Below are 121896 nucleotides of genomic sequence, written 5' to 3'. Positions count from 1 at the left end.
GTTAGTAGTTTTAACTATGTTCAAAAATATACCAAGCTAAATCCAATCCATGAAATGCGGTGCCCATCCAGGTCAAATTATTTTACAAAGCTAGGTTTGCCTTATCTGAGGTACAATAAAACTGAGATACACCTATTAGTTATTAGGTATATAGTGTATATTATACTATACAAGATTTTTCACAAAAAAAACTGGATTCGGGCGATGCCGGAATATTCAGCTAATATATTATAATTGTAATATTTATAATGACAAAACATTCTATAATAAATACAATCACGCTATTGTTGTAAACAACATACATGTTGTAAAGAACCTTAAATGGACTCATAATTCATATAGTCCTATCGCTTTTGATCATAATATTGCTATCATAAAGAAAAAGGAAAAAATGATTACTCAACATCTAAAATTAAGTAAGTACATTATTTTAAATACGTTATAGAATACAATGATTTCAAACGTTTTTTTTTAACTATTAATATTTATTATTTATATATACACATAAACAGCAAGTTTACTAGTGATATTAATAATTACCAACTTATTATTTAATTATACAACATAAATAAGATGCAAAATAAAGAAAATAATGAAATTCGTACAGGTAAGATATTGTTACTTAGTTAAAATATAATAATATAATTTCTATAAATGGCAGACTTTAACAAGTTATGTAGTGGTTTTATCACCAGGTGTTTACATGTATAAGTATTTATCTACTACTTTCTACTTATATATTTTATTAAAATACGTCTTAAAATATTGTTGATAACAGTTGATTAATGAATAACAACTATTGTGTTTTTAATGAGATGTAACATTTTTTGAATAGTTGCTAGCATACACATTTTCCTAAAAATAAATTTTTATATTATCTATTAAATATAATGTATTATACAATTTGTATTTAAATAGTAAACATAATAAATAACACATATATGTGTGTTTTTTAAAAAATTTTTATTTTTGTGTCTCATCACCTTTTGGAGTAATATAACTGCTTCAATTTTCTTTAACAGTATCTTGTTTGATGGAAAAGTGAATCTAGTTGGTACATTCAGGAGGTTAAAATTTAAAAGTTAAATTCAAAAAATTTAAGGAAAAATGGGAATTTTTACTCAAAATCGGTTTTGGACAAGGGTTTTAGATTTTGGTGTAACTCTAAAACAAATTATAACACATGAAATGTTCACTGAATGTTTATATTAACATTTATTATACACCATAACATTTTTTAAATATTTCGACTTGTTTTGAACTATTTACGAACATTTTCAGTTTCTAATTTTTTTTCCAATAAATATCAATAAAATTGTATTCGTTGGGTCAAAAAGTTTGAAAATTAGTAGAAGGCTCCTAATATACTGTTACAATGACAGTTCAAAAATATTAAAAATACGGTCACAATTTTTTTTTTAGATTCTGAGCGAAGCGATGAATGTATTGATTTTACAATGGTGTGTTTTTTTTTTTTAATTTTTTAATTATTTTTAAAATTTTTTTTTTTGTGTCTCATCACCTTTTAGGACAGTAAAAGTGCTTAGATTTTCTTCAACAGTAACTTTTCTGATAGGAAAGTGAATCTAGTTGGTACTTTGGGGGAGTCAAAAGTAAAAATTTCCCAGTAGTTTTCAAAAGCGACGTGAAAAACAAAAGAAAAATTAAGGAAAAACGGGAATTTTTACGCAAAAGTTGTTTTCGAGAAAATCGATTTTGATTTTTGGTGTAACTCTAAAACAAATGACCGTAAGGACATGAAATTTTGACTGAATGTTTATATTAGCATTTCCTATACACCATAAAATTATTTGAAAATATTTTGAGCTGCTTACGGACATTGTGAGTTTTCAATTTTTTTGGTTTTTTTTTTCTATAAATATCAATAAATATTTATTTGTTGAGTAAAAAAGCTTGAAAATTTAATACAAGGCTCCTACTATATTGTTACAATGACATTTGAAAAATATTAAAAATCCTTATTCACAGTTTTTATTTCTAAACTTTTAAAGTTCAAATATTGACAAAATACGAAATAATCACGAAAATTAGCAAATTATTTTGAGCTAAGAATTCATAAAAATTTTTCTTTTTCAATCAAAGATTTGAAAATGTAATACAAGATTATCTATAAGTTTATTTACCTTTATCAAAAAAAAATGTCTACAAGAAAGTCAAATTAAATTTTTATGAGCGTTTGAAATTCATATTTTTACAACATTTGATATTCACTCGATTTCTCGTGTAACGATTTTCTTATTTTGTTGTAATTAAAAAACATATGACTGTAGATACTTGAAAATTTCACTGAATGTTTGTATTAACATTTTCTATACAAGATCAATTTTTGAAAATAATTTGACTCATTTTCAGCTGTTAACGGACATTGTCAGTTCTCAATTTTTTTAGTGTAAATAATAGTGTAATAAATAATAATGTATTATTTTGTAGTTGAAAATTTATAAAATGTTCAACTTTTGTAGCTAAGGATTGAAAATTTAAAACAAGGTTCCCCGTAAATAATTAAATATATAAATTACTTTATTCACAATAATATCATCTGCAAATATACTTGGTAATATCATAGGCTGACTGACCGTTTTCGCTCAGAATCGTTTTTCTTATACAATGATATTATACCATTGAATTCAAATTTAACACCATCCATTACAGTGACCCACTTGTAACCTACTGTACAGCAGAGCGACATCCACTTACCCACCTTTTTTAATAGTCATTTTTAAATATGTTCAAATTTGGATAAAATACATAATATTAATAGTATAACCAATAATAACGATTTTACTTAATTTGTTGTAATTTAAAAATATTACTCACGGATACTTGAAATTTCTCAAGTATATTATTATACTATGCAAATATTGAAATATGATAATATGCAAATAATATTAATTCAACTTACCGGCACCGTATAAATAATAACAATATAAATATTATATAAAATTGTCTAGGCTGCTGGCTGACAAACCGTCTCCGCTCAGAATCGTTTTTCGTATAAAGCGACAACCACTTATCGGTTTGTTATATTTAAACTTTACTATTCCATATAAAATTCACTTAATTTATCTTAAACAAAGTACTTATGGACAATAAAATATATTTCAAAGGGAATTAGTGGAAAATTAATTTAGCTGATATTTAGATAGGTGCCTACAGGGTCTAGTAGGGAGAGAGTTTACTCAATTTGACTAAATAACTAGGTTTCCAAATCTAATTGAATAATGTTTATTCTTGTAGTGTAACACTATACAATAAGTGTATATATGTTACGGGCAATGTGAACCACAATTTTTTTTTTAACCAACTAATATTATTTTTTATTTTTATTATAAATTATAATTTTACTATTACATATTGGCTAGTTATAATAATATTTATAGTATTGTTTTTTTTTTACCTATTAAACGATTCTGAGCGAAAACGGTCAGTCAGCCTATGATTTTTCCAAGTATATTTGATGATATTATTGTGAATAAAGTAATTTATATATAACCTATTTACGTGGAGCCTTGTTTTAAATTTTCAATCCTTAGCCATATAAGTTAAAAATTTATAAATTTTTAACCACAAAATAATTAATAAATTATAATTTTGATAAATGTTGTCAAAATTTGAACTTTAAATGCTTATAAAAAAAATTGTGCCTATGTATTTTTAATATTTTTCAACTACTATTAGAACGATATATCAGGAGCCTTATATTAAATTTTCAAGCTTTTTTACCCAACAAATAAAAATTTATTGATATTTATAGAAAAAAAACTAAAAAAATTGAAAACTGACAATGTCCGTAAACAGCTCAAAAAGAGTCAAAATATTTTCAACATTTTATGGTGTATAGAAAATGCTAATATAAACATTCAGTGAAATTTTCAAGTATCTACAGTCATTCGTTTTTTAATTACAATAAAATAAGAAAATTGTTACATGAGAAATCGAGTAAATATCAAATGTTGTAAAAATATAAATTTCAGACGCTCATAAAAATTTAATTTAAGTTTCTTCTAGACATTTTTTTATTGATAAAGGTAGACAAACTTATGAGTAATCTTATATTACATTTTCAAATCTTAGATTTAAAAAGAAAAATTTTTATGAATTCTCATCAAAATAATTTGCTATTTTTCGTGATTTTTCCGTATTTTGTCAAAATTTGAACTTTAAATGCTTATAATTAAAAACTGTGACTAAGGATTTTTAATTTTTTTCATCTGCCTTTGAAACAATAACCTAGGAGCCTACTATTAAATTTTCAAGCTTTTTTACTCAACAGATAAAATTTTATTGATATTTATAGAAAAAAAAACTAAAAAAATGTAAAACTGACAATGGCCGTAAACAGCTCAAAAAGAGTCAAAATATTTTGTAAATTTTATGGTGTATAGAAAATGCTAATATAAACATTCAGTCAACATTTCATGTCCCTACGGTCATTTGTTTTAGAGTTACACCAAAAACCAAAATCGATTTTCTCGAAAACAGATTTTACGTAAAAATTCCCGTTTTTCCTTAATTTTTCTTTTGTTTTTCACGTCACTTGTGAAAACTACTGGGAAATTTTTACTTTTGACCCCCCAAAGTACCAACTAGATTCACTTTCCTATCAGAAAAGTTACTATTGAAGAAAATCCAAGCACTTTTACTGTCCTAAAAGGTGATGACAGACACAAAAATAAAAAAAAAAATAAAAAAAAAATAAAAAAAATAAAAAAAAAAACACACATCATTGTAGAATCAATACATTCATCGCTTCGCTCAGAATCTAAAATATTAGTTGTTTAATAAAAAAAATCGTGGTTCACGTTGCCCGGGAAATGTACACATTGTCTGGTATTCCACATTGCCCTTAATACATACCTATATACATTGTAATAATTATTTATAATTTTTATCGGCCACTTGAAAAAATTAATAAATGGATAAGCTAGCTCAGTGGCACTGAGGTCTAAGTTTGAGTGTAAATATAAATTATTAAAAATAAAATAAAATTTATAAAAATTATTTAAGAAATTATATTATATTATTAAATAAAATCCATCATCTAAAACGTACCTGGTGTCGCGACTTACTAATTTAAAATTGTTCATACCTCTACCTCCCCTAATCTTATAATCCTGCCCTCTCTTACTAGCAAATTAAAATCCTAGCCTAAAATCCTAACCTTAAGTGCCTCCAATGGGCGGCTTCTTATCTCCAGCCACTCAAGCCATTTCACCTCCATCACATGCACTTATTGTAAAACAACATTTATAGATTGTGTATATTTAAATAAACGATATAAAAAAAAAAAAAAAATCCATCAATTCTTAAATTAAGTTTGTGTACATGAAATATTGTTAGGGGTTATACACGATTTCTTACCCAATTGCTGTGATATATGTGTGTATTATTGACCAACGCTAAAATAATGGGGTGATCTTTCATCTGTACAAGGGTGGAAAATCCAGTCATGAGTAGCATGGCAATCTATGTAAAAATAAATAAATATAGGTACAATTTAATTATTTAAATTACTGAAAAATAAATGTATGACCACTATTCCTATTATGCATATATGACGTAAGACACACAAATAAGTATGTAGGTATTATTTTAGAAAAATACTTACTGACACAACTAAATTCAAATTTATATTGAAAAACCCAAAAGCACTAATTTCATCTGATTCCAACATTGATATTTGATACAGAAACATTTTGATCTATTCATAAATTAACCATAGTTAATAATATAGGTAATCATAAATAGGTAATTCGTAAATCATAAAAAAACCAATATAATAATCCATTCATAATAAACCACCACGATAAGAGTACCTAAATATTATCGAAAATTATGTAATGATAAAATAACCATAGCGTTTTTTACACTATTTTAGATTTTACGGTGGCCATAAAACAAAAATATTTATGCAGGTGATAATGTTTTAGTGTTACAGTATAAAATTAAATTTTTAAATATAATATGCACCTTAGTATACCAACGACATAGTAGTATAAAATATATCTTACTTGTAGTTTTACTTCTACAGGTACTTTTGAAATCGGAGTCAATCGTAAATATGATACCATTTTCATTTTCTAAAATCATTATTGAACAATTACTATTGATCTACCGACATCGTAAATTGTTTCAATGAACTTTGTGTTGGACAGATGTTAAGTTAATAATAATTAGATTAAGAACAGGCATTGCAAATCGCTGGTTAGTTATATTGAAATCGACGTAGGTATACAATATATATAATTATTAATTGGTACCTTTTCATTTATCCACGAGGCAGCGAGGATGACAGACATCAAAAAAACAACGATTTGAATATTTAGCATGTGCAATGGTACATGTCTTATAACATTTTCGAGCTTGATCATCAAATAAATTAAATATATAATATCGATAATGCAGCAAACAAAAAATACTAATAGCAGTGTACCGTAACTACAACTGAATATTTTGAACAACTGAGATAGTTCGGCATGTAACAACCTAATGCTCTCCATTAACATAACTAATTCAGAGTCCGTCCATTCGCCCGGGACGGATACCGATCCATGAGGAAGGCACGTCCAGAAATCGTTTAATGTTTGAAATCTACACCCGATATTAATGAGATAAAAACATACGGTTATAATAACCACATAGTCCAAAACATATGGCATTCCAAAAAAAAATAAGAGGAAAGTATTAATATCAAATGTGTTCGGTGGCCACAAGTACATGTCATATACTTCAAAGAAAACGAAATATAAAAATAATGATGTCAATATGATATTCCACTTCTTTTTACTTATTGAATGTTGGTGAACCGGAAATGCCGGTGATAGTAATGCCAGTTTTCGATCGAATTGTATAATGCCATTAATTAATCTACAAAAAGTATTATACAAACATTAATAAACATTTCTTTTAAATGTACAACAAATAATATCTATATCTATTTCATCTAATATAATAAATATTTACGCAATTTAACGGTTAATTTTTTTTATTTCAAAACGACAACAATGATAATAATATTCATTATAAGACATTATAATAATTGTAATAAGATTATAATTTTAAAATACTTTACTGTTATCTCGTTTGTTCATGTCTCGAATATAATTCATCTCTTTGGTCACCACATTCAACTATATTACCAGATTTAGAATCTATTAAAAAACGATTTCTACGTTTTGTTTCCTTTAATTGCAATATTTATAGAACTCCACATTCATTGTATACAATTATTTTATTCAATATGTGTAAATTTAGACACGTTAAAAATAGTATGTATAAAATCGGATCTAATCTTTTTGTATAAAGCAATAAATTATTACATAGCGATTGTTCTGAATTATGAGCAATGATATATCTTAAAATAAACGAACGTGAATTGCGTTTTTTAATTTATTCTGCATTAACTCTGCTACCACATTTTTAAATTCAAATTCACTGATTAATCGGATGTTAAAATTAGCAAATAAATATAAAATAGACCCTATTGTAAAAAAATAGTCTATGTATAAAAAGTCTTTAACTAAATGTTTAGTGTTCAATTATAAAAAGTGTAATACCTATTTATCTGTTTTGATTGTACCTTAATTGTGTAAAATATAATAACAACTGTTGACTATTCAACAATAATTCTTACTTTGTAATGTTTACTTATGTACATAGGAATTATAATACTGTGTATGGGTACCTACATTAGTATTGTAGCATATTAGCCATTAGGTATAATATGTTTATTGTCTAAAAGTCTAAGTGCTGATCTTGGACATTTTATCCTCGGCGATGTTTAAAAGTTTTTAAATAATTTAGGTATAATTATTTATCATTCTTACTTAACTGTCCATATTTCTGATAATCTTGCTGCAATAATAGCTATCCAAAATTTAACTAAACGGTAATGTACGATATAATATAACTCTTCGATAAAAACCATATATGTGAATATTAACAACACAATCATCCGTGTAAATTCTAGGAATGAATAATAATATGTTGAGTGTAAATTTAAAGTTAATAATCCATCTGGATCAAGTATATAAGATATGTTGATCAAACCAAAAATCTTGCCTAAAGCTAAGACAGGTACAAGGGTTGATTTAAAAACAGTCGTCATTTCAATAAAATTATGTTTTCCATCACTGAAGTAAATCGAGTTCATTATTTCGATATTCCTCTAACATAAATATTCAGAGTTCAAATATTAAAATGTTCACGCCTGTGCGTAATTTAATAGATATTATTATTTTAGATTTATTATTTATTCAAACAATTGTGCATGCTTAATAACAATTATGTGTCACCTTTTTACACTACGAATTGTTATTGCTATTATTATAGTAATGGTTTACATTATTGAAACAGGTAGTTCGGGTTAATTTATTGTGAAAAATATAAATTCTATTTACCAAGAAAATCGTTTACTTAATATTTATAGTGGTCAAAATGGCTCAAAATAATAAACAAAACATTTTTTTTATGTTAATTTGAAAAAATTTGATAAATAGGTGTAATATATTATAGTGTATTATTAATAATGTTTAATAATGATGGTATATCTATTTAATTTAAAACTATAGAAATGCACAATGAGGCAATAAGTACGAAAGTACCTATAACATTTACAAAAGTAAAAAATCTACCTACGGACTCAATTTATTATTGATATACCTATTATACATTCCCCAAGTGCGGGCTCAATTGGTATATTTTTCTGTTATACCGGAACCACAAATCAAGATTTTAGTTCGAAATCGGGACTTAATAGGTAAATTATTTTAGTTCCTCGTTCGTTCAGGTATCAATTAGAATGCATCGAAAATAAATGAAGTATTGAAACTAATCCAGCTAATTCCCACATTTTTCGTTTTCATATTCATTAGTGAAGCAGTTATCGGTAATACCATTTATGTGCTGATATCTATCTCAGTTATTATAGTAATTAGAGAATAGTGATCAACTCACTCATTATATTACTATCGGAGATGTGAAATTATATCTTTAGTGACTAAATGACATACTAGTTTACTAACTTTCATTGTCAAATTTTAACATTTTAGAGAACAAAATATATTTTTTTTAAGATTAATTAAACCTATACACTTATTTATAAAAACAAATAGTCAACATATTGTTTATAAGATGCACAAATTATAAATACAATTCATTTTTCAAAGGATAAGATAAACGGATAATTTTAAACAATATAAATAGAGGATGGAAAATCATAACTAAATGTAGAAGAAGAATAAAATTGCATTTCACAAAACCCCACCCCACCCAACCCACAACCACAACGATCATTGCTTATATAGAAATACTACAGTATTAGCATCTATTTATTATTCTAACCTAACCTGTAAGTACCTGCCCCATTTCCTTCATTTAACAATCGAAGAAGTTTTGTCATGTTATATAATTTAATTATGGCCCAAGCTCAACTGTGAATAGAATACGTCAGAAATGTTGATCACATAGGTAGGCAGTTAAATTTTAGAATAATGTCTCTCGATAAGGAACACACAATGAGACAAAAAAAAAGTTAATTTGCATTCAGAATTCAGAAATATGTGTAAAATATAATAACATATCATACATTATTTTATACCTATCCATGTAGTGTTGTTTCATCTATACTAAAGTATAAAGAGAAAAGATTTGCATATTTGTAACGAATAACCCAAAAACTACTGGACCGATTTCAAAAATTCTTTCACCATTAGAATGCAACATTATCCCTGAATAACATGGGCTATATTTATTACGAGAAATTATCTCGAAAAGTACTCAACGGATTTTAATACGGTTTTAACTAATAGATCGGTTGAGTCACGGGGAAAGAATTTATGTATAATTTGTTTTGGAAAAATTAATTGGATGGTTGAAAATAATAACAATAATATCTAATATCTATATATAATATATATATGAATGTTTGTCTGTATGTCCTTTATGCATTCCTCAACGGCTGGACCGATTTTGATGAAGTTTTTTGTGTGTGTTTGAGTAGTTCCCTGGATTATTTAGATTCACAATTGGACCCGGTAGGTCCAATCCGAGGAGGTATCAACATTGGTGGAATACATTTAAAGACAGCCCAGAAGTTACCAGAAGTATGTACTTAATGAAATTAAAATATGTAGACCAATAAACGTGTTGAAGTGTATATTATGAAAGAAAAAAAAATTGTCCCATTCTCAATATTTGAATACAGATTGTTATAATCTATAAATTCAGATAAAAATGTCTTCGATACCGGAAGAAATAAAAAAAGCGTTATTGGAAGTTCTCGCACAAATTCCTCAAAGAGTGTTATGGAAATATGAAAACGAACTGGAAGACATTCCGAAAAATGTGATGGTTAGAAAGTGGTTACCACAACGTGATATACTTTGTAATATATACTGTCTATTAAATGTGCTAATTTATCAAATTAAGTTACCCCTGAGGGTTTTTTTAAGTGCACCCAAATGTGAAACTATTCATCAGTCAGATGTGGAGGTGTATCTGGGGTATACGAAACCTTAGACGCTGAAGTCCCGGTTCTTGGATTACCCGTGTCTGGTGATCAACCTAGAAATTTAGAAAATTTAGTAAATGCGGGAATGGCTATTTCTATGGACCTCTTGTCTATAACAAATTATAGTTTCTTAAGAAATGTTTTAGAACTTCTCAACGATAAAAAGTAAATAACTTTTAAATTATAAATATTTAAAATTAGGTACTTACTGATTTAATTTCTAATAGGTACAAGGAAAATATTGAAACCACTTCAAAAATATTCAAAGATCGACCAATATTGCTTGAAGAATCTGTTGTTTACTGGACTGAGTATGTTCTTCGGCACAAAGGTGCACCACATTTGAAATCTCATGCACTGAATCTAAGATGGTATGAATACTTCTCATTAGGTGTATTATAGCTTTAGCAATAGTTTTTATTTCTGTTGTAATTTTTATCACCAACATTTTTTTTTAATCAATTTATAATATGTTTTATTTGAGTTTTTCTAAAAACTATAAATCAAAGCCTGAATAATGATCTAAAACAAAAATTATAATAATAAGTTTTTTTTTTATTTTTGTTAGTTACTATGAATTATTTATTTCTGTTTTATAATATGTACATTGTTCATAGTTCATATATTATGTACACGAGGTTGAATGTTGATGTATATAATACATGTTTAGGAACATATTATAATATATATCACGTTAACAGTTGATATACAAATGTTTTCAAACGATAAAAAAATAATATATTGAATTGCATATTATAATAAGTTATTATTAAAACCCTTTGAGGAGCAGCCTTGGTATACGTAAATGGAATTCAGGGAGCCGCTTAGAAATAAAAAATTGGAAAAAAAAGCTTGAGCGAAGACGCTCTTATAGCGTACTGAGTGGAAATCAAAAATATCCAAACAGGTACCTACCTACATAGGTATAAGATTATGATGCAATGATGGATATTATAATATTTACGATTGTGATACGGTCTTCTATTTCGCAAGATTCCGAATGCCTTATTAGCATTAGAACTTAAAGCAGAGCAGCATAAAGGCGCAACATTATCTAATGAGACATTGAAAAGCTTCTACATAATGACAAGAAAATAAGTTAATCCAAACGTTAAGATGTTTCAAAATTACCAGTCTTATTGGGTGTTCTAATAAAAAAGCTGGGATGACAGCATAGGCGCAACTTTGGTTAAAATTCTGGGGGGGGGAGCTAACAAAACTATTTATTTAAAATAACGAGTTTAGGGGTATGGAAGGAGAAACAACTCAAGACCTCGGGACAGACAAATTTTCCTGTAAAGAGCTTATACAAAAAATATAGTGTATATTATATCGAAAAAAATGACTTCACGGGAATAATTCTCAGGTCTTGTAAAATTATAGGATTTTGATAAATATAAAATATTTTTTTATCTAAAAGAATAAGACTTCCTACCGGCCGCATCGAACACCGATTTTTATTATATTTCAAATAATAGTTCAATATAATTTATAAAAAAAAAACGCTTAAAATTGTATTATTTTTGAAGACATATTATTAAGTTTGAGATTAAAATATTGAAAAACAGAGTTCGATGAGGTCTGTAAAATATTACCCTCTATTAGTTAAAAAAAAATTATCAAATTTGGTTGATTTTACAGAACATGATCATTATTCCCATAGAGCGTATTTTTGTGTACAAAATTACATTAGCACCGGGCGCCTAAACTAAAAACACCTAAACTTACACATTTATATACGGTACAAATGCACTTGATATAAATCAAATATGTCATTCTTAATTTATTATAGAACTCAATACGCATATTATATAGCTTAAACTGTCAAGTGTTTGTATGAACAATGACTATACCGGGTGATTTTTTTATGAAACAACACTCAATATTTCAAGTGTACATTTTTTTGAAAATATTTTTTTACATAGTTTCAAGACGCCTATATAAAACAACGTTTTTATTAAAAAATTATATTTTTAAATATTTTTAAGTTTTTACTTTTTTGAATGACAACATAGGATTTTAATTTTATATTCCAAAGCAGAATATTTTTCTTAGTATTTTGATACATGAAAATTGAATTTGGGTGAGTCGTTTATGAGTTATAAGTATTTAAAGTTTGGATGAGCGGAGTGGAGTAGTACGGGCCGGTTACCCCGCGAAATGTTTGTCCACTTCTCTGCTCAACAAAACTTTGAATATTTATAACTCATAAACTACTCGCCCCAAATTCGATCTTCATGTATCGAAATACTAAGAAAAATATTCTGCTCTGGGATATAAAATTAAAAGCCTGTTGTCATTCAAAAAAGTAAAAAACTTAAAAAATTATAAGGATAAAAAATATAATTTTTTAATAAAAACGTTGTTTATAAGCGACTTGAAACTATGTAAAAAACCACTTGAAATAATGAGTGTTGTTTGATAAAAGAAACACCCGGTATATTTACCTAACCTATACTTTAAAAAATGTACTCATGTGATCATTATCTTAATATTAGTATATTACCAATTTAAAAACTGAGTCTTGGCATAGTCGTAAATAAAAAAAAAAACAGTATCAAAATATCTTAATCGTCAAATATTACACTACACACGCTAATGACTAATTGTATACAAAGGTAACGTCGTGTCGTCTCGATATCGTTTACGCTATGGATTTAAAACTACAACATAATATAATGCGCAAATCTATCATGCCAATTTTGGTTTGGGCTCTTGTCGGTTCGTCCATACAACCTGCGTTGAATGCCAGAATTTTAGCCGTGGAGACAGTCGGAGGTAAAAGCCACTGGAACTTTATGAGTGGTATACTGAGGGCGTTGGTGAACAGCGGACACCACAACGTCACTGTGTTCACACCGTTTACCGACGGTAACCGCGAAAACTATACCGAAGTGGATACAACTTTAGAGGGGGCTATACAATTTATGGACATGGATCTAAAACAGATGATGAGTAGAAGACTTACAATAATAGGTGATTTTGTAATGCTGAGTAGAATTCAGTGTGATCAAGTGTATGAGAATAGCAAAATGAAAGAAGTGTTGGGGAGGGCGCGCACAGAATTCGACATTGTCATTATTGAATACTTTGCGTCAGATTGTGTGTCGTACATTGCAACTAAGCTCAACTTGTCTTTGATTTATGTCACACCATTGCCAGCCAATGCCTTTATGGATCGCACAATCACCGGTCACGTCTCAAATCCGTCAACGGTCACGGAACTGTTTTCTATGCATGCGGTTTCTAAAACTTTCATTCAGAGATTAACCAATATATCTTTACTAGTTTACTTAAAAATTGTAAAACAATACACAGAACTGATTCTGAAATACACTGATCCGAAACAATATGATTTGATCGAATCCATCACACCGTCTTTGATATTCGCAAATAGGCATTTCATTACCGATGTGGCAAGTCCTATACCGACACACGTTGTAGACATCGGTGGAATTCATTTGAAGGCAGCTCAGAAGTTACCAGAAGTATGTTATTTAATTTAATTTAAATATATAGACCAATAATCGGGTTAGAATTTAAGTGTACAAGATTGTTAAATGTGTACCAGTCCCACTATTTGAATACAGATTGCCACGATTTATAATTATAGGATATTTTAGAATTCATTGAACAGTCACCACATGGAGTTATTTATTTCACTTTTGGTTCGACCATAAAAATGTCTTCGATGCCAGAACAAATAAAAAAAGCGTTACTGGGAACATTCGCACAAATTCCTCAAAGAGTGTTATGGAAATATGAAAACGAACTGGAAGACATTCCGAAAAATATGATGATTAGAAAGTGGTTACCACAGCGTGATATACTTTGTAATATATTGTGGAATAAAAGTGCTAATTTATCAATTGAAGTTACACTTAAGTGTTTTTTTTTTAAGTGCACCCAAATGTGAAACTATTCATCAGTCACGGAGGTGTATCTGGGATATACGAAACCGTGGACGCTGGAGTCCCAGTTCTTGGATTTCCCTTGTTTGGTGATCAGCAGAGAAATATAGACAATTTAGTCAACGCAGGAATGGCTATTTCAATAGACCTCTTGTCTATAACAAAGGATAGTTTCTTAAGAAATGTTTTAGAACTTCTCAACAATAAAAAGTAAATACCTTTTAAATTATAAATATTTAAAATTAGGTACTTACTGATTTGATTTGTAATAGGTACAAGGAAAACGCTGAAATCATTTCAAAAATATTCAAAGATCGACCAATGTCGCAAGCTGAATCCGTTGTTTACTGGACAGAGTATGTTCTTCGGCACAAAGGGGCACCACATTTGAAATCTCAAGCATTTAAGCTAAGTTGGTATCAATACTACTTATTAGATGTCTTAGTTGTAGTATTAGTTTTTATTTCTGTTGTAATTTTTATCACTAGCAAAATTGTCACATCAATATTTATAGGTATAGTTTAATTTTTTGTAAATATTATAAATCAAAGCCAAAATAATTGATCTAAATAAAAAATATGTATTAATAGGGAATTAGTTATTATATTTTCTTACTCATGAGTTATTTGAGAACATGTAATACAAACAACTCCTCATAATAAGTTATATTATGAATATTGTTTGTGGGATACTAGAAACTTTTATTATCATGTTTTATTTGCACAATGCCATTTTCAAAACATTTACATTTACATTTTAATAAAAATATAATAAAGTATATGGATTATGGACTGTATGAGTCTCGCCTTATCCCCCTTGCAGCTATAATAGGCAAGCACATCATTTAACATTTTTATAAGCAAAAATTCCATAGAACCTTGTATTACATATTTTTCAAACCTTAGGTATAAAATATACTTAACATTTTATGAATTTTTAAATGTTCATTGTTTTGATGAATTTCTTCAAAAATCTACATTAATGCTCAAAAAAAATGTTGTGAATTTACGCTCACCTTATTTTTACTTCAATAATAACTTATGAGGAACCTTGTATTACATATTTTAAGCTTTTTTACAAAGCAAAATTTTAGAAAATTTAAATGTGTATAAATAGCACAGAGGAGATAAAATATTAGTTCAAAAATTATACGATGGTTAAATAAACAGTAGGTAAAAATGTAGAGTATCTACAGTTATCTGTACTGGGATTACCACAAAATAACAAAATTGATTTTCTCGAAAACTATTTTGAAAAGTACTCTGAATATTTAACCAGAAAATACATCGAAGTTGAAAATTGAAAAGCTATTTTACCGCTCCAAAAGGACATAAAAAAAAACACATTAATGTAAAATTTATGCATTCATCAGAATCTACAATTTAATAAAAAATTATTGTAATTTTAGGGTATGCAATATCCACACAACATTTTCTGTATATTCCATGTATTTAGTAAATTGCATTTGGTGACAAATAAAATAAATAGTTATATGTTTTGAAGATAAAAATAATTATTCTAAAATATAAGCTAAGCTATTCAACAATAAACGTGGAATATACCACACCTAACATGCATATAAATATTATAAATAACAATCTTAACTATTTTACACAATATTATGCTCAGAAAAATAGATGAATACAACTTAAAACATTTTTTTAAATTTAGAAAATAATAGGTAATTATTAGGAAATATGCTATATATTATGTGTGTATAATCAACAGTAGAAATAAACAAATATTCATTTTTGCAATAATTTATTCTGATGGCACTTAACCAATCATAAAAGTTTTCAGTTTTTTTTTTTTGGTACAAAATAATTATAATAATGTTAAATCTATGATTCTTATTTACACATATTACAAAATATGTTTAACACTAATAACGTATAGTATAATATGAGAAATATATACAAATCCAAGAGAATTTTTTTTTATTGGATGAGACTTCTAACATAGCAACATTAATAAAAATAGCTTGAAATGAAAATGAAAATAACATTTGAAGTCAAGCATAATAATATGTCTATTTAACAAAATAAGTACAATAAAAAAATAGTTTTACAAGGCTAATATCTATAAGCACCACATCACGAATGTGAGTTTTTGATCGAGACTATCTTAAAAACAAATGGAATGTCAATAAGCGATATCTGATTGACAATAAATTATCTTAGTTGTATAAAAATAAGTAGCAACATGTAGGATATTGCTTTTAATATGTCTCGTTGGTTTATGGTTTTTTCACCAGAATCTTTTTTTTCTTTACTAAGCTCGTTATTTAACAGGTAAGAATATTAAAAAATTTGTATTGTTAACATGTATAAAGATAAAAATTGTATGCCAATAATTAATAAGATATTTTATTTATAAAATCAAGTTTACAATATAAACTATATTTTACTAAATATATTTGAACATATATGTCAAAATTGAATGTTTGTTAATCATCATATACAATATTAAATTACTTCTGGAAAATATGACTTACTGACTTTGTTAGAAAATTTTGATTTAGATAATAAATCCAGAGAATAAAAACAAGATACAAAATCTGAAAATTATATTTAAAGCATATGAGAATTTTCAAATAGTTTAGTAAAATATAGAAATAATGTATATATATTTTATAAAAAAAAATATTCTAAAGTTCTGTTACTAGTAACTTACAATTTTGTAATGGTCCTTTCTTTTTATTGTAAGATATTATAAGTTAGCAGTTACAGAAAAAGAAGATTCTATTGTTATAAAACACTAATTTTAATGGTAAAAAATACAAATAAAATTAAATATTAGCGACAATAATTTATATATAAATATACATAGTGGGCCACTGAGTTTTCCGTTTTTCTTTAGTTAATACACTTAACCTCAGTGACTCACTCGGTATATATGACAAAGTTAATTAACATTCTATATAATATTCTAGTCTTAAAAACATAATATTATCATTCTTATAAAAAGAAAATATAATATAGTTCCAATGAATAAACATGTAAAATAACAAACAAACAAAATAATAATATTTAACGTATAGTCATGAGTATTTGGATATGTGGAATGTAGATGATACAAATGCATTAATCTAGAAAATAAATGGCATTTATTAAATTGTGTTATTTTATGTTATCTTTAGTATTAACTATAATGAATAATTTGATTATCATTACTTATTCATTAACAACTATAATCAAAAATATTAAATATGTTTCTTTACTGAAATATTAATCAATTTAGTTAAATGAAATGAAACTATATAGATTAAAATATGCATATACATATAAATCCGATCTCTGATTATAAAAATAATATATAAAAATTAGTTATTTAGAGCACTGTAATACAATACATTAAACGGGAGAAAAAACATATCTTTTCACTCAAATAAAATTAATTAAAACAAATTATTATAACTAAATCTTATTTTACATTACCATATTAAAAGGAATTTCAAAATTCAAGTTCTTCCAATGTCCTGGACAATCGATTGCTGTCTATGCGACGTCTTTGGCTCCTTCGAACAGCATCTGCTCTCCTATACGGTTCATTTTTCAAACCCAAGAGAATATCTTCCAATGCACCATTGTATACTTCATCTTGGTGTAACAATTTCTTTTCTTTTACCATCTTTGTCTTATTCTTCAGTTCATTAATAACAGCTTCCTAAAAATAATATATAGTATGACTTATGAGTTATGATGATCATCAATTAAATTCAAAAAAGTTTTAGAACCAAACACACAGAAAAATAATATTTATAAAATGTTAATGAAGCGAAAAATGAAATGTCAATTAAAATAGTTAACTTTTATATTTTAACACTGATAAATTAAATTTCAAATATTTTAAATTATTAGATTTGTTAGCACTAGTTTATAATATCAAAAAATAGTAAATTATTACAATTAGCAAAATTAAAAAAAAACCATACTAAAAATATTTTGGTTTAAGACACTAATAATATTATCTACTAATTAAATTACACAAATAATTAAAAATTCTACTCATACAGATAAATACATAAATATGTATTTAAAAAGTTTAACAGTTATATTGTAAGGTATCAACAAATCTATTATTTTTGCAATTAAAATGATTGATTGTAGTGAATCTACAACTGTAAAATTGATTTCAGAACAATATAATATTTTGATGAATCATGAATTGATGATACATTTGAAATAGAAATTAAATTCCCAAGGCATATTTACCAATCCAATTTCAGGTAAGACGATTCTGTCATTCAATCATTAATATTAGAGCACTTCATTTTTCCTTCCACATACAAATTTTTAAATATAATTGGATTGGTACCTAAATGAATATGGTTCTGATCCAACACCAGTAGTCATGTTATGCAGTGCAGGTCCAAGCAAATTATTGAGCTTATACTAATGATTTAAGCCTTCTAAATTAATAATTAGTATGTTGTCATTCGATGTAAAAGAAAACAAAATACAAACACCATACTATACATTAATTCTAAATTTAAACAAACATTATATCTAAATTATAAATAATGAAACATAAAACATGAAATACTTTTTTTAATGCATTACAACTATTGTAATACCAGTATACCACAACCATACATCAAACATAAACCTTTAGAGATAAAAAGCAAACAAAAGAAAAATATTAAAATAATATTTATTTCTTAATAAAAAAAAATATAAAAACATTGCAATAAAACATGCAAGATTAATGTTATGTTACACAAACTTAAATTATTTAATCAACAAATTCTGTAACCGTTCTAAATTGTATATTTACAATAAATTGGACATACTTGTTGCAATTTTTGATTTGTTTTGTTTTTGGCAGCTAGGTTCTCAGTACTACCTTTGAATTTAATTTGGCATGCAGCTTCTTCTAATCTTTTTTTTTGTTCATTTTCAATATCAGCCGTCTACAGATAAACATTGTAGATAACTTTAATATACTTTACTCATAATAATTTTTTAACTAAAGCTAATTTTTAGTTAAATTAATATTACAATGAATAAGAATATTAAATACACCACTACTATATGTTGAATATAGCAATGAAAAATACTAAACATGAATGATAGTTAACATAAAATATGTTTATTGTGGTTCATATATATTTATTAGCACTTTAAAATATATATATACTTTGTTTACCTTGAATGCTTTAACAAATCTAACTAGCATGGAAAAGAAAGTATTGGCATCTGTACCTCGACGAGATTCACCAAAATATTCTACACAATCCCTAAATGATTCTTGAGCAGTTTTAGTCTCATTTTTCAACCTTTTAAGTTTGTCTTCAGAATTATTAAGGAAATCTCGAAGAACCATTACATGTTGAGCATTTCCGTAACCTCTGGTTTCACATTCTTTCTTTACGATTTCCATATTTTTTTCTAACTCATTAACATCAGTTATGACATTTTCCAGTGATACTAAACATAATATAAATGTATGTTTAGTAGTAATAATTATATTTTATAATATAAAATTAACCGTACCAGCTGCTGCTTTATCAATGTACATGAATTCTGAATCAAAATTCATGATTTCTGGCATTTTGGACCTGATGGTATCAACAATAAAATGTAGAAGGCAAATACGCCTGTCACTTGACTTGGTATCAACTAAAGTATCTAATGATTGTAGTTTGAATCCATATGCAGGTCCACGTTTCGCACTATTCATATAATTACCAAATGCTAATATTATCTCAAGCAACTGACGTAGTTTCTTGGAATTCTTTACGGAACTCGAAGCTGATATAATGGCGTGCACTTGCTAGAATTGAAACAATATAAATAAGTTTCGACACGTCAGAAGTCATAGGTAAACTCACTGGTGATATTAAATGTAAGTTGTCCATAAAGTTACCCATATAGCTCATTATAGATAATTTGGTGGCAAGTCTTTCGACTTTAGTTAACTGCATTAAAAATTTATCTTCTTCAGTTAACATGTTTATGTCTTTTTTCTCCAACTGATATTCCTTATAAGATTTTACCTATAATAAAAATATTAATAAAGTTGTGTAATAATAATTTTTTATACACAAATAAATTTTAAAAATATACATAAATATTTTTAACTTGAATTTGAAATTTATTACAAATTAAAAAGATTACAATACAAGGACTAGTTTAGTCCTTATATTAAATATGATGGCATTCATTTTAAGAAAATACAATAAATTACAATATTTATAAATAGTGGTTTCAACTAATAAATAATATCTGTTATTTTTAGTTGTTAATATGAACAAAACAAACATTTCTTAATCACAAAACAATTGAATTTCAACCACAAATTTAAATCATGGTTTTTGTTGAATACATAACTCGTAATGAAAAGAACATAGATAATACATTACAATTGAAACAAAAAAATGGGACTCGATTTATTGAGGGAAATAAGACTGCTGCAATAACGATTCAACGACATTACAGAGGTTATTATACAAGACTATATTTTTCAAAATTAAATGTTGCAGCTAAAATTATTCAAAAATATTGGAAGGGATACATTACTCGAAGGTATACTAATTTCATACAAGTATGTGTTTCCTAAATTAGTAATATGTTATTATATTTTAGGTATTTCAATGATATAGCAATAAAAACGTTTGTATTTATGTCCATTGATTATTATAATAAAGCAGCTACGATTATTCAAAAATATTTTAAGGGCTATTATATCAGAAAACATTATTTGGATGTAAAGAAAAATACTAAGTGGATCAAGGAGATTCAAAAACAGAATGATGATTGGTCTAAAGTCATGAATGATTATAATCAAAATATTTGCTCCAAGTTTGAAATAATACACAAAGAAAGGGTAAAATGTTTGATAATTGATATGGTGTATAAACATCATCCAATGTTACGGACCACATTAAGAAAAGGAGTGTTCAGTGGAAATGGAAACAGTGATTCAGAATTTGAAAAACTTGTTCGATATATATATGCACAAATAAATAAGAAGAAACTTGAAATATAAATATATAATAGCAAAATTTACCTCTTGATCAGAAGGAATCATTCGTTGAAGAATTTCAACATTTTCTAAAGGTACTTGTTTTAAGTCTAATGAATTAACAGCCATTATGACACGTTCAACTGGCATATCAAGTTTTCTTCTTGAAATAGCTATTTTTAAATTTAAATTAGAAGATGTTTTTATATCTAATAGCTTTCTATACTTACCAATATTTCTTAAGCGAGTATGTTCCAAAAGAGAAATATTATCTTGTTTCTTCATTCTTTTACTCGGATATGTCATTAACCCGTCATGTTGGTCAGAATTGCCATTAATCAATGCTCGACCAGCAGCCGTCAATTTAAATTTCTCTTCAAACTGACCAAAGTCTATCACAGAGTGTAACTTATCATCATCTAGTTCATTAAAAATAGTACCACGAACCTACATTTTATAAAATAAATAAGTTTAATAAGTAAAAATGTAAATGGTAAAAATGATAAAAAATAATACTTGATTTGGTTTCATTGCAACCCAATTCAAAGTTGGTAACTTGTATTTGGTCAGAACTTTACGCTTAATTGTCATAGCACCATCTGGTGCTTGCATTGTACCCGCTAATGGTGGGGCAGGTGGTGGTGGAATAGGTATACCAATTGGTTTTGGAGATATTGGTGGTGGTGGCGGAGGTGGCATAGCTATTGAAGAAGCAGTAGTTGATGGTGGTGGTGGAGGTGGTGGAGGTGGTGGAGGTGGTGGTGGGGGTGATGCAGAAATACTATTGCTTCCAGTCGAGGAACAACTTGAAATGCCACTGCTAGAGCCTGAAAACAAAATTATTAGAAATTTAAACAAAAATTAATATTAAGCCTAAATTATTACTTAAATCTGGTTGAGCTCCTCGTGAAATCAATTCTTGAATTTTTTCTTCAAGCATGAACTGCCTAGATTGAGATTCACGTTTTTGATCGTTTACAACCCTTCGAAGTGTTGCTACTTCTTCTTCAACTGTACGTTTGCTCTCTGCTGCTGCATCTCTTTCAGCTCGAGCCATTCCAAGCGAGCTCTCTAATGCAGCCAATTGGGCTAATGATTCACGTTCTAATTCAGCTAACCTATCATGTGCCTGAAAAAATTTAAATTTACTTGTTAGTTATGAAGTTTATTAGTAAAAACTACTTTTGATTTTTTTTTTTACATACATGTGCAAGTTCATCTTCTAAAGATTCTACTTTTTCTAAAGCCGCCGTTTTAGTTTCACTATCTTCCATTAATGCTGCTACATCAAATACATTATCAAGATACGCAGAAATTTGAACCTGAAGTTCTTCACTTTCTGTATGCTTGATTTTGACTAAATATTCATCGAGCCCGAGAGTACTAAATTCATATTGCAGATGAACCCGAAAATTCATATCTTCCACAGAATGCACAATTATGTTTATAAATTGCATGCAAGCAACCTAACATTTGATTTATAAAATTAAAACATTGTTAATATAAAAAGTTTCAATAACTCTTAGTTGAACACACCATAAATTCTATGTGAAAAACTTCGTAATTAATAAAATAATCCATTAGGGTTTGGAAACGTTTCTTCTCCTGGCAGACTTCTTTGAAATTGTCAAATGCTGATAAAATGATCTCGTGACCACCTTTCACTAGACATATTGCAGCCAGAAGCTCAAGTACTAAAGCTTTTGTCCTAAAACGTATACATGGGTATAAAAGCATATTAATTTTAAAAAAGGTTAATAAAATACCTTAAACTTTTGTGCATTAAACTCAATGCTATACTATTGATTGCATCGGTATGTTGGATCACCATATTTAATCCATACTGAAACAGTAAATTAAACCATGATAATTTAAATTCATTCAAGAGCATTCAGAACACTGATTACACATTAGAGTTTTAGAATCTGAATGGAGTGTTCAGATGAATGAATTAATTTTACAATGAAGCATGTTTTTTATTTTTTTTTTTTGTCTGTGTACACGTTTTACAATGAAAAAAAGCTTCGATCTTCAACATTGATGGTGGAATCTGGTAGCGAAATATATCAAGTTGGTGCTTTCAAGGAGAAAAAAATTAAAAATACTAGAAAAAGTACTTTTCAAAATAATCGAAAAAAAAAAAATTAAAGAAAAACGAATTTTTACGCAAAACCGACAAAATCGATTTTTTTGTGTAACTCAAAATCAAATTAACTTAGATATTTGAAATTTTAACTAAAATATGTTTATATTAGAATTTTCTTTACGTAGTAAAAATTAAATACGAGGTTCCTCATAAACAGTTTATACTGAAACCAAAAAAATTACGAAATATAATATGCAGTTTTTTTTATAGACATCTGAAGTTGATATACATTTAAACAAATAAACAATAATGATTTAGTAATTTTATTGCAATTCAAAAATATTATTCGTGGGGATGGGAAACTTTTATGAATATTATTATATTTTATACACACAACAACGACAACCTTTTCAAATGCCACATTTTCGGCAAAAAATAATTCAATATACCGTATTAATAATAATAGTAAATAAATTACTATAATAGCAATATTGTCTTCGCTCGAAAACGTTTTTCGTATTCAATGATTTAACACATATTTGAGTGGCGTATTCAATGAGGTACACTCGAGCCTATTCTTCAGCAGAGCTAAAGAAGCATAATATGAATGTCCACAACCATACAAATAGTTTAAATATACATTATACAATATTCACTTTTATTGTAAATTACAAACGTAATTTTTCTTTTGTTTTTTACGGCGCTTTTGAAAATTACTGGGAAATTTTTATTTTTGACCCCCCCCCCCCCCCCCCCCCCCAAAGTACCAACTATATTCACGTTCCTATCAGAAAAGATACTGTTGAAGAAAATCTAAGCATTTTTACTGTCCTAAAAGGTGATGACAGACACAAAAAAAAAAAAAATAAAAAAAAACACATCATTGTAAAACCAAAACATTCATCGCTCCGTTCGGAATCTAAAATTGTAAAAAATAAACTACCAATTCAATTCTTAAATAAACGTTTTTACCATACAATTTATACTCACGATTTGTCTATTTTTTATTTTTTATTTTAGTAATAAATAATAAAAATAAACAATTTTATATTATACTTGTAACACAAGCGGCTATATAATATGATAAATAAGGTATATAAAAAAAATTGTTTAATAATGATTAGAACAAAAGTTATTTTCATTTGCTAGGCCAGTCTCTTACGCCTTATATATCTATTACTATTATTAGTTATTACAAATTATATATTAATTATTCTTCAGATAGAATATTCAATATACTCATGTAAACATGAAACTAATAATTTGATTTGAAGCTCATGCCAAGTCCTGATATTCCAAATGTTATTACAAGTTGAATTCCAAATTCTCTTGTTTTTATATTTCCGACAACAATTTTAAATGTTCTATAAAACAACTAAATTATTCTAAGTTATATGTTATAAGTTATAATTAATGTGTAAAGTGAAAAATACAACTTATAAATTATAATTTTTAAACCAGTTTTATTTATTAATTGTGTTTCATATAAGTTACATAAACAAAGTTACAAACAGAATATTGTTTTTTTTAATTTTCTGCTTGCTATAAATATTATAAAACAGACCGTTAAAATTTAAAAAATAAGATAATTTATGTAACGTCAGCGTCAAAATATCGTGATTTGCACGGTCATATCTTGATCAAATTGACTTAGTCTTTCGCCAGTAATACATAATAAATTTACATTTTATACAGTGGCACAATTTACTATATTTATTAATTTTATTAATTTTATGTCCTTTCCCTTCCACCATTATTTGATCAAAAGACATGGCAACGGTACAATGCGTTTTTCGGTTTGTTTTTTTTGTTCCCCGGAGCTTTAATTTATCGATATTCTATATTGCATATTATTTTAAATAAGTATTACATAATTTATATGACACGAAAACTAAACATATGTTGAAAGTGCATATTAACCTTTAAAGGTCACATTGTACAAATATTGTACATGTACAAACTATACAAGACCTTAATGAAAATACCATAAAGCTGGCAAAAAAATGCGCTAGGTTTGATTAAAGTTCAAATGTATAATCAATATAGAAAAATATGAAGCAAACATTTAGGTCAAACGCCATTTTTAATTTAACAAATAGCTGCTTATCATTTTTAATATTTACACAAGCCAAACTTCAAACCATATTCTAATTAATATTGAATTCGCTAAAACGTTTTACTGTTAAATTTTTTTTTTTTAAATTAGACTTTTAAGTTCTCACCTTATTGTTCATGATAGCCCGTAAACACATTATACAAACGTGTATATCATCTTTGGTATCGCCCATATTTAACTTTGCAGCGTGTCGCGATCTCCGTTTGATCCCAGGACTATCTAGTACGTCTAAAGTAGGTCTCGCGTGATTCGTTACATTGCCGTTACTAATGCCATTTGTGTGAATATGATTACCTATAAATAAACGTAAATAAAACCAACTCCAAAATAAAATGATTTCCAAAATATTGGATTAAAAATATAAACTAAAACATTCAGATACCTTGATTGATTTTTTCAGTCGAGACATTAGTCACATCAGCACAAGACCTATATTCATGGCGCATCATCACTAATCTAAAGCTAAGATAGTCAATCAATGAATCCAGACCATGATTTTGATCATCAAGAAATTCACGAACCCACCTATTTGATCGAATTAATTATGTTTGTCATTAGGTATAAATTAAATTTAACATATCCAATATAAATGTTTATATTACTCTATATGATTGGTCCTAAGAGATATTTCTAGATCCCGCAAAACCTGTGTAGAAGTGGCATCTCCGACCATTTTTCGCTTCTATAAAACATAAATTGATGTTTAATAATAAAATTAATAATTATATAATAAATATATGCATAGCTTTTTTTTAATAAAAAACTCACTTACTCTTGAACTTCGGGAAGCTTTTGGATCTAAATATGTACGGAGTCTAGATAAATAGTGAGCTGGTGGGTCTTTAGCTTGAACCATTTCCTAAACAAAAATAAATAATTGTTATTCCAATAATCTTGAAAATTACTTTAAATTATGAACTGTACAAAGTTATAACTTATATCTATTTTCATGGGTGCCTACAGGTCATAATAAAACCAAACATCAAAACGTATAAATAAATAAGTAATTAAATAATAACTAGTCTTTGCAGTTCTAATATGCAAGCCCTGATAAATTGTTTGTGTTAAGTTCTGGGGGGAGGGAGAGGGGGTTGACATGTACCACGTCGTGCCCCGTTTGCAGGTGCGCATGGCTATTTCCTGATCAAAGAGTTCTTTAGTAACCAGTTGTACATACCCGCACTAAAAAGTACATACCTAAGTTTAATTCAGTTAAAAAAATTTTAAAAAAACATTGACGAAACTTGTTCTAATCGTAATACCTAATATAATAGTAGATGTGTACAACTTCATTTTCATACATCTAATAATAATTTATATCTTTAATGCATAGGTATACGGATAATGGCTATATGTTTATAAATAGTACATTTGTTTTCAGTTGCGTAAGGATTTGAATAATAATTATGTATTATTTTTGTACAATACCTATTTTACAAAATTATGAATTTTAAAAAATAAACATTAATCTCAAACAAAGAAAAATCAACTACTTGTAAATAATTACAAATATTTTGTAAAGTAAAAACTATCACTTATTATAATACTACTAACATCTAAGCTGATAATATTTTAAAGAATGTAACAATATGTGATCATTGTATGAATGCCTAATACCAAGTAGGTACCTAATAAAAAATCTGGACACGAAAACTAAAAGTAAATAGTAGTATATTAAAGGAACTATGTAAACACGTAGGTAGAAATTGCATTAAAATTTACTTAAACATCATAAATATTTTTAAAAAGTATAATTAATATGTTAAAAGAAATTATTATTTAAAGAATGCAGTCTGTACTCAGTAGCTACATTAATATGAAAACAATGATCAATAAAGAGAACGCATATATTGTAAAATGTATAATACAAAATATTACCACAAAAAAACCGTTAAAACCCGCAAGTAGCACCTGACGAACACAAACAAGTATAGAAATATTTTGATGTGTTCAAACGTATGCGCGATAAATGGCACTGCATTTTTTGTTATGCTGTTGTATTTTTTTTCTACACAATGCATACAACACAACAGCACGAGCAAATAACGAAATTAAATAGGTACCTAAGTAATAAGTATATATATTACATTATTATAATTTATAATATTACCAGTAATTTACAAGCGGTCCATTATTATAGTCTGACATCATATCATGTTTTCAACAGACGAGTAGGTACAAAAAATATAAATATAAACATTTAATTTTATATATGTGTGTATGTTTGTGTAAGTAAATATATACAATATACGAGAGAAGTGTTGGTGTAGGTATGTTTATGTTTTAATGGTTTCCTTCGGCAAAGATGCAGATTCAATATGGACGGTTGACCTCGACTGGGCTAACTGAGGTTAACGGGGAATTATGACTCATATCACTGCCCACATAAAAGCTACGATGAATACGTTAGGTTATAATAATATATTGGTTATTTGATTTTACACTTTCCTGTGACAAACGATCAAGCTATGTAACTCCCAAGGAAGACTTTGATGCGAATGAAGATAAATTAGATAACCAATACAATACACTATACCAACCGCTTTAGTAAATCTAGTAAATAAGAGAAAACTAACTACTATAATATTATTACAATAACGTTGACACGTGCATTTTATAATCTTTTGTTCTGTTGTACAAATTGAAATTACAAATGTGTATTTAGAACAAATTTATAATTAAATGTATAAACGTATTGGTATAGTAATAGTACTATATTACTATATACCAACTATTATCATATGATAACATACAACAATTTTAATTAAAGAAGTATAATTATTATACGTTCATACTGACACAATTGAACTATTGAAGGATATTACATACCTATTCTTCGTCTCTCAGGGTATGTAATAATATGTATATTGGGTATGTTTCACAATATATTTATTAGTCTTATTTATTAGATGAATTTGCCAAGGTTTTATTTTTGTATGCATGATAATATTCTGTCATTTCTTAACCTATTTTAATAAATTTAGTTTAATTTTAAAGAGTACCTATTTATTTTAACAAATATTTTTACCAAAACTGATAAAAAAAATATTATACAATAAGAAATCTTTTAAATTATTTCTATGTGAATTAATAAGGATAGACTAATAGGCAATAATAAACATCGCATATAAAATGTTTCCATACATTGTATAAAATATGTAATTTATTATTGTATTGAATTTTATCATTTTAATCAAAACAATTAAATTCCACCAATAAAAAAACAAAATAAAATTAGTTATATTTTACCGCAATCAATTCTAAATAATATTGTAAAATTATATCAATTGGATGGATAATCACGACAAACAACATATATCTGAATATTTAATCAGTTGACAGTCGGCTGTCATTACAATTTAACTTTTTGCACATTAAACAATATAAACGTTTTAAAATATTATAACTTTATATAAATTAATCTATTAGTATAAAAGAGGATAAGTACTTAAATTTACATAATATATTTATCCGGACATAGTACATACGGTATGTTATAATATATATTATTTGTGTATGGTACAATGATACATATTATATGAACAAAATAGATTAGCAGACATTACTCATTAATAAACAATTAAATCATTGTTTTTTAATAATGTGAATTAGAAAAGAAAAATATAATGAACTCTGTGTACCTACATAATTGGATACTACAATAAACACAGCATTTAAATGTACAAAGCAATAACTAATAACTATAATATTATTGTACGTGACTTTCACAATTTATTAAGGAACAAAATCGTATTTTTAACTATTTAACAATAACATTTACCGTGAACAACGAAACGGTGAACAACGAATTATTTTACAATTCAAAAGTTTAAAAACCGTCATCATATGGTACTCAAACCACGTCTATTTTGTTTTTAAATCGACCCCGATTGAGAAGAACGGCGTAATATATTGCACGTAAAGACGTAAAGAAAAACATTCAACAAAATTTGAATTGAACGTGCCTAAATCAAAATAAAACTATAATACCATGTATATACATTATACATACCACGCATATGGTCAATGCGTGCATGCAGCATGGAAATTATGAAGACATTCTAAGAACATAATAATGAAAGTGAATCAGTTAACCTACACAATAATGTAATACGACACCTAAAATTACTATAGCCTCTTTAGCTCAATTGGAACTCCACAATTCATAACAATAAAAAGATAGAACTGAAATCAACTGCACTGCAGGTCCACATTACGATGTTTAAAATTGTAATTTATAAAAAGCGGAAAATAATCCTTTATTCCTTTGAAGAGAATATAATATATAATTAACAAGATTATTATAGGTATAGGTACTACTATAGGTATATTTTACAATTCAACTCTGAAGTAAACCGCTGGTGACCAAAACAGATACGGGTATTAATAATAGTTCAGCACGAGGTTCAGCATAATATCACAAAATGGTTTTGGGGGAAAAAATGATAAATAGATATGTTACGGGAAAATAAACTGGTTTCACACGCTGGAAGAGTATTATAAAAGTGCATGGATACAAGTTTCAAACGACTAACACCAAGTCTTGGTCAGAGCAAAATACCATGGCGTATTCATTATTCATTTTCATTCTCATAAATATAATGAACACCCACAATGTCCTATGGGTATTATAACATGGCAGTCCATGGTCCATAAAAACACAAAATCAAATGGGGAGGGTCACAGCCGGTCGCTTTCATGTGTAACGTCGCCACTAAAAAAGGATTTTAAACGATGTAAGCACAAACGTAGATGAATAATGCGCTAATTAATTTGTATTTAATGGCAAACACCAAACCAATATAAATTAGGTTCTATTGGTTGGTTATCTGTACCGTGACGTAAATTAAAAAAAAAAATTACTTGACAAGACTATAGGTATACTGTCTGCGTTTGTGCACCTACTACAAACAACTAATTATAAAAAAATTATACGCCCGCATAAAATTAAAAATGTGTACAGCAAATGTATATAAAATATATAAAATTGTAATTAGTTTGTTTAAATAAATGTATAACAATAAATTATTCAGCTTCATCTACACAATAACTTTCTTATTAATTTTCCATAATATACTTAATTTTTATCTTTAATACGTATTAATTTATTCCTCTGTTTATTTTATGCCCAAGCTAAACTATTGTAATTAATATAAATACTTTAAAACACAAAGAATATGAATAAATAATACAACAATTATCAAATAACGAATAAAAATTTCATACGAAAAATTAAATACACGTTTTCGCATATTGCTCAACTATTTACAAAACATAGTTATTATTTCATTTATTTGTATTATTAGTCATTACAATCATTATTATCATTCAATAAATTATAATAAGACAGGTAAATTACAAATAAAAAATCTTAACGTATAGTTAAATGTCCACTTATATCATATTATATCTCAATACAATATGACTCTCTGAAATATTTTTAAGTATTTTTTATCTCATCATAATATATTGTTAAGTTATAACTAATTATAGTAATTATAAATTACCTAACACCTATACAAATATAATATTATATAATGTAGATTTCATATTTTTATAAAAAAACAAAAACAATATTTCAGATTGAGTACTTGACAATGACATAAAAAGTAAATAATAAACCAAATACATTCTTGTGTTATACAAATATCATATTATATTAGATATTTATTATTGATACATAATATAATAATATAATATACATATTATACATACATTCATATACTATCGCGATTACGGATTATTATTTATTAATTCTATACAGTACCATTAGAGGGTTATAACTAGTTAATATAATAATAATTATTAAATACAAAGAAATAAAATTAAAATTTGGCATTTGGCAACTAAACTAAAATAAATAATATAGTTAAGTACCTCCAACAAAAAGCGTAAAAAAAAACAACGGGTATATCGTATATTAATCTATATTCTGGGTCGCCAGTTCCTATTTTCTTTAAATATATCAAAATCATCAATTCGTTTCAGTAGATTCTAATAAAAATATTTAATTATTTTTTAAGAATAGTTTCTCTTTTCCAAACCCTGATTAACAACACAGGGATACTATAAGAACACGAGGACCTATCTTCTATCTAATCTAGACATTTTTTTTAACATTAAAAATAATATTAAAGATTGATTAAATGTTGACTACAATTACAAGATATTTATACTAACAAGGTAATAACATATCTCAAGTACAATTTGTAGGACAATAATAGATAATATAATTTTTTTTTAAATAACGTCAGTCGCAATATAACATTACAAGTGACAAGTGTACAAGCGAACAATTAACAAACCATTTAGTAGGTGTTACTTATTTTATTGTAGGTACTTAGGTACTATTAAAACAACAAATCTAGGAATATATAATAAATATTCAGGTACTATAATGAAGGGTAGGACCTTGTTGGTCATGCGGCATAGCCACACTTTAATCAGGACTTACATTTATTTAATTGAAAGTTGCGGCCTTATTGGTAACTTTAATTTCACAAACAAAAACTTAGTAGTCTTATTTTTAACATTTTCTAACAAAACAACTTAAAATGTCAAAAATTTATAAAAAGAGAATCAAAAATAATTTACATATGGTATACATCAACACGTAATAATTACCAATGTACACACATTTAGTTAACCACTTAAATATCATTGTATTATTAAAACACTGTATTGTTAATTATTAAGATGGGTAATATTGTCATCTAAAATAAAATATACTTAGTACAACTAATATGTAAAGCCATTTAAAACATAATATTCTTACATAAACTATAAAAATAATATTATGTGTAATTAGTTTAGTTGATATAATATTAATATTTTGGGCAATAGTTAACCTTTTCATCCTATATTCCTATAACTCGTAGTAATAAAATAACTGAATATAATAGTCTAATCACGTCTTGATTCGTAGGGTACTAACTATACAGGAAGTGTTTATTATCATTAAAATAAACACATTTCCTCTAAAATAACTTTGTATGTTAAATTTGTATTTTAAAAAATGAATATCCGAGGTATGTATCTCAATATATTAGTAAGAGTACAACATTTATTTTACAAGACTATAAATTAGCATAATAATATATAAGCTGATAAAAAAAATCAAGAACTATAGATCCAATTTCAATACTTTTTAAAGAAATATGCAAAAAAATTATAAAACTACATTTACATATAATTTAGAATAGTTAAATAAATAGAAAGAATCAGCGTAGATTCTATTGAAAAAACTTCAGTGAAAATATTTCAAAACTTTTAAATTATTAAAAATTAAAAGTAATGGTATTATAAACTAAATATAAACTGACCCAATATAATGTATATAATAAAAATGAGGAAAGGTCGAAAGGAGGTAACCGCTGTACAGTAAATGTCTAGTGTACCTCGTAATTGAATACCTATATATAAGTCACTGTATTACTTTAATGTATGTGTTTAATTTGAATTCAATGATAAATCATTGCATATGAAAAACGATATATTATTTAGATGTTTGGTTTCAGAATGATGTTGCAAAAAAGTTATGAGAAAACGTATATTAAATTGTCAAGGTTTTTGCCAGAGTGAAAATTTTTTATCTACATTTATAAAAAAAAAAAAAAAATATTAATTAATTTTTATAAATAACTTTAAGAGAGTCAAAATTATACTATAATATGATATGTATAAATAAACTGTATAAAATGTCAGTATAAATATTTGGTGAAAATTATAAAGATATACAATAATTTGTATTTGAAGAAAACTGGTTTTGCGTAAAAATTCCAGTTTTCCCCTATTTTTTTCCATGTGTTTCCCAATTATTAAGAAAAGTACTGGACATTTTAAGTTTTGAACACCCAAGATTTTGATCAACTAAATTCACTTTCAAACAGAAAATATATTGAAGTTTAAAATTGAAGTATTTTTTCTGCAGACAACAAAAAACAAAACCACACATTATTGTAAAATCAATACATAAAATATTACATAATATGATTCTATTGATATAATTACAAATTTGATTTTATTGAATATTGATGGTTTACAAATTATCAATAGGTAATAAATAAAAATCTTACGAATTGCCATACCTACATTAATTATTTATTACGTGTTGTCTTAAAAGTTTAAAATTCGTCATCACGAATAAATTTAATAAAATAATTATTGTAATTGAATTGGCATTCAAATGTATAAGTGAAAATAATGTTCTCAATAATCATTCATTATCATATAATTATTTTTTTCAATTAAATAAACTAAAAAAAAAAAAAACGACCTTTATTTATAGATCCATCAGATCTTAAATTGTAAATAAATTAAAAAAAGACGGGAAATCATGTTATAATTAAACAAACATCATCGTCTATATAAAAAGCTGCTTAATGACGTAATCCCATAATGAAACACGGCGACATGTGTCTGTACCCGTGAATGCACAATATCCGGTCTACCGGTACACACACGGTGGGAACGATGCCGAATAAATGTTTAAACGATGTAACGATGCACTTGCGTCTTGCAGTGTCACTCGATTAAATGTTTAAATTGATACAAGACTAAGTGAAACTTATTCGAAATTTACGAAAATGTACAACACAATTTATGAGAATTATTTTATTTCACAAGCGTCTATCTATAATATATAGATTCTATATTATACTACATACTATACTATACTATATACTACGCATATACGCGTACACTACAAATTTAAACGAAATGAGTATATTAAAACTTAAAAGTAATGGTTTAATTAAAATAATGATGTTTTCGATATCTTATACAATAGTATAAAACTATAATAATATAAAAAAATTATGGTAATAGAGATAGATAAAAAAATGCAAAAATTTCTTAGCAGAGCGTGGTTTCGATCCACGGACCTCTGGGTTATGGGCCCAGCACGCTTCCACTGCGCCACTCTGCTGGTTGCACATAACCATCAAAATAGAGCTATCTAAAGGCATTGAACAATGCTTAAACAATATAACAAAATATAATTGATGGATATTACTACGTATAAATATAATATTACCCAAGTATCTCAGTTCTACAATATGATAAAATAGTATTTATATAGTTATATTTTTCATCATTATCATTTATTAATAATTCCTTTTTATCGCACAAAAATAAAATATAGACACCAACAATGTCCAGTATGTCTTAGACTTCTTACAGTCATAGACAAATAGACATATTAGACTAAATTGGTAGGTATAGACCGAGACACCTACATATAAATTTATAGTTGGGACACTATTTTCTATTTTTTTTAAATGATGCACTATTGCACTTTTACTTCAAAAATAAGCTTAGCCTTACTACAAATTCTAAAATATTTTACATATTTATTTGTGCTAGGTAATAGCTTTCATGGTCATGGGTATTTAAATTAATAAACTGGGGATACTAAAGCTCTATTTATATTTTCAGTTAGTGTTATGATCATGATTCATAGTCTATTACATAATGAGCAACTTTGCCCCCCCCCCCCCCCATTGGGCATTTAACAATCAAATCTTCATCTTTCTTTATTTATATATAGTGTTGTATATATACTGTTACAGTGTTGCCATTGGTTACAGTAATACAATGAGACTTTTATAATATAATATACTAGCTGTCCCGCCCGACGATGTCCAGGCCAAAGATTTGTATTTTTAATAAATATATTTGTATAAACTGTATACATCATATTTCTTCTAATTATAATATTAATATAATATATAACAAATAGCAACCATTTAGATTGACAAAAAAAATTTATTTTTTATTATGCTAAAAAAATCATGTGTGAGCTCTTTACCTATCTACAGCCTATATGAGTTGAAAAATCAAGCTGTATGCACCCTCAAATTTCCAAGTAAACCGTTACGTAAATCCATTGAAATAGATCAAGTCATTTTTTGAGGCTATTAACTTCGGATAAACCTACATCATTTTAATTTTTAATTGTACCTATAACTTGATTACGCCCGCCAAATAATTAAAAATAAAATTTAGATTATATAAGTGTATCTTGGTTTTGGTGTACCTACCTAGGTACCTCAGTTCACAGATAAATTTGGGTAGCTTTGCGAACGAAATCGACCAAGGTGAACAATTTATTTGTGGTGGATTAGGTATGGCACTTGGTATAAATCGAACGTGGTTCAAACTCTTTAAACATTCCTCCAAGAATAATTCGAAATTTTCACAAAGTCGGTCAAGTAGTTTTTGAGAACCTATATAATAACCACAAATATACATTCAACTCTCATATTTGTTTTAAGATATAATTTCTTTATTCGAAACCATAAGCGTGCGACGATTTGATGGATACTTTTACCTCATCTGCAGAGTAACTAATGGAAAACATTTAAAATACTAATTTTTACTAATTATTTCTTCTATAACCAATAGCAACCATTTATAAACAAAAATGTCTATCGTAAATCTCAAAATACCTGTTTGAGCACCTCTCAGGGTTGAACCAACTGGGTCTAATTGTGAATCTAAACCATTCAGGGACTCAATCAAAAACACACAATTAATGTCCAGTGATTTAGGAGGAGTTTAATGACAGATAAACATTTATTTTTATATATATAGACATAGATTGTTATTATTTTCAGCCACCCAATTAATTTCACCAAGGAAAATTATTCTACATTAAAACCTTCCCCGTGACTGAACCGAATATTAGTGAAAATCGTATTCAAATAAGTAGAGTTCTTTTCGATATATGCTCGTACATACAAAAAAGGGGCAGTGTTTCTCTACTATATTATGCATGTTATATACATATAAACCATAAAAAAACCGCTTCAAAATCTGTTGCGTGGTTTTAAAGATCTAAGTATACAGAGAGAAAAAGTGACTTTGTTTTATAATATGTTAAGATTTACCTAACATAAATATATACAAATTTATTTATTTATAAATTAAGGTATGTTTCTAGCTTATTTATTTAAAAACTACTCGACCGATTTCGACAAAAATGTCAGAGACTGTTCTCAGAGATATCAGGAGAGCTACACTTCCCACTCAGTATCCAGAGTTGTTTCAACCAAGTTCGAAAATATACCACAAGTCACAGACGGATTGTCTATCTAGGTCGAATTAGTTAAAAAAGCGAGGAAAACGATGCCGATTGGCGTTGGCATAAACTGATGTCCACTAAAACCGAGATACAAGTCAAGTTATACAACTAATATAAAATATGTATAATGGCAAATGGCTTTGTACTGTACATTTAAATTTATAAATACAATATAAGTACTAAAATATACCATAAATAGCATAAATTATGAGGGTGATAGCACACCCCCATCCATCAATGATCAATTACGACTTTATAGATATTATGGTACGAAATAAATGTATATATAATGTATATAGTGTAATGTAAGAATATGTATTTAATATTTATATGACATGTGTGACTATGCTATATTGTAAGATAGGTACAATACGTAATACGTGTGTGCACGTGTTCATGAAAAATATTATTATTTAATTAATAAAAATAAACAAATAAAATATATTATTATAATATTATTATTACAATATTAAAAACTAAAATAAAAGCAAAATTTAATTTTAAAATCATTAATTGTTATTATTATTCCAAATGATTATGATGATCAGTTATAAAATATATAATATTATGTATAAAATGTATGTATACTCTATACAATATAATACTATAGAATTAAAAATTACATAATTGTGTAGCGTAACTCAAAATATTATCTAACAATTATTTCTTTACTATCTCAATAATACAACTGTACAAAACGTAAAAACATTATTCTGAGTTGAAATATTAAATTTACATTCGTTCTTATTATAATATAAAAGTTCAGGTGTCAATGATAAATATTATAATAATATTCTATAGATATTATCTTACATAGCTACACACGTACATTTCACGGAAAAAAGTCAACTATAAAAATAGAAAATTGCATGGCTATGCAAATTTAAAGAGATATTAAATAATAAATTGTATGATAATTTTCAATAAGTTTTATAATATTATACCATAAAAAATTATTAAAATAAAAAATATATTTATTTGTTATACCTGATCACAAATTAAGTCCCATTTTTTTTCGTCATCATACTGCTTTAGGAGTTTTGCTTTGTCCGCAGGCAAATTCATGGATGCCTGTAACAGGTGATCAAAAAAAAATCTTGATTAATAATTGGTTTATTTCATTCAAAGTTTCTATATAATTGCTATTGTTGAAACAAATAAATAAATCAATGCAGGTGAACCTATGTCTTATGTCTAATCTTTATGCAATACTAATAATACTATACTTTCGTATAATCCGAAGTATTCGTAACGACTTCCAAATACAAATACTGACTAATATAGGATAACTTAAATCTTAATCCGTAACACAAACATATTATTATGTATTATTATAATGGGTAATGCATTAATGGCTTACTTATAAAATTATATTTTTACAGAGTTAATATAATAATATAATATAGTGATGATTATATTATATACAATTAATAACAGTCAGTTAAAAAATTGAACAGTGATTATTAATTATTTACTGAGTTCGAGTTAATAATGTACTATTATTGCCATTTACTATAATAATATTATAGTATTATGTTAATTTGAATATAAAATTAATTAACTACATTTGTATAATATAATAGGTAATTTATAATCATCGATAATCATATATTAATATATGATAAAATAATGGTGAAATACATAATTCACATTTCACGAGATTAGTCAGTTTCTAAAAGAATGATATCAATAAAAATCAAAATAAATTTGAAATTATTATTTTGTACTACATCTATAATAGTTATTTTATATTTATACTTTTAAACTCTTGGGGTCTGCTCTCTGGATTAATTTAGGTATTAATGTATGAATTATATAACATACACGGTTACATGTATTACAAAATATTAAAATTTAAATACATTTTTTAATTTTAATTGAATAAAATGTTTTAATTTATAATACATTTCCATTTTATTAAAACCACGTTGTTCTTGTAATTATATTATTTTAAAGTTTATTATCATTTAAAAGTAATTACAATTTACTTTAAATATGGAAATAAATGTATTTAGTTTTTAAATATTGTTATTTTTGTATTAAAATATCAAATCATATTTTATAGTTCAAACTGTACACTTAATAATACTTGATAATACTGATTACCTAGATAGTAAACTTCATACTTATTATTAAAAATGAGTAATGAATTATGAAATAAATACAAAATAATCATAGCGTATTTTGAAACGAATACCATTTTCTATTGTATATTTATTTAATATTCTGTAGATATTTTGATTAATTTAAAATCCTACGGGGGACGACATCGAGCTGTTATATTAAAAATAAACATAGGTAATACATTTAATTTAAAACACAATAGATAACACAATAGATATAAATGTAATATAATAATTAATAACTGACATAAATATAATACCAAATATTTCGAGTTTAGCGTCCACACTTCAAATACTATATGATGACACTGTATACAACTAGTTTAAATATTAAAATAGTGATTAATAGTTTAAAATACTTAAGTAATTATAAAGGTAAATGATTAAATTTTAAAAAAAAAACTGAATTACTTAATAAAAACATATTATTTATAATATAAATGAAGCAATTCATAAATTAATTTCAAAACAAGTTTTTAAGAAATGTTCTTTAAATATTATATTATTACATAAAAAACACAAATGAAGCGTACTAGCATATTTATTTTTTGGAATTGTACTATTATTCTATTAAACGAAACATTTCCAAACACATGTAAATCGTAATTAAATTAAGATTAACATCATGGAATACGCTTCACTATGAACTATTTATTTATACCTAATAATACAATTTTTTTGTTTTAATAGAGACCAGAAAAAATGTCACAATTTTTATTACATAACCTCTACTGTTATTGTTTGAAGAAAGCATTGTTATTTAACTATGTTTTTCCTTTCTCCAAAACCTTATTATATCGTTATTGCCATCGTTAAAATATTTTTGATTACCCGCGTGGAACCAAAATTAAAATCTAAAACTAAGTTAATCTTACATCACATTACTCACTCAGAAAGACCTGTTAGATGGATAAAATAATTTTAATGAATTTTTGTCCTTATTTTAAGACAACATTATATCCACTTTATGATCACTCGGGGGTTCATTAACAATAGTACAATACAATAGTTATTTTATTATTCTGAGGATATTTAAGCCTAAAGGTAACAACTGCCCTCGGGAAGCTTAGTGAGTGAATCATGACATGGCACCTCAAATTTTCTATTATGAAACAATAAATTATCGAATACTGGGTATAATAAAAGCGAGAATATAGCCACACCCATTTAATATGATAGCTGCAGGGGTTGAGGGTCTATTGTGATTTTTAAAATCGAAGGGTGTGGTGTCGAAGACGTTTTGAGGGTTCCGGTATAGACACTTGTATTTTATTTTGTGGGTAACGATTAGTTTTAAAATATATATAATATGTAGTAATAAAAATATTTCCTTTAACAGTTATACAAAAAAATTTTACATCAATAGTTTCTAAAGAAATACGATTTAATATAATATTATGTTATTAATGCTGTTTTTAAGTTTTTCATACGGTTTACGTGTATAACATTATGACTTAATAGATAGTGGTGTAGTGGGGCATATATTTATATAGAGTAACACATGATACGCGGGGCGCGGGTATACGCGTATGGGAATTCGTTCTATAAGCCAATTTAATAAATAAATTTAAATTAATAAATAAATAAAAATGTTGAAGAATTTTTATCGATTTGACGGTAATGGCTATAATCAAAACAGTTTGTTATATTATAATAAGCATTCATAGTATTTTAGTATATTATTTATACTATTTACTATTTACTTTATATTATTTATATTATTATTATACGACAGTATAACACGTTTACCTATCAAGAACATTTAAGCATATATATTCACTAAAAAAATTATGACTACATTACTGCGATAACAATATAACTTTTTAACTCTTTTTAACTCATAAAACAACGCGTAATATTAGAATCGTCTATAAGTAGAATAATACACTACAAGTCCAACATTTTTTTTTTTAGTTGTGATGATGTCTAAGGATTTACCACATGTATTTATTTTAAAATTAATATATTATAATACCAAAGACCGATGTGGTATAAATAGTATCTAATTTCATATGTAAGCGCCTTGATAAATTCCATTTTGTTATTCAACTAGAATAAAAAAAAACAAAAACAATCCTCATTGTAGTTGTCTCAACACCTTTATGGGCTGTATCTAAACTAAATTTACATATATATAGCAAATATACGCCTTGGTTCATCTCTAAAATTGAACATTAGGTACTAACAAAATTATTACGTATTATTTTTAACCGAGAAAAATACTCAATATAACAAAACATGTTAGATACATGAGAATTATAGACATACTTATCATAACGCTTGCCTTGTACCTACTATTTTAAATCAAAAATATCCATTGACTTGACTAGTTATGGAAATACACGCATATTATAATATATATCGACTAATAGCATTATAGCCAAATAAAAAAGCTACTTTGAGTAAAATATAAAATAAATGCTATTATATAATAACATCGGGAGAAAACTTTAAAAAAATACATCGAGGATAAAATGTCCTAATATTTTACACGAAAGTATACATTTTAATCATATAACTATCTACCGATGTATATAGGTACCTATTATATAATACTAGCTAATCCCGTGCACTTTATTTCCCGTAAAAAATGCCAACTTTTAAAAAAATGTATGATTGTTCAACTTCTTTTGGGTGTAACTCGCTGCAGTAAGTGCAAGTGCAACTCAGCCACCCTGATACGTCGAGGACAAAGGCAACTCTTCCGCCTTGGTAGTCAATGTTAGAAAATTCGATTTGAGGCAAGCTTGTACCAGATCTGCCCGAATAATCAATGGCAACCAATAATAAATAAATACTAATTTCTACTATAATTATTTTTCCTATAACTAATAGCAACCATTACGTATATAGGTATACAATTTACACGTAGAATTTTGTTTTTAGCAGATTTTAACCCCCCAACATTTTGCAAAATCTTTTCTTACTGCACGGTGAAATTATAATACCAATCTACCCTCTGACCCTCAACATCGATCGCTCTAATAGTATTCAGCTTTGCGTTGATTATGAATCAATCAGTCACTCAGGACAGTCTCGTATACGAATATACATATCGTATATATATAAATACAGATATAGATTATAAATACAATATATCTATACATTATTTATATATTTCAAACAAGATAAATGTAATACAATTTCTAAAGAACACAAAACTAAATAATATTAAAATCCTACTATTTTATTAAGAATTTTTTTCGAAAATTATCTGATGAGGTGAAACATAAAATGTTTTAATATTAAGTAAATTTAGATACGTTAATAATTATTAAATTATTTTGACTGATTTGGAAAACATTAATTAGTCAATTTTTACATTATAATTTCTATAAATTCAACTCATCCAGCTTAAAATTTGTGTTTTAACATAACATAATTGAATTTGTTTATAAATAATTATCTTTTTTGGTTTAATTAATATTGAAATGTATTTATAACTTATATTATTTGACAAATAAATATTGTTATATTTTTTTAACAGCTTTATACACATTTATAAATTAAAACAAAGCTTTTAAAAACAACAGGACAGTTCAACATAATGAAATTAATATATAATATGCAGGTATATTAAAAATTGGGTCACTATAAGCACGCAATACGAATGAACCTCATAAAATAACGATAAAACGTTTTCAATTTATATCTATTAAGGGATTGTTAGTTTTATAGAGGCTTTTTAGACTTTAAGTTCATCTTATGTATTTTAACGTAGTTGTAAAATGATTTTTAATTGTTTATAGTGTAAAATCCTTTATTATTTGAATAATATTTTTCTTGAAAATCAACAAGAAATAATAGGTAAATAATAATATCTCATATCATATATTATAGTACTTTAATTTACACAAAATAAAAGCGTAACTTTATTTAGTTACCTATAGTAAATTCAAATACTTATTTTCTTAATTTAAATTTAAATTTAATCAAGAAACGAAAAAAATGTTATAGGTAGAATAGGTAGATATATGAAATGTGCAATGAAAGCAAGAAATAAATTTACAATTTTGTTTAGGATTTATATACTTACATTTTCAATAATTAAATAAAAATAGCACAGATAGAGGAATTTTTTTGTAAATTTAATACATTTTTTTGTTTTAAAAGTGTTATTTAATGATAAATTCTTTAATCATAAATTGCGATTTATTTTTAATAAAATATATCCATCATCTTTTTACCTATATGTAATATTACATTTTTTAAATGTGCTATTCCATTCAAGTTTAAAAAGAAAAAACGATAAATTATGTTCACTCAGACAGATTCCATCAAATATAAACCATAAAATATGCCTAAAATAGTAACATGCAATTACTGATTAGGATTAGTAAAAGAAAAAATTAGTCATAGTAAAATTCAATCACAACACATTTCATATATTCATCACAACGAAGTACTTAAATATTTGTTTTATTGCTATGTAAAATGATAAAGAAACTAGTTCAGCACCACGTATAGTTTTATTGCAAATTGTTACAAACACTCAACATAATATTATGTTTGAATATTTTTGGCAGTAATTATAGAAATTTTAAATAAAAAACAATCAATTTTTAAATAAAATGTAAAATTTTTCATTGAATTTATAGTGGTATAAAATTCCAAATACAGACAGTATTTATACTATAGGTACTAGGTACGTTTACAACAATAATAAAACGCACATGGCTTAAAATAAGACATATTTATGCGAACGCATGTTTCATATTTGCGACCCTATTAACCCTACTTTATTGTCTGCCTGAAGCGGGTATAAGCCATAAGGTATGATAGAAAAATATGACAACTTGTATTTTGTTGGGTTTTAGGCACATTTCAACTATTATTGTATAAAGATAAATCCGATGACGTTAATCCAAAATGTGTATGAAAAATCAGGCATTACAAAATCTGGCATTTATCAACGACAGAACATACAACGGATAACGTAAATCCGAGGTAAATCAAATTAAACAAACACAGAAATGTAAAATAATATTATTACAAGTTTTACTTATTATCATTTATATCTCAAATAGTTACTAAAATTAAAATATTCAATTAAAGAAATAATTGATCGAACTATCAAAAATTAAAAATTAAATCCTATTAATATGTCCATTTATACATAATATATTAACAAAAATCGTAATATTCTTTATTTAAATATAAATTGATGCTATGGACCGTTTACCTTTTAGATTCTGAGTGAAACGATGAATGTATTGATTTTACAATGATGTGTGTTTTTTTTTTTATTTTTTTTTTTTTTTATTTTTTTTTTTATTTTTTTTTTTATTTTTTTATTTTTGTGTCTGTGTACACGATAAGTAGTCGAAATAATGCTTCGATTTTCGACTTCAGTATCTTGTTCGATGGGAAAGTGAATATCGTTGGTGCATTGGGGAGGTCAAAATTTTAATTTCCCAGTAGTTTTCAAAAGCGATGTGAAAAACAAAAGAAAAATTAAGGAAAAACGGGAATTTTTACGCAAAATCGATTTTTAACAAAATCGATTTTGGTTATTGGTGTAACTCTAAAACAAATGACCGTAGATGCATGAAATTTTCACTGGTTGTTTATATTTGCATTTTCTATACACAATACAATTTTGAAAATAATTTGACTTTTTTTGAACTGTTTACGGACATTGTCAGTTTTCAGTTTTTTTAAATTTTTTTTCTATAAATATCAATAAAATTTTATTTGTTGGGTAAAAAAGCTTGAAAATTTAATAGAAGGCTCCTAGGTTATTGTTTCAAAGGCAGATGAAAAAAATTAAAAATCCTTAGTCACAGTTTTTTTTTATACACGTTTAAAGTTCAAATCTTGAAAAAATACGGAAAAATCACGAAAATTTGCAAATTATTTTGAGTTAGAAATTCATAAAAAATTTTCTTTTTAAATCTAAGATTTTAAAATCTAATACAAGATTCCTCATAAGTTTGTCTAACTTTATCAAAAAAAAAATTTCTACAAGAAAGTCAAATTAAATTTTTATGAGCGTTTTAAATTCATATTTTTACAACATTAGATATTCACTCGATTTCTCATGTACCGATTTCCTTATTTTCTTGTAATTCAAAAACGAATAACTGTAGATACATGAAAATTTCACTGAATGTTTATATTAGCATTTCCTATACACCATACAATTTTGAAAATATTTTGACACTTTTTGAGCTGTTTACGGGCATTTTCAGTTTTCAATTTTTTTAGTTTTTTTTTCTATAAATATCAATAAAGTTTTATCTGTTGGGCCAAAAAGTGTAAAAATTTAATACAAGACTCCTGATATATTTTTACAATAGCAGTTGAAAAATATTGAAAATACATAGGCACAATTTTTTTTTATAAGCATTTAAAGATCAAATTTGGACAGAATTTATCAAAATCTCGAAAATTATCAACCATTGTAATTAATAAATTATAAAATGTTCAGTTTTTATAGCTAAGGATTGAAAATTTAAAACAAGATTCCATGTAAATAGATAATTCGGTTACCAAAAAATCTAAAAAATACACAAGCACAGTTTATTTGTATAGTCATTTTAAGTTCAAATTTGGACGAAATTACATAAAAACCTAGAATAACTATTTTAGTTATTTTGTTGTGATTGTATAATATTATTCGTGGGCACTTGAAACTTCTAATTTGTAATATTTTCATCGATATATTATGATGATAGTATCACGGTTTGTTGTTGATGTATAACGCGTTATATGTACCTAATGGATATTGTGATATGATTAATTTGGAATTTATTATAGGTCAATTTTTTTTTTAATACCATAGATAAGTGTATAATATGTCTTATACCTAGACTGACATATCGTCTCCACTCAGAATCGTTTTTCTTATACAATGATATATCATTGAATTCAAATTTAATACCATCCATTATACAGTGACCCACTTGTAACCTACAGTACAGCAGAGCGACATCCACTTGCCCACCTTTTTTTATCTGACCTGTGCTTTATATTTTTCAACACTTAAATAGCTTAGCTAAATTTACAACTTCGATATAAAAAAAACAAATTCTAAAATTATTGAGCTTTTAGATAGATTCAGAAAAAAATTATAAAAAATTTATAATTTAGATTCAGTGCGGAGCGATGAATGTATTGATTTTACAATTATGTAAATAATTAGTTTCTGTATACACAATAAGTAGTCAAAATAATGCTTCGATTTTCCACTTCAGTACCTTTTGCAGTGTGAAAGTGAATCTAGTTGGTGCATTCGGGAGGTCTAAATTTAAATAAAATATTAATTATAAAATTAATTTTAGATTCAAATATCAATAAAATTAGATTTGTTGGTTAAAAAAACTTGAAAATTTAATAGAAGGCTCCTAGGTTATGGTTATAAAGGCAGATAAAAAAATTAAAAATTCATAGTCACAAATTTTTTTTATAAGCATTTAAAGTTCAAATATTGACAAAATACGTAAAAATGACGAAAATTTGCAAATTATTTTAAGTTAGAAATTCATAAAAAATTTTCTTTTTAAATCTAAGATTTGAAAATATAGTACAAGATTTTTGAAAAACAATTAATACATTTCCTGTTTGTTAAGTTATAAAAATAGAATTAGATGTTGAGTTCTTTTTTGAACATTGCACTTGGACAAATTAATTGTAGAATTCGAATTCCTCAAATAAATTTGTTTAATTATCCTATGGCTGATGTAATTAAAAAGCAAGATGCTTCACTTCAATTAAAAATATGTGAGTTGTAAACAGAGCCATATTTATCTACAACAGATTGATGCGTGATTTTCGAAAACACCACTTATTAAAAAATATTCACTTTTACGAGATTTTGCATTGAAAATATTTAACTTACAAAAACTATTGACTGTGATTATTATTTCTACAAAGCATTGTTTTACTATACATCGAGTGTCGAATATAGCGAAACAAACATTTTTTGATAAATACAGAGTATATACTTTATGACTACGATGATATGCGATAAATTTTAATTAATCCATTAAAATATTAAGTCATTAATTGATTGTATCCATCCGATTATTTTATTATGTTATCCATTGCTACAATGAATTTACCTAGTGTTTTAGTTAAAGTCGCTATTTAACCACATACCATTCAATATTTGCCTAACATTATTTAACTAATTATTTAATTTGTCCAAATATATTAGATATAAATTAAATATAATAATTATAAAATAATATATCAATATAGAATAAATAAAATAATTATTATTGAAAAATATATGAATATGCCGTATGCCGACGTAAAATTGCCGACGTATGCCGTATAAATCAGAGAATAAACTAAATACTGTAATATATATAGTATAAAATGTTTAAGTTTTACAATGATGTTTTTTGGATTTGATTGTTTCATCTATACCAGCGATACTTAACCTGTGGTCCGCGGCCCCTTGGGGTCCGCGATACTCATGTCGGGGGTCCGCGGCAGCCTTAACACATAACATACGTCAATAAATGACATGAATGCATTATTACAATATTGTTGGATTATTATTATATTTTTTTTCATATATAATAATATGTAGATTATACCCCAAATAATTGTATTATTAATATTTATTAAGTATAATCAGTTTTTCTTGTTCATACGAAATTTACATGCATACAGCACTGTAGTCCCGGCAGTCTTATATTTACTTGCCACTAAGTGCAGTTGATCGATGGTACTCAATTATGGTTTTATATTACCCATTTTTATAAAAAAATTAATCGTAATAAGATAATTATAAATGTGTATGTTTTGTTATGTCTACTTATGTAATTTGTTATATAAAATAATTATTATAATTTTGGTTATGATAACATGAGATATTTTGTAAAAAAAAAGGTATTCGAAAAAAAATTGTTAAGGAGGTCCGTGATCTACAAAAGGTTAAGAACCGCTGATCTACACCAAAGCGCCACCGGCTGCAGTGCGAAACAGGCGACCAGGTTATTATTGCAGTAGGCATGCAGTGCGCCGCAACTCGCATGTGGGCCGTGGTGGTCTTTTTTCACTACATTAGTGCATTGGTGTGCGCCCAGCCTAATTCTAAATTTTAATTATGATAAAATAACTGAAATTATTGATTAAAAATCTTGAAAGCTTTGAAGCCTTGAAAACTTTTAGGATTTTACTAATTGTACGTACATGAAATATTTATAAATAAATATCGAACAATCTTTGGCTGCTATCTTTAAAAATTGTATAGTATGATTCGCGTGGTAAGTATGCAGTAATCACAAAATACAACTCGATACGTACCCTTATTATCTTAATAGCCCAATAATATTATAGGTATTGATATACATCAGACCTCTGGATAAACCTTTTAGATTAAAACGGACAATAAATGGGTTTTGTCAGCAAATAAGAGTCATTTTTGGAAGCTTTTAGTAGTTTTCTAGAAAATAGCGAGAAATTACCAACAACTTCATGGGATAGAATCTGATGAGTGTAGACTGTGGACATCTTAGGAATGGCTAGAGCCTAGTAGAGAAAGTAAGGAGCACTCAATTAGGTTTTGGAGTGAAGTAGTAGATTGTGAGATTGAGGGAGTATGTTACAGAGTCCGAGTCAAATGAAATGGTTAAATGTTGAACTTTATAGTTAAGATGATGTAATTTCCCTATTCGTTTTCTCTCTTTGGCCCACGCGCAACATGGTAAATTTGTGTTAGCAGAATCAATCTAGTGTGGTTAGCTTTAGTATTAGAATGAATTGACCTATTATCAAATTTAAAGTTAACACCATAATATATGAGTTTGTGTGTCAGATTTTTACAATATTTTTAATTTAAAGCAATATTTGAGCATTTTTTAATTCTAATATTTTACACACTCATAACTTGTATGCTAACTGAAGTATTTATCGTAAAAAAGCCAATAAACAAAGTACAAACACAAATAATATTCTTAATTTTAAGTCTTATAATAGGCAAATTCACTCTAATACTAAATCTAACACTGGGTAGGGTCTACTGAGCAGAAATATGCTATGATGCGCATGGCTGCATGGATGAGAGAGAAAACAAATAGTGCGCTAACGGTGATAATCTTAATGGTAAAGTAAAAGGTGAAACACAAGAAATTTAAAAGCCTGAACAATTTTTTGTACTTTTTAGTAATTCTAAACTTCATATTATTTTCATAATTTATTTATTTGAATATTTAATAGGTTTAGTGTTTGATTTTTAATATTGTTAACGCTTGACAGTGATCATTTTTTAACTCAATATAAATTAGATGATTTTAATTTCAAAGAATACATAGGCACATGAAAATAATTAAATATGTAATAAATCTTACAAGGTCAATCAAAGTTAATCATATGCAGAACTCAAAAGCAGAACCATATTATGTTTTCTAAATATATTTAAAATAATCTTGAACATCATTACCTACTCAATTTATGCTGCTTGCAAGTGTTTAAATAGTTGTTTCCACGGAAAAATATTTTTCCCAAATAATGTACTATGCTGTGATATTAATAGCTAATGATATATTTTCCAAATGTTTTTGGTTATTACTTGAACAAAAATTATATTTTATTTATTTATTTATTCTAAAATTTCAAAAACAACTATCCACAAATTGGACGCATAGCTTATCAGACATTTAAAAATTTAAATTTAAAATACATCCTATAAGATAATACCAGCATATATTATACTAAAATATTTATATTATATATATATGCTTTGTCTCTTCAATTAATTTTTAGGATGCATAAATTTATCATTGTTTAAAAAAAAAAAAAAAATAATAATAATAATACAATAATAACGTGCACAGAGACAATTAATACTCAAACTGCATCATGTCCTTGCCTGTTTTTCAAATTCAAGAATACTTTGTCCTAATAGTTAAATTCAAAAGTTTTGATAGGTACCTACTTAATAAAATAATAATAATGTCACTTTAAAATATAATATTACACAAATTATTTAATACATACAGATTGTATGGCTAACTTAAAAAAATAGTTTAATGAGCAACAAATAATTTTTAATGTGTTAATAAACATTATTTTGTATGTATATTTAGTGGCTACAATTCAAGTTTAATTTTTTTTAGAATTGATTTGTGGTAGGTTACCACCTAAATTATAATAATGAAATCACCAAATGCCTATCTAACACTATTATACATAAATTAAATGCTAATAAGAGAACAAGTTAATGAGATACTTTAATCTTCATCTAATGCTAAGCAGTTTGTTAATTTTAACAGCTACACAATTATGAATAGGTAGACCTCGTTAATAGGTCTATGAGGTAGACACAAGTCAACATATTTCGACAAATTGCTAAGTATACTTTCATTCCGAGTTCTTAATAGTCGTAATAGACAAATAACAATACTTTAATTTAAAATAACGTATGATAAATATATAAAGTTAGATTTTATATTTTTATTTATTTAACAAGTAGTACCTACATATACTGAGTAATATCAACTCTCAACTGATATTCATTCATAATATCTTTTACTTATATTAAACTCTTACACCGCCAACAATATTATTTACATATGACATACCTTATAATTATTATTATTTTTAAATTTTAAATAACTATCAGCATTTACTTAGATCTCAGATGTACCTAATATCCTCGCTAATATCTAAGTTTATTCCAATTTACATATTTAGGTAGGTGCCATAAATAATCTTAAAATAATGGCTATATATTATTATGGAACAAAATTTTAAGAATACCTAACTGAATACACTTATAAGTTATAATTAATGTACATACCTATTAGAATAACCTACAATAATAACTATTAGGTACCATAATGTTTTAAATTTATTCTTATGTTTTTTTCAAACTAAAAATTAATAAGCAAGTGCCTCGGTAAGAACTTAGTAAATAATATCTATAATTTTATAGATATACACAGAGATCTACATATTATTAAATAGGCAGTATATTTTAGGAACATGGAAGGAAATATATTATCTCAATAATTTAAATTCTTATAAATCCAAACAAACCTACCCAATATAGCAATCTTTATAATACTCAAACTACCTAATAAACAAAAAATTATAGGTAATTATATTTATAAAAATTTGTTTTTTTTATAGGTAATACAATATAGGGACTTTAGATGAAAAATAATATTTATGTGTAGTAGTGTAGACTGGTAGATAGTAGGTACTCAGCTTACAAATGTATGATGTTATAAATATTTTATAATTACTTATGTATTTTGTTTTTACTCTAGTATCTAGTTAGGTATGTTTATGTTTACCAGAATATTAATCAAGAATTAATCAATCAACTTTTATGAAACTGAGTAAACATCATCAATCTAATCATAGTATTAAAAACACATTAATAAATAATAAATATACTTTTATGTTTTCTATTTGAAAAAAATATAACATACCAAGACTTTTGTGAACCGCCTTTCCAACTCACTCTTGTCTGGCATCGGTATTTTAGTCCGAATACTCGCTCGCAAATTATGAGTCCTGGGCAATTCTACAGGCAAATGAAGCTGATGCTGCGGAGTGGAAACCGGCGAACTGTATTCGGGCTTACGGGTTTGTATGTTGCCCATTTTCACGTCATCCAATTTTGGTTGCGGCACAAAAAACTTTAAACAACATAAAACTCGCGCCTCGTCACCATTCCGCATTTAAAATCGATGTGATGATTTTCACTGAATAATTAAAACGAAAAACATCAACTTAAATGCAACAGGTGCAAGTTTGAACATATGGACCGCCACGTACATGAGAAAATCGAAGATCACATAATTATATTTCCACAGAACGTAGCATTATTGACACAATATTAATGAGCTTGTTGCAATTTTACTTGAAAAACAAAAACTAAACATAAAAACAACAACAAAAAAACATAAATTCGAATTTTCTATCACACGGACGAAAAACAACAGCGACAACATCACCCATCCACTCGCGAGTACTGACTACTGAGTGACAGAAAACAGTGAAAACCATAGGGTAGAGACAACAATAATATTGTGTAGCGTAGCGGCTAGCGGCGGTAAACGCAGTTGTACTCGGCAGTCGGCAGTTGTAGTAAATCATAAGGACGAAACGAGATGGCAGTTTCTGTCTTTCTGATCAATGCAGTGTTGCCCGATCTTCGTACCACGAAACACTCCGAAACGACGTCGGTGTATAAAAATATTGAAATGGACGATTTTTACAGTGAAAGGAAGGTATATAATAATAAAATAGGTATATAAAATTTAAATATGTAAGCGTACGTCTATATTGTATATATTATTTATAATATAATATTATCGATATTATAAATTATAATGCATATTGTATTGTAAACGTAATAAGAATACAAGTGCAACTTTGAGCTTGCAACTTTGCAAGTATTGGTATTTGCAGCGAATGTGAACTAAGTATAGTGTTGTTCGAGGATAATCGTATATTTGCGAAGAAACATACATAATTCATATTATATAGGTACTTATTTTACAATCGATGTAGGTAGGTAACTAGTAAGGAGACAAAAGTAAACTTAAGAAAAACATAATACTATTGTCTATTATGCAACACCTTGAATCTATATATATATCATATATATACATAGGTAAGTATTATTAAGTAATATAATATTGTGAGGTGTATAATACAATAATTATCATACATTACATTTATAAATGTATAATATATAGGTATACTATTTGTTATGCCTATGGGGGTGTATTATACTTTCCTGTAGTAGCTGGTACCTATATATATTATAACATTATGCAACATATACTAACTAATAAGTAACTTAATTAAGACCTGCGCAGATGAATAATATTGGTAAATACCTAGCATAATATTATAATATAAGTGCATTATATAATATTTTGTTGGTACATCCCTACAAATTGAAAATTATTGAACACGGTTACTTCAAGAATACCTACCTACAATAATTATATTGTTACCTATAGGCTATAATATGTATAGTCGTATACTCGTATAAAACTTGTATTGGTAGTACTTGTACAGTTGTACTTATATACTAGCTTATGATGAGTTTTGATACTCACTATAGTACTACACACTATAATAGGTAGTCAGGTAGGTATACCCGCAATTTAGTAGATATTCACTGTTCAGTGTAATGTTTATAATGAGTAAATCATTGGTAAATACTAAATATGCTAGTCGTCCTTTTTGTGGTTCAGGGTTCTCGGTAATGTATGTAGACGCCACATTTTTACTGAAAGTTTAAAATAAAAACTAGTTTAGTTTGAAATCAAACTCAATGTCATTTTATTTGATTATTTAAATTTGTTTGTTATAAACTTGTAACATTTATAGGTATGTTGTATGTATAGTATAGGTAGGTATAATACCTGTATAAGGTATACATTTGATTAACCAAGCACGAAGCACCTAAATTAAAGAAAATATTTAAAATATATTATTTGAAATTTTTTTATGGTTAAAATATTTTATAAGAATTAATAAATGTTTGAATGGAGAAATGTAAGCTTGGCCAGACAATATACCTATATATAGAAGGCAAGAGATAGGTATCAGAATGTACATTAACTTTGTGTACTTAAAATATAAAATATTATACTATTAACAATAATAGCAAACAGTAAGTAATAAAAAGGTTTTATAAATTCGGCCATGGTAAATTTATCCATGACCTGATTCAACCTGCAGGCAACAATAAAATTAATCTTAGATATTGTGTATTTGTGTGTAGAGTCGAAAGTTACTGCTATAAATGTTTATAAACATATTTATACAGTATAAACCAGCTACCTAACTTGAAAAAAATAATACAAAATCACTCATAAGTTAAGGTAAAATTGTTTTTCGTTTACATAAAAAAATTGGTAGTTTATACAATGGTAAAAACTGTAGATGCAATTTTCTTCTATTTAGAAACTTCTTTCAATATTAAAGAAATTTATTAGAATTAAGAGCCTAGTGAATTTTTTCTTCTACAAAAAAATCTCATTCTAAAACCAATACATTTATAATTTTTATACATTTCATTCTTCGGTGTGCATATGAAAATTTTAATTCTTGAAAATGGGCAATCGTATATGCAAGGAGATTGTTTTGAAGACTAACATACATTTTCACGAAAAGAACAACGTTTTTGGAAATTTATTGCTTACATAAACTGATAACATATTGACATCTTACAAAACAACTTTTTTAAAATAAATTTATTTTTACTTTTTTTTAATGAGTATTATAGGTACCTTTTTTAATTTCAACACACATTTTTAATTTTATATTCCGAAGCAGAATATTCTTCTTAGAATACATTTATACATAAAAATCTAATTTCGAACAAATAGGTAGCGACTAGCGGATAGCCGGTATGTACAATGATAATTAATATTTAGATTTTAGACATTAGTTATATATACACTGTTCCAAAAGAAAACTGTCACTTTTCGCGCATAAAACTGACGGCTGCGGCAGTGCAAAGGCCAAACTTCCCCCACCTTGCTAGCCGACGATCGTCAACGTCTCCGAGAAACATCAGCTAGCGAGGTGGGGGAAGTTTGGCCTTTGAACTGCCGCAGCCGTCAGTTTTGTGCGCGAAAAGTGACCGTTCTCATTTGGAACAGGGTATAGTTAAAAATGTAAGATCGGAGAGAGTATACGTATACCTAGGTGTGGGTAACCCCGAAAAATGTTGGTTGGTACACTGCAACTCCGCTCATCTGAACTTTAAATACCTAATATAACAGTTATAACCACAACTATATAGGTCCCTGGCTTGTACCTACTACAAAATATAGGACGTACTTACTACTTATATTACGAAATAAGATTTTTATATTATATCATTGTCCATTTTTAAACCATTTTCGAATCATTATAATTTTGAAAGCCATAATATATAACATTACACTACACTACACTTAGGTGTACTAATATAGGGTGCTACCAATGGGTATCCTCCCTAATCCTAAGATCCATGTCAACCTTTTACTGTCAATTATCAAACCTACTTATTGTACATAAAAAATTGAATAGACTGTAGATATATTTCAATATAATAAAAAAATAATAAAATAAAAGTATACTAAAACAAAATATCAAATATTACTAATATTATTTTATTTTTATTATTATTATTCTGATACCCGTATCTTTTACCGTAGTTTTTTATTACTTTGTCTCTTTTATCCTTTCCGTTTTTTCGTATTGGGTTTTTTCTTCGACTTTAATTCCGATTGCAAAATAAATTATATAAATACAATTTATTTTATGTTATTTCTGATTTTATCTTATAGAAATTTTCATTTTCATTTAAATTTCGAAGACCTGACACCTGAGTATTTAATACAAAACCCTTTGTTTTAGCTTTTGTACTTCTGTTATTCTAATTTATAGTTATACTTAAAAAATTGCATTGAGCATTATTCGATAGTCAACCAATGTTTATTTTTCATAAGTGATGGAAATACGACATTATAATGATGCACTTTTGGTTTTTAAGCTATAGGTATTTAAATAGCTAGGTTTGCAAATTTAAAATTCTATTGGTTGAGCCGTTAACACGAAATTGACATTACAAAAAACCCTGTGTTTGTAATGCATAATATATACTAAATATAAAACTATTCATTAAATATAAATTTCTAATAGAATGACCAAATATTTATTACAAAATATATGAAATAATGGAGAAGTTTATCTATGAAATTGCAATTGCAACAATCAGATAATAATAATGGGTACCTACATTTCGGCAGCAATATACCTATTACATTTACGAAGACTGAGTATTTATGTGACATTGTGACCTATATTATTATTTATTAGCCTATTTAATTTCGATGTAGTATTCAATTTATAAAATGAGATATCCATGATACTTATAATATATATGTCATGTTTGTAAAAATATTGTTATAGGGAATGATCACTTTATTTTACATTAGTCCATTATTTTATTTTTAATCGATGACATGTAAAGTGTTTTTAATTATATAGACAAGAGGGAAACATTAACAACAATTATTACATTTCAACCGTTAAACCGTTAAATACTTTGGAATGAAAAAAGATTATTAGTGATACAAATTAGTAGTGAGTGTTCCAACCATAGTTATTACTTATTACATTTTAAAATCAGTATTAAGAATACAATTTTATTTTAATTAAATTATTTTAAGATAAGGAATTAATACAGACAAAAAAAAAAATTGTACAAAAAAAACTAAACTATTTTTTTTGATAAGTCTGTAAGGAGAGAGCTGGAAAATGAATTAATATATGATGTGGAACTCGCATGATTCGCCTCCAAAATTGAGGAGGGTAGGTCACGAGGGACTGTGAATTGTGATTGAGCCCTAAGTTGAATGAGTGTCAAACGGTAGCAAATTATGACTCATCCACAGCCTAGAGTAGTGCAGGAGTACAATACAACCACATATACAACTATATGGTTTCATTTTCATGAAGATGTTAGGAAAAATTAGTTTGAATACAAGACATTATTAGATGCTGCAGAGAAATTTTATCTTTTAATCACCCATAGACATAAAAATTATTTTTGCATATATTATATAACCTCAGCGATTAAACCGCTAAGGATCTATGACCTAACGTATACAAATGGAACAAATATAATATATTAATATACACACTTAAATTAACGAATGATTTTAAATGTTTAACTTCTAGCTGGTTATCCCAATACTCTGCAATATGGCGACCTAACTAATATTATAGATAAGTATTAGTGTATTAGGTACGTATAATTTATTGTAGTGCGTGTGCGACACACCTAATAAAATGCGTAATTCAAACCAAGATTAATGAAGTATGCTGTGTGATTAATATATTATAAATACTGGTTGTCTGGTTACATATTATATTTATATATATATTAATATTATGTATACTATAGTATACATAGTTATAAATACTAATAATTATAAACTAACATAACTAACGTCCATCAACAAATTCATCGTGAAAAATTCCTTTCTATGTACAATAATTTAAATTATGGAAAAATATCCTGAATACATTTTGAGAACAAAAAAAAATATGAAAAACCTATGCACTATAAGTTGAAAAATCGGGCAAATTTATAACGCTCTGCTGTACAATAGGTGTCCAATGAAGGACTTTATTTGAGGCACGTGCCTCAGCTTAAAAGGTGTCGGGTGTGCAAAAAAACTAGAGACATTTCACATATAGTAAATAATTTATTAAGTACACACTAAGACTAAGCCAATCATTCTCAGTTACCTACCATTTACAATAATACAATTAATGTGCCTCATTAGTTAATGAAGTTCGCAACGCCACTTCTAGAGTGTCACTGTAATGCATTTGTTAAATTTAAATTCAATGATATAAAATCGTTGTATAGGAAAAACGATTCTGAGCGAATACGGTCTGTCAGCATATAATATTACTAAGTATTTTTGATGATATTATTGTGATTAAAGTAATTTATTTAACTATTAGGCATTAGTACAACAGTAGGTTAAATTCATTATTGACAAAAAAATTTCATTTGAAAATGTATTTGTGTGTATAAAATATAATAATATACTCTTAAAGTTTTATATACCCCAAAAAATACTTACAATAAAATAACTAAAATCGTTATTTTTGGTTTTAATATATAATTTCGTCCACATTTGAATTTAAAAGGTGTAAAAAATAACTGTGTTAATAATAGATTTTTTAGATATTTTGGTTACAGTATGAACTATTTATGAGAATTTTTGTTTTAAATTTTCAACCCTTAGCTATAAAAATTGAATATTTTATAAATTATAATCTTTTAACTATTCAACTTTTTTTTAGTTTCCACTAACAACAATTTATGAGTACTGTTTTAACATTTACAAGTTTTTTTAAACTTTTTGTTTATTTTTTCTGACGCTTTTGAAAACTATTTATATTATTAATAATGATGGTTTTATTAAAAAATAAAGACGACATGAATGGATAGCAAAATTCAAAATATAAATCAAACTTTCCCGCCAGAATACCGTTTCCAAAGATATATTTCATACAACACGAAACTCTTGGTCTTTTCCAACCTCTTTGCAATCAAACATAGAACAAATCGAAGAATTTTCGTGATATCGGAGTGATAAATTCCACGTTATTCCTTTTAGGTCTGATTCTTTTGTGCTTCGGGTCTTTTGCCCTCTTTCCACTGCCTTGGCCGCGTGTCAGCAACCGTCTGTCGTTTTTACAGTTCGATTCCCGCGCCCCCGGTCGTCAATTTTTATAATGAAGATCTTCAAAGACATTTTCTCCGGTGACGAGATGTTCTCGGACACCTACAAGTTCAAACTTATCGACGGCGTCCTGTACGAGGTGTACGGCAAGCTGATCACCCGTAAAATGGGCGACGTGACGCTTGACGGCGCCAACCCGTCCGCTGAAGAGGGCTGCGAGGGCACCGAGGAAGCCGTGGAAAGCGGCGTGGACGTTGTGCTCAACCACCGTTTAATGGAAACATACGCGTTCCCGGACAAGAAATCGTTTACTCTGTACCTCAAGGAGTACATGAAACGGTTAGTGGACAAGATGACCGAGAACGGCAGCACCGAGGTGGATGTCTTCAAAACCAATATCAACAAAGTGAGTTGAACGGGTTTCTCTCATTATGCGTGCGGATCGCGCTCCCCTGCCGTATATGAGTATCTAGTGCCTATGCGCGATAGGTTGTGTCGTCGCTTTGTCCGGCGTTAATACCGACTGACTTATGTTTTCCGCAGGTAATGAAAGATCTGCTCACGAGATTCAAAGAACTTCAGTTCTTCACTGGCGAAAACATGGATATCGAAAACGGCATGGTGGCTATGCTCGAATACAGAGACATTGGTGACGACAATGTACCAGTGTTGATGTTGTTCAAACACGGGCTCGACGAAGAAAAATTTTAAACAAATATTATTTGGTTCAATGATACTATCATTTTCAATATATTTCCAACATGTTTCGCTATAACAACTTTATTAAGCGATATAAAAATAATTGTTTGAAACAAATTACTGTATTTTTATTTATCCATACTCAACCATATAGTCAATTAAATAAATCCAAGATCTGATTATCTTATAATTTAATAGTACCTACTGGTTTTAATCTGATGCTTTGGGTTGCTAATTACCGATATTACTAATATTATGAATATCAATGATTAAATTAAAATTCATCGGTATGAACAGTAATTTATTAGTGGCCCGTATCAAATATAAATATATCTGTTCCAATAAAGAATATACCAGTTCTCCCTTTCCACTGGTCACAGGTCAGTAGTCATTACATATGCTGTTATGTGGAGATGTGCACTGCCAGATGAAGACCAGTTGCCGCCTGGTATATTATCTTATGGAACAGAGTACAGTTTATGTTGCCAGTATATTTTATTTGTGAGTTTATGACATGGATAGTTTTTATAAAATTAATATAATGAGGTACACTGTACATTGTACTGTTTATATTAGGGATCCCACATTTATTTATTTTTAAATACGGGACATTTTAAATCATGCCTATCTTTGCAATTTACATAGTTGTGAAAATGAGGGAGTGAAAGTTTAGTCCCTCAAAATTCAAAAGCTATAATTCATCGTTCGACCATATAAAAGTTTATTTTTACTTTATAATTAGGAACTAGAATTTTTGTACCTGAAAAAAAATTGGATATTGGGACCTATGTTAATAATTAACATACCTATTACAGAGTTAGATATGTGGTATATACTATTTATTCTTTGAATTCTTAGTAAATAATTGGTAACTAAAATTGCATTTAGTCTCAATACAACTTTTCTTTTTCTTCACTTTTTCTACACAAATCAATATCTAAATGAAACAAATATAATTAAAATTAATCTTATCATTTATCAATCGTCATTTAAATTTTAAAATGTTAACTATATAAAAACATTACATTTTTTAAATAATTTTAAAATATTGTACATGGCGGATTATCCAAAATACGAGACAAAAGTTACTTTGGACCTTTTGTTGTAACTCTTCATACACATACAGTACGAATGGGATCCTCGGTTTCAGTGGCGTGTAGCATAGGGTCCAAATGTTGCTCAGGCAACACCTTAAATATGGGTGGGTGGGTATTGATAGAGGAAAAATAGGAAATTTTATAGGTCAGGTATAACAGAATGATGGGGGGTAGGTCACCTAAAATTATTTGAGCAACACCAATTTTTTTTTTGATGTACGCCACTGCTCGGTTTATATATTAATCAAAACCTAAAACGGTTCTTTTATTTTGCATTCATTGAAAAGCATCATTTATCACAATGTCAGCTAAGAATTAAGATGATTAGTTTTCAGACTTAACAGTGAATGTTTTATTTGGATAAAAACTATCAAAATATTAGGAATTTATTAGATCAGATAAGCGGCCCACAGTCCAAATTCGGACCGCCAATATTAAGAAATAATATATATCAATAAAACAATGAGCAAATAACCTATAACACATCAACTGTATCTTCAGTTCATTATTAAGTATTAACTGAAATTGACTACCGGCAATTAGTGCCAAGAAATTTTTTTTGAACAGTTGATGTAACTTGTAGATAGTATTTTATAGTCTACTCGAGTCCTCTTTTATCTATTCTATTTAAGAATTAATTTTAAATTTATTAATTCAAAAGAGACAAGAATTGTTTGTTCTATGTTCAAGTCTACAGTTTTTGGTCTATTTATTTGACTGTAGTGGCATAGTCTATAATATAGACTATATTATATGTATTTAACAAAATATACATAAAAATATACATAGCATGTAATATGTAAGTAAATGGTTGATATATGTTGCTTCATACTTCTAAATTCATTATCAACATATTTTTAGTCATTCAACTTTATTATATTGATATATAAGTATAAAACATTTATTGAAATATATTTTTAATCTGATAGTTAAGAATATTTATCATAGACATCTCATGATAAAATTAATGAATGATACTCATTTTAAGCCTTTGAATAATCTATATTGAATATTGTACAGTATATAAAAATATAGTGTGATCTATTTTATGTGCTACAATGCTACATTATAAATTGTGATTTATGTACTATTGTACCAATTTAAAAGTGTTGTTTGCCAGTATGTAACCTTGAAGTAAGAAATATGAATAATTATAGTATTTAATAGAACATAATATTATGACTCATCAATATTTAATAATAAAATTTAGTTGACTTAATGTTTTTTACTCTCAAGGTACCTATTAAATAATTACTGGTTGTCTATAGTTATAAACTTATAGTTAAAACTGAAAATGATGATTTAATTCAGAAATCTAAATTTATTCATTATTTATTTTACATACATGATACATCATATTATTTTATGATAACAATCGCTAATTAGCAACAATCAATAATCCACTACAATCCACAGAAAGAAAATCCATTTAATGTTCATCATGTGGAATGAATGGCTTTCCCCAGCGTTTTTCCCATAATGCTATGTACTCTTTTTTGCGTTCTTCTCGTTTGGCAAAGTATTTTGGATACTGAGCTTTTTCTAATGGATGCCAAGAATCCAATACCCAGTCGGGAGGAAAACAATCTCGGTCAAACGCTGTTCCACCAGGTGAAGATGGAACTAAAAAAAAAAGGACATACACGTAAAATAATTGTATAGTATACAGAATAGTTAAAACAGTTCAATATTTTACATTTTATTATTTTTAATTGTTTACTTTTTTGAAAAATGTTTATGATTATTTTTTAATGACTCAGTTTTGTATAATAGGCTGTGGCGAACAGTGTTCATTAAATTCTTTGGTAGCCACTACTAGAATGTTTAAATTAGAACTAATAAGAATTTCTTTATGGATATAGTAGGTACTAGTATAACTTACTTTACTTATTCACATATAAAATAATCAAAATTCTCCATATACAGGGGGGAATTGCTGAAAAAAAAGTCCCACACTAGAAAAAAATCCCAATAAAAAATATATCAAAATTGAAGAAGAAATATGTTAAAACAGTATTGAAAAATACACTAAAGTTACATAAAAAATCATGTAATATCATAAAAAATGTATAGTTGTTAATTACTTAGTTAAATCACATATTAAAATATAATAAAATCTAATTTAATAAAAGTCTAAAATAATAAATACAATTATAGTACCTATATAGTTATAATAATAATGCTATAATTTAATATTTTAATTAGGTATACTCTGTTCAGCGAGACACCGCGTCACGCACCGACAAAAACTGGTTTTCCCACACAACACTCTGCAATTGGGGAACCAGTTTCGATAGCATGGTGACGAAATGTGCAGAATCGGCGCGCTCTCTCGCTGAACAGTGTATAGTACTTATCATTGGTACACAACACATTATAGACAATACATTTAAATGTCAATCTCACCATCACCTGTTAAATAAGACTCAACAATCACAATTGAGACAGTTAATACCATGATAGTTTAAGGGACTGTTACTTACTATGAAGACACTTGATAGTTAATGTCACAATCACGATAGAGGTATTGCACTACTATCAAACATGCTATGTGTATGATAGTTAGCATTGGATTTAGGGGGCTTGAGACACACCATAATTATTTTTTCAAATACTTATGAGTTGTGAACTTTATTTTTCCTAGAATTAACTTTAAATAGCTTATTTTTGTTAGGTTTTAAACACCTTCCCCTCAACAAAAGTACAAAAGTTATATACATTCCACTGACGATTAAGACTAGTTCTACTAAAATCTTATCTTATCCTTAAATACTTTTCATTTTATGTTAACTTAACAAAACAAATAATATTCCTATTAGCAGATCTTAGCAGTCTAATTAGCTATTATAATAGCCCTATTATCTAGTGTAAAACTGTAAAATAAATATAATAAAAAAGTACCTAATTGTAACAGTTTTTTTCAACTTTGATTTAGCTTATGTGCTATTTTACTTACACTGATGAGGATAATAATGTTGATTAGACCATAGCTCATGTTGACCTTTTTTCAACAGTTCTTGTGTCGTTGGTACATCTATTATATTCTTGTTGTCATCAAAACGTTTTCTTAAGCGCACAATATTAATTCGCATCAACGGTCTAGAAATATAAAGTAAAGAATTAGTTAATAGTTAAAAGATCACTAATTTACACTACATTGCTTGGGTACAACCCTTGTAACCATACTTAATATCAATTTAACTGTAAATAATTTGAATGTCAACTTCAGCTATGACCTTTATAAGTAAATAAAAATTGTATACAATTGAAATCTCTGTAAACTGTCGTGTTTTATATTAAGAACATTTAACATACTTATAAATTATTAAAATAATCCAGTTACATATTAAATAAATTTAATTTATATTAAAACTAGGTAGGCACAAGACTTAATTTTTTTTCCAATAATTGTATTTATATTTTAAGACATGGTAAAATTATTCTTATGAGTAGTTATGTTATTTGTTATACTATATTTCAGAACTCAAATTAAATATTAATAATTAATGTTTTTAGTATTATATTATTTTATCCCAATAATAAGTGTTTTACCTGTAATGATACCAATCCTCGATGGTCCTGCATGCTTTTTTATAAAGTGAACATACTTGTCTTTTATGAGTAATAATCTCATACGGTATATAAGACATGGTAAGGTAAATGTAATACCCCTTACTATATTGTTATATACAAATACAACAAATAAAATGCGAAAAAAACCAATAGATAGTTTTAAAGGGATTGAATATTCTGAAATTCCTATTCTGAAATCTGAATAAAATTTTTCATTGTTATCAACGTTATCAAAGAACGATGGGTACTTATCGTGTTATTTATAATATATACAAATTATATATATATAATGTAATATATTATGATTAAAACGATAAAAAACATATGATTTTCTTCGGGGTATCATATTTTCTTCAATGAGTTTTAATATAGTTATATAGTTATAACTTATATTACATCCTTAGATGATAGATCACTAGTTTATAACTTAGTTTATACTGTTTATAGGTATATGCCTTAGATCATAATATTAAATGGATGGAACATGGACTTTAATCTTTTGCTGTGTCCAAAACATAATATTACTCTATGACAGTCGTGGCGTGTATAGGAATTAATTTCAAGGGGGGGGGGGGATAAAAAAATATATTTGATTAATATTATAAATAATTAATCGTAGTATAAAAATTTAAAATACCGTAACAACCAAGAATACATTTCTGGGGGAGGGGATTTAAACCCCTATAATATACGCCACTGCTCTAAGGTCCAAACTGGAAACAACTGACATTTATTAGTTATTTTATAGTGATTGTTGACGCAACATAATATGCGTAATTACGCGTTATTCCCTGAAATTAAATGGGTGGAGTGGAATTGGGCAATTACCAATGAGCCGATGTCATATTATTATGTCCGGCAGTGGCGTATTTACGGGGGGTTCGGACCCCTCCCGTTAACTCGTGTCTCGTACATGTTAAATTTTGTGTTTTTACATGATTAAGAAAAACAAATTTTATCATACGATGCGAGGGATTTGTAAAAACTTTTCATCGCTTCAATTGTCAACATTTTCAATTAATATCGTCATTTTTTTTTGTTATAAATTTACATTGCTAGTCTTACATTGTGATTTTGCACAGTATTTACATTGGCACAGAAAATCTCAAAATCCCCGTTTGAGCAACTCCCCGGGTGGGGCTAAAAGGGTGAAAAATACTTAACTATCTATTCTCGTACCTACCAAATGTACAAAATAATTTTTATCCGAATCGGTCGAGCCGTTACGGAGGAGTTCATACACTAACACCGTGCCACGAGATTTTCATATATTAGATGATTAAAAACTCAAAAATTTTACAATAACTTATAAGCTCCCTACGGCTTTGTGTTCTGAAAATTATTTGGACCCTCCCCATAAGTCATAACGAATTCCTAAATACGCCACTAATGTCCGGTACAAAAAATATACAGTTTAAAAATGGTCGTAACTTGCTTCTCAATAATATCAATAAAATCGAGATGCCCTAGATAATAATCTTAAATTTAAATTTTATAAGAGGTAAATTCATTTTAGTTTTAGAAATTACAGAGTAAAATATATTATTGTTAACAATCCCAGTAAAAAAACCTTAAAAATGCATTTCAAATCTCAAAATATTCACTTTAAATGCACCATAGGAAAAACATATATCTTGAAAAATTAATTCAAAACGTATGTAAATATAAAAATCTATCAAGTTGTGTTAAGAAAAAAACTATGTTTTTATTATTTTAAATCATTTACAAAAAATTAAAAAACAACTCATAAAATGTGAGTAAAACGTTTTTAATAAATGGGATTTGTAAAAAATATAAAAAAAATAAGACAATTCATAAAATACAATAAAAGATTCTAAATTTAGTTCATTTGTATCTAATTCAAACGTTGTGTTAAAAAGTAATGTCTTACAGAAGGCTTAAAATAATTCATATTCCTATAAATTCACAGCCCCATACAATATTAATTTTATTAATAGACATCAAATGTAACGGATATAACGAGTATCAATATATGAGGAGTGTGAGGGGCTTTAGTTCCTCTAAAATGTCTTGGGTGCTTAAGCCCCTTTAATATTTTTGGGTGATTTGAGCCTATGCATATTAGCATCAGCTATCTATAACATATTCATACTCTAGATTTTACATATGATTTAAAGTACAATATAAATAACGGACAATTAATATTACCTCAAATTAATTAACATTTCAATAACATTTATAACCTACCTATTGATTATGGTGTCGTGCAGTGGCGTGTATCATAAACAAAATTGGTGTTGCTCAAATAATTTTAGGTGACCTACCCCTCATAATACCGTTTACCGACCTATAAAATCTCCTATTTTTCTTCTATTAATACCCACTCACCCATATTTAAAGTGTTGCCTGAGCAACACTTGGATCCTAGATTACACGCCACTGGACTGCCGTTAGTAGCCAAAAGTCAAAAATTAAATTCTAAAAGTTTAGGTTGTAATAGACAAGGCTGGGCATTAACGAGTTAAAAAGTTGAGGTTAAGTTATAAAGTTAATTTTATTTTAACTTTTTAACTTAACTAGTTACTTTTGGCTTTTCATTAACTTAACTGTTAACTTACTAAATTTCTTTCTTAATTAACGAGTTAATTTTTCATTTTAAGAAGTAAGTTAATTTATTTTGTTTTTAATTTCATAATATTTCACTATTTCAGTCTATTTCGTTTTCATGTCAAAAAATATGTATCGTAAATTGTTTAAAGTTAAAAATTTATATCATTCGAATCTAACTTACATGGAAATACAGTAGGTTGGTTGGGAAAAAATTAAGTATGCTAGCGTTGTATAAACAAATTAACTTTTTTTTAACTTTTAACTTTTTGTTATTGGTGCATATTACTTAACTGAGTTTAAAAAAATCATTAACTTGCCCAGCCTTGCTTATATTACCTATAGAATTTTAACTTATCCATAGGCTATAAGCATAATATTATTCAAGTTAACTTTCATAGGTAAATGTCCAATCTTCATCATTGTTTTATATTTAGGTATAAGTAGACGTATAGTATTATAAATAATATATTTTTTGCATGTAACATTTTCATGATCACTGAATTCAACAGCGGATCCACTGCAGGGTCGGATGAACAGGGTCCCTCGTGGCCTCGCCTGAGCCCATTGTTTTTAAGGAGAAATATAAAACCTAACTTAACTTGCAATAGCGCGATTAATCCAAAACAACTTCCTCATACTTAATACTTGACACTTATTGTACTATTGTAGTGCCCGGCTCACACTATAATAGGCAAGCATCTGTGCCCTGTAAAGAAAAAATGCGTACGGTTAAAAATATCGATAACTAAATACTTTACAGGATCCTCCTTACTGACTATATAGACACAGCACACCCAGAGCAAATAAAAAAATGTACGAGACCCTAAAAAAAACAGAGGCCGACACTGGTTATCAAAGAACGATAGGAGGTACACCATGAATTCTAGTCTTTATGTGAGGTACATATCGTATTATTGAAGAAATGAGATACTATACCTGGAAATTTCATGTAAAAATGTTTTCAATGTCCCCAGAAAGCAAGCACAATAAATACATTTATGGTTCCTTCTTTGATCCTTGATATCACAAAAAAAGATTTAAAAACGTACTATAAGAAAATTAATTTATAATGCTTGCTTTTATCATTTATCTATTCTGTTCTTTAATTCTTTAGTAGAGTTAAGACGTTTTAATTTTTTTTTAATTTACATATTTATTTCAAAACCACACATTATTTTCCATTGCTATGAATCATATAAAATTTTTAATCACAATCTTAGCTTATGATCATTACCAATTGTTTTCAATCATACAAACGTACATTAGGTACCTAAATGCAACAGAAAAAAATCCAATTATACTTTTTAAATTTTAAAGGAAGCAGCACTTAGTATAATTCATTCATTGTCAATACGATTTAATAAATATTAAGGCTGTAAATGATTTAGGAACTCAATTTAATAACTTCTTAATAGAAGAAATATGCTAGTATATTTGAATTCAATATATACTCAATTTAATTAAAGAATAAACAATTGTGTGATTCAAGATAAACCATAATTAAACACATACTTATGTAAATATGTAATATTTAAAACAATAATGTAATATATTATTTTACTTTAGTCTAAATCTCTTCAATCAAGTAAGAATAGTTTTTAAAAATTCAGTTAATAGTATAAAAAAAAAACGTTTGCAATTTGAGGACTATCCGATTCTAACACTGTTGGTAAAATTTATTTTCAGAAATCACAATATTTACTTCACAAAAATATTTTATTATGTAGTAGAGTAAAAAGAATAGAAAAAAGAAGGAAATTAAGGCAACTGTTGATAAAATAAAAATGGTAAATAATTCAAAATTCAAAAAGAAGTTTTTATTCTTTAAGAAAAATGTTTTACATGTTGTTAGGTTGACCAGTTAGGTGCAGAACCACCTCCCCAGTTGGTATTGGCTGCACCAGTAGCTGGCGCCGCATTCCATTCTTCAGCCTAAAAATTAAACAAATTAAAGCAAAATATATTTAAAAATAATGGGCTTATAAGGGATAAGAAAATACAAACCGCCCAGTCTAGAGCAGGAGCAGGAGCAGCCGGAGCTACTGCCAATGGTGGCACAGGAGTTCCATCTTCCGCCCAATTTTGTGGAGCAGTAGCTGCTACGGCACCCTCATTCCAGTCAGCAGCTGTATTGGATAATGAATAAGCTTCTTCCACACCAACAACCGTCTTAACAGTTGAAGCTGCAGGCAATGCTTCTTTGGCAGCAGCTTCTTCTTTTTCAACCTGAACAATTATTTAGTGATGATTTTATTACTAACAAGTAAAATAACAAAAACAAAGATACTTACATCTTCAGGATCTCTGTAAAAGAACAAGTCAACAACGACATCCCATTTACCATCACGAGGAATAGTACCCCTAAGACGAAGAACTTCACGGGCCAAGAACCACCACATAAGTCCAATAGAATGAGGAGACTATAATAAACAGTAAATAATAACTTATATTATAGAAGAATAAATACAATTTTAATACAGTTAACTAAGTATATATTACCTTATTATTACACGGAATGGCAATGTCAACATATCTTAATGGAGTATCTGCATTACATAAAGCAATAACTGGTATGTTAACATAAGAAGCTTCAGTGATTGGCTGATGATCAGTGGCTGGATCGGTTACAACAAGAAGTCTAGGTTCACGGAAAGCAGCCTAGTAGGAACAAAAAATAATTCATAAACTTTTACACGGGTAAAATATATGTATATAAACATATTAATTTAATTTACTTAAATACTATCAGTAGACAATAATTCATCAATCATTAATTTTCAGATTGACTGGGGTGTATAGTCATCATATCAGTATCAAAAGAATAAATTTATTTTCATTAATATTATACGAAACTTAATGTTATTAATTTTTTTAACGTGTAATAATCATTTTTTTTATTGATCTTAAGAATCAGCAACTATGGCCATTAGTATTTTGTTGCGTTTGTTTGAGGAACACCATTTAAAACCCAGGTGATCACCCATCCAGGAACTAGTGACTGAGGCCAACCACTGAACCACACCAGACCTCGCTAAAATATTTATATTAACTAGAATAAGTACAGTTTTACATCAATTACGAAGCCAGACTCAACAAGATAACACGTATTATTAATACGCTTAATATATTAATGAGGTTATAAACTAATGAAAATGCACAAACAAGTAATATAGAAAATAAAAATTATAAGCACACTAAACAAATCATTAAAATAAATGGGGTACATTATAATATCATTTAAGTTACATATATTAGTGAGATTATAAATTAACACAAATTTGGAAGTTATCTTGAAAATATAAGAATCAGAGCCACAAATGTATCAATCATTAATATTCAGATTGACTGGGGTGTATAGTCATCATATAAGTTTCATAAGTTTAAATAAGCAACATTATTTGTTACATATAATAACATTTAAATTAAATGTATAATTTTGCCTTAACTTAATTAATTTATCAAAATATCAACAAAAAAATTTAGCAACTAAGTCAGATTGTCTAATTTAATGAGAACACCACATTGCCTTTATTAAGTTTATTAATGCGGAGTGACTACAATGATGGAAATATATACAATTAAGGAATTTAGGAAATGCATAAATCAGAAACTAAAGATGATCAATCATTTTAATTCAGATTGACTGGGGTGTATATTAGGTCATCATTTTTAAAAATAGTATATTAAATAATATACAAATCTTTTGTAAAACCTTAGATATCAGAAATAAAAACAGAATACAAGTATGACTTATTTCCAGATATTGATTGTGCATATCTATACTATGTTCCAATTTAAGTTCTATACCCTGGCAAAGCCACGCCAATGTGCATAACTTGGCCGCCCGGTCATTTAGAATGAGTATAGAGGTACTATTTTTATTTTTTCATAGGTAATAATAAAATAATCTAAGTAATACATTTTTTGTTATATAGATTATCTTAAGAAAATAATAATATTCTAACAGTGTACATTTACAACAATATATTAATAACATATCAACAAAATTTAGTTTGATCATATGTACTTATTATTCAGTCATAGTAATTCAGATTGACTGGAGCGTACAAAAAAATCATATCAAACAAATATAGTTGAAATAATAACCCTTAGAAGTTTAAATAAAAATGTAAAATTTACTTGTATCTGATTAGTAAAAGCTCCTGGAGTGAAACGGCCAGCAATTGGTGTGGCACCAGTGTAAGCTGCAAATTTTAATACAGCACGTTGTCCATAAGGCCTAGATGAAATTACGAAAATTTCTGATGGATGTTCAACAGCAACAATAGCCCTAGCTGCTAACAACAGTTTCTCCCATGTCTTGTTCAAGTTGAAAATGTTCAATCCTATAAGTAAAATGTTAATAAACATGGAGCTCTAGATACCTTGTTAAAATTTAATTTACCGCGGCTGTTTCTCTTATAAGCATATTGTTCCATTTGAAAGTTGACATTTTCAGCACCCAAGTGGGTGGTGGCAGCCAACATCTTGGTGACATCATCTTCTTTCAAGCCCAATACATCTAGTCCTCCCGACATGTTGCAGCCTAAAAAAATCATAAAAAATAGTTAAAAATGTATTGACACTTATCGGTTAATCAATTACATGTACAGGATACAGTACAATAGGTATGTATTTAATTTTATTATAAATTACACAAGTGTATAAGTAACCAAATTCAATATATATGTAAACATTCACAGATACATATATCCATAACACACAATATTATGTATAAAAAAATGTATCACCTGAACACCTGATGGAAGATTAAAAAATGTATAAGTTATAATGTATAAGTTATAATGTATAAGAGAAATTCAACCAAACTTTGCAAACATGATGATTGACATGATGTATAATAGACCTACCTAACACAGGTTACAAAAAACATAACCTCAAATAAAAATATATTATTTTCATTTACTTGTAGTTTATTAGTGAGAATTCGCTAAAATAATCAACTGATTGAAAATAAAAGACGTGAGGACCGAACAAATGAAATCTACAGCAACTTTAAGCCCGATCAAAAGTTTAATTTATAGAATATGCGGCATACATATTTACATGTGACCAAAAATTGACACGACGTAAAGCCAAGAGACGGTGGTTAAATAGTCTTTCATCAGCCCTAGATCGCAGACATCGTCCTGATGATTTCTGATCAATAAATAATAATTAAATAATACTTACAGTTAGTCAGACGTCTAATTCAACAAGTTTTATTAAAAAAATTGACCGGAAATTTTAAGACTTGAAAAGAGGCAACGAAAAAGAAACATTTTACAGAACGAGAGCGCCGCGTGAATAGGCGGGGCGTGCACGTATATTACCGCAGTGCAGCCAACAGACACGTGGACAAACCAAAATTCTTTTTTTCTAGAATATAAATATTAGAGATTAAAATTCTGTATTTCATGTTTTCTGGACGAGATGGGATCGTATTACTAGTATAGAACGTTCAATGTATTACTATTACACTATTACCACAGAAAAAAAAATATTGAATAATATATGGGTGTACCTAGTACCTACCTAATTATACATTTAATTTACTACGGCATATTCGTTTATTTATTTATTATAAATTTAAACGGTATATAGTAAATACTTCTATAACTCTGTGGTCTCAGTCTGGTCCTTGTCAGTAATCTTGTAAAGTATTCTGTAACCTATTAAAATAGCCAATAGGTACTGAATGAAACTTTTTTGAGAAAACCAATTTAGTAACTATTCAAATTGACATTTAGAATTGTTTTTTAGTTACTAGCTTACTACTTGGTATATGTAGGTACTGCACATATAATATATATTATATTATAGTATTATACAAACATACACTACTTAAGTATTTTAGTATTTGTGTAATGTGTTTATGTAATTATGTGTATATTAAATTTGTTTGATGTAAGTACCTACTAAAAATTAGTTAGATAACTAATAACAGTAGTAACCAAAATTGGGCATAAATTCACTTTCGCTACGCAGAATTTTTTTTTTTCGAAACATACATATTTCAACAAGTAAGAACGATGGGGCAAAAAAAAATTTACGGAAATCTTTATTTTGGAAGTTATATTTATCCAAAGTTTGTGAATTTACGTTTATCTATACTTTATACATACGCACACTACTGAATTTTACTGTCACGCGCATCGCCCATAAATATTTTTTTTTACTTACCTAGTTACCTATGTAGTAACCACATGATGAAAACAAGAGTAGTCATAATTTGGCAGTCGGACTTAGTTTTGAAGTTTTAGCTATTTGTAGTCTGAGACTCACCCAAGGTGGTTTTACATAACAAAGTAACAAACCTAGGAATGTTTTCAATTTTAATTGTCCGAGAGAGTGCAGCGAGTGAATGATCAAACCGGTTGTATAATGGGCTTTTAATAATTTTGTTTTTAACTCCGACTTCCGAGACTCACCTAAGGTGGTTTAACATAATAAGTCGAGGGATGTTTTCGATTTTAATTGTCCGAGCGAGCGCAGCGATCCAGTGATTACGCCGGGTGAATGAAAATACTATACATTTTAATTAGCTATAACTTTAAAGTCTGCCCATCGTTTTCATCATGAAGTTACCACATAGGTACGTAAAGAAAATTTAGATTATTTATAGATGATGCGTGCGGCAGTAAAATGCAGTGTAGTTGTGCGTATATGCGAGGTATAAATGTAAAATCACAAACTTTGCAAGGATATAACTTCCAAAATAATAATTTCCGCAAACTTTTTTGCACCATTGTTCTTAAATCTCTAAAATACCTGTTACAAAAAAAAAATTCAAAAAAAAAAATGCTGGGTAGCTAAAGTGAATTTGTTCCTAAAATTGACATAGGCACCTATATTAGCTGGAAAAATTAATTTTCTGAAAGTATTCGAATACATATTTTTACCCATTTATTCAAATGCATTCTTATTCCGAGCAATGAGTATTATATTCCGGGGATTTTTTTCCGATTACCATAACCATAGATCTATGTAAACTAACTTAGTTTATAGCATGGTTTTGGTTTATAGCCTATAGTCCTATGTTAATATCACATTCACGATTGAACGATTCGCCATTTCACCCCAAAACTTCAGTCTACGATAATATTATTGTGATGACCACGTAGTCCCAGACAACCCGGACTCCAGAGTGGGGAGGTACAATTGCATAATGATGACTACGAATATTCTGAGTAAGAGACATGTGTCTATAGTACTATAGTGCAATTGTATGTCTGTCTAATAACATTAAAAACAATAAACATTAAACATAGCAGTATAGTACGAGTACCGAAGTCCACGGTAGGTACCTATTTAAAAAAAAATCATACTTCGTATTTCGATTAAAATATATTAATAAATACTAAATAACATATTATTATAGGGAATGAATTTGGTAAAATCTTTAGTTAAATAACAAAAAATGTTATTTAAAATTCAGAATCAAATTTTAATTAGGTATTCGATGCGCATAAGGCATCACTGCACAAATTATGTTAATATATTTACTAATCTATAATTATTATTATTGTTGTGCCGCTTTATTCGCACTCAGATAAGTGCTATTAGTGCACTAGTGCAGTACTGAATGTACAGTTGCGTGCAGATTTTGTAAATCGCTATGGTTTAAAATAAGTATATTAAGTAGGTAACTTATTGTTATTGACGTCTATATTACAAATTATTGAAACGTAAGTGAGTGATAAACTACCTATTATTTTGCGACTGCGATTTTGATATTAGATCAAAAAAATATTAAATAACATTTAAATTTTACAGCATAGCGACTATTATTTTAGATTTTTACCTCAGTCCACAGATCGACAGAACAATAACATGACGTATGTATATTATTTATTATCATCGTTCTGTGATATTTAATGTGAGGTTTTGATGTAGTAGTGTACGTTGTACGTATTGTACATGGTGCAGTGAGGCTCGTCACAAACCCGCAAACATGACCCAATAAACGATTATTACTATTATTACGCATTGAAATTATTTTGTTTTCTTATCTAACCGAAAATTTTGTAATCAGTAATCACAAATTTCTCTCTAGACAATTTGAATTTAAAACTGTGTTTCGAAGTTATTATTGTGTTTAACTATTTATTATCGCCATAATAAATTTATATAAATTATTGGAATTATACCGAAGCGAGTCTGATAGTCTGATGGTGCACATGTCCGATATCTTTTGCAGGTATTGATGAGGTATGTAGTAATGAACTTTCATAAAAGACTATCCCCTGCAGGGATAAGTGTATCAGTTTCCAGTGTATTGTTAACATAAAAAAAATGGTGGAAATAAACTACGAGAACAACCAAGTCGTACACATTGTAGAATTGTTACAACATTTAAACATTATTTGAGGTTTCTTAAATTAAGTTAACTTCAGTTTTTTTTTTAAAAATCATCAGCGAAATATTTGAATGAAACAAAATATAGTCTTATATATATAATATGTAGTCATTACTACTAGTCTTTAATTTGACTTAAATTGAGTTGAAAATAATACTTCTTTCATTTTATTTTTAACTTATAATCTTTAGGTACTGCCATTGATTGTAATACCCCTATACTACATGACTAAAGATTCAAGTTTCACCTTAAGGCCTGCATCTGGCCCATTCAAGAGCCCCAAAGAAATAGTAAAATTTTATTATAATTTCGACGGATGGCAAGAGTAAGTTTACCTCTGCAATTTATTGATTATAATTTTTTTAAATAAACTTTTGTGTACAGAGTTTTGCCAAAAACAGATAATACCTATTCACCTGGATCCAAATACTACAAGTATGAAGTGTCTCCAGGTATACCTCTCATACCAAACATGTCAAGATTACCTCTTAAATCTTATGAGAAAACTCCTCTGAAACATGATGTTTCTGAAGACCAATCATCTCATATCTTTAATTCTAGTCACATAAGTTCGTTTATTAACTATTTGGTATTAACCTTTTCACTGCTAAACTATTTATGCTCTACAATCTATGTTATGAAATACATTTTTTACATTTTTAATTAGTTGATTTTTTTTAAAATTAAAATGTTGAGATCTCTATGATCTAATTATTTAAATTAAAATTAATGTGAACCAGAGTTTCCTAAAATTGTATGGTTGCCGGAAAATTATAATATAAAATACAAGAATGTAATAGAACGTCTTGAGCAGGTGTAAATGTTTTGGATGTAATAGTACGTCTAAAGCAGTGTAAAGGTTAACAGATAAGAAAATTAAGTAAATATTTATTTTGATTTTTAAACTTATATTTTACAGAAAAAAAATTATTTACAACTACAACTTATAAACATTATAAAGTAACAAATCACAACGAAACTGAAACAGAAATCGATGAAACCTCCTTTACTACTCAAAGAAAAGCTGTAACATTTGTAAAATACGTTTCTCATTCAATACAATTATTTATTAAATTTATAATTTCATATTTTATTTCTATTTCTACACTATCAAAAATACACGAGTCTGTAATGGGTAAGATATAAAAATGTATTAACACTTTTGTTGTTTATTAGCTTATGATTTAATTGTGTGGACTATTAGCTATTTGATTTTTAAAACAGTATAGTACAAATAAATTGTTTAATTTTATGTTTATAAACATTAAAAAAAAACATAAAACCTATAAAAAATTTATTATTATTCTTACTAATAGATTTTATGGGAATAAAATAAATTATTTAATGATTTCTTCATAAAAGTTTATTACATAAAGCGTTATGTTATTATTTTTAATGAATACTTAAATTTATTGTTTCATGTGGAAAATTGAATACTTAAATAAAATAACTAGAAGTAAATTATTCACAAATATCTTATCAAATGCTTATTTGCAAATCAGATTTTTTTTTATTCATGAATAAAAATTTGGTTTTGGTTTCACTATACATAATATATATTTATATAAGATATGAGTATATGACATATTTTAAAAAATGAAAATATTTAAGCTGTTAAGTATTAACCTGTAATGTTGAAACAATAAAACATTTTATGAAATTATTGTATTATTAATATTATATTATGTATTTAATTAATTAAGCTCATAAAAAATATATATTTTTAAGCTACTTTAATCAAATATTCTTTTAAATGAACTTGTTTAGACTGTTGTAAAAACTTTTATGTCAGATATATACATTTATTATTGATGGACGAAGATAAACATATTATTTTAGCTATATAAGTTTCTTTACTCCTAACTTATTTGATTAAATTTTTTGTTCATTGTTATTTTAGAGGTTGGCTCCAACATAATTAATACTACTATTCGGAAGATAACTAATTGGGTGCATTTGGCCACTATTACTTTAGTGCATTATGAATTGGTTATTATCACGACTATACGAACAATTATTTATCGTTATTTTGGACATATCAGAATAAACAATCTATTTTTCATGTTAATTTCAGCATTGATATTATTTTTAACTGGTACAAATTTTACTATATGTATTTAAAATTTTTTTTTTAAATATCAACATTTTAAAACTGATGAATAATATTATGACTTGTGTTTTTTAGTTGGAGTTTTAAACTACTTGACACCTTTAGAAATTCCAGTATGGCGAGATTCTTGGACACATTTCCTTCTATCACCGTTTATTAATATACTCAATTTGGTCACATCAATTTATCAAGTATTATCTTCTACTGTGTATTTTGTATTGGATTTAATAACAGTGGTATTTGCTTCAACAATGGTTGCTTTAAAATTATTTGGGCAATTATTTTTTAATGTATGCAGTACATAATTACATATTTACATAGCATACTAAGTATTATAAAATGTTGCAGTTAATTAAAACAATTTTTTTTTTTTGTATCTAGGTATATCGTAATATTAATATTGTTGTGGATTCGGCCACTAAAGCCCATACTGTTCCTGTTGAACAAAATCAAGAATTTTTAGCTTTTGATTATAATTTGTTGGCTAGAAAAATTATAGCTTCTGAAGAATTTCAACATGTACTTATTAACCAATTAAATATTTCGCAGTCAAATTTAGTAAAATTACATGATCAAGAATTTCAATATTTGTTAAAAAACCAATTAGAAAAGCTGAACTCTGAAAACTTGAATTGGATTAATGTAAATTTATATTATGTATATTTGTAAAGTCATTGAATTATTTATTGTATACATATAAATATAAAATTATTTCATTTAGAACCAATTAAACAGCCAAAAAATTACACTAAACAATGTTAAGAATGAAATTGCTGGGCGCGATAAAGAAACTATTCAATTAATGGAAAAGAAAATTTCAGAACTACAAAATATTGTTTCAAACCTAGTCAATAGCTTTGAGGACTACAAATCTAAACCAGGTGATTGTCATAATTAATGATCTTAAGTATAATTAATTATACTGTTTAGTTCTTATGAGTATAATAAATTAGTAAATCATTTGTAATAAATTAAATTTAAAGATATTTAAGATATGTATTATTTGTATTTTTAATTAGCCATATTAAAAACAAGTACCGAATCTCTATCAAAAGAAGCTTGTTCTAAAAATGATTGGAATTCAATTGTCAACTATATTGAACAGTATGTCAACATAACAATGACATCTACATTAAGTGTTTATGATGCTGATAAAACAGGGATGGTTGATTATGCTTTAGAATCTGCTGGTGAGAATTAAATTTTATACTATTCCAATTTTGACCGTGCTTAATAATAACTAAAATGAACTGTTTTAAACATGGTTATTAGGTGCGACAGTACTAGGAACACGTTGTACACAAACCAAGCCCTCAACAGCAGCAATAACTATGTTTGGGATACCTTTGTGGTTTATTTCAAATGGCCCGAGAATAGCTATTCAGGTATATAAATGCATTACAATTTTTTATAAGTTCCAATTTGAGTTACTTTAATGAAGCATTAAGCAAGTAATAAAAATATCATGTCTAAAAACAAATTTAAAAATTAAAGTACCTAGTACAGTAGTCTCGCTGATCCCAACTTGATGAGGTCAGACTTAACCCGGATTAAACAGTATGATATTTATCACGATACCTTGTAAAATTACACCCCACAACAGAACACCTTTTTCACATTGAAAAATCCAAATGAATAAAGCCTCATTTCTAACGTTTCATTTTTTTGATCGTCCAAATTAACCGAAAGTCCAGACCAGACTACTGTATTCTTATAAAAATAATGCATTGTTTATGGTCTACTGTAAGGACACAGTGACTACCTCATAATATTATCTACTCAATAACCATGATCTATCTAAAAGTTTGGAAGTCACTGATTTATTACTGTAGCTATATTACATACATTTATTGAATATTCACCATAGAGTGCATCGGCATTGAAATGCAAAATACTTATCTCACTCGTAAATACAGAAGACTAATCTTTCTTTTAACAATAATTATTTTTTTTTTAAATTTGTTAACATTGTATCATATCATAGCTAAGTACTCCAAAAAAAAGTTTTCAAAGGACTTGAGATTCTTTGTATTTTGCTATGCCTAGCATGTGATATCGAATTGTAACTTACTAAAGTACAAGACAGTGTTTAACAATTCAGAAAAAATATTTTTTGTGTTATTAGTTTTAATATGACAGTAAAACTACCTATTATCAGTAGGCTGTGCAGTAGGTTACAAGTGGGTCACTGTAATGGATGGTGTTAAATTTGAATTTAAAGATACAGTATCACTGTATAAGAAATGTGATTCTGAGCTAAAACGGTCAGTCAACCTATGATATTACTAAGTATATTTGATGATATTATTTTGAATAAAGTAATTTATATATTTACCTATTTACATGGTACCTTGTTTTAAATTTTCAATCCTTAGTTATAAAAGTTGAACATTTTATACATTTTTAACTACAAAATAATTATTAAATTTTAAATTTGATAAATGTCAAAATTCGAACTTTAAATGCTTATATAAAAAAATTATTTTTAATATTTTTCAACTGCTATTGTAACAATATATCAGGAGCCTTGCATTACATTTTCATGATTTTTTAACCAACAAATACAATTTTATTGATATTTATAGAAAAAAAAATAATAAAATTTGAAAACTGACAATGTCCGGAAACAGGGCAAAATATTTTCAAAATTTTATGGTGTATAGAAAATGAAAATATAAACATTCAATAAAATTTTCATGTATCTACAGTCAGGGACGAACCGAAGGTGGTTCATGGGGGGGTTTATATTTGATTTTCAGTCGGCCAAATGGAATTTATTTTCACCTGAATTAAACTAATTTTTTTAAGACTAGGAAAGGAAAATTAATTAAATTGTTTAAACGTTAATATTGTTTTAACTCAATATTTTCGTAATGGGTTATGGAGCGGATTCGCAAAAGTACATAGAGACTGCTAGAATCGGCAGTCGGCACAAGATAAAAACCTAATGAACGGCTCATAACATAACACGCATACTTATAATGATATACCTAATAATATTATATCATGCATATAATATACAGTAGAAAATTGATAAACCTTTTATTTCTTTCATCCGTCATCGCATTTAAGCAATGCAGGTATACGGCCTTAGATCATATACTAGTATAATAATTTGATCTAATAGCATGTGGCGACGGTTAGGGTGATTTTACGTTATCGAATGAGGGTACCTATACATTTTTTTTCATCACAATTTACAAAATATTCCAAAATATGCTAAATGGGTTAAATATTCTCTAACCCATAAAATATTCTCAAATATGCAAAAAAAACTTTGTTCTACGCATTTGGAATCGAATGAATCGTCCACATTTTTTACTCTCATAAGACTGTATAGAACCTGTAACGATATGTAAAAACATATAAATCCGGTCTTTAACTATAACTAATACTTATAATATAATTATTAACAATATGAAATTAAAATAATTTCTTGTATCCCACTGTTCAGTAATATTATTTGATTCTTGAAAAATATGAAAAGTTTTATTGTTATTCAAATTTAGCCTGGTGTCAACCCCGGTGAATGTTGGGCATTCATTGGTGCTAAGGGTTTTTTAGTGTTGAAGCTATCCAAAACCATACATGTAACTGGTTTTACCATAGAACATTTGCCAAAATCACTATCAGAAGATGGTCATATTAGATCTGCCCCAAAAGATTTCAGTGTCTGGGTCAGTATTTTAAACTTTTATAGTTTTTAATGTATTTTACATTATGATAGTTTTTTTTTTTTGACAATAGGGATTGAAACATGAATCAGATTCGGATGGTAAACTATTGGGTAAATATCAGTTTACCGTCGATGGACCAAGCTTACAATATTTTGCTGCTAAGGTGAACCAAACATTTTATTAACATTTTTTTTGTTTTGTAAACAATATAATTTTTCTGTTGTAGAGGACGGATAATATATACCCTATAGTAGAATTAAGAATAGAATCAAACCATGGCCATGATGAGTATACTTGTCTGTATCGTGTCAGGGTTCACGGAGATCTGGCGGTTGTTTAATGGTACTTAATGGATGTAGTCAAAATATATATTTATAAGTACAAAGTTAAAGAACTATAATTCTTTACTTAATTGGTTACCACTAGCCTTCAGTTAAAACAAAAACAAAAAAAATAATAATATTATTATTTATTTTTATTACCAAAGAATGAAACTTAATTTTAATTAATTATATTCACCCCACTTCAATTAAAAGCTTTTGTGTTAAATATAATAAATGTTTGAATTATTTTCACTTTATTATATCAATCAGATAAATGATTTTTTTTTAATTTTATATTTTCATTTTTTGATTAAATATTTTAAAGCCATTCAATTTTATATTTTTGCATGAATCAAATGTAAAATATTAAAGTTAAAATATTTTTTATGTTTAAATGTATATTTAATTTAAATCACTATTGTAGTATTGTGTTATGAGTATGATCATATTTTATTTTGAATTTTAAATCTATTGTTAAATGTAAGAACAGAATACTGAATATTTTTATAATATTTAAAAAAAAAAAAAAATGTGTAATTGAGTTAGCAAATTATAAAGTCAAGTTATAATAATTATAAGATTTGTAAAGAAATATATTTTACTTTATTCATATTATTATTAATCAATTGACAAATGTTACCTTACAATAATGTTGACTATATTAGTTAGTCTCAGTCAAACTCAATGGAGTTGAAACTCCATGTAAATTGGTATTTCAATGATTGATTATCATCAATTTGTGCGAACTGTTTCAGAAACAGTTTGTTCTTTCTATTTGACACAATAATAAAAGCTAATTTTGTAGCCAAACAGTTCAAATAATAAATTAGGTAAGCTTTTACATAATAAACAATACTTGAGACTCAAATAAGTATAACATATTTTGTTTTTAAGTATTGTTAAAAATTATTAAATTTTGTTTACATGTGATCTAAAGTCCGGTAAAAACATTGAAACAAGTCCATGCACCAATCTGAGTTTATGTTTGTTTACCCAAGTTACGGAAATGTTTACTGCCGCCATGTTAAGGCCATAGTCACTTGATTTGGCTAGTTCACGGTGCCATTCCTTGCAATAGGATACATATAGATAGGGCAACATGTTTATAGAAAAGAGTATCAGTTTAATAAAAGTTGAAACCAAGAGAGGAAATCTAATTTTTTTAAAAGGTTTAAATGCTTAAGGGGTACCCACACTGCTGCAGCAATGGAGGTAAATCGTCTGGCTACATTTTTACAACCACCGCTACCACTGCAGTATATGGAGAAAATAGCAGGGAATTGATCAATAAACGGTGAAAGTAGGGGCCAAGTGGTGATATTCTTTGGTTCAGGAAATATAAACCTAAGTGGCCCACAAATACATTTTTTTCAGTAGAAAAATGTTGTTTTGCACTTTTTGATACCTTTATCTTGTTTAAATATTTGGCAATGTTTGTAACATACTTTTTGTTTGGAAAAAACTTACTAAAAACAATATTATAATGTAAAGATACATGATAATAAATAATAATTAATTTTTTTCAGATAACATCCACAAAAGTCTTTGAAAAAGTTTTTTATTTTAAATTCCAATCTATAATGAATGATTTGAAAATACATTAACAAAAAACCAATTAATACAATACATTTTCATTCTACAAAGAAACAAAAAAATTATTATAAACTAATGAAAAAATAACCATTATTTGTTAGTTGTTACACTTCATTAACTATTGCATATTCAAGTGTTCCAACTTTGACATTTTAACTTTTAAGTGATTTGTCTCAAAAATGAGCAAACACAGGCAGTGTTGTTATAAACATATTATTATAAGTTATAAATATTGTTCGTCGTATGGATTACGTAAAAAAAATTTTACAACTCATTACACTTAGAAACAAAATTATATTTTAAAATCAATACTCTAATCAGTCAAAATTAGAATAGTAAAAAGTAAACTGAGGGGGATCACTAGTGATTAATTAATTTCACTACATTTCAATAATTTACTAAACTGATGTTTTTTAAAAAATATACTGTAACACTTTTTACTAGTGTTAAAATAACTAAAAAAGAAAAAACATTACATTTATTTAAGTTGACTACAAAAATTCGCTTTGAGCAAAAAAAAATAATTTATATTTATATAGAAATATATAAACAAAATAATAAAACAGGAAATAAATAAATATATTTATCGTTGTTTTTCTTTGCGGTTATTTTTCTTCGGCAAACTAGTAACAGGTTCTGGTTTTGATGTACCAATGTATAAATCATATATAATTGGTACAAACTATAAATAAAATAATCGATAGTTTATTAGGATAAGTAACAACAGGTTTATTTCTATGCAATTTTTACCTGAATAAAGAAGTAGACTATTGTCAAGTAAACAGCTATTGCTAGGGTAAGAATGAGATCAAACACTGCTGGTTTAACACTAAAAATATATATATATATAAATACACATTTATAACAAAAATAGCATGCATTTATCTGTTGTTAAACTGTACATACTATGTATACTCTGTTCGGCGAGAGAACAACGCAGATTTTGCGCATCCCCACTAGACACCCTGCTGTCAAGACCAGTTTGACTATGGCTGGGTGTCTCGTGGAGATCAGCAGAAGAATCGATATTAGTTGTGCCGTGTTCTTTTGCGGAACAGAGTATAGTTCAACAGTCGTAGTACAAGATACAACATAATTAATTTGTATAAATCGATCACGAATAATCACGAGACGTATTTTTTATAGTATTTAACTAACCTGTAAACTTGTAAAGTAGCCCTGGTAACCGTGTAAAATGAAAACTGTGGATCAACCTTGTCTGCAGTCAGTTGAGACACATTAACATCCTTTAAATATTTACTCATCAATGAAAATAAATTATCAACTAATGGATGGTTTTTTTGAGCTATTATTTGTGCGGATCTAGGCTGTAAAACTAATAAATCCAATGAAGTACGTAACGACTCAAAATCGACATTCTGAAATATAAAATTAATTAATTTAGGTACATAACAATAGGATACAAAATGTAATGTAGCAATCAAGATTCATAATGAAAAATTTCACAAAATTAATTAGATTAAACTTACAACTTTGGGGGTTTCAGATGTATTATAATCATACAGATGAGCAACTAAAGTTTTAGCTATAATCTGAGCATTGCGATATACAATTTTTGAATCTAACGATTCGCTTGTATCCAAAATTGATCTCCTTGAACTGTTTTTGTGATTCTGTTAACAAATAAATTATGATGTAAATATCTTAAATATTAACTAAAACACAAGTATAATACTTTTAAACTAGAAAGAGTGAAAGCAGGCAACCTTCTTATACTATATCTTTCATGTTCCCAAGCTAGTGTATCACTGCCCAGATTTATCTTTTTATGAATTATTTTCAGTCCATTTTCTCCTAAATTATTATTAAGTTCCTAGAATAATAAAATATAAATAACCAATATTAATTATAATAATAAAATAGACATCAAATAAAATGAATTACATTCATAAAATTTCCCATTTTGGTGTCTTCTTTTGGTGGTTTTGAAACATGAGCATAAATATTCTTATCGCTGCCCAACGAGTCTAAACACAATACAAATGACACATCCTAAAACACAAACAATATTTTTTTAACATGTTTAAGAACATATATTTTTTAATTACTAGTAGTGTATTGGATTTTTCCATTTGTTGTTCTATCCAGTTTTTAGATCCTATGTAGTTGAGCTTACCACCACCACTCAAAATAAACATGACGTTATACTTGGGTCTATTTTTTTCTGAATAAACTCGACTAAGTATTTTGGCCAAAAGTAAAAGTATAGCAGCTCCTGAACCATTACTGTCAGCGCCGTATGATAATTCCTGTATTAAATCATTATTCATGAATACTCGGAGATATTTTATATTTATTTATCATTACAAAATATGTATTCAATATTTTAATATTGATTGCTTACCGGCGCCAAACCGAAACTGTCGTAATGAGCAACTATCAAAATACTGGGTAACTTATCTTGAAATCCATATCCAATCAATTGACCCTAATAAAATCAATACTCTCAAGTTAAGCAAAAATGTTTAAATAAAACCAAATGTTTGTACATTGAATAGATTACCTGAATAGTTGATATGGCAATATTTGGTTGCAAAACTGGTTTATTTGCTGATACTACTATTTGATATCCGTTTGCAGAAACTGAATTAATGAAAGCTGAAAAAAAATGTCTAGTATTTAGAAATTATAATTTTAATATTAAATGTTTGGCACCTTTGGCTGCAGAACTTGCATTTTCATCTATAATTTTACTATCAGCCAAATCTATCATTAAGTCGTTGACTTCAGTAGACCAATTAATTATGTATACTGGTATGGAAGTATCGGACAATAAAATGGTTTGCTCTATTTCTAGCATTGTCTGAAATAAAATATACAAATTTAAGCGTAAATCTTCATTTTAAATACACTTACACGGCTTGGACTAAAAATAAAAACACAGAATTAAGTTGGCCATAAAACTTGTGATGCTCAGAAATGGTCTTTGCTTTATTGACCTAATAAGTAATAACTATTAACTAATAACAGTTATAATTTTAAGACAATATCTCACAGTCTGTTGCTCTCGAGTGTATGGCGCGGGCGGTACAACCAGCACTAAGGCACCGGATCCGGATGCTATTTGTTCGTACCCTTCCGTTGTGAAATTGTCCATCAGTACAAACACACAATGCCTCGACCGACTGCTCCAAGTTTTCAAGGATCTGGCCTCCAAGTTGATTATACTGCTCTTTGAACCTGTCGTCGGAGAAAAAAAATGGAATCAGATTCATCGAACCAACCGACAACTTTCACAGTCAACACTTTAGTACTTTACCGTATGTGGCGCCTTGTAGACTATACTGTTGGGCGCGGTACACGGTAAACTCGTGCGCAGCGTTCGCCGGACACACCGGACTCATGACCAACAGCAACGGGATGGCGATCAACAGATACATCGGGAAGCCGGTTTTCAGTATTTCCGAAAACTCGTCCGATTCACCCAACATCGTTGTTCTTATAATAATAAATTATATTATAATACTCGTTAATTGGGTTCCTATTTAAGTGTTCGGCGATGATAAGTTCCAATGTTATAATACTCTCTGGTGAGTATTTAACAGTAGAAAAATGAGATTTTTTGAACAATAAGCAGAACGGAAAACAACGCGAATCGGTGCAACCGGCGGCGGTTATACTAATCAAATCGACCCGAAATTATATTCGATTCGACGAGTCGTGGAACACGCCGGCGAACGATCGCTCTTTTTTGTACTCGTTTTCGACATGAACGCGTAGAATGGAGATAGCTCCGCTGCTGCACCCGTCGGATAGCGTCTTATCAGATAACTGGCTCGCGTGTTCGTTGAGTTGCCTATGCACCCTAAAAAACTCCAATAATCACTCTGTACAATATTATGTAAGTTTTGTGTGAAAAACACGTACGCAAAAAGTGAAAAAGATAAGATTTACTATAGGTTGTAGGTAGGTACCTATAGGCAATAACCTATTACTTTATAAGTCTCTGATCTAAAATATGCCTAGGTAGGTAAATACCCTAAATCATAGTAGCGCAGACTGCAGACGTGCAATACTGCAGTCAGTGTGACAGACGTCAGACAGTGAGTGAAGTGATAGGTTATTACTTATTAAAATATTTTACTCCGAAGTGATTCAAAACAGGTTATACTTTAATTTTTAAATTGGAAACTATAAATCCCATAAGTGCAACTCAAAAATTGCTTTGGAAGTTAGGTTTACTTTACGTAACTTTAATAACATTAGGCAATTGTTTTAATATATTTTTTTATGATAATTAACCAACGCCAATATAACAAATATTTAGTAACTGTGACTAATATAGAAGACTAGAGACATATAATAACTCTTCAATATTTCTTTCATTAAAGGCGGATTTACACAATGATAGTAAAACAAGATAGTTGGTATCGTGATAATGCCTGATAGTTACTGTCGCAACAAAAATTATAGATGACACTATAATTTTTGTTGCATATATGATAGTTGATTATGTATTTGTAATATTTGTATATTATAAAAATGTGTTTTTTATTAAAATTATAGTTTTTTAAATGTAATTTATAACTTAACATGATTTGTATCAAAAATCAAAATGTTAGACGAAGTGATATACAGAATTATTCGCGTGATTGAGGAGTTAATTGCCGTTAAAAGAACAATATATTAATAATATTCTGGGCCCGCACACGAGTTTTCTCAGAGTGAGAGTTGTGTCTATGGAATTAAATTAAATAAAAAAAAATGTAGCTAAATAGTCTATATACAGATTTCCTTGTTATTAGTTTTTGTGGATTTAAATACTCCGAATAATATTCTATTTCGAAATATGAAATAAAAATGTACGGTGTCATTCAAAGAAGTAAAAATCTTGAAAACTGAAGATGAACAAATGAGGAAGGTTGTATTGCTTTTACAAGGTTTTTAAAAGAAAACATATTTTTATTAATATCTATCGGAAATATACCAAGGAAATTTAAAATTAAAAATATTCTTGAATAGCTTAAAATCATAAAAGCGGGTAAGTAGGTGACACTCTGCTATACAGTATTGGTTACAAGTGGGGCACTGATGGTGTTAAATTTGAATTCAATGATATATACTATATATAGGTAGTAATGGTATCTAGGTACCTCCATAAGTAGTATCATTGTAACTATATGATAAATGATTCTGAGCGGGGACGGGTTGTTAACCTAGCTCTAGCATATTTAATATCATATTCTAGATTTTGAGCGTAGCGATGAAATTATGAATGTATTGATTTTAAACGATGTGTGTTTTTTAATTTTTTAATTTTGTTTTTTAAATTGTTGTGTCTGTTACCACCGTTGAGGCAGTAAAACTGCTTCAATTTTCTTTAACAGTATCTTGTTTGATGGTAAAGTGAATCTAGTTGATGCATTCGGGAGGTCAAAATATTTACGCAAAATCGGTGTTCGACAAAATTGATTTTGGTTTTTGGTGTAACTCTAAAACAAATGAACGTATACCTATACATAAGATTTGTAATAACTGTTTATATTCGCATTTTCTTTACATGTTAAAATTTTCAAAATATTTTGATTTGTTTTGAACTGTTTAGGGCCATTTTCAGTTTTCAATGTGATAAGTCTTTTTTTCTATGAATGTCAATAAAACTTTATTTGTTGGGTAAAAAAGCTTGACAATTTCATACAAGTCTCCTACTATATTGTTACAATGATATTAGAAATATATTAAAAATCCTTAGTTACAGTTTTTTTTATAAACATTTAAAGTTCAAATCTTGACAAAATACGGAAAAATCATGAAAGTTAACAAATTATTTTGAGTTAGGTGTTTATAAAAATTTTTCTTTTTAAATCTAAGATTTGAAAATGCAATACAAGAATCCTCCTAAGTTTGTCTACCTTTATTAAAAAAAATGCCTACAAGTAAATCAAATAACATTTTTATGAGCGTTTGAAGTTCATATTTTTACAAGATTGGATGAATATTTGATAATATTAAATAATATTATATAATATTTAATACTCAATTTCTCATGTAGCAGTTTGGTTATTTTCTTGTAATTCAGAAACGAATAACTTTCACTGAATGTTTATATTTTTTTTTTCTATAAACCATACAATTTTGAAAATATTTTTACTCTTTTTGAGCTGTTGACGGACATTGTCAGTTTTCAATTTTTTTAGGTTTTTTTTCTATAAATATCAATACAATTTTATTTGTTGGGTAAAAATGCGTGAAAATTTAATGCAAAGCTCCTATTACAATATATTGTTACAATAGCAGTTGAAAAATATTAAAAATACATAGGCAAAATTTTTTTTATAAGCATTTAGAGTTCAAATTTTGACAAAAACTATCACATTTAAAATATAATAACAATTTTGTAGTTAAAAATGTATAAAATGTTCAACTTTTATAGCTAAAGGATTGAAAATTTAAAACAAGGTTCCACGTAAACAGTACATATATAAATTACTTTATTCATAAAGTTTTATTTGATGAGTAAAAAAGCTTTTAAAACAAGGTTCCACGTAAATAGGTTATAGGCTATAGCCAATAGCCATATAGGTTTTCGTTATTTTAGGCGATTTGAAGGAGCATTTTAATTATGTCATGGACAGGAAAACATTGTGGGTAATTAATTGTGTTTAGTTTTTCACTAATAGTCAAGCCTTTAAGTTTGTTTCTTGGCATGTTTGTTTTACTTGATATAATTTGAATGAAGTTTGTTGAAAACTTTGAAATAGAGAATTAAAATGTTTCATGTATCTACTTGGTTTTGTACATTGTACTTCAACATTGTTGAAAATGCGATTTGAGATTAAACATATTTCCACTATAACCAACAATCTACAAAACATTTGCATCTTTCACAAAATTTGATTTTTATTTAATATACCTAAATACTTATATTATCGTTAATTTTAAAACCAAAATGTTGCCAAATATCACTTCTGCCTAGTGCTAACAGGTAACAGTAATATTATTTTAGGTTTTCACTCAGTTAGTTTTACACAAATATAAAATTAATAACGAAATAAAATTACGAAGCCTCGCCACAAGCAAACTACCGGAACAGACTTTAGAGTCGTTTAGTGTTGTGACTTGTGGACTGTTTCTTCAAAATATTTCAATTTATTGACATGTGCCTCAAGTTATTATACTTAAGGTACCTATTTATTTTATTTTATATTTAGGTACTAGCGTAAGTACCTACTGACGTACTGTCATCGATCTATAATCGACAATCGTCCATCGACTTTATTGTCAAGTCTCGATCAATTATCCCGGATCAATTATAGTTACAGTATACTAATTTTTTAACTACGCCAATGATTAAAATCATTGTCAGTCCTAAGCCTGTAAATGAGAAGGGAAATAAACGTTTAATCCCTTCAAATGCATGATACTTTGTTGGAATACCTACCTACCTTTTTTGGGCCCAAGTGCAGTTTGACCATACCCAAAGCGTCTTGCCTTTTCTTAAAGGGCGAATGTAAGTTCCTACACGAGAGTAGCAGGTAAAAAAAATACACACGTTAGTTCCTACACGGCGGAAAAAGGTACGTATGTAAGTTCCTACACGGTAATATCCAGGTACGTATGTTAGTTCCTACACTGTGGAAAAAAGGTGTAAATATGTATATACGATGTATATTCGAATAAATACATATATGATGATTATACAATATAATACAAATTGCATAATGCATTTTAATTTTTCATAATTGAATATAATATAATATAAAGAGTAAAAATCAAAAAAAAAATCGCATAACGCATCGTCACAAATAAATATAATATGATGAGTAAAAAATATAATAAAAATGAAAACTTATATTTTATGAGGTTTATTTCTATAACTTAATAATTTAACATAATCGTATTTATTTATTTTGCTTGTTCTATAATCTGAAATTTTTTCATTTATAAAATCTTCTTTTTCGGCGTATTTTTTTACTGATTTTTGGTTTTGGGTTATTAATTGCAGTTCTTATTTTTATATACGTATTTACTTGAAAAAGTTTGAGAATTTCAATAATTTTAAAAATATTTGGATGTTGGTGATCAAAACACGATTTATCTGTATTAATTAATTGGGCATTTTGACCCAAAGTATAAACTTTTGCACTACACTTATTTATTACACAACGCCACGTAATTTCATTTTTTTTAGATGTATGATGCTTAAAAAATTTAAATTTATTCAAAACTAGTAGTTGTTTGCCTTTTTCATTCAACATGAATGATACATTCTCGCTCATTGTGAATTTGTATATCTGTATATGATTAGTATAAACGGATATGTACGGACGTCGGACACTCAGATGTTTCGAACAATACTAACAAAACTTTTAAGAGAAATAACTAGATGTACATTTTACTGTGTATAGTTATAAGACTTATAACTAATTTTAAGATTATCAAATCAAAATCAAGTTCTGTATCATTTTTATCGATGATGAAAAGTCATAAATATTTTGTATGTCAAAAATATAGATAATAAGATATTTTATCTTTTTCCTATAGGTATAGGGGATAATATTATCAGCTTGTAGCTTGTCGTATTTTCCAGTTATTTCGTATATACATTTATAAGTATTATTTATAAGTATATTTGAATGTAGTTACCTATATTAAATAGCTATACCAGCGTATAAAGTTTCAATAACAAATCTAATTATTATATGCTTATTTGTGAAAATGTGTTATGCGATTTGTATTATATAATAATATATAATCATCATATATTTATTCGTATATACATATTTACACATATATACACATATAGGTACACATATAGGTACACATATAGGTACACTTACATATGTACCTTTTTCCGCCGTGTAGGAACTAACATACGTACCTTTTTCCGCCGTGTAGGAACTAACATAGGTACCTGGTTTTTACCCTGTAGGAACTTACATATGCCCGTATAGGAACTAACATATGTAATTGTTTACCTGCTACTCTCGTGTAGGAACTTACTATTCCCCTTCTTAAAGTGTTATTCACCACAAAAGCCTGAAATAAAGGTGATCTAGATAATAATTTATATTCTTACCTTTACGTTTGAATTTCAATTCACTTTAATATAAAATCTATAAAAACAAAATTAGATTTGATAAACGCAAATTTACTATGTTCCAAGTAGGCCGGAGAGAGAAAACAAAAAGGTAGGTATAGGTAGTGCGGCTGACCGCTGACGCTGACATCCTCTTTATTCTACTTATCAACACAGTGCTTTTACTATGGATGACTACTTGACTATTGTATTTAACTTTCTTGAGTATAAGACCTTCTGTCAAAAATATAGGGTTATTTCTATTTACATTAGCAATGTAAAATATGAATTATAATTTATATTTTATAGCCAGCACAATTTTACCCATGTTTCTTTACTTTTTGGCCAAAATAAAATTTTAATAAATGTTATAGGTATTACAATAATAATTACCATAATTATTATTTATTTGTATGGAATAACATTGTTTATTCCTAGATTAGGTATATTAATTTTATTTTGTTAATGATTATTGCTTCTAAATAATAATAATATATTGAACTATACTCAACTACAGTGAGTACCGCTCAATGTGATTACATTGGTTCAAGCCATTTTGATTCTATAAACCTGTTGATTCCATAAAGCATCTTTTTTCAATATAATATTTGGTTTGGGATTTTCATTTTTTATTCCAATAAACGGTTGATTCTATAAACCAGTGATCCCATTAAAGTATTAAACGGAACTCACTGTATTTCATATTTTCATGTTTTTTTTGTCACACAATCCTTGTTTATTTTCAAGTTCTTTTCAAGCAGTGGTATTTTTACTAAATTGTCACACTATTTTCTCAGATTATTTATTATTTCTTTTACCATATTTTTGATCCCAGAATTATATGTCACATACAACAACACAAACTTTATTTTCAATGTTCCAAAATTGAAAAATAGATTTTAAACTGTTGACGATAGATATTGATGTATGGGGCACAGGAACTTCCACTGTTTCCAAAAATCACGCACCTAACACTAGTTTTCTAAACAATTAAAGTTATTTTAATTTTCACATTTAAAGTTTTAAACCTATAACTATAGTAAAGTTGATTAATTTTTAAATTCACTTATGATTTTTAATAAAAACTACTTAATTACTCAACTACCTATAAATTGAAATTTGAAAATCTATAAATATATAAGATACAAAAATCGTATATATAGCAGAGCGAGCAGTTGCGTCCATCACGCGTTGCGATTTCGCGGCGGATAGATAGCGATACCGTTATCTAATTTATTTCAAACCAAATATTGTAGTCTTTCATAATTTACATTTTTAAAACGTCATGACTATTGTGGTTCTCATTCAAAAAAATAGCAGCGAGTTTCCTTAGTTAGGTTCGCATCTTGAGTATATTTACTTTTTTTTTATTCAATAAAGTTAACTTTTTCGTCATTTTACAACGGTAGAAGCAAAATATTAAGTAAAACATAAGATATTGGTAATAACTAATAAGTATTGTATATTTGTATGCATAATATACATACCTACTAAAGTTTAAAGAAAAAAATACTTAATACAACTATACAAGTGATCAATACTAAAAAATAATACAAAATATGTGACCTTGTATCACAAAACTATTAATATATCATAGCATATTGTAGTTATGTATCATTTTTGATGATGGAGCATTCAATATTCATAGAAACATGTCCTGATACTGATTCCTGAAACCTGGTAATGGTAGGGACTCAGATACTAAGTCGTTCAAGTATTCTCAGAGCATCAATTTCACCTTCGATCAATCATTGAATGAACATTTTTCCAAATTTCTTACGCCTATAATCTAGAAAATCAATTTAATAATCCGATTAATTGGCCAATATAGTAATGACCTGAGTGAGGAATTTTTAGGCAGTGGCCTGCATAACTAACAAAAACGGTTTTGGATCCTACTGACCGTCGTCCGTATACTATATACTTATCGATGACGGTATACCTACGTAGACCAAACAACAGCATCATATTCAAGAACCTAACAAAACAAGGCATTATTATATGGAGTGCAAGTAGGCAACCAGGTGAATCGAAGTTTGTCGAATTTCGTCTAATAAATAATAATACCCAGAACACGTATCTAACGCTTTACTACAAAGTACAAATAAAATCAATATAGGGACGAAAATTAAGTAAAGGAAAAAACAAGATACCTAAGTCCTGGACTTGGTTTACACGTTGATGGTACAAACCACTTAGATTATAAGCGAAATTAATCGCTTTGCGTGTACGATGAAGATGCTTTACTTTACATTTGGTGATTTTAAGATTTAGTTCTATAGTAAATGTAATAATGTATCAAGAGTCTTTTGGAGAATTCGACGTGAGGATATCATGTGAAGAATCTTAGAAGTCATCGGCAAAAAGGCGAACGCGGCATGGGGACAGGGGCGCCATTTGAGTTTTATAATAGGGGTGCCAAAATTTAAGCTGGCCAATTTTTTTTTTGTCAGGCCACATTTTTTAAAATAGTAAATACAGATATTGTTTATATTGCCCCCCCCCCCCCCCCCCCCCCCCATAAACAGGTACGCGACCTGCGTGCAGTGAACTATAATATACAGCCAGTTCCAATTAGCACTACTATAATATACGTGTTTACGACGTTTACGTACAATTTATTTGAAATTGGTGTATACTTGTTGGACAGTTTTGATCGGCGACCGTCATGCACGATCGAGTGCGAGAGTGGGATAAATTGGGCTCGGGACGGCCGTCGACGCATTCTAAATTTTAATCCAAGCCAACAAGACACAGAAAAAAATAGGGGAGCCAAAGTATACTCTGCTCCCCCAAATGGCGCCCCTGCATGGGGAAACATCAGAATATATGGTATTTATAAAAATATTAAACAATAAGGGGCCTAAATGACTACTTTGTGGAATACCATATAGCGCTTGAAAATGATTTATGTCATAGTCCAAAGATAGACTTGGGTACAAGCTGCCGACAATGCTCACGTATATAAGAACTAATCTAAGTTAGGAAGTGGTTCACCAATGCTGAGCCTATAAAGAATTAACAAAATACCTAACATAAACAACTATGCTTATATTATAATAGAATTTGTACCCCGCTCGGCACTTCTAATGCTTGGTGAATCACCCTTTGAATAGTATTATATCATGCCCTGCAATAAGGCCGAATAGTGTTTGACTAATGCGCGCGTTTTAAACGGATTATTATATGCGTCGACATTTTAAGACGAATCGCAGACGTATATAGTATTATAGTAGTACTGAAGTGGGTGACTGTTATGGATAGTGTTACATTTGAATTCAATGATATAATATCATTGTATACGAAAAACGATTCCAAGTGGAGACGATTTGACAGCCTAGGATATTGTATACTATACTTATATTGATATTATTAAATATTATTAATACCGTAGCCGGTTAAGTTGAGTTATTATTATTTGTTTATTATCATATTTGTATATAATAATACATTTTAGACGTTTCAATTACCCACGAATAATATTTTTTAGATAGGTATATAAATTACAAGTTACAACGAATTATGAATGATATTTCAAAAATTAATTGCCGAAAATCTTAGTTTTTAACTGAAAACGACAGAGAAGTCTGAATTTGGCGGTCAGTCTTATTTTTAATTTATATTATAGCTAATTGAACTTTTTGGTATTTTCATATAATATATCCGGTGTAGTCACTCGCACACTGCGATTGCTCGAACAATTAAAATCAAAAACATCCCTCGACTTGTTATGTAAATCCACCATGGGTGGGTGTCAGAATTATTTTTGCATCATCAATTTTAAAACGTTGATTTACCTAGATTAAAAAAAAAATTAATTTGTTATACTTAAGCTCGGTAAACTTTAAGCGTTGTACGGGTGCGTAAAACACCGAAAATCGTGAACTTCGTAAGGCTGTACCATAAATACCAATGGCTTCCCGGTAGTAGAGTTTTGGACAAGTACCTACATATAGGTAACTTATAATAATTCATATTGTAAATTAATTAGGTACCAAAAAAATATAACTTCTCAAACACTGTGTCTATTGACACTGCCGGGAAAATGTATTAGAATGTCTATAAACTTACGGACCAGTTTGTATAGTTAAATTTGGCATGCGAACTATAATTGAAATAGAAAACCAGAATAGGTGCATTGCAGATGACAAAGATTTCTGTAAAAAAACATACGATTTATCAATATACCGTATAGCAGCGTTTCCCAAACCATGGGTCGCGACCCATCATTGGGTCGTGAAATTTTTTTGATGGGTCGCGACTAGCAGTTACGATTACAGTTATTTTAGTCGTAAAACTATTTTTGTGACAGTATAAATGGCTGATAGAGTTGGAATATTTAGTAGATATTTTTACTATACTTAATGATTTAAATTTTCGATGCAAGGTAAAAATTTTGACATTTTTGATCAATCAAAAAAATTGCTTCGTTCAAAAAAAAAATTATTATTTACAAAAAAAAAGTAGAAATAGGAAATATTGATATGTTTTTTGTACTTAGCGAGTTTCTAGAAGAAGACGACTCAGTGAATGTTAATGATATCAAAACAATTATTTCATTGCATTTAAATCAAATATCAATTGCATTGAATAGTTATTTTCCAAAAGATATTCGTGACGATTTTCAATGGATTGAATTATCGATCATTCTTGTGATAAAACTTATGAACATAAATTTAAAAATGAAACTCTTGTAGATTTTTGGTGTGCAGTATATAATGAATATCCAGAACTTTCAATTAATGCAATAAAAAAACTATTACTTTTTCCTACCACTTATTTGTGCGAAAAAGGATTTTCTACCATGGCCAATATTAAAACAAAACAAAGAAACAGATTAGATGTCACACATGACATGCGCATTAGTTTATCTAAAATTGTACCCCAGTGGGAAATTTTATGCAACAGTGTCCAAAATCAAAATTCACACTAAATTTTCTATTATACTAATTTTTTGTATTTTATATTTTTATTATAATTTATTTTATTTATTTATTTATTAAGTTATTATTATTCAGTATATTGTAATCATATTGTATTTTATAAGAAACTCAATGATAAAATGGATTATAGTAAAAATCTTATTTATTTACGGCATACTTTTTTTTTTTTTTTTGGGGGGGGGGTCGCGTACCTAATAAAGATTAAATTTATGGGTCGCCATTGCAAAAAGGTTGGAAAACGCTGCCGTATAGGTACTGAGTATAATACTATAATATATAAGTTCTATGGTAAATAATATATTTTATAATATCTATGGCAATCGTCAATTGTCGAAATTCGTCGGCGACGGTTAACAATTCTAATAATTTCAGCAAATACTATTGTATTATAAATATAATATATTGTATATTTTGATTTCAGTGAACAAAAAAATAATAAGCCACTAATATAAACGGACAGTTCGTTAAACCGTACATATTATAATGTAAGTTTTAATACAAACTCGCAAATTTCATTATGATCAGGTTATTTTCATAAAGTATTTCGATACTTTCAAGTTTCAGTTCATCGGAGTGAGATGATTTGATGGAGATGGATGAAGATAGCTGTTTCTTCGGCGATGGCGGCACTCTAGCTACGTTTCACCAGAAGAGTAGATGTTTACGAGTAAGTTTGTTTTCATATTATTACCTACTATTTTACATTTACTTTTTAGACTTAAATTAGGCGTAAAATAGGAATTATTCTTGTTTTTTTAAATAATTTTTTCGAAAAATATATGTAACATGTATAGCTCATACAATTATTATGAATTTATAGTTAATAGAAATGCGGATGTTTATACTTCATAGATATTTTTTTATTGAAATCGTGTAAATAATTTGATTAAACAATCAGGTACCTACTCATCACTAGTATCAATTTTATTATATTACGTGTAAAATCACCGACACAAGGTGCAGACTGAATTAAAAAAATTAAAAACATAAAACAATGTTGTAGTAGTCAGTAGAAGCAGGAAACTGTAGTTTTTATAATCCATATAATGTAACTATTAAATTGAATCATTGAATTATTATTCAGAGATAACTTTGGGATAAATGCCAAACGTATAAATGTAAATTAAATTAAAAATAATTAAAAAACATTTTGTGAAAGAAACAAGATTACTGCTAATATTTAAGTCTTAATTATTATTAACAAATAAATACAAATAATAGATATTTTAATAGCTTTTTACTATTAACATTCAGTGTAAATATAGTTTCTGATCGACTTACCTATATGTAATAAACCTATATGTAATAAAATAATTATTCATATCAAATAATCCTAACAATTTAATGCAAGGATTCTCATAAATTGATCTTACAGCAGCCTTAAAACACCAAAAATACATTTGTACATCATTTACAAAATTGTAGTTCCCTATTATGGTGTAGGTACTAATACAAACAATAAATTGCTATTCGAAAAAACAATTTCGTATACCTATTATTATTTACTAAATACCTACAACTAAACTAAACTAAAAATAAACATATGATTACATATACTGAGTGCCTATAAAATAATATTATATATGAAAATTGAATCTTTATTACGAATACTTATCGTTTACACAGACCACCAAGAAAAAATAATTAAAAATATTAAAAAATAAAGAACACATCATTGTAAAATTAATAGAGTCATCGATCCGCTCAGAATCTAGAATTATGGACTTGGAGTTTTAGAAATCTAGTTGGTATTATAGTATTTGATGAATTTCCGGTAGTCCGGTACCTCTAAAATCCAGTAATCACATTTTTATTTAATAATTCATAAAATACAATATGCTCTTAAAAAAATATTCTTGTGCTTCTGATATCTATTCTCCACCTTAATCAATAATTAAATTGATAAACGAAAATAATAATTTAAATAATACCCATATCATATTATTATAATCAAAATTATAAACTATTTTGGTTTATTGTCATATCAAATTTCAATGAACAAAATATTGTTCCTTAACACGGAACTCTTTGATATAAAAAGTTGCATTATATTATATCCGTGGATTCATCATATTGATGTACCTAGTATAATATCTATCATTTATTTATTTATCTATGGCAAATCTCAAAGTCGTTGCAGAAGACACATTCGACTAAAAATTCTAAAATTTCAATAAGCAAAGAAGATATTTTAAGTTCTGTTTCTGGAGCGTTTCCTCATCGGCGTCGCAGTTCACACACGTCACGGATTCCGCCGAAAGAGTCGATAATTCAAGCAAGTTTGTTTTTATATTCTTTTGGGGCTTAAATTTACTTTTAAGACTTAAAATAAATATTTAATGTCACGAAAAATGTGCTATCCATGTGTTGTAGGCGCATATTTTAGTTCCGAACTAGAAATATATAAAATACGTGAGATATAAACGTCGTTGTCGTTTTTCCAGTCCCTGTTCGTAGAATAATTATAATTAATAGGTGCATACCTTTATAGGGTACTCAATATATATAAATATATATATATGTTTTGGTTTAATTTATAGAAATATATGTTATAACTTATAACTGATAATAGTCATAAGATACAATTTTAATTAATAACTGGTATTTTTTTTTCCAAATACAACGTTATAAGTTATAGGTAGCTATTAATTTAGTGTCACATACTTAACTTCTATTGTTCACCTTCTATATTCTATATCATAGGGATTAGGGCCGTATAACCATGCACACAAAAAAGTAAATTCACGGAATGGTCAACTGCCTAACCTGACGTGTAACATCCCTAAATACATCCCGAATGACATACCTACTCATATACTCGTATAGGTATATAAATAGTGTAATACTACATACACGAATGTGTTACCTATTATGTCCCTAAAAGTTCAACAGTTATTATTATATTTATTTATTTTTTACATATAGGTAGGTACATTACAAGACTAATTAAAATCACATTTATTTTTATTTTGTCGAACACAATGTTTCAACAATTATTAATTAATATATAATTTATTGGTATAGTATTAAATTAATTAATGAAATAAAACAAACACACCTACTATAATTATTAGTAATAATAATATATCTATGTATAAATTATTAAAATACAAAACGAACAAACGAAAAACGATTCTGAGGAAAGACATCGTTAACTAATAAATAATATTGAGATTAAAGTAATTTATTTTACTATTAGACATTAGCACCTACAATAGTAGGTTAAAGTCATTTGTGCCCAAATAATAACATTTGAAAGTGTCATCGTGTCTATAAATTATAATAATATACTCTAAAAGTTTCATAAATCCGCGAATACTTACTATTTTTAAATTACAACAAAATAACTAAAATCGTTATTTTTGGTTTTAATATGTAGTTTCGTCCAAATTTTAACTTATAATATCTGTAAAAAGTAACTTTGTTTATAATAGATTATTTATATTTTTCGGTTACAATATGAACCAGGGGCGGACTGGGCCGGCGGGATACTGGGAACTTTCCCGGTGGGCCGCTACTCAAAAATGATTTGTTATTGCTATATATTTATAATTATTATTAATATAGAAGATCGGTATAAATCGGTAGAAAATCGGTATAAATATGAATTATAAATATTTTTTATTTTCATACCATGACGCGTGTGTGAAAAATTGTTTATATTAAGTGTTTAAGATGTTAGATTTCGGTTCGGCTGATTGTGCACCTCTCTCACTCTTCAGCATCAATGCATCAGAAATTATTATTTATAATTAGGCCACGGATTTAAATATAAACTGCATTTTTTGAATTTTCTAAACATTGCTTTCCAAGCAAAGAATTCGTTTCATATATTATCAACGAATTGAAATAATTAAATAAGAACATTTATATGGGTTGAAGTCAATATTATAAAAACTTATTAAAAAAAAATTAAATACAATTAAATAAAGGTAATTTTTTTAAATTATATTTCTATTTTTTTAAGTACCCATTATGCTCGATACTATAACTTCGGTCTTCAGTTATAGAAAACAATACTTGCCAATATGGAATTACTGTCGAAGTTTTTTATTTTAAAATATTAAATAGCATCTGATTGACTGATGTGCTATAATGAAACTCAAAATATAACGAATACACTACCTATACACCTATCTAAATTCTATTTTATATTCGTTTAAATTGGACTTTTAATTTTTCTGGACATTTTATTAAGCTACGAATTTATTTAGTTATTTTGTTATTAAGGTAATACATATTAATTAATAGGTATTTCTTAAAATTGTTTTATTATTTTATTCGAAACATTATTTTTAAATATTGGGATCAATAAAACTATTTTTATTCAATTACTATTTTATATCAATTAGAATTTGTTAATAAACCAAGTAATAAATGAATGGTTACCAAGTAAAAAAAACCGTTATCTATATTATAAATTTGAATTTAATTTACCGCATTTGCATCTAGTAGAAACAAATAAATGTTTTTTTGAAGATAATGTAAAAATATCCATCATCCATCGGTTAGGACCATATATATTTTTTCTATGATTAGGACGGTGAGGTTATAATTATAAATAATCTATGGCAAATGACAATCGTCTGAGACGAACAGCGATTCCAATACGTACTGACATATTTCGTTCCATTCTGGTTATTAAATTAGGTGCCTATTTTTATAAATGTCATTAATCTCAATACTTCCAGACTGAACTTTTGGATCGGAGATATGAAGACGCACGCTGCATTTTCCTTGGCGGAGATGCACAGCTCTGACACTAGACAATATTATACACTCGAAGGGAACGCGTTTCGCCGGAAGAATAAATAATTACGTAAGTCTTGTCCTTCTATTCTGTTGAGGCGGTAGACCTAATGTAAATATTTATTTTCAGACAAACTTATATAACCGCTAGACGTAGAGTAATTTTTAAAATCCAGTTTTTATAGGTGTGCAAAAATTATGAAAAATACCTTAAATTATAATACTTTGCCTACAACTGTTAATTTATTGTTATAGTAGAATAATTTTTAAAATTTGAAATCAATGATTAGGCAATACTTTTATAAGTAGGAAGGTAGGTTTTTATACCTACCTAATAAAATAAGAAAATACATAATGATTAATGTTATTTAATATGATTTGTAAGTACATAGCAGATCATACCTAGAGAACACCTCAAACGTACGTTTTTTTGGCGGATTTTACGGGATATACCTATGGGAAATTTTCTTCAAATTTTCACATTTCACTATTTGATATTGTGATATTATTTGTGCCTAGGTTAAGTTTCTGTTTTAGAATCGATCGATGGGTACCTAGGTATATCACATTCTTTAATTTAAATTCTGGTAGTCGAGTATTGGACAAGTACCTACGTAATTTATAATTCGTATCGTAATTTAATTACTAAAAAAATATATTTTCCCCAACAGTGTCACTGGCAGGAGAATACATTATAGAATGTCTATAAACTTGTGGTCTAGTATATGGTTAAAATTGGCATGCGACCAACAACTGGGGGCTTATTCTGGACAATTTAAATGATCTAATAAGGTTCATCTCATTATTTGAATTAAATTAATTTTTAACCCATTGTTGTGTTAATCAATTTTTTAATTTATTTCATTCGACACCCTCGTCTCAGTTTTCTAGTACCTCTAGATTTCTCACAAAATTCATATCGATCATCTCACAGCTTTCATATTCAAAACCAAAAAAATATGTATTTTTATCTTATTTTAATCTTTTTCATCGAACACCAGAATATATTACAGATCATAAAGGTACTAGTGTTGTATACTAGATAAGTTTCAATTAGCGAGATGTAGAGAGAGATGAAGATGGAGCGAGATGTAGACGGATGAAGATAGCTGTTTCTTCGACGACAGCGTGTGCTGCAGTACAGCTAGGTTTCACTGGAAGAGTCGATGTTTATGCATAAGTTTGTTTTTATATTATTTTGGTCTTACATTTACTTTTTAGACTTGAATTAAATATTTATTGTCACGGAAAATCTGTTAACTAAGTAACGTAGAAGCATATACGTTTACTACTGCCTACCAAAGGCGCAATGCATAATAATAATAAATTATAGGCCAGTCCACACAATCCAAACGCTGTCTTACTCGTAGTCGAGTTCTAGTTGATAACTGACTTGTGAATAAATTTAATTTTTGTTAGGTATAAAAATAAAACTAATAAATCCTTGTATACAACATTTAAAAATACAAACTCTGTGTAATAAAAATTAATATTAGGTATTTATTGGTAGGTTTATATAATATCTGTAGACTGTAACTAGGTCATTAGAATATTGTAGAACATTTTACTGCATAAGATGCGTGTTATTTCAGAAATGGTATTCGTCAGTGAACATTTTCAAACTGGGAATAATATATCATAAGCAGATTGAAATTTGTGAACGTTTCAGTGTTTCGAAGACTAAGTTTCGTAGCAGATTTCGATTCCGTCACGGGGTATGTATTTTCTTATTTCTCAGTAGGTTTTTTTATTATTATAGTTAATGGATCAGGGGATGTATTGCCCGAAAATTTTCAATATTTGTATTGTAACTATACTGGTATAACACTATTCAGGCTATCAATAAAGTCGTGTTCAAAATTAGAAAATTGGTGAGGTATGATATTTTTTTAAGCAATTCTTTCGAGTAGGGAATTCGCTCAATGATATTTAAATATTTTCACCGATAATCAAGTACGATGACTTGTAGGTAACTAGAGACTGAGTGAATAGGAATTAGGAAGTGTGTGATATGGCGAAGATAAGGAAATGGGTCAACAGGATTTCAGAATGTTTGGTGTATGAAAGGGAAAGATGAAAAAGAAATGTAAGGTTAGGGTAGGTAAGTGGAGTGAGAGTAGCAGATATGAGAATAATAAGTAAGGTGTTAAGGTACAAAAGAGGATAGAATAAGAAATTAATTAATTAAGGGTAGTGTAGGGTAGTGTACATATTGTAGTGAAAACAAGAGAGAATAGGTTTAGGTGGTTCGGTCACTGTATGATAAGAGATAGTGAGAGTGGCTATAGAAGTTAATTTAGGGGAGAAATGATGGACGAGAAGACTGAAGAAGAGATGGTTAGACAGAATACCGATCATATGGAGGTGTGGAATGAGAGTGGTTGAACCTGTATATAGCTGTGAGAGACGGGGGAAGAAAAAGTGTAAAGGTAGAATAGTTATGAGAAATGTATTGAGCATAAGCGTGGCCTATCCATATCTTTATTATCTATTGGCTCCATCCATAGCATGGATTAAGGTGTCAACAATCAAATGATCAACTTGATAATCAAACACTTAAGTTCAGCAACCTGCAAATCAGGGTCTTTTTATTCAATGTTTACTAATAAGTCATACGAAGGTTAGTTAGGTAAACCTATGGTTAGTTGAAGCTATAGTGATGATAGACGACTATCATCACTGGTCGTGAGCCTTGCCATGATCTTTTCCTACTAACTATTAAGGTATTCGATATTGTAAACATAACAATGAAATAAAATATTTAAATATTATTAATTTGGTTAGGTGAGGTAAGGTGAGGATAGGACGGGAAATTAGACGTTAACTAATTATCATAATTTTTAACTCGGTCTTAAAGACTGTCAGCTAGAGTTGTGCCAGTATAGTTATTAAAAACTTAAATACAGCCAACATTAATTAATGATTTTTTTACTACAACAAATTATAAAATGTAGATAGATATTTGACTATGTTTTTATTTGCATTTAGACTTTATAGTTCGTAATTTAATATTGACTGTACCCAGCCAAACACAATATTATTTTAAATTAAACATTATTTTATGTCCTTCATAAATAAAAATCACATAGTAGAGTCCGTACAGGACCTTTTTCTCATTTAATTTCTTTGCATCCTTTATAAATTACATTCATTTTTATACATTTTCTTATACATATATTACGGTGATACACCACTGATCATAATAATTGTTCGTATTATTATAATGTAAACAATACCTAATTTTTGGATTGTAGTTAACATGTATTGCAGTATTTAGCTTCCATCGTATTCTTTTGGTTAGTGTTATTTCACCCAGGTTTCTCAAACAATTTTTTTTTTTGATTCATTGAACTCTAGTAGATTTTTTTGTATAAATATTTTTCGACAATAACCGGCTATACCTAGGACCTACACTGAGTACCTGTGTACGTACTATATAATTTGAAAAGAGGCCAGCCTCTAGCTAGGTTCTCTCACGTTCTTCCCCATTCAATTTAATTTTTTATATATTTAACTTTTTTTGATTTTTTTATATATTTCTTTTTTTAAAACATTTACAACCTGGTGCCATATGATTTATTTAAAATTTTTTATTTGCCTCTTAAAATGCGTTTGCCTGCGGGTGCCCACGTTCCCCTATCAATTTTTTTCATAAATTTAATTCAATTGATTTTTAATATGAATATTTTCAAATATGTAAGTCTTCAATGAATACTAAATGTTTAATTTTATCTCATTTGTGTATGCTTTATGATGTTAATTTGTGTACAGGCTTCCGTGCTCACCTCCACATTTTTTTTATGTTATTTAATTCCTATTGATCCACATCTTCTTTTCAATTTTTTTTATGAATTATCTTTAGGTAATGAAATTGTATACATTTTTTTAAACATTGGCAATCTGGTGCTCTATGAAAAATCCTTCATTAATGAACTAAATATTTTGAATAGTCTTTTTCTGTTTAAGATTCTGGACATTTTGGTTTGAAGTTTTTAATTAAAAGTTTTTTTTGTTTTCTAAAATGCTTTTGCCTGCGGGCGCCAACACCCTCCTTCAATTTTTTTTTTTGTTATGTAACTAGTTGAATTTTTTGTATAGACTTTGTAATGTGTATTCCTGCAATAATATTTTTTTTTAAATTTTTTTTTGTTTTCTAAAATGCATTTGCCTGCGGGCGCCAACACCCTCTTTCAATTTTTTTTTTTGTTATGTAACTAGTTGAATATTTTGTATATACTTTTTGAACATTGAAAATCTGGTGTACTTTGAATGATCCATCATTAATGAACTAAATATTTTGAATAGTTTTTTTCTGTTTAAGATTCTGGACATTTTAGTTTGAAGTTTTTAATTTCAATTTTTTTTTGTTTTCTAAAACTCTTTTGCCTGCGGGCGCCAACACTTTTTTTCAATTTTTTTTTTTTATGTGACTAGTTGAATTTTTTGTATAGACTTTGTAATGTGTATTCCTACAATAATATTTTTTTTAAAATTTTTTTTTGTTTTCTAAAATGCATTTGCCTGCGGGTGCCAACACCCTCTTTTAATTTTTTTTTTTTGTTATGTAATTAGTTGAATTTTTTGTATATACTTTTTGAACATTGATAACCTTTGAATAATCCATCATTAATGAACTAAATAGTGATTAAACTGGAAAAAGGGTGATGAACTGCACAAAAGGTGATGGAAACTGGAAAAGGTGATGAACTGGAAAAGGTGATGGAAACTGGAAAAAAGGTGATGGAAAAAAGGTGATTAACTGGAAAAAAAGGTGATGGAAAAAAGGTGACGAAAACTGGAAAAAAGGTGACGGATACTGGAAAAAAGGTGATGGAAACTGGAAAAGGTGATGGAAAATAGGTGATGGAATCTGAAAAAAAGGTGATGGAAAAAAGGTGATAAATCTGGAAAAAAGGTGATGTAAACTGGAAAAAGGTGATGGGAACTGGAAAAGGTGATGAACTGGAAAAAAGGTGATGGAAACTGGAAAAAAGGTGATGGAAACTGGAAAAAGGGTGATGGAAAAAAGGTGATGAACTGGAAAAAAGGTGATGGAAACTGGAAAAGGTGATGGAAAAAGGGTGATGGAAACTGGAAAAAAGGTGATGGAAAAAAGGTGATTAACTGGAAAAAAAGGTGATGGAAAAAAGGTGATGGAAACTGGAAAAAAGGTGATGGGAACTGGAAAAAAGGTGAAGAAAACTGGAAAAGGTGTTTACAAATTACAAAAAAGGTGATGAACTGCACAAAAGGTGATGGAAACTGGAAAAGGTGATGAACTGGAAAAAAGGTGATGGAAAAAAGGTGATGGAAACTGGAAAAAAGGTGATGGAAAAAAGGTGATGAACTGGAAAAAAGGTGAAGGAAACTGGAAAAGGTGATGGAAAAAGGTGATGGAAAAAGGGTGATGGAAACTGGAAAAGGTGATGAACTGGAAAAGGTGATGGAAAAGGGTGATAGAAACTGAAAAAAAGGTGATGGAAAAAAGGTGATAAATCTGGAAAAAAAGGTTATGAACTGGAAAAAAGGTGATGGAAAAAAGGTGATGAACTGGAAAAAAGGTGATATATCTGGAAAAAAAGGTGATTAATCTTATTTATGGTACAAATTGGATTTTTTTATTTTATTTTTAATTATATTTCAACTAATCTAATAACTGTGTATATTTTATGTAATTGTTAATTATCTAAGCATAAGTGTTTCCATTGGTTATTAAATTGATGATAATTTATTGGCATAATGTGTTATTTATTTACAATTATTTACTTAAGTATAAAATTATAAATGTATATTAATATGTTTCATTGGTTTCATTGTTTTATATGATGGGGAGGGGGGTCTGCAGCAAATGTTCCTATAAATTTACAACAAAAACATATCAGGAATATAATATTTCAAACTATTAATCGATAGTACATACAAACATCCCGGGAATAGTTTTTAGAAAAATATTACTCTTGTGTTTCAAAAAAACCATTCAGGTAATATAAACCTGAATACAGTTACATAATGTTTTATATAATTTTTTTTTTTTTTGATAACAGTGATATTGTGTCACTCATAAATTTTGGTTATTTCTGGCTTTCTCTTTCTTCTTTGTTTACGTGGTTGTTTCCATAAATCTCATCTTTAATACATTTTTGCTTGTACCTGTTTTCAAGCCTCAAGTTAGCGGATAAACTACATTAATGTGTTGATATTGTTTTGACCAAACTGTTACTCGTGGACATCAGGTACGTCTTATCACTTCTATCATCAAGCCTTATCAAGACCACTCTTTAATATTACCAGTCAGCTGTTTTTCTTCAGTGACTTAAACGCTGGGCATCATCATTGCGTACTATAACCTACAACCTTTGTCTAACTTTGGTCGGCTGCATCGTACTACATTGCTGTATTTTAGGTTGCGCTCACTCTTTTTAAGGCGTAACTTTGAAATCGTAAAATAACGCTTTTCGGTTTGCTGTGCTGGATACCTAATTAATTATTACACTTACCCAAGTCACTATGCCCACAACACCTAACACAAAGCCTGTTAATACGCGGTCACAGTCTTTGAAAATGTCTACCAATGACGACATTCTCAAAGCCATTAATTCACTCTCTACATCCCAATTGTCACAATTTCAAGAACTCCGTACAAGTATCTCCGGTTTAACCTCCAAAGTGGTGGATCTTGCCACCGAGAATGCTGCTTTTCGGGCCGAAATTTCAGATCTCCGAACAAGAATTGACCTTCTTGAATCACGGCCGGTCCATCCTAGTGATTTATCGTCAGTGATCTTTCGTGAGTCCACTGAACGGTCCAAAATTGATTTTAATTCAATCGCCTATGGTGTGCCTGAGTCAAGTGCCAACACCGCTGCACTAAGATCCGAAGAGGACTTACACACCTTAAGCAATCTTCTTAATAGCATTTCTATTCCTGTTCCCACCGAACCAAAGCTAAGGCCAAACTAAAGCCTTGGCACTATATAGCACTGCGAAAAAACCAAGACCGCTCAAAATCATCTGTCAGTCCAAGAATGATGCATCACAACTCATCTACAAGTTTAACTCCCAGATTCGTAATGGATTATCACCCACACCTGGTTTTCGCTTAGTACGTGACAAGACTACACTAGAACGCGATCTTTTACGTCAAGCGCATATTGATCTGGAGCAGAAAAAGGACGCAGGATCTACCAATCTTACAATCTCGTTTGTCAATGGAGTTCCCACTGCAGTTAAAGCTGTTCCAAAAAACACGAACCCCAGAGGAAGCAACCATCGTCCAAATACCACCCAGCCTATTCATTAGTTCATGACCTGAACTCTGGTTTGCATGCATTTTGTCTAAATAATTCTAATTGTACTTTTTGTCGTTATACTAAGTCCACCTTTAACTCTTTCTTCTCCGATTTTAATAATATTATAGCTAAAAATGTATATTCGTTAATCTCTATGTCCAATAATTCTAATATTTTACCCAGTCCACACTATAATGTTCAAATTTATTACCAAAATGTTCGCGGCCTCCGTACTAAACTTTTGAATCTCCACACTAACTTTATTTTATCTTCCTACGATGCATACGTCTTAACAGAAACCTGGCTCTCTAATGACGTTTCAAATGCCGAATTAGGATTCGATGAATATTTAATCTTTAGGTGTGACAGGAATGTTCTAACAAGTAATTGTCGACGGGGTGGGGGAGTATTGATTGCAGTCAACAAAAAGCTTAGACCAGTCTTAATTACTTCTCTCTATGATAAATGTGAGCAAGTTTTTGTTCGGTTCACTCTACCTAGTGGTCTCTCCGTATTTTTAGCTGGAGTTTACTTACCTCCAGGGTTAAACCTCTCGGTTTACGAAGGTCACCTTGAGTCTGTTGACCAGGCCTGGGGAACTAATGCCTTTAATCTCGGTCTGGTTTGTGGTGACTATAATTTGCCCAACGTATATTGGACCAGTGAGGATTCTGGTTTTATCTACACTGGTAGGATTAATGATAAGGTTCGAATTGTTGGGGATCATTTTAGTTTGCTTCACTTTACTCAAAAGAACCAAATTTACAATAACACCGGTTCCGTTCTTGATTTAATCTTCACCAACAACGCATCTACCCAAGTCTCTCAGGCTGCCGATCCCTTGGTTCCATGTGACTTATACCACCCGGCCCTCACTATCTCCTGTCCCTCTCCATCTGATCTCCCTATGCTCGACGCCCAGCACATGTACTACGACTTTAAAGCTGCTAATTATGAGATGATATCTCACTACTTAGAAGACATAGATTGGTCCGTTGCCGTTAATTCTAAATCGACTAACGAATCAGCAGATTTACTACAGAAAATTCTTCAAGACTGTATCCGGGAGTGGGTTCCAGTACGTAGCTTTCGCAATTCTACTTTCCCAAAATGGGTCTCCGGCAGCCTAATTAATCTTATTTCAATGAAAAAAGAATCTCACAAATTAAACAAATTACTAGGGGGTTACAATCGTTACATGACCTTCTCCAGACTACGCGCACGATGTAAATATGAATCCAAGCGCCTTTACCGAAACTATTTGGATAGCTTACAGGAGCGGTTTTGTACTAATCCTAAATCATTCTAGGAATTCGTTCGGAGTAAACGTGGAGCCAACCCGATACCTGATGAGGTTCATCTTGGCCAAACTAAAGCCACAGGTGAACATGTTTCTGCTTTGTTCGCCTCACACTTCTCTTCGGTATATAAAGGCTCACATTTTACGGCAAACACTTTATCCGAGGGGTGTACTAATCAAGAATTTTCTTTTCTCCCATCAATTTTATCGATTACTACTGAAGAGGTCAATGAAGCCCTAAACTCCCTATCAAATACTCGTGGTTCTGGGCCAGATGGTATTTCTACCCTTCTACTGTACCGATGTCGGGCCTCTCTCGGTTTACCTGTAACTTTAATTTTTAACAAGTCTCTTGCCGAAGGTGTCTTCCCTCACGCCTGGAAAATTAGTCGTGTAACACCCATCTTAAAGTCTGGTATTCCGACCGATGTTGCCAACTACAGACCCATCTCCGGCTTACCTTTCCTCGGTAAGTTATTCAAATCAATTGTTCTTAAATAAATTAAACGTAAATTTTCATCAATCATATCAATCGACCAGCATGGTTTCGTTCCTGGTCGCTCAACTGTTACCAGCCATGTTGATTTTGTTTCCTTTTTACATAAGGCATTTGAACTAGGTAATCAAGTCGATGTCATATACACCGATTTTTCCAAAGCGTTCGACTCTATAGATCATAGAGCCTTGCTTTATGTTCTTTACAGGTTAGGCGTTGGTGAGCCATTCCTATCGTGGGTTAGTTCCTATCTTAGCGAGCGGCACCAATTTGTAAGTCTATTCGGTAAGTCATCCAATCTTTTTCGAGCGTCATCCGGAGTTCCACAAGGTAGCCACCTAGGACCTCTTTTATTTAATATTTTTATTAACACCGTGTGCTCAACAGTTTCTCCTTGTCGCCTTCTTCTGTTTGCTAATGATTCTAAGATTTTCCAAATGATATCCTCATACAATGACTGCCTCACTCTCCAAAACTCCCTTGATAAATTTGCTGCCTGGTGTAATTCTTTTAATTTGTCGCTAAATATTGCCAAATGCAAAGTAATGACCTTTCATCGTTCTAGGTCAGTCATTACCTTTGACTATAACCTAAGCGGTCTATCTATTCAACGTGTTAACCAAGTCGAGGATTTGGGCATACTGTTTGTGCCTTCACTCCACTTTGGTCCTCACATCGATATCATGACTAGTAAAGCTTTTCGCGTATTGGGTTTTATTAAGAGACACACTGTTAATTTTAGTTCCCCTAAGTGCCTACTGGTTCTCTACAACTCGTTGGTTCGTTCAGTTCTCGAATATGGGTGCGTAGTCTGGTCACCATACACCGCTGCTGACATTCGATGGATTGATCGGGTGCAAAATTACTTTATGAACTTTGTTGGCTTCTGTCTCAATATCCCTCACCCAAAACACGATTACAGGCCTATTATACAAGCTCTTAAGCTCAACTACCTCTCAACTAGGCGTGATAACCTTGGTAATAACTTGATTCGAGGTCTGATTGAGGGTAGAGTCGATGCCCCTAGGCTTCTCGAACAACTTGATTTTCGAATACCCAATAATACTAGGTTACAGTGTTCTTTCTATCCCCCTAACAATAAGTCTAACTTCGCGAGAAATGCCCCATTACCAAGACTAATGCGCTTAGCGAACTTACCGTAATACCCATAGTACGGAGGCTCACATTTTTGTTAGCTTATTTCTATACCATGTTATTTATTTCTTATTATCATTATGTTATCTATCTTATTCCAGACCTTTATTTAACTTATTCATATGTAAAAAAAAAAAAAAATTGCTTATATATCTTGTATCTGTATCTTGTACACTCCATGTAAATTTTGTAAAAGCCGACTGGCGTTAATTCTAATAAATAAATAAATAAATAAATAAATAAATAAATAAGGTGTTTCTGGAATGTATTTGGAACTCGTATGGAAGTTCCAAAGGAATATTCCATAGTTCCTTGGGAATGGTTTTTTTACATAACTGTAACGGTTTTTTGCACAGTGGGTTGTGATAATGTGATGTGTATACTGTATACATACCTAGTTTACCAAATTTGATTTAATTTAGTTATGACAAGTGTTAAAAAATAATATGTTTTACATTTTTACATAAGTATCTACATTAAAATATTCTGTATACAAAAACATATATTTTAACTTTAAAAAAAATGTCTTGAAATTTAAGTGATTTATAAACATTAGATATTAATAAAACATTTTAAATGCAATCATAAAAAAAATTAAGTCTTGTAATAATTGTTTTAAATACATTTTGTCACGCCTGCACCGAAAGTTTGATTTTCGATAGCGGTTGAAGCGTTGGAAAGCGTCCTTTTCCCGTAAAATGGGAATCCCTAAAAATGCCGGGTGGTAAAGTGGAAATCCCAAGAAGTGCCGGGCGGTAAAGACGTAAAGCGGAAATCCCCAAAAATGGTGTGCCCACACATCACGCGTGGATCCCCTGCACAATCAGACACTGAAATCTATACCACGGTCCTTACAAAACATAAGCTTTTGGTTACATCTTATATTCATATTATAACCTCCATGTGTGATACTTAAAATAAATAAAACCAAATCGTTTCTTTCATGAAATATTGCTGTCGACGAATTATGGTCTAGTTGTTGCATAGATCCCTGCATTACCGTTGCCGTGATCGATGAATGCAGATGCGTGACAAAAAAATAGTATGTGCGGCTCGTGCGGGAAGGCAATTCGGTCTTGGGCGAAATGCGGACCTCGCCTGCGGCTCGTGCCGCACACGTCACCCGTGACTGAAATAGTTCACTTCCTGGCCACACAATGTACTATTTTGTGACACCTGCATCGAAAGTTTGAATTTCGATAGCGGTTGAAGCGTTGGAAAGCGTCCTTTTTCCGTAAAGTGGAAATCCCTAAAAATGCCGGGTGGTAAAGTGGAAATCCCCAAAAGTTCGGCGCGCACATTTCACGCGCGTATACCCTGCACAAACAGACACTGAAATCTATATCACGGTCGTTGGTTTTTAAAAAACATAAACTTTTGGTTACATCTTATAATCATATTATAACCTCCATGCGTGACGCTTAAAATAAATAAAACCAAATCGTTTCTTTCATGAAATATTGTTGTCGTATAATTATAGTCTAGTTGTTGCATAAATCCCTGCATTACCTTTGCCGTGATCGATGAAGGCAGAGGCGTTTCCTGATTATATGCGTAGTTTACCTGCATAATATATAAGGCAGAGTGGTCGGTAAATTAAATCGTTAAACTGTCGGGTCTTCTGTTATCGTTCTTTAAACAATTCATATTTTACTCTACATGTTATAATAGATATTTATTCTAAAATAGTGTAAGCGCAAACTGGTAAAAAATATCGACGTTATTTTTTTTTTTAAATTGAGATTTTATTTTCTAAAGTAAATATAATATTAAAAAGTAAAAATGTCATTATTATTAAGTCCTCGCAAAAGTGATTGCTGCACGGGCTTACGGCTTATACAGTTATACCTACGCAATTTTATTATAACGTCAACAACGACTTTATTTACCTCAAGTAATAGCAGCGAAGCATTGCCTACCTATAATACAATTTGTTTATATTATTTCGTCGCATTCACGCTACTTAAGTGTTAAATTTAAATTATTTTGTTTATGTATATATATGCGTATACACTATGCACTATACAGCTATATTTCAAGATAAACATTTCCAAATCAAAATAAAATTAATTATGTATACTTCAGGTTCAGTTAGCGAGATTGAGTATACGAATTATGAGTTTACACGTGATAAATTAAAATATAAATATTGCACGCGTCTCAGCAAACGACAGCAATATGATAATTAAATAATTTTCCCGTTAAAATTGATATTATTTATAACAGTAAACAGAGTATACTTACCTACTAGCACATTATAGCCGAATTAACACACAAATATGTGTAGGTACTTGCGAATTTTGAGTACCTATACGCAGAAATATTTAAATTTTCGTTTACTGGTCGTAATTTCGTATATAGGAAGGTTTAATTGTGCGCAGTTATGTTTTATATCGTTATAATATAGGTAACTCGTATTCGTATAGTATGGTATAGTTGGTATAGCCATACAGGTAGGTATGCGCGCAGAAAAGTTTCCTAGTAAATTTATGAAAGCATAAAGCTTTATTATTTTCTTAATTAAAAATTACACCCCCAAGGGCTAAAAATATATAAACTGTACTAAAACACTCTTACATTTGTTGGAATTAAAAACAAATAAATGTCGTAGAATGTACGCATTTTAAAAACCCCTTTAATGTACATAAATTACTCTGGATTTTTGGTTTTAATTATAAAGTGAACAATTATATTAAAATCCAACTGAAACTCTTTCTAATTTTAAAAGGTAAGTATACATTTTGCGTATGAAAAATTATATGGTTAAATACGTTCTTTGCTTCTTGTAATGATTACACCGGTAAGTAGTATTTAAATAGACCTACTTGATGTACTTCTAATATGAATAATACAAATATAAAATATTTTAAAACTGCTACTGCAGCATCTAATAATATAATAGTATAATATGTAGTAGGTACCAACCTACACTATACACATTCTGAAACCCATGCCTATGATATTAATAAAACAATCGTCAGCAATATATTATAAATTATTACGTCATATAGGAACCTACGGATAATGATACTAGCCACTAGAGGCTTACCATAGGTGCCTATGCCGACCCCCATTGCATCTTGAAATTTAATATCTGTAATTTAAAATATTGAAAAAATTAAATGTATGAAAGATAAGTCATAACTCATAAGTATATAAAACGTTTTTATATAATAGAGAGTTTTGAATATTTAATGAATAATAATAATCATTTATTTATTTGTTGGTTGCCATGGCAATTAAATTATGTGAAAAATAAAAATATATATGAGTAAGTTCAAAAATGTTTTATGCAATAGATGGATATGATTATTTCAAACTAATTTAGCTATCCCGTTCGATATTTAAAGCAAAAAATATCAAATAGATAAATATTAAAATATATAGCATTATAAAAGTTGATTTATAAGTATAAATCATTATTCAATCCGATCAATAATGTATAAAGTGTCACCATCGTTGGGTGGCTGTAGCTTTTTCCATGATGTATATCAACCTATATCACATTATAATACATTATATATACTTATTGTAAATATTAAATGTACAGATTATACATGCGTACATAGGCGCAACTAGTGTTAAAATTTTGGGGGGGGGGGGCTAACAAAACTATTTATTTAAAATAACCTATAGGGGGCTTATATTTAAATTAATAAGGGATATTTGTGAGGGGCTAAATCTTAGTCAGGGGGGGGCTTAGCCCAGTTGCCCCATCTATCTATATAAAATAAAGTTAATACGAATTTATAATTTTTTACTTTTTTAATGACAACGTATACATGTACATTTTCAGTTTCTTATTACAAAGCAATATATTTATATTCATAAAAATACTGGAAATATGTTAAAAAATTTATGTTATCATTCAAAAATGTATAAAACTTTCAAAATAACAACAATAAAATATTAAAATAATAAAAATTTAAGAAAATATCTTAAAAAATCTTGTTTTGTAACGAACTAAAGTCATGTAGAACACATATTTTCCAAAAAGTTAATAATTTTCGAAATAATCAAGGTTTTAATTGAATAAGTCATCTGATGTCTATACTAATTCATGGATAATTATTTATTTTAACATAATTTTATTATTGTCGAAGACACGTGCTTTTATGAACTATAAGTAATAATCTAAAACGTAAATAGAAAATAATTGATTATACGCACGAACAGAGTCGGATATAAATTATAATATAATAATAATAGACTAATTTAATTGTTTAAATTTTAAAATTTCACCTTCACTGGTCCTCCAGTATAAATGTATAATACAATTATGAGGAGGACTCAAGGGCGGCTGGCTATTCTCTAGTAAATTTTTTTATGGCAACAAATCCTGGTAAAATATTTTACTGTCCGTGATAAAATTATTCAATAAGGATTAAATTAGTTCCTGTAATAATATTAACAATACTATAATATTGGTAGTATATTATAGACCTCTGCTAAAAACAATATAATTCAATTTATATCCATAGAAAAAAAAATTGGACTTCAGCAAATGATATGCGTAACTTTATGTTGTGACTGTCCAACTACGGTATTATAATAAAATGTATTATATTACCTATATTACATTTTAATGGTTTTTTCTTCGATGCACACGTCCGTCTTGTCTACGTGGATTTTTTAACAACTAAGGTACCCGAATTTTTTGATATTTTACCAACATACCGCCCCTTGGACTTTTGTACACACAGATCGATTGATTTGTACGTATATATATAATATCTACTAGCTACAACTCGCGTTCATTAAAAATTCAAAATAGTTCACCAGGGTATATATGCTGATTAATTTTCGGTATAATAATAGTACATTATAATACATAATATAGGTAAAATTGTGTTTATTCGAGATGTGGCGGTATTATATGTATATAACATTACCCTATGTATACCTATATATATTATAATAGGTACGTCAAGGCAACTGCGCAGCGATCCGTGTTAATTCATTCGGTTAGAAATTTAAATCTCATCGATCCACCGTCATACGTATACAGAGTGATTCACCAAATATTGTTCATTGTTCACCCCTTCTTTCTATAATGCAGTTATTCAAAATCAGATTTTTTAAATTTTTAGATATACTTAACAACCATATATTCAAATTATCGAGATGTCTAGCTTCTTACTACTTAAGGAGTGTTCTGTGGAGTTACAAACTTCTGTTTTTCAAATGATAATCCACCTTTTCTATCGTAAATTATTTGGTGGATAATTTGTCTGTACATTTTGACATACATATCATAATCAAAATTCAAACGAGTATAGTTTTTCAGTTATTTAACTTCGTGTACTAAGGGTTGTAAAAATGGTCCGTGGACCATAATAAAGATTTTGGGAGATATTATAGGGGCTAATTATGGTGATTTGGAAACTGTGGTAATAAATATCAAAATCTTATTATTAAATCTCTAAACATTTCAAATTTGTAAAAATGGTCCAAGTAAAATAAATACTAGATTCAATGTTACATCTAAGTATTTTATAATTTTGTAAAACCATTTTTAAGGGCTATTATCCTTAGTAAATAGTGTATATATTGTAACAACTGAAAAACCATTTGAATTATAAATTAGATAGGTACATCAACATTTTTAAAAATATTCTTCACTAAATAATTTACAGTACGAAAGTGGGGTTTTGAATTAAAAACAGTAGTTTTTATAGCCACAAGTCACACCTTAAAAGTAGCATAAAAAATATCAATAATTGGAAATATGGTATTTAAGTAGGTACCTATATATATATTTAATAAACAAAAATCATAATTTTAATAAATTCATTATTAAAAGAAAAAATGGTTGGTGAATCACCCTGTACACACGTGAGACGTAAGTATACCTACACTGTAGTGTATATATTAGTTATACTTATACATATATATATATATATAAATGTCGAACGCACGTTTTTATACAGATTCGTTATCGCGGCTCTACGTTCTGGTTTAATAATGATTTCAATTTTAGATACGTATAAACTTTGATGTTGGTCACGAGCCAACGCATAATTTGTACTCCCGAGCACATATTTCATCATGATATATTGCTAACGTCTGGTATACCTAAGCAAATTTTAATAGTTTCAATTTCGAGGAGTGCTTTTTTATAACTAATTTTTCAAAAATTATTTCAAATTAAACCATTATTATATTATAATGTTTCAATAAAACGATGTATTTATTCCTACATAATCTTATAATTTTATGACTTTATACTATACAAAATGTCCTCTTAATATACCTCACCATACTCTCCTTTCTACAAATATATTATATTATGTACCTATAACCTAAACAGTCCATAACCACCTATATTTTTTAGATAGAAGATTACTAATCCACCAAACGTGCGTGCCGGTAGATGTACATTTTGGACGAGTACCAAATGTACAGGTGTTTCTGCAGAGTGCAGGTAGGTAATAAGTGGTAATAACCAGTATTACAGAGGTTAAAAGCTTGAACTTTTCTAGAAAAACACTATACATGTATGAAACATATTAACGTAAGACAACCTTTACAAAAGGGTAGAAATGTATGTATATATGGCCAGGCGCGTCGTTTCAGTTTTTTAATTGTTAGTTCCAAAATGTTTGCAGGTCATTTTAAAACCACTACCCACAAAATACTACCTATCTACTTAAGTAATTTATATTTCTTTTTCCATTTGCTATTTTAATTTAACAAAATAAATCCAATTTCATCGAAAACCTGCAAACCGTGGTTTTTATTTCTATAAACGACAATATTATGCACAAATTATCTATTTACTTTTATAGATACCTATTTGTTCTTTATAAATTACTAGCTCTTCGAGCGTCGCTGGGGGAGACCCCCAAACCCCCCGGGGTAGGCGAGGAGTGTTGTCGATGTCGGATGTAGTAAATAAAAAAATGTACAAACTAGTAAACTCAATGTGTGTCAAGAACATGTTCAGTGTGGCCCATTATCATCTTGAAGAATGAATAAAAAAAAATAATATCAGATTTAAAACTTCACCACCCACAAGTTAGGTTGAGTACAATATTTTCAATGGGCATTGGACGCAAATTGTTTTCAAGTTTAAGAGTACTGGTCAATGATCATCGCCATAAATCTTTGTAAATTATAACACATTAATATGATCTGAAAAATACTGCAGCGCCATAATAAAATACTGTTTGCAAAAAGTCCATGAACAGATGGCCTATAATATTGTTTTATATTGTATATGGGCACATATTATATACATCTATAGTCCTGTAGTCTATAGTCTATATACGTTTAGACAATATATAATATAATAATGTATAAAAAATCTATTAAATTAACAAGCAAACATTTAAGTTTTTTTTTTTTTTGACAAACCTGTTTATGACTGGACCGGTTTATAGTTTAGAGAAAAAATAATTGACTTAACTACATTATTTTAGAAAAGTCTATAATCCTAAAACAGTATTGTAAAATCTTGTGACCCAGAACACTTTGTAGGCATCCCCGTAACTATTCCAGTGCCAAATATTGAACTGAAATATATGAAGATTAAAAAAAAATTCAAATATTATAATGTAGGCAAAATACCTATATAATATATAGTAATTAATCAGTCAGTTTTCAAACAATTTATCCCCGTCATGAGCACACAATACGCTTTAAGTTAGAACTATCACATGATGGATTGGTCAATATTTATTTTCCAAGTCCATTATGGACATATAATTCTTGGTTATTATATATAGATAGAGTAATTAAATAAAATGAATTACCTAAATAAATCCTCTTGTTAATATAATAGTGTTTTTTTATTTTACAATAATTTATCCGTGATGGTGATTGCCTGGATTGACGATAGAGCATCAACATATTATGTCGAATGTTGATGTATATGTATCATTTATGTAAAGTATAAAATATTATATTATATTTTAATGGATGATTTAAGTGATGTACAAACTTGAAACTTACGATACAAAAAAACGTAAAACAATGGCAATAAATTATTTGATAATAAGTTAAATCAGAAGTCTTTGACCTTTTTATTATGGCCGCGGCGTGCCGAATCTGAAATACATTTGTAATGACTAATGATATTGGCAATAGAGAAAAATTTTATTTACCATTTCATTATTTTATTTCACCATAATTTAACAGAGAAAAATAATAATTGCATTGTCTTATTTTTATTGGCCCGGCCGATTTCCTCATAACTCGCGGATATATTATAAAATATAATATTAGGTATGTAGCTAGGATGCAGGATATCAGAGATCTGTGGGCTGAAAATTGGAGACCCCCGAGTTAAGTAATTAATATTCACTGTCAAGAAAGCACGGATTTATCGTATATTATGTACCATAAATTATTGGATACAAAAAGTTTCTAAACTTCCTAGATACACCATGTATTAAACTATGTATATATATATATAAGTAGTTATACCTAATATTGTGATCACTGTCTACTGATTGTATTACGGTTTTATTTGAACACAGTGGTTAATAGCACTTCTCATTACGACCAACTCTTATTACTTCGACTATTTTTCTTCAAAGTAAAAAATATAGCTGGTATACAACTGATATGCCTATATGATATATTATGATATAATAATATAACACATTTTGTTTTATACGTATTATGTTCTATAGCATAAGATAAAAATCTTGATAAATTGATACATATTAATATATACCTTACAATCACCAACAATATAATTACAAAATAAAAACAATAATTATAATACGTTAAATTTATATACGTATATATTTTTAATTATTATTACTATTAATATACTATACATATAACTTTCCGTAATCCGTATAAACTGTAATTTACTTAATGGATAATATATAAAATTCATATTGAACAGTTTTAATCATGTGATAGCATAACATTAAAGTATTAAAAAAACTATAGGTTATATTATGTGCGTGCTAGATATTAAGTTATATTAATATGACATAATAATAAAAATAAAATATGTATCATACTATGTTATAATGTACCTATATAATAATATAATCTAATCTTCATTAAACTGTTTTGAAATGACGTCATTTTGTGTTGTTATTCACGAGAAATAGAGATAAATAAAATGTATGCGACGCGACATTTAATACGCAATTTCTCCTTCAATTGAATGTCTAATATACAGTATGTCCCAGAAGTCCAAATAAGGCAAATAAGTTATTTAAATTTTCAAGATAGCCATTTTGTTGATCGTATATTTTAAAACAGTTCAAAAAAAAAATATCAGAATTTAATGAAAATCGCCCAAGTTAGAGTTAATTATTATTTTGAATTTCTAAGAATAATAGTTTTGTTACCTATGCATACGGCATTAGCAAAATACGATTCACATGCTTTAATCAGAAATTGAAACGCTGATATTTTTTTTTGACAATCTTATATAATTATTAGTAAAAGCTTTCAGTTATAAGATTAAAAATTTAAATTTTTAATAACTAATATTTTGTATGTCAAAATTCATAATAATTTCAAAAAAAAAAATTTTTTTTTCATTTTAATAATAAAATATCTATTTAAATCTGACAAAACTAATACATACCTAATTAAAGTTTTGATTTTAAAAGAAATAATAAAATAACAATAGCCGTCTTATCGTTCACAGAACTGCAGTGAATAGTGAAACTGCAGGTTACCTATTTTTAAGTATTTTAATTATCATGAAGTAAACCTAAAATTACGAATGGACTATGATTTTATCTTACAGTTATTAATGTAATTTATAATAATAATATTTACGCATATCTTAGTTTTGTAAATTATAATTAAAATTATTCACTTGTGGTCTTTCTTTATAGCTATTAGTGTTGTACGTTGTACGTAGTTTTTTGGAATTATTATGAATTTTAACATACAAAATATCATTTATTAAAAATTTAAGTTTTTAATCTTATAACTGAAAGCTGTCACTAATAATTAGATGAAATTTTCAAAAAAAATACCATGGGTAACAAAACTATTATTCTTAGAAACTTGGGCAATTTTCATTAAATTTTAATATTTTTTTTTTGAAGTGTTTTAAAAATACGATTAACAAAATGGCTATATTGAAAATTTAAAAAACTTATTTGCCTAAAAAAAGTTTTTTAAAATTTTTTGATTTTTTGAAAAAAAAAAATAGAATTTTATGCTATTCAATCAGACTTTCCATATTTATTACTGTAAAAACTGAATTTAAATTTATTGATTTTCCACGGCGAGATACTAAGGGTGATACGGGACTTCTGGGACATACTGTATAGTGTACATTTTTTGTTGGCACAATATTATGTGCGAAAATTGTGTACAACAAATTATTCAATGTATATTCAATATATAATTATACATATATGATTATTATAGTTATAACTTATAGGTATCGAGTATAAACTTGGACTGAATACAAATAATTCTTATAAAAAAAAACGATTATTTACACGGTAGGTGGTAATATTGACGACTGGTAGGTAGGTAACCTTTCTACATAATTTAGGAATCGATATTATTTATTATTAAAAAAAAATATTTATATACAATACTAATTGCAGTTTGGTGCGTAGTTATAATTATTTTATATAGGTAGGTACTTACCTACCTATGTCATATTTATACTTAACACTAGGTATATTGTACATATCCCCTAATTAGCAAGCGGTGAATACTTGTGGTAGGTATATGATTTTAAATACAAAAAAGGTGTAGGTCGGTATCGTCTCAACTGAGACAAAAAATAAAATGCACCAGACCGCACATATTTTGTTCCTTGTATAAAAAAAATCACTTGATAAATTATTTTTGCTTTGTTGCATAATTAGAACAAAGACGAGTCTATAGATCGTAAACGTGTTTACGTGCTGTATAGGTATATACCTACACCTATACGATATTTCTAAACGTGTGCATAATTATTATTGTTTGATTATTTTACTTTTACC

At 28.2% G+C, this 121896-nt stretch overlaps 10 protein-coding genes and 1 non-coding gene across 16 annotated transcripts; 5 read left to right on the top strand and 6 right to left on the bottom strand.

The window, feature by feature from the left end:
• Positions 1 to 589: 589 nt before the first annotated feature.
• Positions 590 to 8128, bottom strand: LOC132945787 (uncharacterized). Its single transcript, XM_061015551.1, has 6 exons — positions 7848 to 8128; positions 6282 to 6888; positions 6033 to 6101; positions 5630 to 5722; positions 5383 to 5487; positions 590 to 855 (listed from the first exon to the last, which is right to left on the bottom strand). Exons 1-6 carry the CDS (start codon positions 8126 to 8128, stop codon positions 808 to 810), a joined length of 1203 nt encoding a protein of 400 aa, XP_060871534.1. The 3' UTR covers positions 590 to 807.
• Positions 8129 to 10254: 2126 nt separating this feature from the next.
• Positions 10255 to 10933, top strand: LOC132945699 (UDP-glucosyltransferase 2-like). The gene is made up of 3 exons (XM_061015461.1): positions 10255 to 10405; positions 10501 to 10696; positions 10759 to 10933. The coding sequence occupies exons 1-3, from the start codon at positions 10255 to 10257 to the stop codon at positions 10931 to 10933; spliced, it is 522 nt and encodes a 173-aa protein (XP_060871444.1).
• A 2113-nt stretch (positions 10934 to 13046) lies between these two features.
• On the top strand, positions 13047 to 15036 carry LOC132944738 (UDP-glucosyltransferase 2-like). The gene is made up of 4 exons (XM_061014219.1): positions 13047 to 14019; positions 14145 to 14364; positions 14433 to 14652; positions 14715 to 15036. The coding sequence occupies exons 1-4, from the start codon at positions 13183 to 13185 to the stop codon at positions 14965 to 14967; spliced, it is 1530 nt and encodes a 509-aa protein (XP_060870202.1). The 5' UTR covers positions 13047 to 13182; the 3' UTR covers positions 14968 to 15036.
• A 2424-nt stretch (positions 15037 to 17460) lies between these two features.
• Positions 17461 to 51777, bottom strand: LOC132944787 (formin-like protein). Of its 2 annotated transcripts, XM_061014294.1 has the most exons (19): positions 51206 to 51777; positions 37681 to 37764; positions 26383 to 26469; positions 26213 to 26292; positions 25993 to 26135; positions 25717 to 25904; positions 23175 to 23251; positions 22945 to 23116; positions 22614 to 22874; positions 22294 to 22537; positions 21925 to 22235; positions 21639 to 21855; positions 21454 to 21581; positions 20276 to 20440; positions 19938 to 20217; positions 19591 to 19871; positions 19235 to 19354; positions 17880 to 18108; positions 17461 to 17530 (listed from the first exon to the last, which is right to left on the bottom strand). In XM_061014294.1, the coding sequence occupies exons 1-18, from the start codon at positions 51455 to 51457 to the stop codon at positions 17896 to 17898; spliced, it is 3303 nt and encodes a 1100-aa protein (XP_060870277.1). In that variant the 5' UTR covers positions 51458 to 51777; the 3' UTR covers positions 17461 to 17530; positions 17880 to 17895. The 2 variants fall into 2 exon arrangements, with proteins under 2 accessions (XP_060870277.1, XP_060870278.1); XM_061014295.1 differs by lacking the exons at positions 37681 to 37764; positions 51206 to 51777 and having other exon boundaries at positions 26379 to 26469.
• On the top strand, positions 20451 to 21517 carry LOC132944788 (uncharacterized). Its single transcript, XM_061014296.1, has 2 exons — positions 20451 to 20969; positions 21030 to 21517. Exons 1-2 carry the CDS (start codon positions 20752 to 20754, stop codon positions 21430 to 21432), a joined length of 621 nt encoding a protein of 206 aa, XP_060870279.1. The 5' UTR covers positions 20451 to 20751; the 3' UTR covers positions 21433 to 21517.
• Positions 34465 to 34536, bottom strand: Trnam-cau (transfer RNA methionine (anticodon CAU)). Its single transcript has one exon. It is a non-coding gene; the product is annotated as a tRNA-Met (tRNA).
• Positions 51778 to 57925: 6148 nt separating the features above from the next.
• LOC132945462 (translationally-controlled tumor protein homolog) lies at positions 57926 to 58810 on the top strand. The gene is made up of 2 exons (XM_061015210.1): positions 57926 to 58400; positions 58538 to 58810. Exons 1-2 carry the CDS (start codon positions 58047 to 58049, stop codon positions 58703 to 58705), a joined length of 522 nt encoding a protein of 173 aa, XP_060871193.1. The 5' UTR covers positions 57926 to 58046; the 3' UTR covers positions 58706 to 58810.
• A 2281-nt stretch (positions 58811 to 61091) lies between these two features.
• Positions 61092 to 63594, bottom strand: LOC132945507 (NADH dehydrogenase [ubiquinone] 1 beta subcomplex subunit 9). Its single transcript, XM_061015280.1, has 3 exons — positions 63343 to 63594; positions 62747 to 62889; positions 61092 to 61413 (listed from the first exon to the last, which is right to left on the bottom strand). Exons 1-3 carry the CDS (start codon positions 63438 to 63440, stop codon positions 61220 to 61222), a joined length of 435 nt encoding a protein of 144 aa, XP_060871263.1. The 5' UTR covers positions 63441 to 63594; the 3' UTR covers positions 61092 to 61219.
• A 4135-nt stretch (positions 63595 to 67729) lies between these two features.
• On the bottom strand, positions 67730 to 71286 carry LOC132945109 (small ribosomal subunit protein uS2). Of its 2 annotated transcripts, none has more exons than XM_061014756.1 (7): positions 71128 to 71286; positions 70340 to 70480; positions 70075 to 70280; positions 68434 to 68592; positions 68226 to 68354; positions 67939 to 68160; positions 67730 to 67866 (listed from the first exon to the last, which is right to left on the bottom strand). In XM_061014756.1, the coding sequence occupies exons 2-7, from the start codon at positions 70470 to 70472 to the stop codon at positions 67783 to 67785; spliced, it is 933 nt and encodes a 310-aa protein (XP_060870739.1). In that variant the 5' UTR covers positions 70473 to 70480; positions 71128 to 71286; the 3' UTR covers positions 67730 to 67782. The 2 variants fall into 2 exon arrangements, with proteins under 2 accessions (XP_060870739.1, XP_060870740.1); XM_061014757.1 differs by lacking the exon at positions 71128 to 71286 and adding an exon at positions 70686 to 70823.
• Positions 71287 to 73512: 2226 nt separating this feature from the next.
• On the top strand, positions 73513 to 80989 carry LOC132945381 (klaroid protein-like). 4 transcript variants are annotated; one of them, XM_061015107.1, is made up of 14 exons: positions 73513 to 73622; positions 73711 to 73772; positions 74485 to 74618; positions 74678 to 74862; positions 75213 to 75428; positions 76194 to 76388; positions 76479 to 76693; positions 76785 to 77045; positions 77125 to 77284; positions 77423 to 77593; positions 77676 to 77788; positions 79913 to 80080; positions 80151 to 80243; positions 80307 to 80989. In XM_061015107.1, exons 3-14 carry the CDS (start codon positions 74518 to 74520, stop codon positions 80418 to 80420), a joined length of 1992 nt encoding a protein of 663 aa, XP_060871090.1. In that variant the 5' UTR covers positions 73513 to 73622; positions 73711 to 73772; positions 74485 to 74517; the 3' UTR covers positions 80421 to 80989. The 4 variants fall into 4 exon arrangements, with proteins under 4 accessions (XP_060871090.1, XP_060871091.1, XP_060871089.1 ...); XM_061015108.1 differs by having other exon boundaries at positions 73562 to 73626; XM_061015106.1 differs by lacking the exons at positions 73513 to 73622; positions 73711 to 73772 and adding an exon at positions 73943 to 74134.
• A 954-nt stretch (positions 80990 to 81943) lies between these two features.
• LOC132944548 (BOS complex subunit ncln) lies at positions 81944 to 85750 on the bottom strand. The gene is made up of 12 exons (XM_061013977.1): positions 85277 to 85750; positions 85013 to 85197; positions 84673 to 84820; positions 84521 to 84615; positions 84362 to 84445; positions 84066 to 84266; positions 83902 to 84009; positions 83693 to 83830; positions 83487 to 83630; positions 83155 to 83375; positions 82747 to 82825; positions 81944 to 82678 (listed from the first exon to the last, which is right to left on the bottom strand). The coding sequence occupies exons 1-12, from the start codon at positions 85446 to 85448 to the stop codon at positions 82580 to 82582; spliced, it is 1674 nt and encodes a 557-aa protein (XP_060869960.1). The 5' UTR covers positions 85449 to 85750; the 3' UTR covers positions 81944 to 82579.
• Positions 85751 to 121896: the final 36146 nt, after the last annotated feature.

This window comes from Metopolophium dirhodum, chromosome 5 (assembly GCF_019925205.1).
Source record: "Metopolophium dirhodum isolate CAU chromosome 5, ASM1992520v1, whole genome shotgun sequence".
NCBI classification, from domain to species: domain Eukaryota; kingdom Metazoa; phylum Arthropoda; class Insecta; order Hemiptera; family Aphididae; genus Metopolophium; species Metopolophium dirhodum.
Note: the sequence above shows the minus strand (reverse complement) of the source record. Positions and strands in the feature narration are given on the sequence as shown.

What these genes read in the sequence shown, in the direction of transcription:
- LOC132945507 (XM_061015280.1), bottom strand. Translation starts at nt 63,440, where the DNA reads ATGTCTTATATACCGTATGAGATTATTACTCATAAAAGACAAGTATGT. An exon ending in GAGGATTGGTATCATTACAG is followed by an intron (nt 62,890 to 63,342) that starts GTAAAACACTTA and finishes TTATATTTCTAG; the next exon opens with ACCGTTGATGCGAATTAATA. An exon ending in ACATTATTATCCTCATCAGT is followed by an intron (nt 61,414 to 62,746) that starts GTAAGTAAAATA and finishes TTTTTTTTTTAG; the next exon opens with TTCCATCTTCACCTGGTGGA.
- LOC132945462 (XM_061015210.1), top strand. Translation starts at nt 58,047, where the DNA reads ATGAAGATCTTCAAAGACATTTTCTCCGGTGACGAGATGTTCTCGGAC. An exon ending in TCAAAACCAATATCAACAAA is followed by an intron (nt 58,401 to 58,537) that starts GTGAGTTGAACG and finishes TGTTTTCCGCAG; the next exon opens with GTAATGAAAGATCTGCTCAC.
- LOC132944787 (XM_061014294.1), bottom strand. Translation starts at nt 51,457, where the DNA reads ATGCGGAATGGTGACGAGGCGCGAGTTTTATGTTGTTTAAAGTTTTTT. An exon ending in GGGACTTAATTTGTGATCAG is followed by an intron (nt 26,470 to 37,680) that starts GTATAACAAATA and finishes ATTTTTGTTTAG; the next exon opens with GAAATGGTTCAAGCTAAAGA. An exon ending in ACTTACATTTAATATCACCA is followed by an intron (nt 20,218 to 20,275) that starts GTGAGTTTACCT and finishes TTTCAATTCTAG; the next exon opens with CAAGTGCACGCCATTATATC.
- LOC132945109 (XM_061014756.1), bottom strand. Translation starts at nt 70,472, where the DNA reads ATGTCGGGAGGACTAGATGTATTGGGCTTGAAAGAAGATGATGTCACC. An exon ending in TTATAAGAGAAACAGCCGCG is followed by an intron (nt 70,281 to 70,339) that starts GTAAATTAAATT and finishes TTTTACTTATAG; the next exon opens with GATTGAACATTTTCAACTTG. An exon ending in CTCCTGCTCTAGACTGGGCG is followed by an intron (nt 67,867 to 67,938) that starts GTTTGTATTTTC and finishes TTTAATTTTTAG; the next exon opens with GCTGAAGAATGGAATGCGGC.
- LOC132944738 (XM_061014219.1), top strand. Translation starts at nt 13,183, where the DNA reads ATGGATTTAAAACTACAACATAATATAATGCGCAAATCTATCATGCCA. An exon ending in CAGCTCAGAAGTTACCAGAA is followed by an intron (nt 14,020 to 14,144) that starts GTATGTTATTTA and finishes TTATAATTATAG; the next exon opens with GATATTTTAGAATTCATTGA. An exon ending in GAACTTCTCAACAATAAAAA is followed by an intron (nt 14,653 to 14,714) that starts GTAAATACCTTT and finishes GATTTGTAATAG; the next exon opens with GTACAAGGAAAACGCTGAAA.
- LOC132944548 (XM_061013977.1), bottom strand. Translation starts at nt 85,448, where the DNA reads ATGTTGGGTGAATCGGACGAGTTTTCGGAAATACTGAAAACCGGCTTC. An exon ending in TCACTCTTTCTAGTTTAAAA is followed by an intron (nt 83,631 to 83,692) that starts GTATTATACTTG and finishes ATTTGTTAACAG; the next exon opens with AATCACAAAAACAGTTCAAG. An exon ending in GCTACTTTACAAGTTTACAG is followed by an intron (nt 82,826 to 83,154) that starts GTTAGTTAAATA and finishes ATATATTTTTAG; the next exon opens with TGTTAAACCAGCAGTGTTTG.
- LOC132945787 (XM_061015551.1), bottom strand. Translation starts at nt 8,128, where the DNA reads ATGACGACTGTTTTTAAATCAACCCTTGTACCTGTCTTAGCTTTAGGC. An exon ending in CCTCGTGGATAAATGAAAAG is followed by an intron (nt 6,102 to 6,281) that starts GTACCAATTAAT and finishes TAATGATTTTAG; the next exon opens with AAAATGAAAATGGTATCATA. An exon ending in CTGTAGAAGTAAAACTACAA is followed by an intron (nt 5,723 to 6,032) that starts GTAAGATATATT and finishes ATTTATGAATAG; the next exon opens with ATCAAAATGTTTCTGTATCA.
- LOC132944788 (XM_061014296.1), top strand. Translation starts at nt 20,752, where the DNA reads ATGGTTTTTGTTGAATACATAACTCGTAATGAAAAGAACATAGATAAT. An exon ending in AAGGGATACATTACTCGAAG is followed by an intron (nt 20,970 to 21,029) that starts GTATACTAATTT and finishes ATTATATTTTAG; the next exon opens with GTATTTCAATGATATAGCAA.
- LOC132945699 (XM_061015461.1), top strand. Translation starts at nt 10,255, where the DNA reads ATGTCTTCGATACCGGAAGAAATAAAAAAAGCGTTATTGGAAGTTCTC. An exon ending in ACCACAACGTGATATACTTT is followed by an intron (nt 10,406 to 10,500) that starts GTAATATATACT and finishes ACTATTCATCAG; the next exon opens with TCAGATGTGGAGGTGTATCT. An exon ending in GAACTTCTCAACGATAAAAA is followed by an intron (nt 10,697 to 10,758) that starts GTAAATAACTTT and finishes AATTTCTAATAG; the next exon opens with GTACAAGGAAAATATTGAAA.
- LOC132945381 (XM_061015107.1), top strand. Translation starts at nt 74,518, where the DNA reads ATGACTAAAGATTCAAGTTTCACCTTAAGGCCTGCATCTGGCCCATTC. An exon ending in AATACACGAGTCTGTAATGG is followed by an intron (nt 75,429 to 76,193) that starts GTAAGATATAAA and finishes TTGTTATTTTAG; the next exon opens with AGGTTGGCTCCAACATAATT. An exon ending in AAAACTTGAATTGGATTAAT is followed by an intron (nt 77,046 to 77,124) that starts GTAAATTTATAT and finishes TATTTCATTTAG; the next exon opens with AACCAATTAAACAGCCAAAA.